The 144,179-nt window shown below is 38.7% G+C and overlaps 2 protein-coding genes across 4 annotated transcripts in view; both read right to left on the bottom strand.

Moving 5' to 3' along the window:
* Positions 1 to 23,301: 23,301 nt before the first annotated feature.
* Positions 23,302 to 106,319, bottom strand: CDC42SE2 (CDC42 small effector 2). Of its 3 annotated transcripts, none has more exons than XM_066569555.1 (7): positions 106,061 to 106,319; positions 105,100 to 105,165; positions 91,249 to 91,331; positions 56,429 to 56,741; positions 30,211 to 30,312; positions 25,643 to 25,760; positions 23,302 to 25,218 (listed from the first exon to the last, which is right to left on the bottom strand). In XM_066569555.1, the coding sequence occupies exons 4-6, from the start codon at positions 56,480 to 56,482 to the stop codon at positions 25,662 to 25,664; spliced, it is 255 nt and encodes an 84-aa protein (XP_066425652.1). In that variant the 5' UTR covers positions 56,483 to 56,741; positions 91,249 to 91,331; positions 105,100 to 105,165; positions 106,061 to 106,319; the 3' UTR covers positions 23,302 to 25,218; positions 25,643 to 25,661. The 3 variants fall into 3 exon arrangements, with proteins under 3 accessions (XP_066425652.1, XP_066425653.1, XP_066425655.1); XM_066569556.1 differs by lacking the exon at positions 106,061 to 106,319 and adding an exon at positions 105,699 to 105,788; XM_066569558.1 differs by lacking the exon at positions 106,061 to 106,319 and adding an exon at positions 105,294 to 105,322.
* A 32,190-nt stretch (positions 106,320 to 138,509) lies between these two features.
* Positions 138,510 to 144,179, bottom strand: part of LYRM7 (LYR motif containing 7) — a 7,819-nt gene continuing 2,149 nt past the window's right edge. The window contains exons 2-5 of the mRNA XM_066569182.1: positions 144,143 to 144,179; positions 143,458 to 143,528; positions 140,890 to 140,971; positions 138,510 to 139,035 (exon numbers count right to left, since the gene is read on the bottom strand). The exon at positions 144,143 to 144,179 is cut by the window's right edge and continues 36 nt beyond it. Of these exons, the coding sequence (XP_066425279.1) occupies positions 138,959 to 139,035; positions 140,890 to 140,971; positions 143,458 to 143,528; positions 144,143 to 144,179 (267 nt within the window). The 3' untranslated portion in view covers positions 138,510 to 138,958. The remainder of the gene's footprint in view (positions 139,036 to 140,889; positions 140,972 to 143,457; positions 143,529 to 144,142) is intronic.

Here is a 144,179-nt window from a genome sequence, read left to right as displayed (position 1 = left end):
CACAGATGCACCAGTTGCATTCCACAGCAGCAGATAACCATTGTTTACATTTTGTTCCTGAAGCCTCTCAGCTTCTCAGGAAGAAAAATCCTAAGAAAGGATTTTTAATGAAAAGATGTTTGTGACAAATTAGACTGCCATTTGGGATTTTTTCAAATAATGAAGGAGAAAAAGAAAATATTACAACACAATGCTGAATTTTCATAGCCCTGGCCAAATGTTTTTTCTTCAGATTCAGTTCTCAGAATCACACATGGTGATTTTGTGCTACAGGAGATCTCTTAGCATTACAGGGGAAAAAAATAGCTCTCTTTCCCTGTTCCTCAGTCTGATCAGGGGCAAAAGGATTCTTTACAAGGAGTGATTTGTTACTACAAGCTCTTGTAAGCCATACTTATATAAACTAGGCAGTCTTACATGAATGATGGCAGAGTAGAGGTAGTTCTTTGTACATACATTTTAAATGGGGAAAATTAGGTTTTCTATACATAAAAATCCTGTTCACCTTAGACCTGTAATGACATTTAAGCAACATAGGTGGGAATCAGACCAGGGATTTTGTTTCTCATGTTGTATATGGTATACAACGACAAAAATGTGGCACATTTCTATTCTTGGCAAAGCACATCCACTTAGTGTGATGGAGCACAGAGCTTCCGACTCTCTTGAATGCATTTAGGCTTTACAACCAGAAATTAACTGCCTATTGCAGTGGTATGGATTCTTTTCAATAAACACTTCAAAACAATTTGAAAGAAATTTTGTTGAACTATAATAGAGTCTTTGTCTGTAGAGAATGAGTTTTTGGGAAACAGGGAATATACTTCTCAGTCTGAGCACAGAACTGTGAACCAGTGTAAAAGATCCAGAGCAGACCATGTAGTGCCAGTTCTGAGGATTTTGTGGGTATGTCTGGCTGAGTTTATGGTGGGTAGGTGTTGATGTTGTGTAACCAGTGATATCGGGTAACCCTGCAACCAATATGAATTGAATAGGTTGAGCAAACTCAGTTCTCCTGAGCAAGACACCTGAGCTGTAAAACTTCCTGAATGACCCAAGAAGAATGATGAAAGAATAAGTAAGTCAGGAAAATTAATATAACCCAGGAAGCTGCCCAGGAAGCTGCTCTATCACTTCCCCTCCTCAGCAGGATGATGGGACAGAAAAACAGATGAAAAAAGCCTTGTGGATCAAGACAAAGGCAGTTTAATAAAGATGGAGCAAAGGCTATTCATGGTAACAAAGGAGAACAAAATATATATTCTCTCCATCTCATCAGCAGGCTATGTTCTGTCAAGTAGGGCTTCAGAACACACAGCACTTGGTCCAGATGACAAACATCTAAAGAACTAATGCTTCCCATCCATTTCTCTTATCTCTTATTGCTGAACAGATGTATTAGTTTATGGATTATTCCTGGGTCAGTTTGTCTCAGCTGTCCTTGTTGAAGGACATCCTTGAGCAAAGGGCAGCCTTGAGTTAAGGGCATCCTTGATTGATATGGGAGCCCTGCAGTCAAAACACTGATATGTCATCAACACGCTTCTAGCTCCAAACACAAAGTACAGCATTATCAGGACTGCTGTAGAGAAAATTAGGTCTACCCCCTACAGATCCAATACACAAGCTGGACATGATACCACAGTGAGTCTGTGGTGGAAGTTTTGCTTGAACTAGTTTTGGTTCAGTTTCCACTCTCCTAGCCTTGTGAAAGAATAAATCTCCCTGGCAGTCCTAGAAAATCCAAAAATTTATCAAAGCCTATAAAACAAATACACCCTTAAAGGAGAGAGAAATTAGCTGTAAATAGTGTTTTCTACATATGTTATTTGGAGTAGCATAGCTCTGTAACAGGCTGCAAGTGTAGAGGGAAGAGTGAGTAGATCCATATCCTGGAGTCAAATGTACCACACTGTAACCAAGTGAGCTCTGTTATTTGTATGAGAGTAGCTCCAAGAACATGGGAAAATTATTGTGGTAAGCAACTAAAGAAATGTTGTGTAATGTGGTGCTATGTGGACCAAATTGCTATCTAGCTGTACAAACTTAATACTGTCCATATGCATGAACACTGAAATAGTCCCCAAGAAATGCAAATGCAGTCTGCATTCAGCAGAGCAGGACCACAGTATGCACTGGGGACCTAGAGCTGTAGAGGAACTTTCCAGCTGGTGCATGAGTGAGGTCAAACTAAAAAATGCTGATTTCTTTGGAATTGTCAGTGATCTACATGTTTTTCTGTAGAAAATGCTGGAGTATGTGTAAAAAAATGTGTTTGAAATAGCCTGCAAATTATTGTGAAACAAAATATTTTGTAACCTGAAGAATATATGTAGACGTCCCAATTTAATATTTAATTTTAATAGCAGCTTCTTATCTTGTGTCTAAAGCATACTCATTTTGATCTCTCATGACAGCACAAAGAATTTTAAGTGAGAATTTTTCTCACTGGGAGCTGTCAAACAAGCCTTAATAAACTCTGTTAGCTACTCCTTATCCCACACAGTTATATTCTCAAACATGAGACCCTCAACAATCATGCTGAGCCAAAAAAGTTTGAAAGTCTCACTTGTCTGAATTCATCAACTACCCTGTGTGCCAACACAGAAAACAAGTGCATGTTTCAAAGATGTACACTATGTCTTTTTACCCTACTCTCTTTAACCCCAGTAAGCAGAACAGGGCCTAGCCTGTTAAGGTTTTTTTCAGATCAATCAATCTTTTGATGCATAATGTTACCTTCTTGTACCAGTAGTGAATTGCTTTAATGGGGAGGAAAGACAGAGCTGCTGATGCCAGTTCTGCTGGCATAGATATGAATAAGGGGCCTTCAGATTAAGTGTTTACCCATGGGAGGTCAGGAAATTGGGAATGCTGGAGGCTAAGGTCATGACAGCAAGGACTTAATGTTTTACTGGGTAATAGCCAATGCTACACCTGCATGAATATATAAAGCTAAAATTCTCAAAAAAGTAGCAGCATTGAGATGTCTCTCCCAGCACCTCATCTGTTACATCTGCTCTCAATTCCTAAACAGCCAGGTACATGCAGGAAGACTAAAGTGATTGATTCCAAGCTGTTAGCAGAGACAGGACTGTGATACCTGATCAGTCTGATTATTTGCAGTTCTCTGCACATACATAAGGAAAGCTCTACTGTCTTTCTACATTTATAAGCTTTCCAAGGGTGTTCCCTACAAAAGTATCACAAACAGATCACAGTGGTTTATTTCTGTGGTTTATTAGTTGCAAGCAATGATCTCATTATCCCAGCAGAGGGAAATCTGGAGACATTGTCAAAGCAGATTGAGTTTTACAGAAGTGAAAGTGGCTCAATGTCAGAAATATACCAGAATTAGTGAATGTCTTCCTTTGCAATTATATGACTGCAGAAAATGATTAGCCGATGTTATTGCTTAGTATGCATTAGGAAATGTTTGTTTTTATGCTGCACTCCAAATGGTAGTATCTGGAACCTTAAATTCATTAGTGGTATCACTTGACTTCCTATAAAAATTACATCTGTTTTTGTAAGTTACTCAAACTACTAAGTTATTGATAGAAGTGTGATATAGTATTTGGGATTTTTTTTCCTTCTTCTTTATGTATTTTACATGTGCCAAAAGTAGATAACAGTTCTTCACAAAAAATAAAGTTATGCTTTAATATATTAAAAGCATCAGGTTTTATAGAAAGGGATGTATATGAAAAAAGGGATGAAAAATCTTCTGGTGCTTAATAGAAAGTTATGTTGTGGACAAAAAGATGGGGTTTTTTTGTTTCTTTTCTCTCTCAAGTTTTCATCTCCTGCAGAAACAAGAGAAAATGTAATAGTATCTCCAAAAGAGAATTCTGCTGACCTACCTATGGTAGACAGTAACAGGAACTTCTGATGCCTGAAAAATGTATAAGTGACCAAAGTCTCTAATGTAAAGGTAATCATGAGAAAAAAAAGATTCCTGATTAGTCATGAGAGTGAGAAAGAATAATTACTTGATTATTATTGAATGTATTGAAACTAGAATAGAATACAACTGAGTGGCTTAGGATAAATTTGATCTCATTGTTTTTGCAAAGTTAGAATAATTCTGAAGTGATAGGAAATAAAATATTTGCTGAAACAACCAACTACCAACTCCTACTCAATTTACTGAGCAACTCTCCTTGGCCTTCTAGGCAAGCCCTTACCACAAAACTGCACTCCAGAATTTGAAATTTCATTTTAATACTGCTAGTTCTGAAAAGGAAAAATAAACATATAAGAAATGGAACCAGAGGCACACTGCTACTTGAAGCTCAAGAATGCTGATTCACCATCACAAGGAACTTCAGCACCAGTGGTTGATTTCTTTTCCTTCCTCAAGCCTTCCTCACAGACTGGTAACCCCAGCACTGCAGGAGCATGCAGTGCAAACATCTTCTCCCTATTCTCCTCAGTTCATAATATAAACTAAGGTCATCGGCAGTTTATACATGTCAGGCTGGAAGCAGTGGTAGGACTGTAAAGAGTATGCCATCCTCACTGTAGAAGTGATGGGTCCATGGATAGCTGACTCCAGAGCAAAGCTACTTTTTTTTATTTCCTTATTTAAGAGTTAATTTTAACCTTAGTCAGTTCCTTGGTTTTGTCAATTGTGGCTTTAGAAGCAGTCAGACCAACTTCATAACCACCAAAACTGAGGGGGGACATGACAGGAGGAAGATGCCAGGGCACAGGGAGGCAGGAACTGTTGGCTTTAGTTTTGCCAGGAAGCAAAACTTTGCAAAACTTTGACGGAGAAAAACTTAGCTCTGTCACCATAGCCAGCAGCAGGGCAAGGAACAATGCTGATTGTGGGAACAGGAGGTCTTCTGTGCCTGCAGCTGAGCCTACTGCAAATACAGTTTAATAATGTCTGTCTAGACAGCATGTAAACTCCATAATTTGTTTCAAGGATAAACTGTCCCAGCAGTGTATAGCAATTTGTGTCACTAGTCAGCTGTTCTGCAGAATACCTTGGTAATCTTCCTAGCCCCATGCACAAGTGCCTTCTAGATGTTAAACTAGAATATTGAATTCAGAAACTGTGTGTTTGAGCACCATCATTAGGATTTCAATGTTAATCTCCTCATCATCAGTACGTAAATCTGCACTGACCTAAAGATATAGATGAAAAAAACCCAACCACACTGAAAAATCATATCACTGTATTCTAATTTAAAAAAAAGAGAGAAGAAAGAGCAGGTTGATTTTTAGAAGTTGGTTGTAATGGTGGAATGACTTTTAATTTTTTAAGCAAGTTGACTTTATTCCTGAGAGCTTGAGCCCTGGTCGATAAAGAACTACAGGGTCCTCTGCCAGATTCCTATAACCTGTGTTTCTGTGAAGTTTGTCTGTTATGTCAAAGCTGAGGTGCTTTTACAGAGAGATGCCCTTTTCCTGGGACTTGTTATCTGGCCCGCATAGCAGGGCATAATACATTGTGCTTGTATATAATTGAGGATAAACACAGATGATTCCTGACTTTACATGTATGTTAACTAGACACATTGGCTTTTTAAATTGCTGCTTCACATTGTATAGGTGATGAAGGTACCACGTTCTATGCAAATACTCATGAGAAAAAATCCCATTTCTGCATCACCTAAAAACAGCTAACCATTAAATTATCAAAAAATGGGTTACAGGTGAGTCAGGGGAAGAGGAGGATTTTACACCTGCTAAGCAAACCATTGCCAGGCTAAGTCAGTATATTGTCAATTTATTTTGCTGGCGGCTAAGTATTTAGTATAGAATAATGCTTACTCCACATTTGTTGGCAGGAAACAATCTTGTCATGTGGAAGTACCACAAAAATTAACCAGAATGTGCAGTTCAAGTTACAATAGCTAGATAACAGGCCTTCCTAATTCACAGTGCTGCCCAGAGTTTTGATTTATCTCTACAAGGAATGAGTGTTATATGTGTTAGCACTATAAGAGTCCCACAAGAGAAGTCTTTACTCTCTGGGACAAAGCCTCTATCTGATCAGCATTTCAAACCTATCTGCAAGTGCTAGGTCAGTAGGTTAATTGGAAATTTGTGACTGGTTTGACAATCGAGGAAAACTAGAGGAACATCTCACAGGTTTGTATTTGTAAGACACAAGTATGTTGAGGTCAGTAAGTCAAAGGCCTTACAGAAGCATCCCCAAATTTTTTCAATTCCTGTGTCAGCAGAGCACTCTTACTATTTAGTATTTTGAGATTTACTGCCAGCAGGAAACCTCTAATACAAAAACCCCTGGGGCTTGTGACTGTATAATTCTAAACAGTGTAACAATAAATTTTGTAGCTTTTATCACTCTGATGCCTGAGGCTGACAAACTGCAGTTCTGTGAGGTTTACTTCCTCAGAATGATTTAGGAGAGGGTATTTGAGTAGAGATGTTCAGAAGCCAAATGAGAGTGAGTGGTCTGTGTCAAAAAAGGGAACGGAAAATAAAGGGGTTTGCTTGGGCAGACATCTCATTCTGTTTCTTTCTCCTGCTGCTACTCTTTTCCCATGCAAAGCAATGTGCTCCTTCTGCACAGTGATTTGCTGCTCCTGTAGCTCTCCCATTGTTTCTGGCATATCTTTTCCAGCTGTTGCTTGGCAAGAGCCTTCCTGTCACCCTGTCAGTGTCTCAGTCTCTAGTGGAATGTTTGAAATGTGTATGCTTTTGGAAAGGCATATATAATGATGGTCCAGGCAGCCCCTTGATGGTAGCTTCAGGCAAAAAAAGGACAGTGTGACTAATACCCAGTCCACATTTTGTGCTTTTACTATACCTCACAGAACACAGTAATGCTTTCAAAATTTCTTATCTCTTTCATTAAAGAATTATATTTTGATTTCTTTTATAAGATTCCGGGATGTTGTTTTTCAAAACTGAAAATATAGTTTAAGCCTTTTTCTTCAAATTTAGCATCCTTGTTTGGTTAATAATCCATATTGAGTTAATCCTAACTTTGGTTAATAATCCATATTGAGGCAGATAATAATAATCCATACTGAGGCAGATACCATAAATTTTTAGGGGACTATATGTATTCATGTTGAGATGCAAAGTTCCCCTCTTTGTTTCCGCACTTCCTGCCTCACACCAGGCCAGATTCTTTAATCAAGAAATGCAAAGGAGTAAAAAAACTCCTTGTGGTCCATCCAAAGACAAACTGATGCTTTAAGTCAGATGCTTTTAAAATCTGCATTTACCCTTCCTTCAAAGACTTACCCAATTTTCTGTCTGTAGAATTTCTCTGCTTTGGAGCAATAGCAATATGAGAATTGTTTCCAGTACATGTTCCATGCTGTGACGTGCCTTATTTTCCAATAATTCTACATAGAAGAGGTAGTTCTTGCTACCTGCTGAACTTGCTCTGCAGCTTTAGGCTGTTTGGAGTAAACCCATTTCCTGTCCCCTCCTCAATGCTCCGTTAAGTCATCAGCTTCTACTAGTTTTTAGATGTGTAATGTTTGATTAGCAAAACTGAAAACAGATTTAATTCTGTTGTATAAGATTTCCTTGGATATGGTGGGTGTATGGAGAAAAACAAAAGATCTGCTGCCTTCACTATCAGAAATTTCTGCTCAGTGCAACTAATAAATTTATTAACAAAAATCATATCTCATTTCTTGGAAGACAATAAATGTGGGTAACAAGAGTGAATGGCTGTTGGATGAAACATTTAATTTCCCCATTTTAATCTTCCATGCTAAAATTTAGTGCTCAGTTTTTAACAGTTCTGCTGGGAATTCACAGTAAGAATTTGGTGGGACAATGTCATTATTCCATCACTGGTGAGCGTGATCTTAGCCAAGAATATTGATATCTTTGTCCATCAATATAAACAACTCCTTTATTGCTTGGATTCTCTGATCTGTATCCTTTTTAATATTTTACTGCAACATAGGAACCAAAGAGCTGGTTCCTCACATTTTCTTTCTTGATCAAATGCCACAGGGTCAATTGCTGCTAAGAATGCAATGAATCTCATGATCTAATTTATTTCCAGATTTATAACTGTTTTCTTGATGTTCATAAAATGCACATTTTTCAATAGATTCTGAATTTTGTCTAATAAAATTAGAGAACAAATTGTTTGGCTTGGGGTGTTTTGTTTTGGTTTCATTTAAGGTCTTTTATTTGTTTGTTTTTGCTTTTTCCTTTCTAATCTAACAGATTTGAAAGAAAACTGCTATACTGAATATGCAACACTTGTGAATTACCTAATATACTGTTTTGGAACAAATTATTTTGACATTCATGACCTTTTCTCCCTTGCGAAGTTGCTGAAGATTTTCCTGACAAATCTGAAATGAGTGCATTTCTGCATGCATTTGTGTATTCTCAGACACATATTTGAAAATATGGAGAAGCTTGTGTTTCAGCAACCTATCCAGTGTGCCCTTTCATCTATCATTTTTTACAGGCATGGAAAATATCTCTTTGCATGCATGAGAGTAATTAAATCTCTTGTTTGCAGTAGCATTTTTTTTTTTGCTGACTGAGAGGTCCAGCATCAGGCAGGCTTGCTTCAGCCTGTGAAAAACTTGCCAGTCAACAGAACAGCTGACTTAAGGTACTAAACAAATAATACCTTTACTAAATGAATGTTTTTCTGCCTTTCTGTACATATACTCCATTATTTGAGTAAAAGCAACATATGACGGTTTATTGAGCCTTTTTTCAGCCTTAGGACTGGGGCTCATGAAATATCAGTTTCCCTCATTTAGTCTTCTTCTAGAAGAAACTCCTTACTGATACCATTTGTGCATGGATGGCTCTGCCTGAGCTAGACAAAAATCACTTTTTTCTTTAGCAAAGGGATTGGAAGGGCAGAAATGCTTTGATGCCTCTGAACAAGAGAAACGTGACACACTGGATCTCTTGATGTAAGGGGAGAAGGAACAAGAAAAAATAGATTTGGCTTGTTTGCTATGAGGTTATTCTAACACCATTTTGTTGTAAAATAAGGAAATAAACCATAAGGAAATTATGAGTGGAATGTACGTCAGATCTACCAGATACGAGCAGATAACACACTTTTGAAGAAGGCAGATTATTTTCAGATGAGAAAGTGCATTGGAATGAACATTCCCTCATATAACTCCTACTTTTTTAGTAGCTTTCTCCTAAGGAATGTTTTTTCATTGGGAAGGATTCCCAAGAGCTATTTCTAGGAGAAATGATAGAGAAACCATTGTGGTTTTCCTTTAAACTAGCATTTAATTACATCAGATGCCACCTACAATGTACTAAGCCATCTGGCTTGTATTTCTTTCATTACTGTAAGTGGGCTTATGGAAAAAAGAGAACTAAGTTCAAAGCTTGGACTGGCACACCTATCACCTAGAGAAAAAGCTATGGTGATGTTGAAGTTATTAATCCAGCAATTATTGTTCTCTGTGGGCATCAGTTATATTTTTTAATAGAATGGAAAGGGAGCACAAAGGCTTTATATTTCACAAGTTTTTAGGACTGGTGAGAGAAAATCACAAACTATTTCTGCATAAATACTTCCCAATTTGGCCTTTTATCTCCTTCATGAAATTATGCCACAACCTAAAGGCACTAAATTTTTTGGGGTTGAAAAAGGGAAATTCCTTGTATTTTTGATCTCACTCCCAAAAACGATGTTTTATCTCTTGTTTTGTTGGTTCAGATTTCCTTGGAGAGCTTACACTGACTAAACTGACTATCCAGAGGCTATTGAAAATGGTGTTTCAGGCAGAGCTGGAGCCTCTAGGCATGATTCTAATTAAAAAAAAAATTTAAAAAAATCCAAATTCACTACATAAATGAATTTGTAGATATCCTAAGGCCCTTGTTTTCCCTTGAGAGTTATCTTAAGTATATTAATTATTTGGCAAGCGTGACATTGCAGATGTAGTCTGAAGACTGCTGCTAATACACTTCTCTGTCCCATTGGTTGCTACCTGTCCTTGAGGGAATGCATGCACTATTCATGCTTGTAAGTCAGGATATCAGCCTATTCTTCTGAGATTGTTTGAATGTTTAGTTGGCTTGAGCAGTTAATAAAGATTTATAGTTGAGCAGAGACTTCAGAAATGTACCAACCCCATTATTAGTTGGGGACACTATGCTCTTGTATTTTGGGTTTGCTTCTAAGTAGAAAGGAAGAGTGGAAAAACACAGAAGAGGTCAGAATGACCTGACTTGACTCAGTTCCTCTCAATCTTTGTCCTACACTTCTTCCTCCACAGTCCCCAAAAATGTCAACAAGAAACAGTCTCCAAGTTTCACTTCAAAATAACTGCCCCTTCTCAATCTGCTGTTAATTTAAAACAAATATTACAGTATTCATGCTTGCACATAGTAGTGATTTACTTAATTTAGCAAGACTGATAACTATCTTTATAGATATTTGTTAAAACAGATATGTAGCCTGGTACTGAAAATATAAAAAAACAACCCTAACAGCTACTAAGGAAAGGAAAAAGCAAACCAAAATTACACTTTTCACATTCTTGGGAGGCACTTATTTTTCTGACCCTCTGGCTCCTATTTTGACATAGCTCAACTTTTCTGTCAGCATATTCTTGCAAAAACATCACAAAAGGTGTGCAAGATTTTCAGAAGTGCCTGTAATTAGGATTCACTGTTTATGGGAGCACCAACAGCTGAGAGGGTATGTGTGTGTGTGGATCACACGCATTTCTTTCTTACTGCATTTACTCCTATGAGTCATGGAAAAGAAATGAATGAGTGATCCAGCATGTTTTCCAAAACTGCAGCAGCCAAGTTCCTTTTGGTAGCAATTGCTTGCCTACATATGCATATTGTACACAGGCAGATTAATTTTGATCTACTTAAATGCAAAGGGAGAATATTTGTTAAAGACAGAGAGCCCAAATGTAGGAATACCAAATATAGGTGCCTTGTGTGTCTGATCAGCTACTGGCCAATGAGTATATACTTTTCACCAAGCTGTTCAATCCTGGCTTACCATGACAAAACTATTTTAAAACAGTTCACCCATATATGAATGACAGAAAAGAAATGAGAGAAGCCTGACTATCCCTGATGGCATTTGCCCATTGTTACTTCCTTTTGTTTGAGTCCTTATATATAGGTTTTCATTGTGAAGGCTGGAAATTTTTGTTGTTAGTAGCTACAGGCTGCATTTAGTCCCTATTTTCTCTTAGCTCCACACAACCCTCAGCCTCACAGCTGAGTTCACAGCTGTCCTGTGATCTTGCTACATTGTGCCTCATTTATTCCTTCTTATGAGATGTACTGCTGGAGTGCTGTTTCCTCATCCCTAGTAAAACTCTTACCTAAGGAATCAAACCACAAAAAGAAAATACAGGAAAGAATTGATTGTATACTTAGGAGGTTGTTTTCTAACAGGCCCATTCCCTTCACTACTGCCTGCAGAAGAGGTCAGCAGGAGTTGAGGAAACCACCATACTTTGCAGAGCATACTTGAAGTACAATTGCAAATGCACTATCTACAGTGCTATTGCTTTGTCAGGCCCTGTGCTCTGTCATGGACTTGGAAACTCTTAATATTAAAACTTCCTTGCATCTTTCCTCAAGTGTATAACCACTTCTGAACTACTCAAGAAAAGCCCAAAGATTGAGTATGGGTAATCAAGGCACCCTTAAGTTTCCACCCCAATATACACCACTTCCTGAGACCTGCCAGCCTGAGGATGCTCCCTTACAGTAGATGGGACCCAAGTGAAGCTTAACCACTGGAGATAATGATTTGTGGAAATAACTCTAGCATCAGAGGTGAAGACACATTTCACCAAAGATCAAAGTGTTCTAGTTGCTGAAATATTTCTCTGCAGAGCAGCTTTTGCCAAATGCTTCATTGCTATAATGAAGAACCTTAATTATATGTGTGCAAGAGTTGCTAGAGTATGTAGTTGCCGGTAGCTTATCACACTTATGGGACAGTGTACTATTATTGTAGTTCCAGATGTGTTGCTCATATGCTCATTTACTAATCTTCTCCTCGCCCCTGGTATTTTTTTTCCTCTTTTTTTTCTATGTCAAAGGTTGAGAAAATAGAGTTGTGCTTTGCACTGTCCTTTTGTGGTCATGCATAGAGGAACTAGAAAAAGGGGCGCATACCACAAGGTTCTGCAACAACACCAGAATAAAACTGGGCAAAAAGAGAACAAACAGAGAATCGCCATGAAAAGCGTGAGGGTGAAAAAGTAAGGGAACATTAGAGCATGGAGACAAGGAAAAAAGAGCATAAGGTAACAGCAGTAGCAGACTAGCCAGATCTTTGGCCACAGGGTCAGATCTGTGAGGAGAGGAGACTTGAGAAAATGGCTCCTTCTGATGCTGCTGACCCAAGCTCAGAGCTCCCATTCAGACTACAGCAGAGCTTTGGTCCGGTTCTGGTGCTTATGTCCAAGCCTCCTCAGTCACATTTTGTTCAATGCAGCTTGAGGAGAAGATTGGACTTTTTTTCTCAGTGTTTGAGGAGTTTGGGAACAAGTAGAAGGCTGAGGGAGAAACCGATTGCTGCACAAATATCTTGAAGATTTTCATGCTACAGACGGGCACAAGACAATGGGTTTTATAGGCAAATGAAATGCATGTGTGACAATTTTCATGCCCTATACTTGCAGCGTACCTTGCTCTGGTTATTATATTACAAAATGCTAACTTTCTCTTTACTTCGGGGAGGACAGGCCCTAGCTGTGTGATACATGCATCTGACACCTTCTAACAATCCAAGGTGTGCAGACACATGGAGTGAAGGGAGGGGAAAACTGGGCTATGTGTAAATTCTTGGAGCAATGTACCCAGCAGTCATGCTGCCACCATTTTCAGTGCACAGGAAACAGCCAAGATAGCAGAGCTGCATGAAGCACAGAGCAGCTATTCCCTTTGTAGCTGAACAGAATAATACCTTCAATGTAAATGGCTTCATCAAGAATTGCAACAATACCCCGTAGATCGCCTGGGAAGCTTTAATATCTGTTCTCAAAATACTTCATGTGTCTGCACAGCTGGTTTCTTATCCTAAGTGACAATTTGGAGAAGCATGCATATGAGCTTTGCTGTTGCACAAAGCGTATATTCCCAGGGCTGAGGGATGGGGAACTTTCTTTTTCTGGTGTTGGTAGGGAACTTCTACCTGTGGTGCTAGAAACCAGCCTGTCCTTATGGAGCAGCCTTTCAAGGCACAGCAAATCTAGAGGCCCAGAGTGGGAAACACTCAGTCACTCTGCCATTCCCTAGTGGATAGAAACTGGAGCCTTCCCAAGGGAAATGGCAGGATCAGAGTAGCATGAGGCCCCTTGGGATTACTGCAGATATGATGTGCTATCTGTGTGGCTCATTCCTTATGCTTTGTGCTGTTCATGCATGTTAGTCCTGCATATCCTACACTGCTAGGATCAGCTTTAGAACAGGAAAGATGGAGTGGGATGTGAGAACAAAGCACTGCAGGAAGACCTGAGTTGAGGCAGGAAGGCTAGTTGTGCTCTTTTACTACTTAGTAACAACTCATGTAACCACTCTCACAAGCAGTTTAGAGCCAATGAAGCTTCGAAAACCAATACCAGGCTGTAGCATGACCTGAGAACCAGGCATGCTTTATGCCTGTACTGCTTTGTCCTGTGTACACTCTTCTTGTACAGCATGCTTCAAAAACAGTATATTTCCTATCTAGTTCAGAATTGCCTTTAATTCCACCTAGACAGAATAAAGGTGGTTGCACAAACAGCTCTTTGAATTTATCTATAGGGAAGTAATGGAGATGAAAGATGTCAAAACCAACAATTATTTCAATAGTGCTTGCCAGGTCAGCTGCTTGCCAGGTTTAAGATGAGACAAGAAATCAAGAATTCAGCCAGTCTTGTTGGAAAATGATAGTATCATAGTTTGAATAATGCATTTTCTTCTGCCTCATCCATATTTTTGTACTAACTAGGGCTTATTTCTGAGAGCCAAATGCAGCAGAATATGTGTAACACTTTTCTTGGTCGTGCACGTATTTATTAGAACTTATTCATCTCTTGCTGTGGGGGAGGGAGGAAAAAGCATTGTCACTAGTTATTTCTTTGGTTTGATCCTCAGAGGTTTGGGACAGTCTTAAGGGACATGCAGAGAAGCTTTTGTATTTCTGAGGTGGTAAATAAATTAGGGCAGTAAAATGTTTCTTTTCAGTGTGTCTGGTGTGAAATGGGTAGTCTCTGGGTGGAACTGGTACTAAAATGCCTCAGAGCAAGGCTCATAGCTAGAGTAAGGAGAGACAGTGCAACAGGAGGGAGGTAGGACTGCCAGCAGAAAGCCACTGGCAGTGCCAGGTAGGATTTTCAGCTTTAGGTGAAGCGAAAGATTAGAGCCAATAGTAATATGGCACATAGGGCACTGTGTCAAACAAGCAACTCTGGTTTACCTTTTAGAAGAGAAATTTGCTGCCTTTTTTGCCTCTCCTTTGAGCTGAGGGCTCCATGAATGTCATCAAAGAGCTAATCATAGAGGGTGCTGAACTCTGCTGCGCTGCCGAAAGGCACAGCTCAGAGGAAGAGGGGCTCACATTGCAGATGGGCACACGGCAGGAGTCCCAGTCTCACACAGCTCAGCTGAACCACCCACCGTAAGCTGATTTGTAGCAAAAGTTTATCAAGTGTTTGGGATCTACTGGATAATGTCACACTGGGTTTTTTTCTTAATTTACATGATTTTTCAGGGGTTTAGACCGTTTTAAGACAGACAACCAAATGCTCAGTGATAAATGGGGTTGCCCTGCGTGAGACAAGTCTCTGTGAAGCTGCAGAGTGTTCTGCAATAGCAAGAAAGTGAAGTAAAGGGGCAGAAAAAAAGCATATAGGGTTTTATTATCCTGGTCTTGATCCATGTGTTTCGACTATTTTCTTGGAATGAGAAACCTATATACCAACCAAGTCAGTGTGCTTCTCACCTGTTCATGGTGCCTTCTTCCAGGGAGACATGCAGAGGACCAAGGCTAGCAGCACACCACAGAGACTTACATGGTGCCTCCCACCACCACCTCACCACCTGCAGTATGCCAGAGGGCCTCTGAACCCTTGAGGTTCTGCACCAGTTAAAATCACCATTACACTCTCAGAGGTAGGTCACCTGTTAATATGAATTTTGGTAGCAGACTTCTTACACCACCTGTTCCATGCAATGTTGTGAAGAAAACGAAGCTTAGCACCAGTTCACCAGTTCACCTTGTCCAAAAGAGGATAATGTCAGCCCACCATATTTTTCAAAGAAACTCTCAGGTATAAAGGAGAGCTTAATAACAGGGGTGTATTGGGGTTGTTTGGTTTATGCAGCAAGGTTTTGATAGAAGGGAGGACTGCAGGGATGGCTTCTGTGAGGTGATGCCAGAAGCTCCTCCCAACAGACAGTGCCAGTTCCAGCTGGCTCTCAGATGCACCCACTGCTGGCTAAAGCTGAGTCCATCAGGAACACTGGTAGCAACTACGTGACGGCATAATTAGGAAAGAGTAAAAAAAAAACCCACTATGCAACAGCAGCTGGGAGAGATGAATGAAAATATGTGAGTGAAAGAACTCTGCAGACAGCAAGGTCAGTGAAGAAGGGTGGGGAATGAGATGCCGCAGGCAGCAGAGCAGAGATACTGCTGCCCTACTGCTGCTGGTGAAGACTATGATGAAGCAGGCTGTCCCCTCAAGGATGTCCAGAGTGGAGCAAGTATTGACTGCAGCTTGTGAAAGATCCCATGCCAGAGCAGCCCAAAGGATGCTGTAAGTCTGTGGAAAGCCCATGCAGAAGAAGGGTCTCGTCAGGACCTGTGGCACCATGGGGGACCACACTGAAGCAATCTACTCCTGAAGCACTGCACCCTCTGGAAGGGATAAAGCAGGAGCAGCCCTCACAGAGCTGCAGCCAGTGAGAAGGATCTATGTTGGACAAGTTCATGGAGGACTGTCTCTCATGGGCGGGACCACTAACTGGAGCAGGAGAAGACTCTTAAGAATTCATCTTGCTGGGGTGGAGGGAGCAGCAGAGACATATGATTTAATAACCCCATTCCCTGTCCCCCTGTGCCACTGCAGGGGAGGAGATGGAGAATTTGGAGTGAAGCTAAGCTTGGGAAAATGACTTAGCTAAATTAAACTGATTTACCCAAACTGAGTCTGTTTTGCCGGTGATGGTAATTGCTGATGATCCTTTCTTGACCCTCTCTTGATCCATGAGCTTTTTGTTATGTTTTCTTTCCACTGCCCAGCTGAGGAGGGGAGGGATAGAGCACCTTTGGTGGGCACCTGGTATCCGGCCAGGACGAACCCACCACAGCTGGCAAACTGACACAAGGGTCAAAAGTAGAGGGAATGGAGCTGGACAATATAACTGTTCTGCAGCGTTACGATTCCTCAGACTACATGGCGCGGTGAGAAAACCTGATGGGCAAATCAGGTTGAAAAGAGTCCTGCAACAGTCAAAGTATTTCAGTTCATCAGCAGCTATCACTATGTCTTTCACCTTAGTCACTTCTGCATCAAACCCATCACTGCTCCTCCTGAAGGCAGCTGCTGCTGTTCAAGGTCAGTTTCCAGTTTTCTGTGAGATTAAAGAAATTAATGTCACTTAGCCTGCCATCTTCCTTGAGTCCTGATGCTGACAGTTGTGTCATCTGAGACTTTCCAGATTGCCATTTGTTAGTCCAGAAGGAAAGGGTGTCTGTACCAAAAGGCTTCTTTCGTTCAGGGACCAGGTGTGGCACCACTCCAAAGACGTTTCCCATTTTCCTCTATCTAGGCAGTTTTACCTGACCAAAGAAAGTGGAACCTGGAAGTGCAGTAGCTGCTGTATTTTCCTTTTTTCACTCTCAAAAAGTGCTGCCAAGGTTGGCTTGTATTTGGGGGCTTTTATTTTGAGACCTGTGCTCAGCCTCAAAGCAGCTGGACAGCTTCACTGTGGGTCTGGCTTTTTGGAGAACTGCTGATTCTGCAACACACACCTTTGAGTGTACTTTCACTTCCAGGCAGGCTGGGATTTTTCTGTTGCTTCCCATAACACATGAATGCAAACATCAAACCCACTTGCTGATTAATGAATCTCAAACAATCAAAATCAATATTGAAGCATTTGGCTCTGTTGAGTACATGGTGCCATGTTCACAAAAGCATTTCTCAATTAATCATTCTGTAAGGAGAACAGGTGGTATGTTTTTCACACCTCTGTTCTCAGAGATAAGAGGTGAAGATGGTATTACATCAGTGACAATGTTGTGTCATTGGGGTTGACTAAGAGGATGTCTTACTGTTGTAAACAACTTCTCTGATGATCATATGCAGGCATAGAGCCAGAAATATTTGTCAAAACCATGTAAAGTTGCACAGCCAGAGAGCTCTGAGTCTTGCAAAGAGTTGCTGATATACTGTGACACTATGAGCAAAATGCCAGATGAGCAGCCCTTGTGGACAGAGCTCTCAGTTGCAGCAGTCATGACTGTTACAGCCACCCTCCTGCTCTTCCCTCTCTTCCTGGATGTATTGCTTATAGGAACCAGAAGTTTCTAGTATAGAAAAAAGAAGTATCCCATCTACCTGCGTAAGTTCCTGAGACTTAACCCCTATGTTTTGGTGTTTCTTTCATTGTGTCAAGATGTCAGTAACAGGACTGTCTCTGCAGAAGCTTGGCAGAGGACAGATCTTGTTCCTGTGTCCCAACAAACAAATAAATGAGATAGATGTCACTAAAAGCTTTATCTGAAGCTGTATTAGAAGTGGAAGTTTCTTTCTTTTTTCACCAGATAATTCTAAGTGTTCTTACTGACATAAATTAACAAAGTAAGTTGCAGTGACCTCTGGTAAGAAAAGTTGTCCTATTCTGGCTTAGTTCCTGCAGTCCTTGTTCAAATAAATCTTTTTATTACAACAAATGAGGCTTTTTGACAAGAATACTGTGACCCTTTTTACTTTTCTCAGAGGATCTATTTTTTCTTATGTCATGGTAATTGCTTGAAGCAGCAGAGAACTCTCTTGTTGCCCCGCTGCTTCTGCAGGAGTCTTATCTTTCTGACTACAGAACACAGTCAAGGGACAAGGCAATTAGTTTATGGAAAAAATGTCTGCTTTTACATAATTATTACTAAAAAAATAGATGAGTTTTTCTTTTTCAAAGTGTCTATTATGCCCTGTGTGCTTGCGCACCTCACTAGGAAGCTCTGAAGTAATCTTACAATAAGTATTACTGATGAAGTGAGGGTAAGGCATAGGATGCCAGTCATTTGATGCTATGTTACAAAAGCAGTAATGGTACCCTTTAGAAGGTTTTAACCCTCAAATTTCAAACCACTGCTGATGCTACTGGTTGAGGAGCATTGTAGATATTTAGGGGCAGTGCTCCTATGTTTGCTGTTTCAAGTCTCTCTTAAATTCATTAGATCTGGCTGCATATTCCTGACAATCCATTGAGATACCAATGGCTATGATGCCATTTGTGGTGGGAGAATTAAGACATTTCTCAGGTGCAAAACAAGAAGCAGCAACAGCACACAGAGTCTTCGGAAATAGTTCTCAGGAGCCCCAAAACCTTAAGCAGTACACAGTGAAGGAATAAAAACGCAGATGATGTGGTGTACCTGAAATTTGGGCAAAAGGTTCTAAGAGGAAAAAGCAAAGCATTGAAATCCTGAACCACAGAAAAGTATTCTTGGTTCTGTAAAAATCCTCTAAACTCTTTGCAGCCCTCTGAATCTGGATTCTCTTGGTCTGATTAGAAAAGGCCATTCTCATTTGCAGGTTCATTCATGGTCAGAGGACTGGACTGTAGATTTCTCAACTGGGAAATAGTCCAGTGTGCTGTGAAATTGGCTTTACCCTGAGACAATGCGAATCTAAAGCAGCTGCCCATCCAGAAAGGCCAGTGGCCACTTTCTAATTATTGAAATATTTATTAAAACTTTTAAACACATTGTAATGTGAACATCAATAATGCGAATAAAGGGGCAGGGCAGGGAAAGGTTATGGGCCCTGTGGCATGGTTTGTTGGACAGGGCTGTGGAAATTTCTTACTTAAAGAGCTTAAATTTAGAAGGCATGTCTGTTCCCTGGAGAACTTTTCATCATGGGTTGGATAGCTTTCCTCAGTGAGAAAGCTATTCAAATGAGCAGCTGCACATACTTGATTAGAGTTTTCCAAGCAGTGACAGCTCTGATTATTGTATTGATAACAGACAGCTCCAGCGGCCCTTCCATGAGCTGACTCTGCTGGCATAACCCTGCTACATGGGGCAGTGAGCAGGAGGATCTGACTTTCTTCACAGTGTTAACCAAGTGCCCTTTCTTAGAAAATGTGATTTGAAAAGGATTTTCTTAGTGCAGTACTGTGCAAATTTGCACATGGAAAGACAGCAGTGCAGTCCAGGAATGTGATGTAAATGCCTCACTTAGTATGTGGGGAGGCTGGAGGAGTCTGGGCTGCCTCAGCTGCCCTTTGAGCAGGGCTTTACCTGTTGCAAGCACTCACAAAAATAGCTGCAAGTTCCTTGCACCAAATGGCTTCGGCACTTCAGCTTGGGATACCATGTCTGTCCTATCAGTGCTGTGCTGGCCTCCACATTGCTGTGGATGCTTGAAGTGCTCCAAAAAGGAGGACTCTCAGACAGCAACTGAGAAGTGCCTTGTGTTCTCAGAAATTGCTAGGCACTCTTAGAGACAGAATTATTATGTCCCATTACGGCACATACATTGCAGACAGTATGGGCCATTGCACCAACATAGATCAGAAAGTTTTAATTTTGCTCTATGAGGATATGCAAGTGTGTTGTAAGAGGCTGAAAATCCTACTTAAAATTGTTTTAGAAAGCAGTCATCTTTATATAACTTCACAGTTCAAGGTTTTATAAAGCTGTTGTTTCAGCCACAGTATTTCTTTCTGTCTTGTATTTCCAGTGCTCTGGTTGTAATTCAGAGAATAAGCAAAGAAGCTCTTAAATCAAATCATGGCATGGCAATTTAGTTCCCTTCCATGGACTGGGCTGGGTGCATTTTGGCAGTCTCTGAGGAAAACAGCATCTGTGCAATTGCAGTTAGATGTAAGCAGATATAGAAACGGGTGGTTCTAGTGGGACTTGAATCTATAGCAGTAAGTCCAAGTATCATCTTGATTTTGTCCAGCTCCAGTAAATGAGTCTGGAAACAGACTTCTGAGTAAGTTTTTAAAGAGATGTGAAGCTACCTGGCCATCTATTCACCATCCTATGCATGTTCACAGTAAGAAAAATAGTTTACATTTAATACAGACTTTGAAAATTGTCAAAACGAGTCTCATTTCCCAGCTCTGTTCATCATGCAGCCCTGTTGCCCTCGGCTGTTCTACTGCCCATTCTGACAGATCCTGATTATGCCAGCTGGAAACCAAACAAGCACTGCAACTTAAGAGTAATTGTCTTGGAACCTACTAGCTAAAACAGTGAAAAATGAATAAACCTTGCTGCACTGGCCTCTGGTTTTTGCAGCTGTTGCCAATAGCTCCTTCTCAAAAAGGATGCCATGGAGAATACATACAGTGCTTGGTCATCTATCAAAGTTTAGCCTACCCCCCCATTTAATCTTCTTTCTTTTCACTCACTCATCATTTATATCTGCTTTCCCTGCTGTCCTCCATCCCTCCAAAACCAATACTGCTTACTGAAATGTGATTTTTTTTATTCCTTATTTCCATCCTTGGAAATGTTTCTCTTCATTATAAATGTGAAACGAAATGCTGTGCAATACTCCCATATCAATGCATTACTCTACTGTTTAATGCATATACCATACATGAGATTTTTTTTAATGTTGCAGAAGGTGGAATTTTGACAAGTAAAAAAATCTGTGGAGTGCCAGAATGTCCATTAGCATCAACCACTTTGAAATAGTACTCTTTTCCAAGATGTATGGCTCTTGAAAGTTTTATTGAGAGTGTAAAGATGATTTCTTAAGGAAAACTGATTCAGATTAGCCATTTCCCTAGAGATACCACATTTCAAGAAAACTGAGGACTTCAAAATCAGTTTCAAGCAGAACTCATTTTCCTCCTTGAGGCAATGTTTTAAGAACTGGCCTTGCACAACAACAGCCAACCAGCCACACACAGTGGATGAGGGACCATGGGTGAGTGACAGCAGGTGCAAAAGATAAACCTAGGCTCCTCGGTGGTGCATTAGAGTTCCTCACACCACTGTGCCATCAACTGGAGTCATTCACCTGGAGCTTCCCAGCAGGAAGGGCACAAATTTGATATACATTTATTTTGCCTGGCAGATTATTTCAAATCAATTAAGACCTACAAAGACTGATGAGAGATTTAAAAAACTGAAAGCCAACAACCCCTTCCTGGAACTGAAGGCATAGTATACAAAGCATATTCCTGGGAAACAGGGATATGCTGAGGACTCAGACATGCAGGGCACTGGTAGAAGACTAGTACTCCTAGAATGCTGACATCAATGTAAAGCTTTCTTACTGCTTAGTGACATTCAGTTCACTTTAAACAACTGATAAACCAAACATAACACCCTACTGTTGGGTTTCTGCTGATAGGCTCTGGTACTATCTTCTATGTAAAAACACACTACCAAATTTCTTGAACACCCCTGACAAACCATGAACTTGTTTATAGACAATGAATGCTATAAGCTCACACAAATGCTGAAATAGCTACAAATGAATGGAGCTTTTGCATGACAACTTAATTATTTCATATATGGACCATCTGCATCATATTGAAGGAAGCAAGTTCAATTTATTGCCAACTCAACCAGCACTTTGAGTTTTTCCAGGCTTAATAGAAAACTTGCTTCAAATCTGAACTTATAACTTCTCTTGTCTTGTGTGAAAGCAGAAAGTGATTTCTTGCACAGTGCTGATAGATGGAATTACCACTGATAGCAGAAATGAATCATACTGCATGAGGATGGCTGACTCTTGGTGATGATGTGGTTGTTCTTTTAGCAACATGTTCAACGTGCTCTGTGCCCCCAGACCAAGAAGAGTACTCTGGACAAAGCTGGTGAGCACAGTGCATGGAAAAAGAGCTTTGAAAATGTGGAATTAGTCTTTCCAATAGATGTATTCTTTGCAGCCTGAATGTTCTGTTTTGGGTGGGTTTTCCTTTTGGTTTTGTTTGTTTTTCTTTCTTTGTGGTTTTGTTTGGGTTGTTCGTGTTGGTTTTATCTTCTGTTTTGTTTCTTCTTGGATTGCTGTTGTTTTTTTGCATTTGTTGTTTTGGGTAGTTTAACACAGAAAAAGCTCGATGTTTTTCCATGGCCAAATAATCAATATTCCCTGTAACAGATTAGCTCTGATCCCATGACACTCACTCCCATGCTCCCACGCTAACTCTGAAGAAGCATTAGGAAAGTGATCCAGGTTGAAACTAACCAATGTGGTCATACAACCTTTCCTAGAGGTCAGCATCCACGAGTTAGCTGCCAAATCAGTGTCAGCGCTAGCATGGACTGTAAGGGTAAGCAGATAAGACCAGTCCAAATCAGTTTCATGGGTGTGCCTTTGAAGTAATCCTACTAATTACTGGCAGAACCTTTAATGTCAGACACTGAAAATGTATATACAGTGCAACATTTGGTCTTCAAAATATACCTTTGTAGACAGTTTTAAGCGTCTATAACCTCAGCATTGAAAAAAAAAAAAAGAACTCATTAGTTGACTGGTATAGCATGGATTTATCTCCATCTTTATTTTACTTTAAAACCTTATTTCCTTCTAGCTGCCTTTTTTCCCCCTCAACTGGCAATTTAATGGACTTGGCATGAGCTAAAGAATTCATTATCAGTCTTCATAAGAATGTAGTATGAAATTTAAAGTAGTAAGTTAGTGCTTAAGAAATAAACTTTGAGAGTTTATTTTATATTTATTTTTATATTTGACAGTGTCAAATATAAAAATTAATTGCCCCAAATAGTAGGCAATACTGTGCCTTGCAGGTACTTTTAACGTAGATGAGCATTTTATGGTGACACATCTTTTATTGACCACCACAGTAACCTGCAGCACAATCAGGAAAGTAACACACATATGAGCTGCAGTCAAAAGGAAAGATTTCCAAAGTATTTTTAGGACACTCTCCCTTCCTTGCAGAAGCCCCTGGCATACATGTTAAATCAATGTGGCAGTAATACTGATAAAATTACGGGTTAATCCATATGGCAACAGAAGGGTCAAGTGCGACGAAAAAAACTCAAGCCTGCAATTTATTTATTGACACTAATAGGTTACTCTTTTCACCACAAATCTGTCTGTAAGATGCAAGTGTTTTTCTAATGCAAATATAATTTATGGAAAGGAAAAAGGGTAGGCCACCAACTGAAAGAAAACATTTATTGAATCAAAGTCAATACTTTCCTTTTAATATCTACAAGCCAACACTGAACTGACTTTATTCAAGAATGAACACAATGTACAAAAAAAGTATGTCTGTTATAAAAATATGTCAATTTTTTTCCTGGCTATTGAGCTGAAAACATTTTGGCAAGTGCAAGATAGTTTTGGCAATCAAATTTAAGCTGCTATTACCAATAACAAAGATGAAATAATTTTGTAATAATTTTGTAGTATATTTAAGAGTCATTGTTAAAGTGGCATTGGAAATGCTAACCCCTAAAAAAAATATATGTATCACTGCACCGCCATGTACTTATGCATCCAGACAACTGAACATCTCATCAGGAATCAGAATCTTTATCAGCGAACACTATCCAACCTACTTTGAACTATTCAACCAGATAAGTGACATCTACCACTGAAATACAACCTAGGGAAGGCAAACTACCTCCATAGCTGTGTATTTTATGTGTTGTTTACAAACAGAGAGAGAAGCTTAGGTAGATTCATAGATATTTAAATCACCAGCTGTTGCAATGTGAAATCACGGAAAGAATAGAAAGATAATAAAGAATCATTTATGACAGTAGTCTACATGCATATTTGCACATAGAAATGGATTTGATTAGGATCAGTTATGCCTTATTTGTTTAGATGGTTTGGGTCTTTTTCCCTCATAAAAATCTAATGTAACCAGGCCTCAAATAATTGACTTCTCTAAAACCACGAGCAAGAAGCAAAAAAGGGACCACTTATAGAGATAATCTGAAAACAGTGCAATATTAAAATGCAGTTTCACAACATGTGAAAGAGACATGCTTTGGAACCTGAGCAAAAGGCATTTTACTGACTTAGTAAAAAGTCACCCTGTATGTTGTTTTCATTGGCACCGGTTCTGCCAGATTAGTATGTCGCTCTTAGCAACTTCCATGGCCCTAAATATTTAGTAGTACACAGATACTGCCAACTACTTAGAAAGGTCTACTAAACTTTTCAGCCAATATTGCAGGCAGTTTGACATGCTGCTACTGGAAATGACTGTACAGGTTGAAGTTAATTGTAGAAAGAAAAAGAAGCAGCCAAACATGTTGCTCTTCTGTGTAAATAGACTAAAGCGATTCCACAACACTTAGATACGGTACTACACTGGTTTACAGTCTCAAGGTCAGCTCTTTCAAAATAAATATACTGAACATTTACAACAAATGCCTCATGAATGCAAGCTCTCTCTTTATTATTTCAAGACCAATTGGATAAAAACTAAAATAAAGACATGACTGAAGCAGCTAAGTTACAAGTCCTTTTTCAGAAACAGGCATGACTTGGTGCTACAGCAAAATTTTTCACATCTGCAGTAAGCATTTTTTTTTCTTTTAGCACCAAGCAGGCCACCATAAAAAGCAACCTCACAAAGCATGCGGTCATCTACTCTGTTGATTTTGTATGAAATAATTATTTGTGCTTGCAGGTCTCAAGACCTTTAAAAAATTCAGTGAACTTTAAGTAATTGAAGACACTAGGGAAACTCATTCTAAACTATTTGAGTGGAGAAAAGATTAAAAGACTAAAAAGTAACAGAATGTTGTGCATTAGTATTTCTGAGGAATGAGGAAAGCTAAGATTGGTGCTTTAATGTGCCTTAGAACAACTAAAAAGTGACAACCAATCCTGAACAGCTCTACGTCCATGATACTGGTTGAGGCCAATGCGTGCATGCCCCTGAAAGGCACAGTCGGACCAATCTGATAAGTGGCATCATCAGAGCAGAACAGCAACTTTTCACTGGACTAATCACGAAGGGTGAACAATGAGCCATCACTTCTCTTGTCATGAGCACAGAAAGCAGTCACCAAGGCAAAAGAGAGGACACAGGAAAGAAGATACAGGAACTCACATAAACCTAAAAGACAGAAAACATGTATTAAACCAAGTTTTGAGCATTCGACCATTTTCCAACTGCAATACTGCTATACATTCACTTAACACCATACGTCTTATGGAAGCATTGCAGAAATGGTACCATAATCATATCACAAACTTCTTTTGAGATTTGTTTTACAACTAACTTAACCTGCAAAGATCAGCCTACAAGATCACCTTTAGTTAAAACACGCTTAAGGTCAGACTGACACAGTCAGAACAATCTGCACTCCATTCTGTGAAAAAGTAACATTCTTACAAGATAGCTAATTTTTTACTCAGAAATAGATTTAAAAATTGGTCATCATAAGGACACAGATTTTTATAAGGAGATAATTATGAAACAGTATGATTGTTTTTCATACTGCTCTAACAGCGCCTAAGAAGTAGAATGAAATACTTACAGGAAAGTTATCCCCAAGGTTATCCTGCCTTTGTATCTACAAGTTGCATTTGAACATTTGCAGATATGCCACCTCCATAGCCTCCCTTGGATTGCATCTGATTCTGAATTGAGCTGACCTGGAGATAGAAGGGAAAAGAGGAGTAGAGGAAAGAAGAAGAACAATGAGTTGTAGCATCTTCTTGCTTTTATTTTTTCTCTAGGTTTAGTTTCCAAGTTCTCCTTTGTTACCAGTAAAGCTATATTACTTTTGCACAAGAACACATGCATCCAAGCCTTGCTGAAATTTTAACTTCAGTGGGTAGCTCAGCAGAAAAGATCAAAGAAGTGGTGCGGAGGCAAAAGTTTTTCCTCTCTCCTAAAGAAAACCGGCCGATTCATGGTTTCACTGACCCACTTGATTAATTAAAAAAAATTTAAAAAAATCAAATCTTTTACTGGCCTTGACTCCACCTGACAAACTAAAATTTATCTTGTTATATGGAAAATGTTCTCAGGCAGGTATAATGAACCATCCATTTATCACTAGGTAAACATCATTATATTAAAGATATAATATCCAACTTGCAAATATCTGTATGGCTAATTCAGATCATTAAAACAGGGTTAAACTAGGATTTCCTAAATCAAAAAATGGACCTTTTGGTTTGTGGAACATTTTTGATTTATCTATTTACATGACAATATACAATGCTTGCCTTAATTGAAACTGATCCTTTAAATGGAGAACATTTACTTTTTAAACCTTAGTAAATCTGAACTTTCCTGAACATAGCTTATTTGAAAGTATTTTTAGTCTGATGCATATAAATCTTCGTGCCCCCCTTTTCATGCCTCATGTTTCAACACATGCACATCCTGCTATGACTTTCACTGCCTCTATCACCAAACAGAAAAGGAAACCCATAGTTCTTTCCTGCTTGTGTTGCATGAGTCAAAATAATCATGGCCAAGTGCCTGCAGGAAGACAACTTGAATCTTAAAGGTTTGGCCCTTTTTTCTCTGCATCCCAGAGCATACATAACAACTACACAAAGAGTGGAAAATAACATTCTTTCAAAGCTATGCCTGCAGGGCACCACTTGCAATTATTTCATCTATGCTCCTCCTTCACAGAGGCCTGAAAACACCACTGGAATATCACTGTGCTCTTTAAAACAGCACAGGAGAAATATTTCCAAGCAGCTTGCACGATATTCCCTGTCTATGAAGATTTAAGAAATATATTTTATTTCCACAGCAAGCAAAACACAGGCACAGAATACATCAGCAAACTCATTCTTCCACACAGTTTTTCAAACCTATGTGACAAAAGGGCCTGTTTTATTGATCTGTATCTTCAATGGCATATTGCTATGCAAAGGATTGTGGTTTTTTTATGTATTTAAGCAGCACAATGTAAAACCATTTTATACTTCGGCCTTTTGCTGAAATAAGTGATACAGCTACAGCAAAGCAATACTGCCATCTTATTTTTCTTCAAGGAAAAGTGTTCAGGGCCAATTTTCTAGTGCATCTGACGTCAAAGACTACAAACTCAGTAAAAGAGTGTGCTGAAGTGCATGGGGACGTATTTAAGAACTTGCACATTTTACCAAACCGCTCATCTTCTTCACTAAGCATCTTTTGCTGCCTATGGAAAAAAACAAAGTCTGAATTCAAGTTTTTTCCTTGGAAAATAATGAATCTACACATAAATGTATTCACAAGAGTGAATATAGGATGTTGGTAATTTTATCTGAATGAACTCTGAATCCAGCATAAAAAAACCTACAAAAGTCTCCAGGCCACATCACCTTTCCACCTTAAAACTTGCTTACAAGACTTGAAAATTTTGGAGAGCAGCAAATCAACACAAATTGCAAGACTGAAGTATAGGTTTTCAAGGGTATTTCTAAAAGTTAGACTAATTTCATGAGTCACACATGAGTACGTGGATAAGGAAGTATCAGTCTTAAATTCAGAGACTACTACCCTTAAAACAGAGAATGCAACAAATGAACTAGTCTGCATTAACATTTCAGCAGCTATTTTGTATATGAAAACCTTTGTAGGAGATATACAATTTTAAAATTACTATGCAAAAAAGGTCTAACATTTGTAGGCTTTTAACGTGGCATTCTTTCTGAAGCACCCTTCTTTTGAGGCTGAGCAACAAGAACAAGCACTGTGAGATGCAATTTTTGGTTTTTTTTCTTTCCCAAAGATGCCATGGCCTTTCTCTGATGATATGCAAGAGCAAGGTTCTTCTCTCTTATGTCTAATTTACATGGGACTTAAGGATTTGAAAGATTTTGGAAAGGAAAGAGGATTGTAACCATTAAGGGTCATGCAAACTCTTGTGTTGCTTATGCACCTCATTAAATTTCCCTATTTCCTTTTTTTTTACCCTCCCTTTCTGAATTAGGAAACAGCACAGACAGATCTTGAGAAAGAAAACAATGGAAAACTACATGAAATACATGAAATCAAAAACTGAACTGAAGAATATGAAGCATCAGAAGAAAGAAATTTCACCATGTACTGTGAAAGCAAAATAGGGAAAAAAGGGATGGAAATGAACAAGAAACAGTGCGCAGAGGGCTCCTGCTGTTTAAGTACACCTCTGACAAAGAATCAAGGCACTCTACAGAGAAGGAAAACAAAAACCAAAATATTTCCGAAATATTCTGAATAGTCAAAACATTATTCAGTCAGAATTGTGAGGATGTATATTAAAGAATAATGCTGACGAAAAAAGGCACAGGACAGACAGAAAGTGAATAAAGAACCAAATATAAATGGAAAAACAGTAAATAAATTGCAGGTATTCACCGAAGGTACCCAAAAAAAGAAAGCACAAAGAGTATTCCTGAGGGATTATAATGACCATACTATAAAGGAAATTATGCAGCAGAAGAACATGTGAAGGTTAACACTGTAATCTTGGAATTTACACTGCGAAGAATGAATGTGGAGACCACCACAGAAGAGGCAGAAAATATGCAGTGTGATAAAACAGAGATTTGAGCCTCTGAAGCAGGGGGAGTGGGAATGATTATTTTTCAATACAGATACTTTCCATCTAGGATCAGAAAAATCTTGCTGGTCATTGATGCAGCAAATTCTCCAAATAAAAAAAAGAAAAAAGAGAAAAAGAGCTACTTAGAAGCATTCAAAACTAAAAAGTTTATGTAGAGAGACAATAATGATTACCTACTATATGGGGATAAATTGGGTATTATGCAAGAAAAGGATGAGAGCAAACAGGCAAAAAGTGAAAAAATAAAGCTTCAGGCCACCTACACAAATCTCAAATGAGGCAGCTCAGCTGTGAGACTGAGGAAGGTTCCCTCAGGAGAAACAACAATTACTAAAAAAGCAAAAGCCACACTTTAAAAAAGTAATCAAACAAGCTGGTCACGTTAGTCTATTATTTCAATTTATAATGGCTTTAAATATTAATGTAATATATCACATTAAATAAAGAATCAGCTTTAACTAAATTTTATCAAGTGGAATTTGTGTTTGGCCATTTAACTTGCTTACAGAGGTTTTACTAAAAATCATTTCCAGCCCACTATGTTGTTTTTGAAAAACACTTTATGATGTTGAATTTTCTAGCTATATCCTTCCTCATTACATGCCAAGTTAGAAAAAAATTTTGTGTGATCTCAATAATGGCAACTTAAACTAGTTGAAGCTACAAGTGAACTCCCTTGCTTACATTTAAGCTTTTTTAGCTCTGCTTTCCATTCTGATATTTCCGACAGACACAGAGATTTTTCCTCTTTGTCAACAAGTCTTTGTCATCTCCAAATATGTTTTCCTTTAAAGACTATTAATAAAGTCAACAAGTACTTTTCATCTACATACAACCATTTTCTATATTTTATATTATTGACCTTAGAAACAGATTGATATTTCACAGAAATTTGAAGCTCTAAAACACACACCTCTTTCCATAAGCTCATTTTCATTATTTATCTTAGCTTCTGTTTTTTTACTTTCAGACAGCTACAAATATTTATTGAGGCCATCTTTCACAGGAAGCTACAAAATCTTATTGTGACACTGCTTGCTCTTGAAATAATTCACACTGCAAACAGGGCTACAGAATATAGAAAAAGCTCAGCAAGAACACCTAAACATAAATTTGTTTGCACCATAAACTGAGGTAAGTTAGAGTTCTACATGAACTATATTTAAAACAGCTTGAGGCATTTAAGGTAAGAAATCTAGCTAACTATAAGACACTTGTTTTTTTCTATATAATACCTGAGTATATTTTCAAGTATACATCTGTTTTGGTTCATACATATAATCAGAGTGGATTTTTAGTTTAAAAAGTATTGTATGCAATTTATACAGCATCTGAAATGTGTTATCAATAAATATAGGAATTAAAAAACAATCCGTATTCTTGAATGCTAGTGTTTAGGACTTGGAATTAAAATGCTATAAGGTCATTCTTCAGTTTCATATCGATGCTTTCTTATAGCTGAAAACTCATTGCTTCACTACAACATACAAATACAGTGTTCCTGTATTCTGTCTAATATGAAATTATGTTCATCCACTCATGCTTACTGAATTCATTCCACTGAACAGGTCTCCAGATCCTACATGAGCTGTGTGAACAAAGTTTGTTGGCTCCCCAATCATGCTTCGATCAATCCGCCGTCGTCTTTTCTGAAAGGAAGGTAAAGAAAATATCTGAGATTCACTGAAAAGGCAAAAACTACTATACATTTCATAAAAGCAGAAGTTAACCATCTACAGGAAGGATACTGCATATACTGTAAGGCATTTTAACAGAGTCAAAAAACAGAGACCAAATTCTGAGTTTAACCAAGCCACTAGTATTACTGTCCTTTTTACCTGGAGGATGTGTACCAACAAGCATGGATACCACTCCCAGCATTTAGGCCAACAAAACATTTGTTAATAACCTTAATAAATTCCATATTTATTAACCAGTATTTGCAATGTTTCATACAGTAACTTCTGCCTATATTTGTATTTAAATCATGGTGGGACAGATCAAATTTGAGTAATTCAAAACAAGAATTAATGATTAAAGTGTGTTCGAATAGTCTATGAAGCCACTAACTTACAGAATTTCTTATCTGCATGCCCTGATATTACTGTTTGCAATATACTTCATGGCAATGTCCAGAACAGCACCTTGAGTTTGACCAGGGTTAGTCACAAATACTTTACTGAACTCTGAACCCATACACTCAAGATCACTTCCAGTCTGCATGATTCTCGACTGTGAGCTGAAGGGGTCCAGTGCAGTACTAAGGCAAAATGGCAGCTCAGGGACTCTTCTGATTCCTATACCATGTGACAGAAGGCAAGAATTGCTTAAATTCTGCTTCCCAATTTTCAGAGTCACAGCTTCATTTTTTAGTAATCTAATAACATGCAAGTAAAAAAATTAGAGGCAGTAAAGAATTTCTCTAATTAAAGCTGCTTTGGTTGCCTGCCTCCAGCTAAGCATAGCATTTAAATGATAAAAACAAGAAAACCCTATCCTCATTTCTTAGGCCAGAGCCAGGAGCTTACATGGAGCAATTCATGCAGTGTGTAGTCACCATATGCCCATACTCTGAAAAATGCCTGCATTTGGGGAAAAAAAAAAGCCACGAAACACAGTTCCAATATCTCAATTTAAGGTATGTTGTACAAATTCGAGTTTAAGAGCTAAAAACTTACTTGAGCTCAAGTGAAACCTTCCTATTACCTTAAAGTTCATTCGGTCTTGTTTTTAACGATCTCTATTTCTAATTGGCTATGAGGTTGTAAGACCACACAGACTCAAGGCACGAAGATACATGCCTCAAGTGGGCTAACTACTATTTCAATAGCTACAGATGAAATCTTTATGAATCAGAGCCCATACCTATGAGAATACATCATAAGATTTAGCCAGCAAGTACAGAACACATTTAGTCCTGTTCTGCCCCTTTTCCCTATTACAAAAGGAGATTTCAGTAGGTTTCAGTACCTTCTTGCATGCTATGAATAGCTGGGATGAGGAGAAACACATAAAATTCTGTGGGAACAGCTAAATACAATGATCTGATCTAAGCTAAAACTACTAGTTTTCTCTAATTCCAAAGAATTTTGCAAAATCAATTGATCAAATAAAATATTCCAGCTGTAAAAAAGTTGTATTTACACCATCCTCTACTGTAATATGCTGTAATGTTGACACAGAAAGATGATCTAGATAGCTGTATAAAAATACACTGCTTTAATTAAAACACTTAAAATTATTTAATACCTGCAGCAGCTGCCTCTCTCCCTCTTTTAAAAAAAACAGCAACCAAATGTATGTATCAACACCCATAATTCATTTTAATAGATTTTTGATGCAGAGAAGATATAGACAAACTCAAAGACTTTGAATTTTTCTTATCTTGTTTATGAGTTTTTAGGACAATTTAATTTTTTTTTCTGTTCAAAGTAACTTATTTTACTCTTTAACTTGTTAAGATCACTGGCATGCCATTAACAAGTGCTGGATCGTGTGAATGACTGTAAATGATTCTCCACTAATCATCAGGTAGTCAACCAGTAACCACTACTTAAACTGCACTGCCACCAAACCATGCCTCTTATCTTAACTGAGTTCCTTATCAGAGGCCATCAGCCTGCTACATCTGCCTGACCTGTGCCCACTGATGTGAGCTCCATGAAGCTATGGATCAGTATTTAAATGCAGTGCCACAAAATAGCTCACTGTGAAAGTGAATAAAAAATTGATTTACTTTTTTTTTTCCTGCAGGAGTACCCAGCTTGCATTTACATTACTGTTTTAGCTTGGATCCCGAGAATGCTTTTGAAGTAGCTTTACGAATTCTCACTTACCATGATTCAATGTTAAAAAATGAAGCTGAACTAGAAGACTTAACTGATGTTCTCCCATTGCTATCAGACATTGAGGCCAATGAACAAGGTGAGCCAGGCTGGAGTAGATCACAAGACACCTAATACACATCATGAGTCCCCAACAGCAACTGTTCTGCTGTCCTACACAGCTGATCCTACTAGAATGTGCTGTTCCTGTAGACACGGTCTCAGCCACAACCAAACTGACCAATTAGAATGTGTAAAGACATGGGGAGCACTGCAGAAAACAATCTCTTTACGAGGAGTGTAACACAGGAGAAAGCAGTCGGGGAACATGCTTGAAAAGGTTACAAAGCTTTTACAGAGGACACTAGAAATATAAGCTTTGCCAGGATTTTGTTCTGAGGTTGTATTTTTTGAGGCCTTGTATCTGTAATAATACGTGCATAACAATGTACGTATGCTAATGTAAGAATTAACACGAGATTGATTTTTTCAGTAAACTGAATTTGAAAGAAGCAGCACATTTATCTCCTACTTAGGAAGAAATTAAACATAGTTATGCTCATTTCCCTCTACCATCTGTGGCTTTCCATGCTCTCTCCTTGTGCAGCTCACAAGCCTTCTTACATGACTGATTTGTTGTGGTGAAGGACTGATTTTGTGTTCTGGGAGTTAAAAGTGCACTGCTTGGGCCATAGAAGCTGTGGCTGATCAGCTGAGATAATCACCAAGACTTTCAGGAGGGAAAGACACATCAAATACTTCATGTTAAAAAGAAATAAAAAATGCTGACAGGGCTCAGCAAAATTTAATGCCACTAGGCTTCACCCATACCTCAAACTGCCTGACATCACACCATAAGTAATTACCCCTAGAATACACTTACACACCACTGATTTAGTAATAAGTAGTAATGAAATGTGACTAAAGGTGATCTATAAAACAAATGAATGTTTATGACACTAGTGCAAAGAACTTCAACATACACACCCCTGTGTGTATGTTGAAGTTCTAAGTTCTTTAGAACTAAGTTCTTAGAACTTTTCTTTGAAGTTCTTTAGTTGTACCAACTAAAGCTTTGTTTTCAAGATGTTTCTGACTAAAAAAATAAATGCCCCAACCTAACTAAATGTCAGCCTAACTACAATGAGTCCTGTGTCCTCTATTTGCATTCCCTGTGGATTTTTTTCCTAGCAGGAGGGAAACAAAAGAAGGTTCCTATTATAATTAGCTAACTTGACTGTTATCTTTCCTGACAGTTTAGGTCAAGTTGCTAAAACACTCAGTATCAGCGGACAAAAAACATTTAAAATCTGTATTACAGTATTTTTTCCGCTTTGCCTTGTGCCAAAGCACTTCCCCTTTTACTAGGAGGGCAAGGAGTGACATGGTTGCCTGCCTCCAGGCAGATGAGATGAGAGGAAAAGACCTGTAAAAGGATCCTGGAAGTGTACCATGAAGTGCCATCATTAATGGCTTTACTCAGTTTGTTCCCCTGACAGAAAGCTGAAGAATTTGGACTGCGAAGTACATACCACGCAATTTTTACATCATGAAAAGAAAAACTGATCTTGAAACTGAAGCAGAAAAGATGCAGGCTTATGTGTAAATGTCTTGAGAGGAATGGAAATAGTGCGAAGACCCACCTAAGGAGTCCTGTTCTGAATGCGTACTAGATGCAATGAAACAGGATCACATTTCAGTTACCACAGAAATGAAGTAAAAATTGATCTTTTCTATTCTTAACCTGCAAGTGACGCTTTGCACCCACACAGTAGCATTTCCTTCGAAATACAAGATTAGAAATCAGAAAGCCTCCATTAGTTGCATCATAAAAAATATTTTAAGCCTGCAAGTTTCTTGAAACTTTAAACAATTTTAAACTTTTGCCTAAAAAGTTAAACTAATTATACCATTTATTTTACCTGCCCTTCAGCAAAGCCACAAACATTTCACTGAAATGCTGTTTTTCACAGTTCCAAAGACTACTTATGGCAAGAAATTCAAAACTGTAATTTGTTTCTTTAAACATACTGATGGATCCAGAAGTATGTAAAATTTCCTTTCTATTCCCCTGTATTTTTGGCTTTCAAGGAAGAAGTTATCTTTTTTCACTATCTCCACATTTTGTCCAGAGTTCAGGCTGCGCTTCTTTAGCTCACGCCCTTTCATAAGTGATGGCAACACTTCTGAATTAGGCAAGCTCTCTGCCTGTATGATAAAAACAAGTTTGGGAATTTTTTCTCCTTCGCGCAGTAATGCACCCCTCTCTGCTCTTCATGAGAGGTCCTCTCAAAAAAAAAAAAAAAAGGTTAAGACACAGAGTAACACCAAGACCTCGAACATATTAAAAAAAAAAAATTAAGTGATGTCATGATGTCACTTAGATCTTGGAAGGCTGACAATTACTTTCCTGCTAGAAGCTGAAGATGCAAGTGAAGTCAACTTTAGTATGAAGTTTCATACAAAGATATTCCAAAGTCAAGTGCCAGCCTACATTTGGTGGATATCAAAAGCAAAGCAATCTGTTAAGCTCCAGAAGAGCACATTCTGCTAATTCTACACCAGATATTTTGAGATGGCTGTGACAGACATATCAGAAATCCAAGTCTAAGTGAAATATAAGTGACAACAGCATTCCAAAGGATCCTACAACACAAAAGTCTGTGTGGATTCTACCTGCAGCAGGAAGTTCTCAAATTAAAGGGGTACTGCAGGTGCAGATGAGCAATGTGCACTAAAGTACATGATGGAAACTGAAGAAATTCAGGGGGGATGATGTACTATGGCCTTATTGTGAATACAAAATCGCTGAAAACAATACTTCTTTATTAAAATTCACACATATGGCATCTTTCTCCTATTGCTTACCCATTTAATTTATCCCACTTTAGAAAACAAGAAAAAATGCCAACTCATTTTTCCACAGAGAAATGTTCTTTATCCAGCTGTATGATGTCCTGGCTATTTATACCTCAGGATCTCAGTAAACTAAACTGTAAGAAACCAGACAACAGAATACCCACTGTCCTCAATGTCTACATGAGCAAAAAAGCAGTGGCAAGGACAGGCTGGATCTTTGCACCTCACTTTGAGAATAACAAAATTTGGTATGTAAGTCACAAGTAGTAAATCCTTGTTTTAATCACTCTGCCCTAAAACTAACACAGACATAGTTATGTTTGGATTGAGGAGAACTTTTTTAAAATTAATACTTGTTAATATCATCAAGCTATCACAAGGGAAGGATAACTTTCCTACTGCCAACTTTTTAGCATTTACTCAAATGTTATAAGTAATTTTTAGTAACTGTTTTATACATATAGTTTTTACTTATTTCATATGCAGTAAAAATACACTGCACATAGCATATTTATGAGTTGCTTAAGTTGCATCTAAAGACATTTTAATGTCATTCCATATTTATCTGTGTCCCAAAAATACAGGGCACACACAGTACAATACATTAGAAAGGAAATAACATGCTGATCTGATCTATCTAGTCTGATTTTGTGCAATGTGTTTCCAACCAGATCCAAATCAATATGAAGTGTTCCATACATAAAATGCCAAGTGATGTACCTTCCTTTTTTTAATCAAGATTATCTAGTCTTTCATTTTAACTATCTGTAGAAGAGGAAGTTTTGTTCAAATTTGTCACAATTTCTCCTTATTCTTCAAGACACTATTATTTTTCATGACATACTATTTTGACTTGATACATAATGAGGAAAAACCAAAACTTTGTACCATGCTTTGGCATCTCAACTGATAGAGAGTAAAAACATCAGCTTCCAAGATTAATTTTCCAGTCTTGTATCAATTTCCTCTCTAATTTCAGACTATTAAAAAATAAAATTAAAAGGAGTGGAGATTGTGTAGATCAAAGTATTAGTAACACTCCACATTTCAGTGGGTTATGGCAGGAACATCTGTGGCTTCAGTGGGCCCCGTTCACCTGCAAGGCTTGCCTTCGTGGAGTCAGCAATGCTTACTGTTGGCTGGCAGGCTCAGCAACCTTGCCAAGCCAAAAAACAGTTTTCCCCTTTCCTTAAATGAATACAGTCACAAAACAGGCTTATCTTTCTTGGCAAATGCTAACTAAAGAAGATTTAATTCCTCTCCACAGCCTTATTTGAGATTTAATAAATTTACTTGCTAACTCCCTACATGGAAACTCTCCGTGGTGAGCAGAGAACTAAATGATCCATCTGCACATTATAAAGAGTTGCTTTGCAGAACGGGTTTCTGTGGTCAGAAAATAATCACTTAACATTGCCTCCAAAAGGTTTTCTTTTTTAAAAGCAAAAAAAAAGACTGTGCATCCATAAACACTAGAAAGCTACACAGCTTTTAATACTTGTCACCACAACATGAAGATGAATTTTGACTGCTAGCTCAGTCACTACATAGGCATCAAATACAATAAGAAACAATACACTCTCTGATACTTCCTTTCAAGCCTGCCTTTTAAGTAACAGTATGGTAGTTAGAACATAATGAAATACAATAACTTTTAACATCATCTAACCCTTTGTAACACTAGGAGATCTAGTGCTAATACATCTTTCCATTCTAAACCAATCCAAACCCCAAACACTCCTAAAGCAAAATAAATCCCAGTAAAGCCACCCAACTGCTACTCTTATGATAGACAGGGCAAATGCAAAGAAGGAATATGCTCCTGGTTTTCCTCAGTATCTACCTGCTATATTTGTTTTCACTATATTTTGCTTTCGCATTATATGGGTGCACTATCAAGACACTGATAATACAGATACGATATGGATTTTTTTTAATTAAATAAGAACTATCAGACTATAGGTTTTTTTTAATTAAATAAGAACTATCAGACTCACATCTCAGTTCTCACATCTATTGTGTATGATGTTTCAGAACTAACCCTCAATCAGCAAGCTTTTTTTTTGAGAACTTCTGTTATTCTATAAGAATATATATATATATATATTCTTATTCTATAAGAAGTAGTAACAGAAGTTCTCCAAAAAAGTTGTGGTAGATGTGATAATTTCATGATTACCCAATGAAAAAAGCAAACTCTTAATCTGAACATTCCCTTTGGGTTCTTTTTACCAATCAAGATAAGCATCCCTGAGGACATTTCAATTATAGAACTGTATGAAACAGGGCCATTGCTGGCTTTGTATTCAAAAACTCAGCTGAAACTTCAAAAGCAGTTGCAGGCCAAAGATTAAAAAAAAATCCCTAGGCAGAAAGCTAAGGGAAGGATTTAATCAAAGAGAGTCAAGATAGTCAATGATTTCAAGATGGAGAATTTGGATGGTCAGAGCAGAAACTGAAACCCTTCGCTTTATTTTCCTTCTTTGACCTTTCATACTTTTTGTATCTGCTCTTAAAAAATACCAGCAGCAAGACTCCCTCTGCTTTGGCACCCATCTGATCCTCCAGACACTATCACACAGGAAGGGCTAGGTACTTGCTCAAAATAGGAAGTATCAGTTCACCCCGTAGATATAGTTTTCTGTCCTCCCACACACATGCTGTTCTACTTCCAAAATAGCCTCATAGACAGAACATCTGAATGTGTCTCAAGACAAGCTGTGGTCTGAGTGATGCGTCTCAGTTCCCAATAGTGACCCATCAAAATTGCCTAAAAAGGTTGCAGCATCTTGCATCAAACTCTACATAAGGGGGCTGTAAGGGCAAGAGTATCCCTTGCATTTGTTTTTGTGCATTGAATGTTTAAGATGCATTTCTCCACACTTTCCACCCTAATTAAGAATCTATAGATTCATGTCAAAACCAACAAAAAGTATGTATGCATGTGAAGCTGAAAGGCTAACATCCATCTCTACCAACTAGATCGTAAGGTAGCAAACTAACACTGTGAAAACAATGGCTGGATGTATAGGATCATCAAAAAGTCAGTGTGATATTTTTGAAGAAGAAAGATTGCACGTTCCCTAAACATTTCCCTGAATATGGTGGTGTTCTCATTTTTTTCAGCTGTTTTAAACATGTGAGGTTACACTGCAGTACATCATTTATACAATCTCCAAGTACTATATAAGAGTTGATGAAAGAGATACCATACAGAGTAATATTAAAATTCCAGTCAGCAATAACATATGTTTAACATTTCAGTGTTTTATTCAATTTTTGAACCATAAAGTGACAATGAGCATTTGAAGTGTAGGAGCCCACGTACTCTCCCAATGAGCCAGAGCAGACCTATGAGTTTCAAATGCCCCATGTCAAAACATGTCCCACACAGAAGAAAGACAGAGACACACAACTAAGGTAATGTGCAAGATAAATTGAAATGCTAGACACTGCCTCCAAACCACTGAATTTCAGTGACAGATTTATTCTAAAGCAGTAACATCTGATATCTAAGCCCAGCATAACGATGTTCTAACCAATGCTGTGATCTCCATCAACAAGATACCAAAGCCGCTGCCCTCACTAAACCACATTTTTCTCCGTCTCCTACTTGGGCAGTTTTTAGCAGATTGTTTAAAGATTCCTGACTGATTAAGGATCTTACAAACTGTGGGTTCATCACAACAGAAGCAGGAGGAAACCGGCACAGGCTTTCATGCCAGCTCTTAAGCAAAAGAGGTAAGTAGCAGGTCTCCAGCACACCCAGCTTTCATTAAGTTTCCAAAAGTCCATGATGCCTCATGATTTCTCTAGCTAAAGGAGTTAGGAAATTGAGACTAAGGAATGAAAAGAGGTAAGTTTTTTAATAATGTGAGCTGTTACAACTAGCATCTAATAAGCCGATTATCATGTGTACACTGGATTTAGCTTTTACAGCAAAATCACTTGGCACTGACTGACTGACTCAAGTGGAAAAAAAAAGATGAAATATGATTGTCTGAGCTCCTCAGGAAAACAACTAGCAGTTCCATTCATGTATATAAAAAAGCAAAATTAAAGGAAAAATAAAATAATCTGAAATGTCAGCAAAGATGGCATCATTAAATCGTTGCAAAATCAGATTGATTTTAAGTTTCAATTTCTCATCAAATTAATCTATTTCATAACTTTATATATCAAACTGGATTGCACATAATCTCAAACAGTTCCTTTTTTTTAGCAAATTCACCACCTTCTAGCATCTTTTGAAGTATAAGCTTTTTGGTTTGTTTACACAATATTCCATTATATTATGATGATGTTAGTCATCATATGACAAAACGGGCAATTGTAGCCTATGTTTTCTAAATAAACAGGAAAAAATTGCCAGATGAGGTCAAATGACTCTGAAAGACAATAGGTCTTTTAAGAAATGTGTTTAGCTCACACATCAAAGGGAACTTGTTTCATTCTAGATGCTTGAACCACCTTTAAGTTACACAGTAAATCCGAATCTATTCCTTGGCATTAGCTAGAAAACACTGTCCTTTTCAAAAAACCATTAGTAAAATTTTAAGTTGACATTTGCAATTTTCAACTTGGCTGTCATTTTGTCCACAAATTTATTTATCCTTCTAATAATTTTATTTTTATTACTTTGGGTGGTTTAATATCTCTTTAACATATTTTTTAAAAAAGGTATTTAAAAAACCCCAGTAATCTAAAAGAATCACACCGGTTTTTTACTACAGTAACTATACTGCTTTAATGTCTTTAAACTGTGTAGTCTGACTGTAGATTAATAGGTAATCAATCAGAGGACAGTAGAGCATGATGAAAGCAACAAATCCTAGACTCAGAACAGTCTAGATTGGAAGGGACCTTAAAAGATCATCCTCTGACCCCTGTGTTTCAACTGCCCTCCCAACACTTTCCACCAGAACACACTGCTCCAAGTTCCTGACAGGAATGTGGCAACAGTAACTTCCCTGTGCAACTTGTTCTAGTACCTCACGATCCTCACAGTAAGTAATTTCTTCCTGATATCTGATCTAATCTAATTCTACCTTCTTTCATTTAAAAGCCATTCCCCCTTGTCCTACCACTAGCTGCACTTGCAAAAAGTCCCTTCCCAGCCTTTGTAGGCATCCGTGTCTGTCACACCATCTTTAGTTTCTCAGCAAAAATCAGACTATTACCATATTAACTCTACCCTTACAGCTGAATAACGTCCAATAGTTTAGCTGTTGCGTGGATTGAGTGCTCATTATCAGCCTGTACAGATGAAAATAAAGTTAATTACTGAAACTACAGAGTCAATTCAGATCTATGACATAGGTAAGAACAAAAACTCTGCTGTACAGGACATAGGAAGAGAGACTGAGATACTGGGTTTGCTCATCTGTAAGAATTGAGACATCTCCTTGTGGTCTTAATGGTCTTCCATTACCTATATAGGAGGGAACAGAAGGCAGACAGCCATGAAAGTGCACAGTGGCAGTTTGAGAAGTTACAGCCCAAAGTTACAACACAGAAAACACCAATTAAACATATGAATACAATAAACATTTATGTAGGTGGTCAAACGCTGGACCAAAAATCCAGTGAATCTGCATGTCTATCCTTTGAAATCCCCAGAATACAACTGGTCCTGCAAAGTCTAGCTGGTTCTGCTTTGAGCAGCTGCATTGCACCAGATGGCATCCAGAGGTGTCTTGCAGTTTAGACTACAAGCCTCTAGCTTCAGATGGTGATGAAGAGCAGGCTGCAACTGACCTTCCTGCATATTCTCCCCCTGTTGTATTTTTCTTACACCCCCCCATAACCAAAAATGATAATAACATAAACCAGAGGTTAAACGAATGATATAATGACTCACCACAGCACAAACTTTCTGGGAACTTCTAATAGCTTCTTATAAAAATCAAATCACAAAGTCTTGATAAAAGCATGCCATGAACTGTATCATGTTGAGCTTTCTTTCCATTCACTTACTGACCTTTCCCAACAAGAACACAGGAAATACTTGCAAGATGATCTGGCATGATGAGACCTGTAGTTCTCTGAGGATGTAGCCAGGATTACAACATGTAGCCCCTCCTGCTCAGTCAAATGAATGTCTCCGTACTTCCAAGATACAACACGAACAAAAGCTTTGGGTGTGCTTAAGAATACTGAACATTGAAACAGTTTTGTTAAGAAATTATCTTCCATGCTGTAGTAAGACTTCCTAGAGCTAGCTGACTAAAGAGGTTTGTTATGTTTTGTGTGTGCAGGTGTCTGAAAACATTTGCATCTTGATGGAAGCAGACACGTTGCATAAGGTACATTACATGCAAGCCTTCTCTACTCCTTTGTACACTCTGCATCTTCTTCAACACAATGACACGCACATACAAAATTTCACTGCAGAAAAGTAAAAGAACAAAAAATAAGCTGAAATATTACCTTAAACAGGTAATAGCCACTGTCAGACACAGGATCCTCACACTCACCATATAAAACCAATCCCTTAGTAAGCTTAACACTTTCTCTGGACCAACTAAAGTATCTACTGCTCTCAAGGTAATACCCCTAAAGGCACTGCCATATGTTCTCACAAGCCTGCACATTCTGATTCACCTTTAACTATGACAATAAATCAGGGCCCACGTGGTAATTTCAAAAAATCTCTTTATGAAACTCATTGTAATTCCCTTACTGGGAATGGATTTTCATGAGTTATGGCACTGTTTATTTTTTAGCAGTAGGATTAATGAGTGGAAGATCTAGTACTTTTGCTAGAGGCAAAGACAAAGCCACAATATTTAATAGCAATATCTCAGGAATCAACAAAAAGACACATAGTGAATTCATGAGTTTTCAAACACCTCTGTGAGTATCATCTTAGAAACTTGGCATTTGTTTGCCCAGATAGCAGCAGCTTCTGGTTGGTATATGTGTGTATACATATATATGCATATATATGCAACAAAATACCTGAATATTTTCCTATTTTTCTAATAATATACTGTACTACTTACTTCTCAGTGAAGTTTTACCAAAATGAACTTGCTCTAAATGTAGATATTTTCTTTTTTTTTTTTTTTTAATTTTTTTTGGTACAAATCCCTTTTTAAGGGAAGTGATCCTATTACAGCTGTCTGTATCTCAGTCTGAGACACACTCCTAATCTGGAGATACTCCCATTGGCATTTCCTTGCTAAGTTGTCACCTGAGTGACCTCAGCATTGTCTCGGGGTTGTCCCTCCTGATCACTTACAGCCTCAGCAGGAGTGCTGTCACGTAGCCTTGGATACCCCATCTGCAGCAGGGAGAAGAACTTGTAAGCATGGCATCACAAATTTCCTTCAGTGGCAATCCCATTTCTTGCTCTTGTGAGGACTTCTGCAAAGCTCCCAAATTTGACTGTCAGTCTGTTCATCCAGCTCAATTTTAGGTAAATCATTTTGTAAAAAATACATCCCAAAATACATTATTATGTGACAGTCTGTCTTTGCTTGTGCTTGAGGCATCAAAGCAAAAAGGAGTAAGAACCTACACGAGGGAAGGAGGAACAGCCTCCCATGTTCTTCCCATACTAAGAAAAATAGTCACACATTTGAAACGTGATCTCACTAGTGGACATTGAAATGGTGACACTATACACAAAATTAAATTTTAAATTAAATTAAATTAAAATACAATACAATAAGCAGCCAAGACAATTTAGCAAGGAGTGGCCCAGTAGGTATTTCAGAGATCCTTACACATCAAGCCTACCCACAGCATGGTTAGAAGCATCTCTGGAAGAGTAGTCTACCAGAAAGTCTTAAGGAATGCTCAAATCAGCAGCTGTGCTTAGACTTAAGATTAGCTTTCTGCTCAGCTTTTGACATATTCAGAATAGTAACTAACACAAAAGCCTATGCCTGATGTGAGGCTAATATCCCCTAATGACAGAAGGGAAGTTGTTCAGGAACCAAGTTCCAACAGAAGCATGGCAGCAAAGGAGGAGCAACACGGTGTGCCATTGAAAATCTGTGGGTTCAAACGACAGACAATAAAGACAAAAGGACATTGTGTAGGAAAACTAGTAATGCACTGTAAGCCTACACATTTTATTACAAGGAACATAAAAAGGAAGTCCTTTCAAAAAGTGTCCTGCTTTCCTTGGCAAAACAAAGGAATCTCTACTGCCTTGTCCAGAGTCCCATCAAAAGGAAAGCACCCATTCCAGACATGTACAGACTCTTTTGTGTAGTCTTGCTGAGGCATGCCACAATTCCACAGGTCTTGAGTGTAAACAATCACTACTATTTCAATTTCATCAAGTAAGGAAGAACCCCATATTCCTAACTTACTTGTCCCATTCTACTCCTCTAAATTCAGTATTGTTGAAAAGATGTATTCAGGAGCAGTAGCAGAAAGAGCTTCTTACTGTTCCACTAGCTGCACTACAGAAATTTTGTTAAGTCAGGTACATTCACTAGTCACAATTTACTGCTACACTCACAAGTAGTATCAACAACAGCACACCATCATTTCTAGAGATAGTGTTGGCTGTTCATACTATTAAGGAGAACCTTCCTACTTACTAATGCATTTCTGTGGCAGCCTATCCTTCCTTATCTTGCAGGTTTTCTGCACCAAGTTATCCATGATAAATTTATTCCTGCAAAAGCAGATTTTCTTTTGTCTATGTCTTCTACTTGTGTATTTTTTGATACCATTACATACAATTTCCTCAGCCTAATATATGCAATTCTGAGGCTGAATTCACTGCAGAAATCCAGAAAATATATAGTGTGGTTTTCTCAGTGTGTCAAATGAAATATTGGAGCTTCTTATGACAGGAAGAATAGGAAAGCATGGTTTCCTATTGACAGCTGCACAGGAAGCTTTGGCATTGCAACACTGAGCACCATGGATAAACCTAAGATTTTGCCAGGTTCATGCATTATTGGCAACTTCAGGGCAACTGCATCCCAGTTTCGCAAGTATGGTCAGCTTCTCTCAAAACCAAGATACACCCAACATTTGGCTATAGATTTGCAGTGACTGGCAGTTAAAGTCAGAATGAAGAATAAAAAAGAACAATAAACATACAGAGCAAAATCAGGTCTTCTGAAGAGCTGCTGGCTGGGAATTTTTAAACTGGCTGCATAATAATAACTGTACATTATTTATAGTGAGTATTTTTCATTTTACTCTTCAGCAAATGGAACCACGGGATATCTAAAAGGACAGAACGTAACTCCATATTCCTAACAACTAGAATTATGAATACAGAATTGAATAGTAATTTTTGGTAGGAAGATAGATATTGTTCCTAAATTAAAGAAAAACGACAACAACCAAGATAATATTTTATCACCACCACTCTGTGTTTCATAATCTGAGAGAGGACAGGTACCCTTTACTAACACCCAGGTTTTCAGTGGACTATGGTACCTACACCAACTAAAGAAAAAAGCTTTGAACTACTGGCTTGGCAGCATGACAACTGCCAAATCTTGACCATGTTTGATTATTTTAGGAGTTCCCTAAGCCACAATGTCATCAGGCTATACACCACCCAGAAACACACTTCCATGATGAAGGCACAGAATTTGCAAGAATTGAATTCTCTTCCCAGATTTCTTGCATGGTTTCTATGCCTAAACCTTGCTTCACCATCTCACCAGGTTTCCCTGAGCATCTGTCAATGTCCTTGAACAGAGGCTTTAGAGTAGCCAACTACAACTGCTGTCGTGTAGACATTGACAATGCTTCTCAACTGTGGTAAAGTTTTAGACTATGGAGAGATGTATATTACATCAAAATAATTTAGAACAATAATTGATGCTGGTTTTCTCTATAACATCATTACAGACAATTTTAAATGTAATTTCTTAAGCCCTGAAGGTCATTTTAATGCATACTGAAAATGCAAATATATTGAGTACAATTTTTGAATACAGTATTTGTCAAAACCCAAGGGAAAAAATATTCTCCACTACGAACACAACAAAGGTGTTTGCTTTCCAGCTGCAAAGCTAAAAAAAAATCAAGATTCAGCATTTTCATGAGACTCAACATATCCTCTTAGGGATTACTACATAAAAATATTGAGAAATTCAAACCTTTCTGCCCTTCCCAATTGTATCCCAGGAAGGTTTCCTTTCAGACCACTCTTCTGGGTTCAGGATTGTATAGTTACAGTTCATTTTCTTTTCAAGAAACTAAACCACATAAATTTGCATGCAGTTGTTTATCTGTGATAACAGTAAAAGCACAAACCATACCACAGTCTGAGTATCCTACAGAATTTCTTGTCTTCAGCATCATAAAATAAGTGTCTGGTATGTTTGGGCATAAAAAATACTTTGTCAGTAATACTCACCCCTGCAATGCGTGCAGAGCCAACATTGCTAAGAACCTAAGCTGAATTCTATTCCTTCTTGGGCATGACCAAATTATTTACTAAATTCCAGTGAGCTGAAGCTGGGGGATTGTTCACAGAAAGCTTTCTTGTACCAGTGTGGGAAAAAGATTCAGCTTGACTCTCTGAACACAGTGGGAGCTTGTAGAGCTGGCAACTGGAAGTTCAAAAGTGATTCCTTGTCAGAGTCAACCACTTGATGTACATTTTAGTGATCAACAAAGAACTTTAGGGTAAAATAGGTTTTTGAGCTGTCTCAGAGCATCCTTCAAATGGAAAGGTTTGCTGGTCATTTAGACAAAAGTTACAAACACACCAATACCAAATAAAATCTCACTCCCTTTATAATTTTTCTCTCTTTTTCACTGGGGAATAATGTGAGCTGACTAATTCTAGAACACTAAATTACGTAAATTTTTATGTAATGTAAGGTATTGTAGGGCACCTGGTCACTATTCCTATAATAAAGATAGATCAGACTAATGCAAGCTCTTCTGTTTTCTTTTACTAAACAAAGTGAACTTTATTTACACAGGTGTCTAGTCTAGAGGCACTGAGAAACAGACAAAGATATTGCAAAACATTATTTTGGTGATATGAAACATGCTACTAGTATACAAGGAGAATAATTTCACTGACTCGGGGGATGATCAAGACACCCTCACATTTGTAAGGTGTTGCAGCTTTTGTTTTGCAGCACTTATGTCAGGTGAATACTGGTCCTGTCAGAAACTCTTCTTGTTTTATAATCTGATTAGATACAAAAAAGCTGTTTACAATGAACATCTAGTAAGTAAAACAAAAACCAAAAAAACAACAAAAACCAGAACCAAACCGTGTAATCCAGAATTAGCACCATCCATTTTAAAATCTATCTATAATAAATTTTTGCCTTAGCACCCAAGATGAGCTGCCTTCAAAGAAAACCATGACGCTTATACACATGCCCCATAAAAACTACTAATAAGCTTCCAAGAGTATCTTTGCAGTCAGCAGGATCCCAGGGAAGCACCAAGGAAAATACTCGGGCAGTTGGGTTTGCTGTAATTCAGCAGATTATCCCAAAACAGAAAAAAGAACCCAAAGCAAACAAAACAACTGCACCAACTAAGCAGCAACAAGAAGAAAACCCCAGCAACAGAAAAAACAAAAAAACGACCACTACCACCAACAAAACCCCAGCCAAAACCCCCCCCCCAAAGCCCCAACCAACCAAAACAGACCAAACAAAAATCAACTAAACAGCAAAATCCAACCCATAATACAACAAATATTTTCACAAATCAGAAAAAATGTCTTTGCTATGTAGAAGAACCTGAGGTTCACAGCCTGCAGAAATCCCCACAGTATTCAGCTCTTTAAACACTAAACCAGCCAACACACAACTATCTTCATGCCTCAGTCACTTTTTTCTCTGTTTTTAATCTAGGTGTGTATGTATGAAAAGGTGTGAACTTCCTCTTCATTGTCTTCTCTGTGGAGGAACATTAATCTCCTTTAATAATGGAAATATTGGCATTTTATTCCTGAGATCAAAAGAGCAGCTGAATCTCAGTGATGTGAGATGCATGGCACATGTTTTGTTTCTTTAGGGGTAGGACCATGCAAAGAGGCCTCAACTGCATCATTTCTGGTTTTCCAACAGTCAGTTTAATCCATGCTTTCATTACAACCACATCTTTTAAAGGTTTTAAAATAGTTTTTAAAAGCAATTAATTAAGGAGCTCACACACAAATCTTTTTTCTATATTCCCCAAACTACACAGATTGAAGCTTTTTTCCTTCCTCCCCTAAATTTTCCTTTCTTTGCATTATTAACCCAGAAGTAATTTAATTTTTAAAATTTAATTCCAATGTTAAAAAGAGAAAACATGCATTTGATATTCTTCCATGGAGAGCAAAAGGCCCATGAGCTCTTTTGCCTGCTACTCTGTGGATCAGCATGCCTATTCTTGTACTGGCATTTTTCCACGCCTCACAAGTTCAGCAATGCCAAGCTGCTGCCACAAATAAAAGCAATCCAGTAGGCTGCATATGTGCATGTATGTGTCTGTGTGTTTACATATCCTAGCATAATTCTCTGGAATTGTGCCTGGCAGGATTTATTCTCCCATTTTAACAGTAATCCATTATTTGACCACCATCCGAGAGCCTAGGGATTAAATGGGGTTTTAGTAACTGCAATACAACAAGCTGTATTTAAAGTAATACTTGTACCAAACAGAGTAAAATAGGACATGTCCTGTATAGATTTTACTGAAGAGAGAAAACAAGAAGGATGGGACTTCCTAACCTGAAGCTCTAACTGGACAATTCACTCCAATTTTCAAATGGATCGAAACTTATAAAAGTGTGAGACCTTGCAACCAGTTGTCTATTTTGTCACCATTTTGGGTCCATCTTGGGTGTAGCCCTGGCTGGGCTCTTGTACTGCCCAAGGTGTATCCATTAAGGCCTTTTAATAAATACCTGCTTAATTCCTTTAGCTCTTTCCAGTCTCTGTTCTAGGTCAGCCTCCCAAGACATCATTTCCACCTCTAAAATTCTATCATTCTGCTGTAATCTCCAATTAACATCTATTCATAAATCCTGTTGGAAGTACTTTCTTCCATTTTATTCAAATTAGATTCATTTTTCACTATGTCATCCTGTACATCCCAATTTTTCTGTTCTTTCCTAATTTAAGGTCTGACAGGTTCTGAAGCCACTGATGGACCATGCTGCAGCACTGCAAGTAACCTGTCTAACATTTTCCAGCTGTAAAACAAGAATTGCAATGTTGAACCTTCAAATGAGTGAAGCCCGAACTGGGAGAAAATAGAACTTGGCACCAGAGACAGAACTGAAGGGTTTCAGCGAAGGTGAGATTTGAACCTACTTGGAGCTGTCTAATGCCAGAATAAAAGAATGCTAAATTCCCAGAGCGTTTACCTACACTCAGCAGTCATAACACACTGCTCATGGGAAATGTTTTGCTTTTTAAGTAAGTACAACACTTTTCAAGGTCACAATTTATTTTAACAAACTTGAAGTACAAAGCTTTGTGTTACACCATATCCCACTCAGAGCGCTGGATGTCAACCAGAGGGCATACAAACACTGATAAGCAACAAGTAATAACTATTTCCTCCTGTGCGCTGTGATGAGACGTTATGTCTGCTCAAGAGATGGAAAACTCCAGGTGGCTGAACAGTAGCGCATGAAATGCCACCCTATGTCAGCAAAGAAAGGCTGGTCTCGGCAAACTTAAAAAGATAAATCACTATTTGGACTCAATTAAATTTCCCATTCTCTGGAGATAAGGCAGCCCCATACCAACTTGAAACCATCTTGAGCAGATGAGAAACACGTAAACTGCAATGTGCCGAAAATAAGGCAAAATTAAAACAGTCTGATTTGAGAGCATCCCAGTACCAAAACTTATGAACTGTGAAGTAAGTAGTCCTTTATGATACACTATCAAGCATCAAGGGTGGTTATGTTCACCCCAAAGAAGTTATACCACAAACCAGAGAAAAGAAATTAAACCCTGTCCATACAAGGACAACATATTATAAACCCAACTATTTTCTAAGCCTGAGTGAGCTGAATTTACAATTGTAATAAGAGAGATAATGTAGTTTAAACTATTTTAAAAAATTCCAGGTAAGCCTCATCCCTTTTAATGTGAAGTCACTTTCAGAGCATGACTTATTAACAAATCACTCCGTGTTACACATTCATTTGAGGGACTAAACAAAAAGAGAAATGGTATCTTTCCCTGGCAACAGTTAACTACTGCTCTCTTCAGGATACATCCAAGTAACTAAAAAAACTCGCTAAAATTATTTGACAAACAAAAAATACCCAATGGGTTCAGAGAGTCATTACTTCCTTGAATCCACATCCCAGTGCAGTTGACAGCTTCAGTTTTTCTGCCCTGCCTCCACTCTTCTGTTCTCCTCACTCTGGAGAATACCCTCCTGCGGCAGGATATTCACCCAGAATTACAGCAGTCATCACTTTAGAGTGATCAGCTAAGCCACTTTGAAGACAAAGGCAAGAAAATAATTATAAGTGATTACCTATTAAAGTCTGACTTAATGGATACCTTATAAATTCAGGATCTTTGAGAAAAGTGAAGAATAGCATTATTGTAAGTAAATGGGAACTTTGGTATCATGCATATCTCATGTGTAAGTAAGTGTCATGACAGGAACTGCAGAACCAGAGGTTTGAGGAACAGTCTGAAAAAGGAAAAATTTCAGCATTGTGAAATGCTAATGCTGGGAATTGAAAATGCAAGTGCAGGCAAAGATCTTTAAAACCGCAATTTAAAAATACATACTTTCTAAGTTGCACATTGGTCTTAAGAATTATCACCAACAGAATATCTGAGATCCATTCCAGAAAAGTTACAATAAAAATACAGTAAGATATCAGCAGAGGAAGCCTCTAATCTCAATACTCCCTTTCATATCAAAAAGAGTCAAAGCCAAAAGGCTGAACACGTAGCTTCAGGGCAACAACTCACTTCTCTATTCACTAACACAAAGCATACTTCCAAATAGTGTCAGTGAAAGTGCACATCTCTCCGGCTATGTCCAGATTACTCCTGCCTCTAGCTGTTAGCAAGTAGAAATGCCCCTAAATCTTCATGCTTCCCTATCTCCACTGCTCTGACGAGAAAGGCAGAATGGGATAAAGCCACTGAACTGACAAACAATAGAACTAAGGCACACAAAAAACACCAGGGCTTTATAGCTTTAAGTTCCATTAGAAAAAATACAGAAAAATTACAAAAAATTGCATTGGAAATGCTTCAGCACAGTCTCCAAGGGTGTTTGCAAAACTATCAACTTTTGCTAGGCAGCGTCAACTAGTTCTTGTGGAAGCTCCTTTTGTCAGTGACTCATACCAGGGTTTTGCTCTTGAAAATGTCTTCTCACTGAAAAATTTGGAGATTTAAGAGAAATAAGAAACAAGCAATTCAAGGGCTCTAGCACTGGTGTCCAGATCAACAAACAGCACAATCGACTTCCTGCCCATGTTTAAGTGGAAAGCCTGAGCTCCATGGAGCCTGCAGATATTAAAAGCATATTACATCCTTCTTCAAGTATGTTGATAATGGCAAGACACATTATCAACAACAGAAAGCTGGCATAATTCTTGTTTCCAACATCCTTCAAAGAGCTACTTTCCATGTCATCAACTAGTATCATATTAAGTAAATAGCAACAATGCAGCTAATGAAGGGCTAAAAATTTCACAGCCATCATAAAATAACATAAAATATTCAGTTAATTTTATTCAGGTATTTATACATAAACACAAAACACTTCCTTTGTTTTCTTTGTAAACAGTTTAGTACTTGAACATCTCCAAAGATATTTTAAGATGTGTGGTGGCTAATTTAAAGATAAAAGAAAAATCTAGAGCAGCTCTATCAGGCTTAAAGCCATACAAGCAGATCAGGTTTTAAAAATAAAAGCCAAGCATTTTGCTGCTTTTTTTGATTCTGCCTCCTTTGATAAGGTGTTCCCTCAGGCTACTTCTAAAAACAGCCCTGAATAGGAAAAAGAAAGAATTTCAAGCCTCTAAACTGGCAGCTCAAAACGTAACTCGGTAGAGTAACTCTGAAATCTGAGGGCTCTCTAAGGTTGTCATCTTTTACTGAGTCTTTCCTAGGATTACTGAATGCAGTAGAATGACTGAATTTAATGAAAGAGAAAGCCTGAGTTTTAGGTATTTTAAGCCAGAAGCTGCACTTGCACAGAGCACTTGTACTGAGCACAGAGCCTGTACTGAACCAGTACTTCAAGCAGCAAGGTGGTATGTGTGCCTGCTGGGGGGTGATCTATTCTGCAGCTATAAGGCACACAAATGCGCCTTGTGAATGTTTAATGAATGAATGTTTAATTCTCCTTTATAAGAGTTGCATAAATTGCAGTGTTAGATGTATCCTTAGCTGTACCTATGACTCCTTTTCCAGAAAGGAAGCTAAGGCTGACAACACCCATCCATGGATAATTTCCTCAGGTAACCAGGGTTAGGATAATTTATGTCTCCTGAAGCATCCAGCAGTCAGTTACATAACAGTATGTGCAGGCATCCTGCCTCTCTTTTAAGACTGGCCTCCCCACTCTAAATACCTACCTGTTGATCCTCTTTCATACATCAAAAGAGACACTGAACAACCTTCACTTTCCAAACCACTTTAAACATTTATGGCATAGCATGCAACAAAACTGTAAAAGCCCCTTGACAAAATGGAAATAATCTAAACAAGAGACAAACAACAAAATATCAACAAATTAACTAGGGAAGGAAGCCTGGAGCCAGAAGTAAGAGAGCATAGCTTATTCTTTTGTGGCAGAGCAATAATTTTACTGCAAGGTCAAAGCAAACTGCAAAGCTCACCTGTACTGAGCTTTGGCCGAAATCAGGTGGGAGTGCACCAGATCACGACCAAAGGCTTCTCAGACCAAAAATGAACTTTGCAAGTTAAAAATGGACAGACCAGGAAGAAAGCAGTATAGGAAAGTAACAGATTCCTGATGTAGGTGACAAGCTTAGCCCAAGAAAGAAACCATGGACACTTCCTCTAAAAACCTGCGAGATTTCTAAGCTTCTGTTATCAAGCAATGCATCTGGTAGTGGGAATTTGGCAGAGTTTAGTGAAACATAGCAGTGGATGAGATGATAGCACAGAGGAAGCATGTGAAAAATGACTGATCTTGCATTAGGAAACAAAATCAGCTTACAGAATCTATAAAGGATATCAGTGGGAGGTGTAAGAAAACATGCAATCACAGAAAGTGCTACTTTTCCCAAAACAAAGGTCAGATCATAAGAAACAGAATTCAGGCTACTTAAACCACCAAGAAAATCTGGGCATAGTTATAAATAGATTAGTATCTCCTCCTTGGTATAATGAAAACAGATATGAAAGCAACTTGTTATCTGCAGTCTTCATTGTGGTAAAATACATTATGAATAAAAAAACCCCAAAAACTTAAGAGGGTGATACAAGAACACTCTCCCTTGGCTTTTGTTTGGATTCTACTGAGGTAAGAACCTCAGGCTATTAAGAAGCCACCACAAGGAACATGCTTCTTTCAGCTGCATCCCTAATTAGTTTTGTTACTTTGAATACCTACTATCTTCATTTTATCACTCTGCTTCAGAGCAGCTTAGAGCTTCTAACGTGTGCACCTTCCACGATAGTGAGTACTGCTGTTTTGGATACAGCAAGTGACATATTTAGCAACCAAAGTTACACTTAGGAGAGAGAGTAGAACACTGCTTTCCAAGACAGGTATTTTATTTCACAGCAGCATACAGTTAGCACTGACAAAAGACTAAAAGCTGTGCCAAGATACATTTCACTAAAAGATGATGGTAATACTTGAACACTGTCTTTGATTTAAGGAACCACAAAGAACACTAGTATATAACTGCAACATTGTTACTGCTCTGCTCTGGGGTATGCTATTCACAAAGTAATGTGTTCTTATTGGACTCATACGTGCGCAGTTCTCATGTTAAGTGCACTATAGCTGAAAAGAATATAGATACTGTATTTGACCATTTCAAATGTAGTATGTTAGAATTTTGCCAGCAAAATTCTGAAAGCAGGGACAATTCTGGCATCCTGGATTTCAAGAGAGAATGAAATTCCTTAGCTCAACAGATGCTAAAAATACCACAGAAACATGCAACTATTAAGACTTTCTTTTTACTTCCCCCTCTAGCAAGGAGGGTTAACATTTATGCCACTATCCATGACATTAAAGGTGCCTCAGATACCAGCATCTGCCAAAGACACTGAGAAAAAATAATCACTTCAGAACATGTTCCCTGGCAGAAGGAGGGGCTCAGGAGACCCAGGGCAGAATGGAAGCAGGTTACTACTGCTTGCAGTGACAGGTAAGTTCCCTCCCCACCTGCCTCACCACCTGAAGTGCCCTTACACAACAGGTATGAGGCCCTGGAACAGGATGGAGAGACAGCTGATGATGTGGGCAAGGTTTTCCTGCTATGCTGATCCTCCTTTCTCTGCTGAACAGTGACAGGACCCGAGGGAACACATGAAGATGCATCAGGGAAAGTGTGGGCTGGACATAAGAAAAGATTCTTCACCAGAGGGTGTTTGGGCACTGGAACAGGTTCCCTAGGGAAGTGGTCACAGCACCAAGCCTGACAAAGTTCAAGAAGCATTTGGACAACACTCCTGAGCACACAGAGTGTATTTTGGAGCTGTCCTGCATAGGGCCAGGAGTTGGACTCCATGATTGTTTTGGGTCACTTCTGACTCAGGATATTCCATAATAAACAGAAGTTTAAAAATAGAAGGAACATTTAAAACATTGATCAGAACATTTAGCAAATTAACTTCCTGCTTCCAAGGTCTATTTTGAGAGGCTGGTGGTTGTTGGTGTTGCTACAAGACCACATTAGTCCTTCCCCAGAAGGAGGCCACTCAACATGCAATGGCTGAACATGAAGTGGCTGGAACACTTAGGCAGGCCATGTAAGTGGTTGAGATGCAGGAGTTAAAATGAAAGAAGGCACATGAAAGGAATAAGTCTGGGCAGATTAGGCATTTCTCCTTAGAAACTGAACTCAACTGACAAGTTGAATGCACAGCAGGGGACAGACTCATAACTTTTATCCAAGTTTGCATGTTTCACTTAGTTTATGATACAATGGGAAAATATGTAACAGTATTTTGGGGCTGAAAATTACCATGTTTTTCAACAAGTCTCTCGAACATGCATGCACACAACATCTGCAGAGACAGGGAAAACTGCTTGCTTATCACTTGTCTCATTTATCAGACTCATTTACCTCAGAGTTACAGTACATGCTTTGCTATTTGTCAGAAATGGAAAATATTCCTGTACTTACTCAGAGGTATAAGTGTCTGATTAAACACTCCACTTAGTGCAACCGAGCATGGCAGAACAAGTGCTGTACAACACAACACAGCAAAATGAGATGAGTAACTGCAGGGAAAGGACAACTAAGTGCCTTTCATCAAGCATGCCAAGAAGGGCACGCATCTCTTTTTTTGAGACATATCCTGAAGAATTTTGGCACATTGTAACAAGCAAGTCTCCTAAAGCACTTGAAAGACACACTTCAGAAATTAGGTTAGTGCTCAGCAACATGCTATTAGGATCTTTAACACAAGGATTGTTTTAACCATCAGGCCAATGCACACCACTGTATCAGCAGAAACAGTGCGCTGCTTCCCTTTCCTTCACTTCCCACGTACAATCTCCTCCTGCTTTGTGAGTTATTACTCACAGACCACTGTATTAACATATGTAGATTTCTTGGGCAGTAGCTTAAACAGATCACAGAACTCAAGATTTTGTAAGGACTGAGCCTCGGGATTCTCAAAAACAAACAGAATATGCCATTTTGCTATCTGAAATACTTTGAACTGTCACATCGTATTCAAATATATGTAAAAAAAAGGAGACAAATAACTTTGACTCCATATGAGTACAGCTACTGTTTTAAAAGACTGCATGGTATTCAAGCAAGAGAGGAGGATCACAGCTTCCCATGCCGGTATCTCAGAGTTCATCTCCCACAACTCTTGTTTGATCAAGACTGAGATAAAATTGCACTCATTAGTTCAAAATGTTAATGGTCACACTTTAATATTTGCGTGCCATCAGTCTGGCATTCAGGCTTTGTGCAAGGACAATGCCTAATGTGAGGTTCTTTTTTTCAACCTTTAGTTTCCCTACAGCCAAATATTAGCAGCTGAGAATATTAATGTGAGGTTTCTTTATTCACTCTGGGTTTCTCTTTGTTACTGTAATGCTACCAGTAGTAACTGGGGCTTTTTTTAACGTGTTTGTAAAACTACTGTATGACCACTGTAATTTCTAGATGTTCACTTAGCTTGATCTAGATGCCACATCATAAAATGATGTTTCTCACAGTCCTAACCATATTCCTGGTTAATTCCACCTTCATACAGGCAGAATTTCTGCCAACAGCACTGGATTCAGAAACATACTCTAAAGGTACTTAAAAATATATGAAAACAAAGAATATTTCTGTATTTTCTGTTTTCCTAACATATGCTTTGAAATTTTCTTTTATGTAACAGTTTGTTATATACTTTTTCACACAACAGCCATTTTAAATTCTATTTTTTTTAAGTATTTATAATATGAATGCATCCTTTCATTCTTCAAAGATTTAATCTAAAAACTAACCAAATAGTTAAAGATTAAATCCTTTTTTAAATTAAGGTGGTAGAGGACTGGATTTCACTTTGGATTTTTTTAATGTAATCATTTTCTTCTACCATCATTGTCTAGCCACACCCAAAGGCAGGCCTCAACTCATACAGAAGTGAGGACATCTCTACACCTCCACTAAAAGTTATTTACTCTAGAAAGACAGTTTACATCCTCATTACCCTTTTCCCTTCCCCTTCTTTTCAATTCCAACAAATATAGGCTTTTTCCAAAGACTTTGGACAGATTCAGCCTCAAGGACAGGAAAGTAAGAGCAGTTTAGAACAGACTTTTTTGATCCCCATCAAGGCAGGTTATCAGTTAATTGCTTAATTCTCACCAAGGCTGGCCAAACAGCCCTTATTAAAAAAAAAAGAAAAAAAAGAGAAAATTAAAAACTTTAATAATTTAGTTAATTATATAAAAACAAAGCAGTGCCAATATTGATACTTACAGGCTGAGGCTGTTCTGCAATACAGCAGTTGAAACACAACCAAAACTCACTCATGGTTTACAGTCTGAAGTGGGAACACAGATGAAAAGCAGGACTCAACCTTTTTAAGTCTGCCTGTTCTTTGAACAGGTTTATTTTTAATGGCTCAAATGTGAAAATTTTCTTTTTTGATGAGCTCTTCTCCAAAGACAAATCAGTCCCAGGACAAAGAACTTGAAGGCAAAAAGTTATTTTAGAGTCTTCTTCCAGAAGGTTGATCCCAGCACCAGAGAAATATTACGAATGCTTCTTTGGTCACTAGCGTTACGTGAACCTGAAAACAGAAGTACATGAATCAAAAAGAGAGAATACAAAGTATCTCAAGCTCCAAGCCAGCCACCCACACCATTGATTTCTTGGTAATAACCTGAATCACAGATTGAAAGACATTAGCAAACAACTCAGGTGCTTTTTTCTACAGTGACTACCAAAAATGGCATATAACATAAATCCATCTGAGACTTACATTCCAGCTTTGGTTAGACTAAGTGATACCAAGAATTGGTATCCAATCTTTTGGCAGTTATCTCAGTTTGTTTCTAACTTTCAGAAAGTGATAATTGCCCATACACCCCTTTATCTTACTAGAGAATAGTGCCTGTTAACACGTCATACTTCTCAATGCATACATACTTCTCATTATACACTCACAGTGTGAGATTTAAATGGTATTTAACCTCAATCCTGTTACACAACTGTCAATTAAAGGTATGCTCTCCTAAATGTCAAGGAAACAAATACATTTCTGTATACAGAATATTTGCAAAATGGCTGGACCTGGTCAACACAATGTATTTTCTTTCCTTCCACCCTCTTCTACCCTATGCCTCATTTACAGTTTACTTCAAAATAGGTTATTAGTTGTAGACCTTGAAATTGTTTCCTTAAACCTCTAAAACTCCTCAAGTGGAACAAATGAGGCTCCAGATTCCAACCATTCCTTTGCTCAAATAATGTTTGTTGGTAAACCTCCGTTCTGGTTTCTTTCAGTAGCAGTGCAATAAAAATTCCTGTGAGACTTCACTTATCTTGCAACATATCATAAACTTTACTTGCAGAGAAAGCGAGATAATGAATATTCAGAAGTTTTTTACTGGCATACTCCTTAACAATTCTTTATACACCTGCATCTTCACTTACACAGACGTGTGCACAACTATGCAATTTCCATTTCTATGCAATTCCTCACAGTATGAAGTGGTTTGGAGACTCCATGCAATGCATGAAACTAGGCATATATCAGTACACATGTTCTGTGGCAGAGCAGCTCCGCTTTGCTACCACCTTCATTAGTTTGCTACGTGCCAAGCACATGAGCAAAGCTGTCCCTCATTTATTACACACACACCAAATCACTGCACTGTGTGGCCGTGACTAGCCATGTACTTTCCACAACTACTCTCTACAACACGCACAAAAAGAATACAGCAGAACCTTTTCCATACGATCTCCAAAGCTTTTGGGAAGCTCTCACATTTCTTGGTTTTTAAGACACTATCTGAAGCTCTTTCAGAAAAAAATGTGTGCTGCAGTAACAACATCTAAATAGCAAAACCCCATCTAAAGTACTCTCATCTCCTAGCTTTGAAAAATCAACCGATACTGTCAAAATTAGGTTTATCTGCTTGTTTCTTACATTCCTTGCTTAAAGATCAGAACAGGAAGCAGCGGGGGGGATATGCTTTGCTAGGTTATCCTGTTGGTAACACCAAATAAAACAAAGCAACTTTATTAAACAGGATACCTTGAGGGCAAGAAGAAAACATAAACCAGCAAACAATCCCCGCCCGCTCTGACAAAAATACTTCTGTACAACCTTTTGCTTGTCAGACACTTGAAAGGAAGGTCTTAGAACAGTGCTAACATGATATATTTTCACTACTGAAATGATGTTTTTCCTTTCCTTTTCCTGGTTTAAAGATCACCATCTAAATCCCATGAATGGATCACGAAATTGCAATAAAACTCAGGTTTCAACAACCAGTAGTGTGAAACCCAAGAATGAAAACAGAAATCTCTACAGAAGTTCTCACTCCATACTTCAGTGGCTTCAGACCCATTTTCTCAATTATTCTGGCGACTGAAAACTTCATTAACTTTAAATAGCAAGAGTGACAAAGAAAAGCTTGACAGAAAAATACTCAGCTGATCTCTACAGGCTCAGAATTTGCACACCGCACAATTATTTTCTAAATTCGATTCAGTATGTTACAAAATCAGAAGTAAAATACAGTTAACTCCTGTTAAGCATGCAATATTTGATACTTCTAGTCCCATGGCTGTACAGCTTATGTCTCCCTAAGAGTTGGTTAACTTACTTCTAAGACAGGTGTGAAGTTTTTCTGAAACACAGCAATGCCTTCCCCAATGCTAGTGGTTCAGATTATGAGGAACTGAGAAATCAAACACTCAAAGTTAGCATTTTCAAGTTTGATATATTGTAAGCTCTAGAGCAAGGAATGGGTGTTGCACAGTGAGCTTTTCTTGCTGTGCAAGTACCCTAATATTCTGATTTGTGACTCTTGAAATTATGATACTTGTTGCTTCCTTACAATCTCTTTCTGACTAAGTCCAGAACTGACATATCAAATTCTTACTGTCACGGAGGGTTAACTTTGATCTGCGTGTTACACCCAAGTACAGAAAACACACTCTGAAGGACAGGGAGTTTTTTTTTTGTTGATCTGCCTCTGTGTTTGCTCACTCACAGCTGGCACACTCCTCCAGCTCACTGCAGCCTCGGGCACTTTGCTGAGCTGAAGCCCTGGGAGCAAACCTGAAGGGGCACCTGTGAGCCTGGAAAGCTCTTCCAGCACACCCAAGGGTGCACAAGTCTTGCTCTACACAGCCACTCTCTGCATGCAGGACTTGTGACCTCCAGGACAGTCAAAACTGACTCCCCGCATTAGATCTAAAGCTTTTGAATGACAAAGCCAATCTAAAGATTGTAAATAATAATCTCTGATTACATGTTTATTCTTGAAAAGGCATTTTCAATTCTACAGACTGTAAAGTGCTACATTTGCCTTTAGTTTGGTGGTTCAGCAATCACCAACACTTTTTCAATCTGCTGACCTTTAATTAAAACACACAGTTGACGTATCAGTATGTCTGGAGAAAACTGACATTAACTGCACCTCTTAAAAGGAAATGAATGCTTAGCAGTACTTTTCAGAGCTCTGGAATTTCATACATTTTCCCAGTCTGCTAAACAAATTATTTTTACAGGTATCAAGTCAAAATAAATATCAGGTATAAATCTGTTGCACCAATATGGAAAGAAAAAGCAATTAAGCTGAAAGCAAAAAGGTGTATTGGTGCTAATGGTGATGTTAATGACAACACACTAAAAAACTTCTCTTACACTGTCAGTTGCTTGTTTAAAGATCAAGTTGAAACAAGAAAATTCTGCAGTTCTTTTTCAAATTATTGGTTATAAAGAAAGAAAAGAGAAAAAAATATCATAGTGGCCTACAGCTTCCAGTCAGGTAATTATCTAACATTAGCACACTAGCAATCTCGTGGGAAATTGTTCCTGCAAAGCTTGAACTGCACCCCAAGCCTAGCTGCAATTATGAGGCCTCAAAATACATGCAGTATTTCACAACTAGTTCCCTCCTTTTTCATAGGATTAAGATTTGAATCACAGAACCAAAAATGGTCTGGGTTAAAATGGACTTCAGCGATCATCTTGTTCCAGCCTCCCTTCCACCAGCCCAGGTTTCTCAGGGCCCCATCCAACCTGGCCCTGAACACTGTCAGGGATGAAGCATTCACAACTTCTCTTGGCAACCTGTGCCAGTGTCTCACCACCCTAACTTGGCATGGTTTGCAGTATTGCTGCATTTGTCAGAGCAGACTTGCCAGATGAAGAGCACAACGGAGGCTGAAGAACACACTTCACAGTAACAGCTCTGCCACTCTTTGGTTTTGCTCTTTGATCAGTCTGTGGTGCTCAGAGTGGCAGAACACCGTAGAGCTCACACTGAAAAGACAAGACAATTACTCTGTCTGAACCAGAAATTTATCAGTGATGAGTGGTGAAACACCAATTTGTTTTTCCCATTTAAAGTTTCTGAACTCTGAGTGCAACTTATTTTAGAGTGGATGATTCACACTACAAAAACACACAGTATTATCAGGCTGAACGACTCTGCTGCATCTTAAGGCTTTTATACCTTAGTTATGGTATCAATTTAATAACATTTCTAGAAATTCTAAGTATAAAGAAATCAAGATTTTAAAAATAATACATTGTTTAAAATTTAAAGTGAAACACCAATAAGGTAATTTTCTTCACTCTAAGGTTTATTTCACAGTGGCTGGTCTAATGCAAAAACCAAAACTACTGCTTATTGTTAAATACCAGTCACAAAGGCAGGAAGTGCAAGCACTGCATTAATGATAGGTGGGCAAAGCACACTTTATTACAGTATCACCGATTTTTCTTACTAAAGCAGCATTAGCTTTTTGGTGAGAAATATACAGAGCAGGAAAGGTAAACTAAGACACCAATTTTCCCTCTGAGCTTTTCACATTTATTGATATAGAACAGGTTAGACAGCATTTACCTTAACTAATCCAAACAGGAACATGCACTATGCTGTGGAGAGTCAGTCAGAATAAAACTACTTAATAAACATACAGCTTGAGAACAGCCTGGTCTTTTCAAATAGGCATCCTTTTAAGGATGAATTTTCGATATCGTTTGACTGTATGCCATTCACTGTGGCTTCACACAGGAAATGTGGCAACAACGCTCTTTGACAATCACTTGAACTAAATAAAACCACAGGAAGAGAAAAAAAAAAAATTACAGGTGTTAGCATCTGAATTTAACTAGGCTTGCTCCAAAGCTCAGAGTATTATTTAAGAAGAATGGGGGTGGGGAAAGGGTAAAAAAAAAAAAAATTTTTTGTTCAAATCATCAGTGAAAATCATACCATGCCATGGTATGCCCCGACACAACATGATGTGCCATAATAAGCACATGTAGGCACAAAGTCACAACTAAGACCACTAATAGTATTTTAGCCTCAAGTACTTCATAAGAAAAAAACCTTCCAGCTGTTCTTACTATAGGAGATTCATCCCATGAAATACATGGGTATTTTGATTTGGTTTTTTATGCCTTAAAGGCTTTGAAAAACTATAATTTCTTTCAATCCTGCAAGCTGTAAGTAGAAAATTATCATTTCTGAATGTATCTCTAAGACTTCTTTCACATTTTGCACTTTAAGTTTCTATTGTAGCCACACTATTTCATCTTTATGATGACTAAATTAAGTCATGCGGCAACCAGAAACGAGGGAGGAAGAGGATTAAGGTGTGTCCAACACAAGAGAGAGGCTGAGCTCGTGCACACTTATACACACCTACAGCTGTAGCAACCAGAGGACACTCTCCAACTCTCAAAGGAAGAGAGAGATGTTTTCCTTTGCCAGCCTGATTTTTTGAAACAACCCATCTGCAAGAAGCAAGAGGTTTTAAACAAATACAACCTACAAAGAAAGTTGTTTCCATTCATGAATTTTGTATCAAAACCTTTATCTCATCAGGGCACTGAACTTACAGAAGCATTCTTCCTCCATTCCCCCCACAAGAACAGACACTTCTGGGCACTTTGACACTGATTTTAATGCAGCAATTGTCTTCTGCACTTTCAAATCCTGAGAAACTTGAGCTGCAAATAACTCTTGCCACACAAAAGACAACATTCACCATCAACATAGCCTGAATAAGGATGAAATTCCTTTTTTCATTTCCTCAATCTTCCCATATTGATTCTGCCTTAGTGCCTCCCAAGTCCCTTAAGGTTTAGTTTCAATACATTTAACAGTCTTCTTCAAAGTCTGAGTTAGGCTTTCTTGTGCATTTTTAAACCCTGGATGCGTATGCCCTGACTCTGTAAAAAGGCTATTTTTATTCATGTCTTTGTGATACAATTTTTCGCATGATTACTAAAGTGGTAAGGCAATAGGGCTTGACTTTGGGATTATTGGTCATGTGGAGTAAGTTCTTATTTTTTGCCCCTATTAATACCAAAATGGTTTTCACTAGTATATTTCCTTAAGCAACTTAGAAATAGTTTGTACTTCAAACCAAGCTCAACACAAACTAATAGCCATGAACAATTACTAGTATTAGAGCAATTTTCTTCTGAGTTTGAGGTCTGAAAGACTGTTGAAAACAGGGCAATAGTATGAAGGTACTATTTACAGCTTACTTCGAGGGTGATTTTTTAAAATTGCAGTTGTTGCTAATAGTACAGAATCCAGCTTTGGGAACAATCACGTCTTTCACTGAACACCTCCAGTTTTTGTGCTTTCAGTTTGTAGGAAGCCATCACAAGCTCCCCTGCAATAAATGTATCCACCTGGCATAATACATGGGAGAGCAGCAAAAGATACAGGAAAGAAACCACAGCAAGTTTCTAAGGAGAAAGAAAGGTTTTCCTTATCAGGTTGCCGATAGCATGAGAGGGAGCTGTAAAGAAGGGGACAGCAGGAAAGCACACAATTCTGTCAAGGAAAGTACAGCCCACCAAGTGTGACAGTAAACACATTTGCAAGTGCCAGCTGTGACCTTAAAGCAGAAAGGCTTTAAACATTTTTTTATTATTTTATTTTTTTACACTCCTATCTGCAACTGCCTGAGTTTTATTCTGTAGCCCTTCACTTACATTTATTTATTTCATGGGAGGGATCCAGCTCTTGAAAGGTCCTTACTATTTTGGGCACAGAACCAACAAATGAGACAGTACCACTTAGTCACATTAAAATTCTTCATGTCCAGTTCTTTTCAAAGCTTCCTTTATTGTCTTTAATTAATAACTACATTTGATACATATGGGTTCAATGCACTTTTCTGAAACAGTCAATTCATAGCTCATACTATTCCCCACACTGACATGCCCATAGCACCTATTTCTCTTGAAACCTCAGCACTAATAGTTCTCCACTATGAAAATTTAGAAAGACTAACAGAAAATTAATAATCCAAATTTTTTTACTAAATAACAGGAAGGCAAACCACAGACTTAATAAATATGTTCTGTCCTACCTAAGACATAGTCCAGGCATATTTTGCCCTACCTCCAAAAACAGCCAGCTAAGAACAAGCGAGAAGCCTTTGAGAATTCACTCAAAGGTTTAGAAAATCTGATTTCATACTGACTTCCTACTTGCATTAAAAAAAAAAATGCTGTTAGACAAAGTTTTAATTGGTCAATAACATTTTCTTCTTAAGTGGCAAGTCCTATAGAAGGAAAACAATGCTTTTCTCAGCTAGCCTCCTAGTTACTTTTAACAGGTAATACCAGTCAGGGAGGAAAAAAATGAACAGGGCAAAGTAATGGTTCAAGGCAAACCATCTACAGCGTACCACTTCGGTAAAGAATGGAAAGAAAGGAACCCCCAAAAAAACTAACATTCCTGAAGAGTGCCCAGTTATTATTATTGCCCTGTTCTACAGTAATGATGGGGAATCCTCAACATTGGCATCCAGTGAGACCATAATTTCAAAAACAGTGTAGCATTAGAGAGAATGGAACAGTCTATGCTACAACATATGACATGGCAGACCACACAAGATACTGAAGGGACCCTCACCTGTTCTTAGTATGACAACAGACAAAGAGCATTACTCACAGCATTGAAAATGTTTTTTTTCCGGGGAAAACAGGAAACTAACACATCAAGGCAATATGCAAGGGAAGTTTGGGACAGAGGAAAGGAGTAAGTGTGAACAAGAGAAGAAAGGCCATTTAAAGTGCAAGAGTTCACGGAGGCAAACTCTTTTAACAGTACAGGAAATGTTCCATATAAAAAAATATATCATTATGGCATACCACTATTTCAGATTTTAACCAGCCACTGTAAAACCTGTAAAAACTGTGGTGCAACATAAGTCTGACATTGTACCAAAAGACCTTTTAATGCACTTCAGTAAATTATTGCTGCTACCTCCATTGTCCCAAACGCCTGGTGCACAGTGCCAATTTACACATGGACACAAGGTATTCCTATTTTTTTAGTCTAGTTTTGTGGAAAGCATTTTGTGGGAGCCAGGTGACAACCCACAAAAGGCTGGCTCTCCAGTCACCAAAACTTTACACCATTTATACACTTCAGCAAAGAAAGAAATCACAGTTCATTGGCTATAAGTTACACAGGGATCTTTCACTAGTATTGCACCTTTTACTGGTTAAGTGATTCTCATGCTAAGTAGTTCACATGCTCAGGCTTTCTCCTGAGTCTGTAGGTTTCTTTAGTTCATTGGATGTTGGTCGGTGGTCCCCATCTCCCTCTGCCAGAATTACTTTTTACTAGTTGGAGCTCGTCTCAGCACAGTTGCTGTGTTTGCTTTATAAGTTTCTTCCTTACCTTAAGAGTCATGCCAAAAGTCCTTGTGGCACATAAATTCTGCTTTGTTTTTGTCCGCTATCAGCAGTACATCCTTCTCCTCCAGCTTTGTCAACCTCCTCCTGGGTCTGAGATCACAGAAGAATGTCGAAGCCTAAATCTTAACGAGGCAATTCTACATAAAAGTAATTTATCTAATACCTGGACATCACTTCACCTCCCTCTTGATTGCAAAACAATTATGAGACCAAGTGCAGTAAGCAAAAGCAGTCTCATATTTTGTGGGACTGGGTAAGTCAATGTTACCCCATAAAACTACCCAGGATTCACATGGGGCCATGTGAAAAGCCAGATGAATTTTCTCTGTTCAAGTCCTCCTCAGCATGGATTATGCATGCTTCAAATGGCTAGAATGTATCAGCAGGATGTCTCTGCTTTAACTTTCACTTCCACAGCTTGCAAAAAACAAAACAGAAATAGGTTTTTGTAAAAAATGCAAAAGAACTGGGTATTTTTAATCTGCTATAATTTAAGCTTGTTTAGATGATTTGAGCTCTGTATATGCATCCACATGTAGGCACATGGGATATGGCTTAAATAAACTTAAAAGCTAAGACAAATCACATTTTCAAAGATACTTTAGGTCACTCTACAGTAGAAGTGCAATTTAGGACTTCTGGAGTGGGTACTCAGAGAAGTTGTAGGCAGAGGCCTGTGAGTTCGTGCAGTCATTTTTTCAAGTGTACCGATTCACAAGAAGCAGTAGATTTTCTTGTCACTGCCCAGTGTACTTTCAGAACTCACTTAAATGACCATTCTGCAGCTTAATACAGGTGACATCTCTTGGCTTCAATGTCTACCTGCATTACTATTTGCTCATGTGAAAAGCACTCACACAAGAACCTCACACACACAAGTCTAAATCAGGCTTTGACTGGTCTGAAGTGGTATCAGATTTTCCTGACCAGACACTTGAGAAAAGTATACCAAACACTTGGTTCATTTTACATGCAGTCCATCTTCACACAGAAATTGGTACAGAAATATCACCCAAGTTTGGCAGAAAAAGCAGGATGTAACTGAGGCATATGGCAGAGCCAGAAAACAAAGAAATTTTAGAACTTGTGAGAGGTGGCAAGTGCTAACTGGGCCTGTTTAGATTTCACTTTAAAGACAAGCATGGGGAGTGGCACGAGTAGACTCACAAAGCAAGTCTCATAAGGAATGCTCTAGTCAGAAACCTGTATTCATGTAAAAATCATGTAAAAAATTATGTGTGGTTTCAGACCACACCATGTGGAGAAGAAGAAAATTGGTAAAATGTTTGTCTTTTTCCTATTCTCCATCAATAGCCAGAGATTAGGTAGCACATTAATGTGTAACATACAGCACAAAGTGATGCCTAGACGGGAGGGTCAGGTTTCACCTTTTCCTAGCAGTATATAGCAGTAAATGGTTTTCTCCCCTGCCTTCAGACTATAGTTGCTATAGGTATGTCTGGATTTTCCTTTGCCTTAAGTGACTTTAAGAAATGTCACTTAAGGCAAACAAAAATCCAGACGTACCTATAGCAACAAAGAAATCTGGTCCAAGTACCATAATTTAAGTATGCCATAATGCAGGTAAGAGTGTCCTAATTCTGTAACACTTAAACAAGTGCAAAGAAAACAATGAACTGAAATAGAGCCCCTGAGAAGCACACACAGAGAGCTCCTACGCTTCCACAGCACAGAAAACTCCTTTCAGCCACTTCTACACACAAGAAACCTGCTAAATATTGTGTTAGCATGTGCGCGCACATGTCCGTACAAAGCCACACACACAACCTACAATTAGTAACTGCACCAATCATAAAGTATTTCATTCCTATGGCTAAGGCTCTCATGCTATATCCAGCAAGTATGAAAACCACCAACTAGAATGCTAATAAGCTTTTGCCTCTACAAACTTCAAATAGCCAGCTGGTATTAAGGAGAACAACTACCAATAGAAAAAAAAAAAAAAACTTTCTAGTGATACCTAATTAAAAAAAACCAAACATATATTAGAATTGTAGTCAACATGAAATAACATTTTTCAGGTCAACAGCACATTTTGATCTTTTTGGTGGAAGGAACGCTTGTTTTTCAAAAGAGAACGGAATTCAGAAAAGGGAGAAAAATCAGAAACTCTTCAGATTTTTTTATACACACAGTTGCTCTCAGTCAGGCATTACACATGCACAAAGTTATACCTCCTTACTAGCAATAACAGCAGTACTTATACAGGATTGTTTATCACAGAAGAAATACTGTAATTTCCAAAAATATCTTCTTTGGTAACTAATCTTCAAATTTCAGCTTGATTCAGATAAAGCACATTAATAAAATGCACATTAATTAAAAGGAATTACTGTTCTTTGCTTCCCCCTTTCCTAAACTGAAATTCACTGCAAATGATCCTTAATATTGAGTTGAATTTGAGTATTTACTTTACTCTTTAAAGTACTTGATCATAGAGAACTCTTGCTGCTTACACTGATAAAAATGTTTACCTCCACAGAGTATGAAAAAAATGCAACTACAAACAAAATCTTGAAAATCCTCACTGACTTCCATTTTGTGATGGATGCTTACTAATTTTTTGCTTAGAGATCTTGTTTTTTGGCAAGTCCATGATGGATGAACCCATTCTGAGTGAAGAGTGCTTTGATCCAGACAGACATCATCAACAAGAAGGTCGGACTGAAGTCAGTCCTGCTGTGCAGAACTCTGCCAGGCCATATCTTCACAGGAACTAAGGAATCTAGGCCATGTCCTACCACAAGCTAACAGAACCAGCCTGAGATGACTGTGATGGGGTCATTCCCTCAGCCTTATCTTCTCCAAGCTGAACAAACCAAGTCACCTTAATCACACTTCAGAATTCTTGCCCTCAAGACCTACCACCATCTTGGTCACGTTGCCCTCTCTAATAGCTTTAGATATAAGGATATTTAGATATTTAAATTGTGTAACCCAAAACCTAGCACTCAATATGAGGCTGCCCCAGTGCAGAGCACAGTGGCACAATCCCCTCTCTTGCCTGGCTGCTGATGCTGCGCCTGATGCACCCCAGGACACGGCTGACCCTCCTGGCTGCCAGGCACTGCTCACTCATGTTCATATTCAGCTTGCCAGAAAAACCAAGCCCCAGATCTCTTTCCAACTCTCTTTCTGGATGGCTGCTTTTCAGACTCTTGCTCCCCAGTTTGTATATTCAAGCAGCATTACTTTGGATCAGACACAGAATGTGGCATTTGCTCATTTTACATTCCATATGGCTGGTGATTGCCCAGCTCTCTGGTCTATCCCGATCTCTCTGCAGGGCCTCTCTACCCTCCACGGAGTCCACAGCTCCTCTTAATTTAGTATAATTGGTAAAGTTACTTCATGTGGGACAATTTACTTAATATCTGCATTCAGAGACCATTTCTTAAAACACTAAAGAGCACTGTCCCTAACATGTATACCCATGGAACCCCACTAGTGACAGGTCACACCAGTCTGATGTCACCCCATTCACTGCAGCCCTTTGTGCCTGACCCATGAGCCAGCTGCTCACCTACATCATAATGTGTTTATCCAGCTGTGGGCTGGACATTTTCTCCAGAAGGGTCCTGAGAGAGACAGTATCGAAAGCTTTACAGAAATCCAAAAAAGATTACATCAACTGGCTTTGCTTGGTCAATTGAGTAGGTTACCTTGTAAAGGAAAATTAAGTTTGGTATACAGATCTTTCCCCTCATGAGTTTATGATGGTTGTGACTAATGACTGCATTGTCCTTATGATGTTTTCAATAACACCCATATCAGGTACTGAAGTGAGACTGACAGGCCTGTAGTTACCACTCCTTCTCACCTTTCTTGAAAATTTGGTTAAATCACTGCTTAGTTTGCATTCAATTACTGCTTAATTGATTACCATTTAATTTCCATTTGATCACTGATTAACAGTAATTTGATCACCATGTAATTACTAATAAAAGCCTTTTAGTTAACATTATAACCATGACTTCTCTAAGTTCACCTGCCACTAGACATTTTATACATCGGACAATATGAACAGCTTTACCAAATTAAGTTCAAAAATAACTTATTAAAATTTAGAAAAGTAAAATAGAAAACCAGGTAGTGACATCTAACTTTAAGTCCAAAAGACACTATGACATCTTTCCTACATATGCAGAAAAATAACTAAGAACATATAGTCAGCTTAAAATAAAAACATGTGGTGCACAAATTTTCAACACTTCAATGCAATTTCATTGAAGATACCAGAATTATTGACCTAGTTAAGAAGCAAAGTGCTATACAAAAAAGGAGATTTCAAAATGTTCCAGAAACATTTTAACAAAGTACATATTCTCAGCAGAACAGTTACTGCTGTTCTGCAATCTGAACCCAAAGGAAACTAGATGGTCTCCTCAGCAATGAGCTGCCTATCTTGCCAAGGAACATTGACTTAGCTTCCCTGTGTACCCACAAAAAGGTCATTGCTGTTAAAAATGTCCATTTGGGAAATGTCCTGTGAGTAATATCTCAGTGGCAGAGTAAAACTCACCAGGAGTTCTACAGCCAGTAAAAAACCACTGCAAACCTCAAACAGTTTGACTTTCACAGGAAACACCCACAAACAGTGGTCTATGGCTTACCTACACTGACAGGTATCCAGGGAAAGGAAAACCTAGAATAAACCCGTCAAGGCTACAAGCCACTTTTCCTAATAGCTTTAAATTAGCTTGTTCCTACCAGTAAATCTTAAACAGATTCATTTCAGCTCCCAAAACCGAAAGCTGCTGACAAAGCCATAAACAGCTTGCAGTACTTCACTAAATATGGAAGCAATCTCACGTCTCTCAATTCTTAGCTTCTCACTATAAGGAAGTAAATAGGTAATGTGAAAAGCATACTCTGACACCAAATAACCACAGGATGACACTATTTGAACTCCGCAGTGAACTCTAGTTATAGTAACAACTCCAAATGTACTGTCATATAGTAGACAGAAAATACAGGCAACATCCCCTTAAAAAACAGGCATATTCACAGATAGAATATAATTTGATAGATGTAAATTCAGCCTGCCAACAATACACTAATAAATTGCAGATTATCCCATGTCACAAACTCTCCTATCTTATCCAAGAGCCTACTAACTGAATGTGTTTAAACATTAAAACATGCTTCATAGCATAAAAGATTGCTCTTTTATATTCTGAGTTTTGGGGGTGTTTTTCATAAAAACAAAAGAAATCAACCAAACCTCAATTTCTTAAAACTGCCAAAACGACATTCCTATGAAATAAATTGTGAAAAACGTGATTTATCAACTGAAGAACCCTCTGTTCTCTGTGATGCAAAGTATTTTCTATAAGTTACATTAATAAGCATGAGAGGACTGAGACACTATACCTGGACACTTCTTGTTCTGTTCCTCAGAACACAACTAGAGAAATTTTCCAGGATACATCTGGATTCAGCACATGATCTCTTGCCTGCCCTCAAGATAACAACTTTCTTGTTGTGTCTATTTCACCATTAGCTTGGAACTTTTCTGTGAAACAGAAGCATTTGGTTTGCTTAAGATCTGGGCTGTGTGACAGCAGGGGACAACAAGCAGATCAGCAGGTACCCTGGCAAGATCTGGAGCAGATTGTTCACCAAAGGTGCAGCCACTGGGCATCCAGCTGGCTCCAGACTTCACCCCAGGAGGCAAGCCCTGCATCAGGGACCTCACACAGCCTTCCAACCCCCAGGTACAGCCTTGTGGATGTTATCTACCTCTGCAAGCACCCTCAGAGCAGGTAGCTGATGTTTTTAAAAGCTGAAGGAGAAAACAGATGGATATGTAGGTTACTAAGGTTTTATTTTTCTCCCCACAAACAAAATCTGATTCACCTGAATTACATGTACACATTTATTCTGACCGCAGAAGTACTTCAGCCAGCTGGGTCTGATACGGTCATGCATCTGCTGTTAATTCTCTTCCTTAAAAATGAATTTTGTTTGCTCTTAAGCATATTTTGCACCAGAAACACCCTGTTATTTTTTCCCAATACATTCCAGATTAAGCTCACATCACACAATATGAATTATATTCACTGCAGGCAAACATGACATTGTTAAAGCTGAGTCATGACAGCTACTAAATACAACCTCTTTTAAAGAGGATTTAAAGAACACATTTTTTTAAAAAATCAATTAATCCAGGACTGTAAAGGTAAACTGTTAACCTTATTGTTGGTAGAAGATGTTTTCTGTTTGCTAAAACCTAACTCACAACAAAGTTACCTGCTTCTCAATTAAATTCAATTAGAAAATCTCTATATCCTGCTACCCTGTGCTCAGAAATGGATCTTCTGAATGCAGAGCCAAAGACAGTGCTGGAGTCCTAATTAGACCCCGATTTGATTTAATAAAAATTAACAAGGTGCCCAGCTCTTCTTATCAGGTTCATGTTCTTGGACTGATCAGAGAGTTCTATTCTGAATTAGTAATGAGCTATCACAACAATATAAGATGTTCCCAAAAAATCTTAACCACACAAAAGAGCCCACAAAGAAACACATCACGATCCTCCCTGCCCCCAAATAAGGGTATTTAATTATTTAGCTCAAGGCCGGACAGCCATTGCCACTTAATTTCTTTTAGCTATCAGTTACTCATGTTCCCACACAAAAACTTCTGCCTTTGAATGTCTGTTCTTAACATAACTCACAGGTTAGAGACCAATTTATTAACTAAGAAATCAGAAAACATATTCTGGAAAGGCGGAAAAAAGAAGGCAATGAGGAACACACTGGATATGAGGCTAGATCTGCCCATGGATAGACACACCATGCCTACAGAAGAGGCAGGTGTTTAGCTGCCTGAGATGTGATCTTATGCATAATCACTGCGCTACACTTCATCCACATCCCATGATGGCACCTCTGGAGATGCCAGGTGTGGCTGTGAGGGAGCTGACTTGCACCAGCAGAGCAGTGCTAGCTACCAGACAGAATTGTGGAGCAGATTACAGAAAGTGAGTCTGGACCAGCTGCTGCAGCTCCCACAGACAGATACAACCCGGACTAGCCAAGCCTCAGAGCAGAGCCTCTCCCAAAATGCCTCCCTGCCCCTCACACATTCTTGTACATCCAACCCTTCATGGCCATCCCTGTAGGGTTGACAGCTGGGCATCCAGAGCTAAATCTAACTTCGTTTTTTTAAGATGTGATAATTGCAAAGCAGAGTCATGTCATATGGCCTAGCTAAAAATTAGTTCAGACAAGTGTTTTTTCTCCTGAAAAATGCAGTGTACTGCTATCCGGCACAAAGAAATCAGAGCTGCATCACGTCGAAACTAAACTATTTCGATATAATCGTAACAACAACAAAAAGAGGTACTTAAGAGACCTTGAGTTTAGCCTAAGTAAATGCTCTGCAGTAGCACTGTGCTCATAAATTGCTTCTATGGTAAAATATTGAGTTACTTGTCAATAGCTACTACATGGCACGAACAAGCTCAGAGCATGTTGCCAAGTCAGGCACATTGTAGGACACTTGTCTGTCAATTTCACAGAAAGACACTGTTGCTCTGAAGGGAAACAGAGGTGCCTAAGCTGAGCATAGATGTGGGTTTCTCATTTAGTTGAACCTAGCTAGAAAGTCCTTTGTTAACAGAGTATTTTTAATGACTGTGAACAATGAAGAGACCAGTACAGTGTTTTCAACAATAAATTAAAAAAAAAATCAAAGTTAAATTACAAAGGACAAACATGAGATCAAATTATCTAGCTTATTTATCAAACATAGGAGGTTTTTATTTGCATGGTCATGGTTTCAGATGAAAGATGGAAGCATAAAACAGAACTTTAATTACAAAAATAATTATTATGTCCAAAACACAAAGGACATTGTTGATATAACTGGGTTATTACTTTCTAAGGCAGGTTTGCTAAACAGCACTTTTGTACTCTGACACGCAGACTCCAGGCCCCCGTTACTACTCTAACACAGACTTAATCAATTTATCCATTAAATCAAGTTAAATGGTATAGGGGAAAAAATGGAAAGCTATTACCAAAATACATTTCCTGGAGTTTTTTTTCTAAATTGCACAACAGTCTCAGTAGGCAAGTAGTAGAAGTTTCAGCCCATTACTCAGTAGGGGAAGAAACAAAAAGGTTCTTGATGTATGTTAAAAAGCTACATTACCAAAAAAAAAAACCAACACCCCAAAAAAACCCAAAAAACCCCCCCCAAAAAAACTTAATTCATTAACAATTGAAAGACTTTGCCAAAATAGTACCAAGCAAGTAACCAGCTTTTGCTTTTTCCCTGAACGGGCATGATTCATCATCTTAAATCCAGTGGCTTCTTTGATATAATTTGTGGTGTCAATTTTGAGATAGAATTGTCACAGCAAGGGCTGGTAGTTACTGTAAAAAAAAAAAAAATCATGCATTTATATAAGGACTTTTGAGCATAATCAATTATCATGAATTCTATTTCTAGTATTTAACAGCAATTAGTTTAATTGCTAAAACATAACAAACAAAAAAACAGGAGGCTCATGGCAGGTATAGGCTTTAAGGAAGTCTGACCCCTCCCTCTTTATCTGTGTGGGAAACCAAGGCATGCAACAATTGTATTTTAAGGCAGACAAGAACATTCATAGTCAACTTTGTTCTAAGCACACACATTTCTTTTTTTAAGGATTTTTAAGGATTTCCATGCGTATCTTCTCACAGAGATAAGACATCGGAACTGCTCACAGATGCTAAAGACAGAGATCCTTTCAACAGACCAACAACTATCTACTAGTTTTTGAAATTCTGTGTATTAATCTTTTACAATTTTATGAACAGACATACTAACAGTAAAATATGTTACCTTTTCCTAGAAAGCAACACATATATGCATCAGCAGAAGTTGTTCTATACTCTGCTCACAGAACTCTGCAGTTCATTGAATAGGATGCCTTGAAATAACCCCCACTGAATATGCACTGCTGATTACTTTAATCTGTGATGTATTTAAAAAGAACTCTACACATCTGCCTTGGTATCTGTTTTCATTGCATTCTAGCAGTACAACTATAAAGACATATTCAGACAATTTAATGACAAAATCACATTATTTTTAAAGGGAATCTTTTCAGTTATACAGTTTTACTGCTCAGAACAAACATAACAAGTGGTCCTCTGCATGTCTGTTAGTAACACACAATGCTTCTCAACTAACATAATATTCAGAGAAGACCAGGTTTAATCCTTCTTTAATTGGAAAGATTGACTGAAGTAAGGATATATAATATGAATATGCTGCAGTGGCTGCAGTGTCCATGGAAACTACTTTTTTACTAGAGGGGCAAAATTACAGTATCCACCAGGCGAGTTAAGAGTACATACTTATCAAGTTTTATATACTCTTAGCAGCGTCATTCCCTTATGTCAATCTTGTGTATTTATAAAAGCTCTGCAGTATCCTCAGCAGCTCTTTGACAGAACAGTCTAACAAACCCCTAATGGATACAGGGAGTCTGTATATAGCTGTGAATAGCTGTTCTTCTCCACTGAACACAAGTGGCAAGGAAAAATTATCCATTAAATATTCATTTCTGTACCAGTAAAGTACTAGTGTTCTTTAGGTAACACTAGTAAAACACATACAGTTGTTAGAGCCATCAACGCTTACTTGCCAGATACACACCAAGCAAAACATAAAAGAAGATTTGTTTTCTTCCTGCAACAATACAGGATTGTAACTGTGCCAGTTAACACTTCATTTCTCACTGTTTATTAATACAAGGGTTTGTGCAAGTCACTAGAATTTTCTATTCTATTTTTAAAGGGTTCTCATATGGCATAACAGGATTTTAAAATGCCTCATTTTGTTCTCAAGATACAGACGTTATATTTGTAGCTTGAGATTACATATAGGAGTCAAAAGCCTTGTAAGTGAGACAACCCACAGAAGAAAAACAGGTTTAAAAAAAAAAAAAACCAGTTTGGAAAGAAACCTTGGTTACTAATGCTGACCTTCAGAAGTTACAAAAAACCTAATAACATCCTGTTTTCTGATGGATGTATTTGCTACAACTGCATTTCTTTGCATAACTGCTCTTTGCAAAGCATTATTAAGTTGGAAGTATATTTTTAAAAAAACAAATATATAGTAAAGTCATTGGTTAATTTGTGGCCACTAACATGCTTGTACTGCTTCATATTTATCTGAATGTTCATTTCTTCTTTCATGTTTGAGAGTTTTGTCTTATTTTGTAAACTAAGAAGCAGAAAAAACCTCCCTGAAGCTTGTACCTTCATTGTGTAGATAAATGCCAGATTAATTAAAGGTAACCTGCCTTGTCTAATTGCAAACAGAAACAGCGATAAATGGACAGGTGTGCTTCCCATCTGAAAAGGCCTCCACAACACCATTAACCACTACTCTACACAAAGAGACATTAAAGTAATAATTGAAGATCTTGAACCTCTAGTCCATTTGTATAATTTTTTAAAATTATAGTGCCCTTAGAAATTTATTCTGATGATTGAGCCATCTAAGTCTGAAAAATACACCCCTTCATTTCCTTACAGCTCACAAGCACTTTCTCATCCTGCCCTCTTTCCTTAACTTTTTGCCCCTTTTTCTCAAAGAATATTTTCTCTACCTCCTCACTTTTAAAAAGGCAATATACAGGAAGAAGGACAAATAAGCATCTGAATAGTGTGCACATTAGGGAACTAGTGCATCACTAGCCTTTTACTATTATTTTCATTATGAATGACATCCCAAGTAAAGACATACAACATACACTGTTTTCTTTTGGAATAAATTAACCAAGGCTTTATAGTAATTTTCCCTATTTCACAATTTACCTTGACATTTTTGCCATGAATGCATTCCATATGTTTTGGGTTTTTAAAAAAATTAATAAATATTCTATTGCTCTTGTCTATGTATCTAGCTTCTGTAGGATGATCAAACTGGTACAGCTCAAATCTCAAAGAAATAAAGATACCAGAGTGACAGACAATGCAGAACTTGGGAAAAGTAAGCCCCAAACTACTAGGCATATTCCTCAAGAGACTTCCACTAGTATGCTGCTGTTAAGGCTGAAACAATTGTTAGAATTGTGTGCAACTTTTATCTTTCTGCTGGTGCTTCAAACAAACAAAACAATAACCCTCAAGGTGTATCAAGCTACACAATTCCCAGTCTCCTAGTGCTTTTCCTTTTGTACTGTTTTCCCTTTCTGCACTGTGAAGCAGGCATGTTAGATCCTGAGGACAGTAAGGGTAGGAGCCAAAAGTCAGAAAACAAAATAAAAAGAACAAGCCAAGCAGCCATGCTGTGTTCAGCTCCTTATGCAGTGATGATGATAAACAGCCATTGAAAGAGAACTAGGTTCTTTTTGATACTTATGAGTCCTTTTATACTTATGTTCCTACAACTTCTGTTAGTAGAGGAGCTTGTGTTTTCTGCTTCTGCTCCATGTTGTCCAGGTCTCCACACTAGCCCAGCACAGTCTTCAGACATTTCTCTCACCTACTTCTTGATTTCTCGTCTTTCCCAGGAATAGCTGTTCTTCTCCATTGAACACATGTGGCAAGGAAAAATTATCCATTAAATATTCATTTCTATACCAGTAAAAATAGTATCTACTTAGAGCAGGTGTTATCAGCATGAAATAAAATCTTATTGCTGTAAGATGGCACAGTAATGAAGTTACATTCTTCTCCCCGTTGTGGGCACTTCACTTTGGTGATCACATTACCTGGCAATATTTGCTTATCCACACTGAATGAACACTTACAAGTACAAAGACCTCACTCTGGAGACTTTGTTTGGTAGGGAGGAAAGGGGAGTAATTAGATTATTTGTAAGAAAACATATTTGAAAACAGTATCAACAACTGTGATACACATCAGAGGCATACTGTCTCCAAGCAATCTCTCTTGCATTATTTCAATTAGTTACCTGCTTGCCAAGAGGTAAGGAAGGCAAATGAAATACACAACATACTTCCCTCTAGTCCCCAACCTTCTGACCTAAGCAGAAACCCTAAGTGAAGCCTAAAAAATAAACTATGCTTTGACCATAGTATTTCTCATGCCCAAACAATGAGAAGTCATGGAGTACTTCTGCTGATAACTTTAAAGTCCTGAATAACAAATGTGAAGTATAATACTTGTGCTGCCTCACTATGAAAAGAATGCTGCTTCCACACCGAGTAAGAATCTCAATAAATATAGGCATGAAGACTCAAGCGTTTCTCACATCATTCAAAACCATTTACCCACTTGAAACAGGGAAATACAAGTTCCTTTACTCAAGATCAGCTACAGATTTTTCAGACAGCCAACACAACAGGCAGTTTTTTCTAACATACATGACAAAGTCATAAGGAAAATGGTAGTGACAACTACTGTGGCTCTTTGTATTGGGAAGGATTACACAGGTTCCTTCAAGACCCAAACTAGCCACAGACAGCACAGGTAATTACAAGGCTTAGCTCCTGATGGACTTCATATCTGATGCTTTCAAGTTTAAGCCCAGAAAACAAACTCTTTTCCAGAACCTTCTACACTACTCTCACCATCTGGTGTCTTATTCTACTCTTCTGACAGGTAAACTTATTAACTAAGTTATTTCTCTTGGTGACTATTTAGTTCCTTGGACCACAAGGTAAACGTATATTCAGAAGCATCTTCCTGGCTCCAACTGTTATTATGGTGAAACAAGGCAAACCATAAGAATTTCCTAATGTACAAATCCACTACTTTTACTGGTATCCATGGTGCTGCCATGGTCAGCACATGCTTCCCTTTCAAAACAGAGACAAAGTCTCATTTAACACAGCAGAACTTATCCCATGCCCTCACTGCAGCAACGAAGAGATAGAAACCACTGACTAGTACAACAGCTTCATTTTCTCTCAAGAACTACTGTGGCAAATGACCACAAAACAGGCATTACACAAGTTTTGAAAAGACAAAAATAGCCCAAACTAGCACACTGCCGTTTACAAAAGAGGTACAATGAGAGATTTTTTGACTTTGAGAGAAGAGGCACTATTTTCTTCAGCTCTATGGAGACGCTTTCCCCAATCTCCAGTTACCTTGAACTCCTAAGAAGCTTTGCAGACACTTTGAAAAAGACATCGTAGTATCTCTGAAATATACAACTGGTATTTACAACTGGTAAATATCTTCATACTGAAGGTTTGCTTTAGCACTCTGTCTGCACACTACAGAACTACTGCAAAACTCCATTATCAGGCAAGTTAAGTTGTAAAATTCAGTAGAAGCCTCTCTATCACAGAAAAAAAGAAAGGTGTTTCCTGCCTTCACACTTGTCTTAATTGTGTCTGGTTTTGTTTGTTTGTTTTGAGTTATTTACTAGCATAACAGTATTTCATTTATATAATCCTTTCCAGTGAAAGATCTGTTGCTGAGTCATAAGAGTTTTGCTGGAGGGTACAATCGAATCTGCATGTGTAATTGACTTAAGTAAATAAACTCAAATGAAAGAAGCAATTTACTTTGACTAAATTGTCAAACAGTTACACGGTGACAATTCCATTTACCATAAAAAGTCTCTGTTTTGAACAAGGTCCCATCTCTCCCAATGTCACACAACTGTTCATTTTTCCTTCTCTGTGTGTGGGTGGGGTGGGAGATATTTTCCTTGTATCTGCTGACAAAGATTCACTCTGTATAATTGGAAACAAAAACCCAAGAAACCACACATCAATTCCTTTGCCTGGGATAACAGTTTTTGTCTGAAAGTTTAGATTAAGTTGTAAGAAGTATGCGCTTGGATAAAAGTTGCAGTTGTTCTTGAATGTGTTTTTCCTTCTGAAATAAAGGAAAAGGACTGTTAAACATGGTGTCAAATTTTAAATATGTAGCTTTAATTTCACTAGAAACTTCTGAAAAGAGCGCAAGATATAATTACTCAATTAAGTATTTAAGTACAGTCTCAAGTCCTCTCCCAAACCAAAACATTTCCCTTATTTTTCCTGCCCCTCACAAAAAGATACAGAGAATTCTACAACTTGAGTACTGAGGTGTCTCCGAATATTTTAACACTTGACCTTTCCCTCTGCATTTTACAAGTCAACAAATATACCTAGTAAAAGGAACATGTTCTCCTTAGCTTTCACCTTCAGTGCTCAGGTCAAGAGGCAACAAAAAAGGGAAGCCAAGAAATCAGAAACTCATTCATTCTACCATTAAGCTTCATTAAATCTTGCTTGAACAGTTTAGTGGGATGATAGCTCTTCACCCAGCTCCAGTGCAGGACAATAGTGCCTGTGTAGCACAGTCAGTGGAAGTAAACCTGGTCCTGGACTTGCAATTGCCTCAGGTCAGCATTTTGGCCTGATCAAAAAACATCCAGGAATCACCACATCTGCTGCTCCATTTGCTCTGGGCTGTGACTTACAATCAGCTTGTAGGACAAATATTACAGACTGCATCTAGGAGGTATGAAAAAGTAAGGGAGAACAAAGAAAGACCTGTACATAACATCTTAAAAAAATGTCTACTGCATTTGACAAAAGACTGGAAAACAGAACTAAAATAACCAAAATTTCCTCATTACAGTAGCTAGATGAGCATCACACAGTCAGTAACAGCACCTTTACCAGCAAGGTGCACTTGCTTCCTAAGCGGATTTGATTTCCCTTTTTTCTCTTATTTCTGGAGAAATAAGGAGTGACGGCTCACATGCAAGATTCAGCATGCAGGCCAGATATGGTTGTAGTCCTTTCACACGGAATAATCAGTCACTGCCCAAAGCCCTCTTTGTCTGCCACTCAGACACAGATCATTTGGTTTAAGGTATTCATTATTCAGTCTCTCCCTCAAATAAACGCCCCCTCTCTCCCAGACATGCAGCCCAAACTGTGGCTTGTGAATCCCTATCCACAGCAAGGTAATTAATGAAGCCTATTGCATTCTCATCGGTAGAGTTATCCTCAACTCATTCATGGAACTTCCCATGGAAATAGATCAGATTGCTCCATCTGAAAAATGAAGTATTTAACATCAGTTTCTCTAGAAATCATCTGTCACAATAAGCATAATCACTTCAGAAGCAACAATGCAAATAACCCTTTGAACTAGTTCACTTTTAAAAAGAAATTTCTTTCTTAAACCATTGCATCTTTGAGGATTTTGTGCACCTACACTACAAAAATCAAAACTGACTTCTTTCATGCTCTTTAAATGGTGACAATGTACTGTCTGCACTGTACCAAACAACAATGTGGATTCTCCAGAAAATGCACTATCAAGACTCTTAAAAGCAACAAAGACACTGGCAAGTCCTTAGTCATTGGTTTACTGATGTACTAAAAGACACTTGGATATATTTCAGTCTAAGCATCAAAATTGAAACAAAAAATATATATTCCTAGTAAGAATAACAGGCACACAGGTTCATCTAAATACTGTGTTACCCATTCAATTCACTCATCCTTAACCCCCTGGCCATCCTGGGCTGGGAAGCTGCCCTCATTCTTTTCTCCTGGCCCTTGTTGCTAGGGTTGCAGCTGCACAGCTCATTGCTGTTGAAGCTCATGTCTCTGGAGGAGGGCACAAAGGGTTTCATTATCTGCTCCTCCCAGCCGCCAGATAAGAGCATTCTGCCCTCTCCTCCCCCAGGAGCAGGCAGGCAAGCCTCTGCCAGACGTGACCACTGACATGAGGAGCTGCAGAGGGCACAGTGCCCTGCTCAGCTGCCTGTCACCACCAGCTTGCTCCCTCCCTCCCAGCACTGCAGAAGCTGCTCATTTATGATCCAGTCTTGACTCATGACTTGATGGGGAGCTCACACTGCAATTCAACTTAAAAACTACTGAGACAAGACCTGTATTTTTAAAACTAGCGAGAACAGTCTCCTAATAAACCCAGTCTTCCAGAAAGAGCTCTGTTGAAGAGAAGCGGCCTTCTCTGGGGAATACAGACTGAAGACAGAAAACAGGAAAGGATTCAGTGACCAAATGAGCATACTGTGCTGTGGTCTCAAGCAGTGTTCATTCGCACTGAACAACCCTGCCATGGTTTAATTTAAATATTTACTGGCACTAAGAGCTAGATTCATTCTGCACACTTGTGAAGGAGAGGGCTATAGGCAGTGTTTCCATTTAAGAAATGTAGTTAAATAAATAAAATTAGAAATATTTAAAAATTCTTTATTTCTTGGACAGGTTTTGGTATCTTGTTAATTGTAAATGCCAGAATATTGTCAGCAATTTCCTAAAAGGAAGTTGTTTAGCATTTCTGGTGTCAGAAGAAAGAAAACAAAATTAATTATTTTCATTTTAGATTTCCCTTTTTAAGGGCAAAAATTCACCACTAAAGAGCAGAAAATTATTAGAGAAGAGAAAGATATTAACTCTCCATGAGAATCCTGAGTAGCAACACACAATATCTCATTAAATATGGGGTTTTTTGCTATGTACAAGTAGTTTACAATGGAAACAGAATATTTATTTCATGTACATCTTACATATACACTTTAAAGATTATCAGTTCTACATTAGTAGCAGATACATAGATTGAATAGTGTACCAAAGCATTCCCACACAGGGTGCCAGACAATCACACAGCAAAAGGTGGAAAGGAAATCACAGTCTATCTAGGCTTTTACTAAAGGCCAGACCAGTTTTTCACTTAATGTCATCAAATCAGCAGTCCTGTTCCTGAAGGCCTGTTTCTTTACAACAGTGGACAGCGAAGGAAACATCTAGGATCTGTGCCAGCTCTGAGGAAACCTGGTCTCCATAGAAGGCAATATGAATTCCATTGTTTCCTGCCTGTAAGATTACCAGAGCACGATGGCAAGGCTGTGCACTTACTGTACTCCTGAACAGTCAGGAGGTGATGACTTCCAGACAGTCTGAAACCAAAAGGCTGGTACCTGTCCCCATGATCTGACAATTGTGACCTGGGCCATAGGCAGAAGCATGCTGTTTTAACTCTTAAAAAAGGACAGCCCAGTCTTGTTCATGGTAACTTTTTGAGAAACAGGTGAGATCTTCCCTCATGGGTTTCCCCTTAGTAGTTCTACTGAGGTCTTCTAGCCTCATTGTTATTTCTGAAGGGCACGAGGAAAGCAGAGCTGAGCAAACCACACTTCTTTCAATGAAATAAAAGTCCACATTTCGAAAAAAGCAGCATATTTACAATTATTTGTCTCAGTTCTGTGTAAAGCATCTAATCCTGAAGAATACAACTGGTATTATTCAAGGACCCTGAGTGAAATACTTCTAGTACAACAAAAGGTTTATTTTTTTCTTACCCTACAATTGTGGGCTTTCTTCCATCATGAGAATATATCATAAATATTTAAAGCAGGAATAAAATAAGATCAAGAAATGGTACAGGTACCATTGTTTACTTGTAATACTATGTATTTCAGTATTCGATTCCACCTGCTCTTTCATCTAGCCTTATCTCAAATATCTGTCTCCCCCTCCTGTTGCACAGCTCTGTAACTGGGATGATAGAACAACTAGGAGAGAGAACTTCAATTTCCATGTTAAAGACATACATCAGCTAGAGTCCAAGGGAAAAAAAAAAGCAAAAAAACACCACAAACAACACATGTATTTCACATTAGCCAACAAGGCAGAAGTAACTAGAAAAATAAAGAAGGATAAGAGAGGAGCAGTAGAATAACACACAGTGATGCTGAAATAACTGCAGTCCTTCAACATGCAATGTAGTGAATAATGCTGACACCTGTCAAAAGAGAGTGAATATTCTTTTTATGTCACTAGTGCATCCATTATTGAACATCTGGAAATAACCAGCAGGTGCGTAGATTTTTACATAGCTAGATAGATACCTCAAGCATTTCAGCTGCTCTAGTGAGATGTGCACAAACCTATCACTCCCAAAAAAACCCACTGATTTAACTTGCTTTGTACTATACTGATACCCCAGACAGCTGCAAAATTTAGACAGTACTGGTAACACCAACAATAACAGTCCATGCATATTGGTCGTCAACTTTGACAAATACAGACTGGTATTTTGATGGAAAAAGGCACGGTGCTTAGGATTTTTGCAAAAATTCTCAAAACAATAATCTAAAAAATTGAAATGAAAATGCAGTTTATCAAAAATTAAATGCTCTTTAAGTGTACCAATACTAACAGCACAATAATGAGATAGTAAGAAGTCTTTTAGAAGCTCTTCTGAAAAGCTATTGCTCTTAAATTGTCAAGTAATGGAGTTTTGTTCCTTTTGTAGCTACATGTTACTAGCAACTGTGTTATTAAACACACCCTCAGAATATCAAAAGCTTCTGCAAAACTAGCTATTATTTCTGGATATATGTGAATCTTGCTTCTAGAGGATTCTCAGCTATATGAAAAGGAAAAAAAAATAAAAAAAAAAAAGGCAGTGAAACAAACAAAAAACCACTTCCACACTTGAGCTCAACTTGAGCTACCAAATTAGCAATAGCTGCAGTGCTACTCTATTGTAAAGCTTCCGGTGAGTAAATGCTACGTGACTTCTTTAAACACATATGGGAATGAAAGTATATCAACCTCTAGAGACTGGAACAAGCATGTGCTTTTTAACAGCTTGTTTTGGGACACAGATTTTTCTGCTACAAAACTTCACACTGGGAAATTAAGACATCTATTTACAAGGGGTTACCAGTCACAGCAAAACAATATGTAGGACCAATACATAGGTTAACAAAGAGTATCCATCAGTCTCCAATACTACCTTAAAGATCCATTTTAGCCCAAACCATTCTGTAATTTATAACACATATCAAGTCCCTTCCCCATAAATGGCATGACAGTCAGTATTTACAATGCTATCAACTTTTTTCCTGGGCTTTAAAAGCATAAATAGTTACATACAGTCTTTCTCCTGTACCACCCACCACAAAGGACTTCATGATGTAATGCTATCCATCAGCCTTCAAATTCTGGATCAAACTAACAGAATCACCACAGTGGTACCAACCTCTGTAGCTATTCTGAGACAGAAGGAGCTAAAAGGAAGAGGAAGAAAGCTAACAGGAAGGGTTAGTGCTGTATTGGAGGTAACAGGAAAGGCTGGTGTTCTAACTGGGGAAAGAGATGAAGAGGAGAAGCAAGGCAGAACAGAGCAGAGAGAGAGAAACTACACTTAGGAAACAGGTCTGAAGTTTACATATGATATAAAATAACCGGGTTGATTTATTTCATTTTAAACAAAAAAAAAATCTGAAGAATGGAAAGTAAAAGCACAAGAGATACCCTACCATATCAAAAAGCTTTGCTGAAATATATCTTAATATTCACAGGCAAAGATAGTTGCAGGAGATATGAAGGAGCTAGATGGAGAGCAAAACAATGAGGGTACAGAAACAAAGGAACCATTGTACTTATGAGAGAGCACTTGTTGGCAAAATCATTCTATGGACTGGGTTATCTAAAGGTAAATAAAAATTTTGACACTAAGTTGTGTTTTTATTCCATAGAAATTCTGTTAACAATGAGAAATTTCAGCAAACCTCCATGAATTTGTTTTCACTACAACAAAGAAATCAAGTAGTAACACCTATATACAAATGCTCTGGGGACCTGCACTTTATAATCAGTGGGGACCAGAGATTCATGTCACTGTGTGGCTTTTCATTTACTTGTTAAGTCACAGTCCATTAAAAGACAGTCAATACAGCAGTCTCTTGTGGCTTCTCAAGTTAGGGCCTTTATGTTAGAAGCATCTCAAAACTCAGATGGAAAGTTAGACTGCGAGATTGTCAGAAGTGTCATGTACCCCCGCAGTTTCCACTCAACGCCTGAGAGATTTTTTGAGATGCAGGTGCTACTCAACTACCGATTCAGCTTGCTACTTTGTAAATCAAACAATTCCTCCTGCCTCCCAGCAATTAATTACAATGCTTTTCTGTGCCTCCCATCCCTCTTCTGCCTAGGGTAATTTATGTATACATAAATATAGATATAATACATATATCTATATTTATATAGATATATGTGCTGTAACAAGTAACTATCACCCATGTAGTCTTCTTTAAGAGCAGGTAATTCACTCTTCCTCCTTACCACAGTAAAAGCATCTTTCCCACAATACTAGCACTAACTTGAACAGACCACTCTTTAAAGGGGTTTAGGGTAGCCTTACTATCCTCATTTTTTAATTCACTCATATTAATTAAAAAACAAACAAAAACCCACTGAAGCTACTGAAACTCCCCACTGGTTTTGTGCCTGAGAGAATTCAAAAGCAGCAATCCTCATTTGCCTGTCAGTGGGATTTAAAGAAGTTCCAGGTTGAGGCCATCCACTCTTACAGGTCTTCCAACTGTTCACCAAGGAGTGAGTATTTGTGCCCAGGATGCACAAATGCAGCCCAGCCTCTGAATGTGATCCATAATTAAGGCCCAACATGACTGACAAAGTAACTGTTGACAAATACTTGAAATGAAGTTTAATAAACCAGCCCCAAACGGAAGGTCAGCCATGCATAATACAGTCACAGAGAGGCAGATCAATTATGCAACAGGAATAATGGAAATACTGGCCTACTTACCCCTCCTCCCCAATTTATTCAGTAACAGAAAACATTCCTGGTAGGATTAATAACTGGGAATGAAGAAAGACTAGAAGGATTAAAGACTGATTTCAATGCAATTGAAATTACATTTCAATGCAGAGAAAGATTTAAAGACAAGACGTGTTTCTTTTGAATTGCCTTGGTGAAAAGAAGAAATCAGATTCTTGAAAAATCTACAGCCACTACTTCATACTAAAGGGGGCGGAGCTGCAAGATAATTGCTTCACTCTTTGTATTTTACAAAGAAAATTACATAACTAATTGATGTCTATGCAAAGCATAATATAATATGAATGAAGCATATTCCAAGAAACTGATCAGTCTCTTCTGGACCCTAAGGTAGCACACAAACAGTCTAGTCAAATAATTCTGAACCTTAGTAGACATGTCACAAACAGTCGGTCTCCATGAAATGACAGAAAGGAAGAAAGAAGCCTGTAAAATCTGCACCTCCAAACAAAAATGTTACTAAAATTTTCAAGACTGTATTCTGAATCTATGTGCACAGATAAATTCTGAACAAGTGCATATTGGAACACACCACTCCTTCAAGGGACACAGGTTAAAGTGCTTTTCCTAACAAGGATGTAAGCTGCACATAATGTTAAGTACAAAGCTAGAACAAAATCCATTCTGTGCCCTGCAGTGTGCTGTTGGTCCGAAAGACAGCCTGCAAGACTGTTTTGTGTGGCAAAGACAAACTTGAGAATTAATTTCTGCTATTAGCACAAGTCTGTTCATTACTCATGCTTTCCGTCTTTATATTAGATCATTCATACGGGACAGAACAGGATCCTTTTCTCTCCTTTCAAGAAAATGGACAGCTGCATGATTAGAAGCTCCACCCAGAATTCAAGAACATTCAGACATGTTAATGGAACAAACAGATCTCTCCTGCTTGTGCTCACTTTCAGCCAGTTCTTAGATTTCACAGGAGCTTTTCTCTGCCTCTGAGCTACCTACCTTACTAGGTTTTAAGTATTTCAAGTAACTTCATGCTGCAGAATAGGAGTCTAATGATTTCACAACTACAGCAATCTAATCTGACTGTGTAACACCAAGGCATTGCCTGGCAGCTTTAGTGAATGCATGGTATTGCACACACAAACCTGAAGTACATAAGACAAACAGTAAGCACTGAACATAGCAAGGACTATTAACACTCAGCCCAGGCTCTCCCAGGAAACAGGATGTCAGTGTTCAAGTACACCCAAGACATTTGTCCTTGGCATTCTCTCTGCAGAGAGCACTTTGTCCCAAACATTAAGTATTGAATGGACTTTAGGGCATTTTCCATGGAGATGTGATTATTCAAGGTGGAAAAAGCCAGAATTATACTCTTAAGCTTCTCAGGCTTTGTGTCATAAGTACAAAGTGGCAGATTTTTTTTTCCAGTATAAAATCACAATTTTTTTTTTTTAAATATTCGTTGCAAAGTACAGTGTAAGAGGACAGGACACAGGTTTTTCAGGAAGTCTTATTTCCCACTGCACATAAGATTAGCCAATTTAAGAAAAAGATTATAGCGTACAACTTCCAGAAAGGAAAAAAGTCCTATAGCAGAGAACTACTGGATTTGTAAAATAAAGTGGATTCTAGAGCGAATTAGAAGTCTAATTAAAAAACTCCATAAATGAAAGCTCTCTCATGTGTATATTCAATATTTTAAATTACAGAAACTGGACATCAGGCACGTATATTTCCCAGCATAATTCCTCTGGGGTGCTTTCCTTCTCTTCCCCATTACAGCACAGAGGATGACAAACCAGTTTAAGGATCTAATTTAGACATCAACCAATATTCCCTACACACTTTTCTATTCTTTTTGTTTACTATTCTCTGCATACAGACAGGTATAATGAAATTTGGTTACCATGACTGCAATTGTCCTATTGACAAACTTTGTTTCCTAGTTTTATGGTATCCAATGACACAAAGCTTCAGAGAATTTGTATTTCATGTTCCACATACTGTGAAAAGTGAGAGCAAAAGGACCATGGACTTTCACATTAATATAGTTCAGCTGGATCAGCTATGTTCTACTTCGAAATGCAAATAAAATGTTTCAGGGAAAAAAAAAAAACTAAACCATTTCTGAACACTTGAGAAGCTGGATCAGTCACATAATTCAGCTGCACCCCAGTGATTTGACCCAAGTTTAACAATGGAGGAAGCAGAGGACAGTCAGATACAAATACAGATGGTACAAGAGTCAGCAATAATGGAGTGGTTGCACAAAAGGGCATCTGAAATGGAGTAACAGAAGGACAGTTTTCTACCTGTGTTACTTTAATTATTCTACAGGATTAATACGATTATATGAATTTAGAAGTTAAAGGTAGTTAATCAACACTGAAAAACAGAAGTTCTTAATGAAATAAAATGTTGAGATCCAAGATCTTATGTGAGTTTCTTTCCTTTCTTTCTTTCCTTTCCCTTAGAGTAAAAAGCACTGAATTAAATTTCAATTATGTAAATGAACTAAAATTTCTCTTTTTGGCATTGCTTCAAATAAATGAATCAACTATTAAATTGAAAATTAGAATCATAGAGAATTAATGAAAGTGCAGGGGATGAAGTCTAAACATTTCCTTACTCAGGAAACTAAAACCTTGCACAGAAAAGTCAGCCCATGGAGACCCAATTCGAACATCATATACTAAAAAAGCACGAGAACATAAAAGACATATCTGAGATTTTGAAGATGTGTGTTTTTTCTATGGTGGCATCAAGATGTGCGCACAATATATGAACAGTCCACCAGCATTTTAGGGTAAAGACTTCTGGATGCAAAGAGTAATGCAGAAACATTGCACCAGCTTTTAGTTCTAGACATGAATGGAACAAAGGCTTCCTTGCCAAACTTTAATAATTTACAGTTTTGACAATGCCTTCACAAGAGAAAGGTTTTTATCCATCTTTTCCCTCACCCCAGTATTCTAGAACTTTAGTGATTTAGCAATAAGAGAATGGAAAAATTGAGAAAAACACATTTTCAATGTGGGTTTTTTTTTTCAGATTTTTTGGAGTTTCCTCTTAACAATTGGAAAGTGTATGTTTAAGAGTATCATGAGGCCAGATGAGGAATATACTAACTATGAAGAAGAGCCACAAGCCTAAATACTTATACTTCACATGACTGGAAGTACATCCACAAAGCACATGGTCAGAGTCATGTGACAAAAGCCCTGGCATGTGAACAAAGTCCACCACACAACTGCAGTGAAGCAGGAAAAGAAAAAGTTGCAGGGTTCTAGGCAAACAGGCAGCAGGAAATGGCACTGGAGCACTGTCCATCACTATCTTACATACTTTCAATTTCTGAACCTCAAAACCTTAAGAAAAATGAAGAAAAATATTAGGATCTGAGGCTTTTTTTATTTTTTTTTTATCTGGAATAGGCCAGATTATAAGGTTTTTATGGAGATTTTACCATCACCAACATCATAGCTGCCAGCAAGGCAAGTCAGGAAGGCTGCGCTTCCTGGTCTATGATTGAAGCTTCCTGGAGACACTACTGGAGCTTGTACAGAAAGGCGAGCCAACAGGTTGGGAACACCCATTGCACTTCACTTGTTTCTGGCACAAGAATGAAACACACGTACTTTTGCACTGCGAGTTCTCTTTGCTTCCTGTCTGCTCCTGCTCCAGTGGCGATCACCACTCACTGAACCTCTTCTCCAGAAGCTCTGCTTCTTCCCCACTTGCCTTCCTGCACCAGTTGTCATCCATCCCTGTACCCTCCTGCTGCTGCTTACAGTACAGCCCTTACTCCCGTCTGGTTTTAAATACTGCTCTTCTTTTCCTCGGAGTTGTCTTCTTCAAATAGATACTATCACCATCATCTTTTACCTATCCTTATCACCCCCACACATGCTACCCAACTGCCTGCCTTCCTTCTTCCATCCACCCTCACGGGACAGTATTTTTCTGGTTGTGAATTTTTTTGAGTTTGGCAGTTTATAAAACTATTTAAAAATTACCTTAGATTTGGGCTAGTTACTACAATTGGGCTACTATTTCTTTCTCTCTCCCCTTTCCTGACAGAGTCAAAAGGACAGAGATTCCTACCTGCACAGCCCATTTCCATTCTGCAATGAAACATTTTTCATAGGGTGGGCACATAAAACATCTGGGAATGTCCTTGAGTCCCAGCAGCAAGCAGCAGGTCAGAGCTGCAGGGTCAGCAACAGAGACTGCAGCTCCTGCTCCCAGTGTGGGATGCCATTTACACTTCAGTTTCTCTTGCTAATAATACAATCACCTTTCTGTCACATGCTTCTCCAGGGTAAATCCCTGGGCAGACTTTCTTCCCCAGACTCCCTGGCAGAAACGCTTTACAAGTAATAGTGAAATGAGAGCTAAAAAGATCAGGTGATAATGGAAAGGAAGTGCACAACACTAAGGATAAGCCCAAACATGTCTGGAATCGTCAGTCATACTGAAAACACATCAAGAGTGTTCAAAGGAACTTGAGGGAAGGGAGACAGAAAGAATGAAACAGAAAATGTAACACTGACTAGCATCTTAAAATGTAAAATGTAATCTTACCTATATTTAAACAAAATTCAACATACTTTGAGTATTTTTAGGGTAAAGCATCGATTTTTACTGGTACTTGAATTACATACTACATGAATGGTGATTAGAAGCAGAGAGTAAGGTAAAATAGAAAGACACTTATCTCCTGAAAAAGAAATCAATAACAAAGCCTGTAAAACACTATATGGAGAGTTTTTGCAATATGTTTCACAAGTTGCATCTCTTTCTGGGGAAACAACATGCACAAGAGATTTTTATATACATTTCCAAAGGTACTGATATCCTACAGGATTCTTTTCCACAGAGTTCATTTGGATTTTTAAAAAGTAAAATATGAAAACAGTAAAGAAAAATATTAAAGGAGAACTACAAGCTTCTAAAATTAAAATTGCTATGTAGAATTGAGGTCACAAGAAATCAGCAATAGTTTCAGGGCTTAACTGCTTCATTGGTTGTTAGTGTAATCCACAGCAATTAACCCCATATAAATGTGCTACAATCATTATCAATGAGCAAAGTCAAATAGGAATAGATCTATCTGAGTATTTTGGTGGAGGAAAATTCAGGTAATTAAAACTACTGTCCATTCCTACACATTATTTAACACCACACCAAAGCACATTTACTTGAAATAAAAACTAGAAAGTAGTGAATTAAAGTTGGATGAATCCTTAAAATCAGAGCAAACCAGGATAAACAACTCTGTAATATACAGAGCTGCAAACTAAATTATTAAAGCCATGAAAGTTATTACACAAAGAACACCAAAAGAATTTTGTCATCTTATATTGGAATTAAGTATTTGAGATCTCTTTAGAAGCCTTAGTTGAAACAAAGGAAGTGAAATATGAAATACATGTAATTAGCAAATCCATCAAGAATTTTCCCTGATAAGAAAATTGGGAAAAGAAATGGAAGTGTATGTGGCTGCATAAATACCAGAGTCTTGGGGCAACAAGACAATAGTTTGTCAAAAATAGTTTATTAAATTTATTGAGCATTACAAAGTACCTGGACTTCCTATCACATTAGATCTGAACATTAATGTATTTTTATTATGAGCACAAAGAACACTTGAATATCATAAGTCTGCTCGACTTCTTATCAGGGCCTGCTTAGAGTTCACAAGAAGTGCCATGAAACCACATTCAGTCTTAGTAAGGTTAAAATCTATATCACGCTTTGATGGTTTTGGTACGATGAGTATTTATAGATCTGTCATACATATCTGCATCAACATTTAAAGTGAATAGTAAACCAAAAGTATTGCCTACCTGAATTTCCCAACTTCTGTAACTTTCTTTAAGCAGCAAGTTATTCAGTGAAGATATCCCCAATTTTAGAGAGCGATGAAAAACTGAAAAAAAACAGAATTAAGTTACTATCTGTTACAGCACCTAATCCAAACTATTCACAGTGAAGAGCAATGTAACTTCATGGTTCCAGGAAAAAAACAGCTACCAAGAGGGAGAGTCAGGAGTTCCTCCAAGGCTTCTCCTTTGCAAAGCACCGCAGGTGTCAGAATAACTGAGCTACTTCCACTTGTGAATGATTCCAAGGATTAGGACTACCTTGTTTACAGCACTGCTGAAAGAAACTTCCACTGACTTGTGCACTCTTAGGTCCTCTTAACCCTTATATCCTAATATGTTTATACACTGTTTAAAATACATAAATAATTTATATATATATATATACACACACACACATTTGACATAGTTAAATGAAGTAAATAAGGAGCATGGGTACAAAAGCAGCACCTACTTAGTTTTGGCTGTTTCCTTTGCTAGGTCAGACTTTATATTAGCAGGGGTGTGTGGAAATTGTATGTATATTCCAACATTATTTCTTCAAGAGTATAGCTAGTGATCAGATTTCAATTTACTGGCAATACCAGGTCATTCAGGAATAACTGTTTTGTACTAGTTCCCAATAATAATATGTAACATGGCAGTTAAATGCCATGAAGTGTGTGAGGTTTAGCAAACAAGTTTTTTACTGAATCACATCCATGACATCTGCTAACGAGTTCAGCAGTTCTCAATTAAAGGAAGGATGCATTACAAGTACTGCAAGCAATAAAAGAAACACACTCATAAGAGCCGGCTTTGAGTGAAAAGAAGAATCACTGCTACTTGAAGTAGTAGGAGAATATTTAGTGCTGTTAAACCTCTATTCAAAAAGCTCAAACCAAACAAATCAGAAGACTCTGGTATTCATAGAGCATCCACCTGCAATGATAGTCATGAAAGCACTGATATATCAGAAATGGGTTTCAAAACAGAGAGAAGATGTCAGGAAAGCTGAAAATACCAAACAATCTAGTTCACACTTCAAATGTGCATATAAAAATAACATAAATGTGGTAGTAAATGAAATTTTGTACATCTCCAGTGTTAGATAGGGCAATGTTTTGCAGATTTCACTAAAATAAGCAAAAAAAAACCAAAACCCAAACAGAGCAAAATAACGCCCCAGACAAAAAGTTCCACCTCCCTTCTACACTTGTGATCCCCAATGTTTTAACCTTCACACTATATGGCAAGGCATTTGCTTGCAGACTTCTACTGGGGGCTTTTTTATCATATCTGAGCCCTTCCTTGCCCACACACTAGGGAACAAAGTCTTCTCTTTCTTCTCAGACGGACATAAGATAGATTTTAAATGTAAAATCAGGGGGTTTTTATCTTTACCCATGTAGTTTTCAGAAAAGATTATCAGAGAAATTATGAACTAGGAACAAAGAGCTAAGGCAAATGAGAGCAGGTATAGCAGACTATAAATGCAGAAAAATGGTTGCTGAAAAGAAAAATACTGTGAAGGAAAAGGGGAAAGGGATAAACTTGTCTGCATGGCATTGCATGGCAAGAGCTGTGAAAGTCCAATATGAAGCAAATAAAATCCTCAAAGACAGAAAGGCAATCATGTTTTTTTAGAGTAGATGTCAACTTTATAACAAAAGTGTCATTGAAATTTAGCTACCCTCTAGTTTAAGACACTGTGGACAACAGCTGATACATAGATAGGAGAAACAGCTCATTTAGCTGCAGTTAAACACAGACCTCCTCACTCAAATGCAATGCAACTGAAAGCAAAGTGGAGATTTACATTAGTAAATTTCACTGAGAGAAAACTGCTTTATGAGAAATTAGCAAAGAGAACACATTAAAAGCACACATAACATCCTTAGCATGTCGAGACCAATTCTGTATAAACAATTTAAATATGTAATAATATTTATACAAATGAGGTAACAGTAGATATAAGAATATCTATATTTACAATCTCTAAGCCAAATGTTTTCCTCCACCCCTCTCCTTAAATAAAAAAAGACTTTCCTAAACTTCATCATTAGAAATCTAGGGACATGCTGTAAGAGCAGCAGGACAGAACAATGAAAGCCATCCTTGTACAACATCATCTTAAAAAGTCAGTCAGAAATGAGATGATCTGTACCACTGGTTGTAAGTCGTCATGTCACAGCTATTTCGAATTCCAGATGTATGAATCCTGGAGACTAAACATACATCCTAATGGACAACTTAATTAATAAAATCATTGCTGTAAATGGTAGATTTTGGCTTGAAAGGCTATTAAATTACAGCAGAGTGGAAAAAGTAGTTGTTTGCAGGTACTGCCAAGGCACACTACTTATCCAGCAGTGCCAACTCTCTAGTAACTCTGGAGGGCTTACTGCAGACTTGCCCACATCACATTAAAAATCCAGTTACAACAAGCATTTGTCTGAGTGGTATCATTTGTGTGCGAATTTGAAGCTGTATGCTTCTCTGAAGCCTTGTTTTCAAGCCTGTATTTCTAAATAATAATTCCATTACTGATTTAACCAGTTACAAAAAATCACTAATGTTGCATTAGTGGTTAACAGGTCACATTAACAGGTGATTTCATTGTCATCCTGATATTATCTCTCAAATGATTTCTTATTTTACTTAGTCCATCCCAGCTTACACGTCACATTTGCCTTCTATGAAGAGTTCACTATAAAACCTGTGTATGAAAACAAAGAAGACAAAAACCAAATCAACAGGGTTGAAAAAATGGGATATGGGTGCCCTTAGAGAAGTGAAATGTATCTATTAGTACAGTGCTTCTACTGAAGAGAAACATTATTTTAGAGAACCTCAATGCCAAAGTAGTATATTTTAGTGGAACAGCTATAAAAGCATCATAATCATCAAAAGAATTGAGAAAATTAATACTGCTATTCCTAAGTATCAAATTCAGAGAGTAAAATCATTACTATAGCTCCATAACACGTTCTAAGTTGTTTTCTAATTATACAAAACAGGTTGGAATTTGATACAGAACTTGAAAACACAACACATGTACACTGTAAACTTTAAAGATGTATTCATACAATAAAGAAAAAGATTTTCTAAGCTAAAGAGCCTGTGAATTTACAATACATGAACAGTTAGTCTGCAGACATTCAGTCCTGTCCACTAGAAGAAAAAAAACAGTGAACTTCAGCAGTTTAACTGTTTTATCCATTAGAAAATAAAAATCTAAAGTTTGCATTGGGTTTCACTGTCTTCATTTGGAACTTTTTCATCATTTTGAAAGTTATTAAAAACAAAAAGGAAAAAATACCAATTATTTATTTTGCATCTAAGTAATTTTTTATCTCTGTAGACATACACCATATATATACACACAGGTTTAAAATCTTCTTTCTATTCCAGTAAAAGGCAAAGTCACATAGATACAGGAAATTACAGACAGCCCACAGAGCATACTTTATTATTTCACTATGAAGCCTGTAATTGGTACAGCAATTAATTACACAGAACCATAATGAATGGAGTCAGTGAAACATCAGTGAATTCAGACCTGTGCATATTTGGCACCAAAATAAACATACAGGATGTAACATTAAAGATAAGTTGAAAAAAACAGAGAAGGCTCATTTTAGTTTCTCCCATTCCTATCAGACGGATATAAATCTCAAAATCAGAGCTCCTTAGAGGACAAACTGGAGATGGAGTTTACACTTAACGTATGTCTTTAGGAGAAAGACACCCTGTTTCTTTAGGAGAAAGATACTTCTGTTCACCAACTTAGCCGTACAAGAGGACTTGGGACAGTAGCCTACTTAAACTTACCTCAGAATGCCTTTTCCTCACCTCAAACATTGTTCTCAAGAGATCCTTAGAACACAGCAACACCAAGACATTTCAATACAAGGTATGCATTTATCTTGGGTGGCCTCCAGAAAACCTCCCAAGTCAGAAAAAAAAGGCAAATAATTCTCCCAGAAACTAGTAGGGGTCAGACACCCAGAAGACTGGTGTCCAGGTCCTCTTTATCTGTACTGGCATCAGGCTTTCCTATTTCTCCTCTTTCTAATGAAATTCCTTGGCTCAGAGACACACATGCTTGCTTTAGAAGATGAACACATAACACTGTATGAACACACTAGGGAGAAGACCGAAAGATACTCTGGGATAAGAAGCAGAAAGTGCAGAAATTCAGCTACGTGAAGGGTGAAACCTTGTATTTCACTTTAATTAGGCACACTGAATTTTGAGTAGGGAGAAACTCAGTATGTATTAAAAAGTTTGAGAGGCTAAACCTTTCTAAAGTTAAAGTATCCATGTACTAATATTTCTTTCTCAAGATTATTTCACTACCATAAAAGCTTTTATTTTTTTTTTCTAATCAGTGGGAGGAAGGTGCATTTAGTAGCATGCTTTTCAGAGCAGGTACTCTGTTTTCACACCTGCCAATATAGACTTTGAAAACCTGACATAAGTAACTTCACTGATTCATCAGATAAAGCATGTAGGCTACTTGAATTTTTTCTTCAAAATCTAATATGCAAAATCTGTCTGCTTTAAATCACCCAGATGACAATCAGTCTGTGTGGGACTACAGATCCTGTACGTAACAGAAACAGGTCAAGGGAATGATGGAATGAAAAAAAATCCCACCCAAAATTGTAACAGTTCACTGTCTGAAGTCCTACTGACCCACAAGTTTTGTCTTTTAAAGACATTTAAAGAGAGATAGTCTAGCAGATGGTAAGTATCTTTCTCCTCAAAATGCAAAAAAGGACCTAGCAAGTCACTAGATATACAAATGACTACACTGCGTACACAGTGATGTTCAGCCCCCGCAGAAACAGCCTTGAAAAAGCAGCTTGTTTTCCTAAGGCAAAGACTGTCAAAGCCATCACTTCCCACACTTGCACTCTCAAAAGGAGGCCTGGCATTTTGAAGGAAAAATATCACAGTAATAAGAGTTATTACTATGACAGATTGTGTACAACAAGTGAATAGCATTGTAAAAACAAAACGCACCAAGTAATGTGAATGCACACACAGATGGCTGAGATCTCCAGATGACCTCCCAAGTTAAGAACAGTCTGAATGTTCACGTCACGCCAGGCTAACAACTCTGCTCTACTGGTGGCAAAGGCAGCTCTGGTGAACCTCCTGACTCATCCGAACTCTGATGCAGCAAGAGCATCTCAACTCCCCTTGGACCCTTCCTGGTTGTTTTGCTCTAAGGTTTACCTATGCAACGATATAGTTAAGAAGCCCACTCTCTCAGGCCATATGACAAAAGCCATCATGACTTGGTCTGCATTTTGAACACATATCAATGCCTACAATTCTCAATAGCAGTGGGTCAGTATTTTTAAACTAGTAAATTATTGCAAGTATTTAAATTTCATAGACTCATATAATGTGCTGAACTGAAAGGGAACACAAGGATCATCATCCCACTCCTGGCCCTGCACAGGACAGCCTCAAGAGTCATACCAATGTGCCCAAGAGCATTGTCCAAACACTTCTGGACTCTGTCAGGCTTGGTGCTGTGACCACTTCCTAAGGGAGCCTTTTCCAGGAACCAAGCACACAACCTTTTCCTAATATCCAACTTAAACCTCTCCTAGCACAGCACATTCCCTCAGGTCCTGCCACTGGTCATCACAGAGATCAATGCTGCTCCTCTACCCCTCACAAGGAAGTTGTAGACTGCAACGAGGTCTCTGCCTCTCCTCAGTCTCCTCCAGGCTCAGCAAACTGAGTGACCTCAGCCACCTTTTGAATGGCTTCCCCTCTACATCCTTCACAGTCATCATTGTTCTCCTACTTTGAGCTTGAGATAATCAATATAGTAATGGGGAATATAAATCATTCTTCATCCAAGTCTCCAATTTTTCCAAGCTTTTTTAGACTACAGTAACAAAGAGACAAAAAAAGTCAGCTTTAACTTTTCTCTTGTCAACTTTTCCAACAAATTCATAGGTATTTATAAGTTTATCTGTAATCAGCAATAAGGGCAATTAAGAATCAGTTTCAGAACAGAACACAGTTCTTCTTTATTAAAGAAAACAAATAAACTAGCACTGAATTAGTTCTGATGCTTCAGAACTAATTCTGTATCTGAGAAAACAATAGCAAGTACAGAAGAATCCAAATATGCTTACCCAAAATCAAGCAATTTAAACATTCACAATGCTTTGGCAGAAATCACCAGGACATGCACTATCAGCAGCAAGTGTTCTTGGTAGATATCTCTAGCTGTAACACAATGACTTTTAAGTCTATCCATAAGTTCTCAGAGAGGGAACAAAGAAATTGTGGAGCTTCTTTGCTACTTTACAAGATCATAATTGCCATTTCCTGAACAGAAAGAAGATTCCACAATTACCCATATTTTATTTCAGTAGAGTTCTTTCAGAAACACACATACAAACAGAAAAAAAAAAGATTAAAAATCAGACAATAGGGACTTTTAATTCCATCATATTACTTTGTTTTTAATTAAGCAAAGAACATGCAGTCAAAGAACATGCATGTCAAAGAACAAGCAGTGCTAGTGCCACTGAGCATATGTAATATTAACAGATTCTGTTAATGCAGGTTCCAACTTTAGCCTTCCTCCCACATGCACACATGCACATTACCATGGTGATCTGCAAAATTTGCTGCCTGGGACTTCAGAACAGTACAGCATTTGACCTCAGCATCTTTGAATAGATGCAAACACAAATTAAGTTACATTTTAAAGACATTAAGTCACAAATAGTTTGATAAAATAGTCTGTACAGAAGAACACTGACAAAAATATTTGAATATGATCTCAACCAGTAGAAACAAAGCAACAAAGCTTTCAGATCACACTTTCTGTCCTTGAAAGAAAAAGAACAAATTTTAAGAATTTGAAAAAAGAGGTAGCATATAAACAGTATAAAAAGCATAATCTAGAATCATCACCTCTGTGAATATTTGAGTACTATCTGAACTGTGGAAGCATCACTTTCAGAACAACACATTTTCTTTAATGGAATTCTTAATTTGCATACTATTTCACTAAAATGCACACTTGTTTGGACTATCACAGGTCTGTGCCTGCTGTGATTTTCTTCCATGTGGGATCACTCTTAATGCAGTCTCCTTTTATCTATTACAATTTTCAACTGATCTAAATAATAAAAAAATAATCTTAAGAATTAAGGATCATCTTTCAATGAATACATATATATCCTGACAACACAGAGGACAAAGGACTGGGAGCCAAGGTGACAATTGTGCCCCAACCAAATAATAAATACGTTAAAAAACAAATCCAGCACAACCTCCAGTACCTGTATTTTTCTGTATATAAACTGATAATGCTCACACTTTGGTATCTAAGCACCTCTGGATACAACTATCTGCAATTCCACTGAAGAAATATGACTCCACTGTAACTGCTGCTGGATGGCCAGGATCACTCTCGCAAATGCATTCTTGCAGAGATGCAGTTAACTTGCTCTGCAGACCTTAAATTGTAGAGAATTTAGGATCTCACTGAAAGCTTCACCACTAATTCAGTCATAGCCAGGGTTTGACCTGCAATACTTAGAGCTGAAAGGAGTCGTCACTCCTGCTGACTTCCCGGGAAAAGCCGGTGCTAAGTGGAAGCGCCACTTTGCAATCATTCATGGAAAATAAAGGCACCAGTGCAGGGATTTTAGAGATTCTTCTACAGAAAAAGCTTACAGGAAGCTTGGATACAGTAGACCCTAGAGGATGGTCCACATGTGAAAATGTCTGTACTGAAATATTGCCCCTTCAAATTCACCTCCGTGAATTCGCAGTCTCAAGATGAACTAAGATTTTTGAAGAGTACCACAAGGCTTTGTCATTTACAAGGCAGCTTAGAAGAAAACCAGGTACAATTATAAGAAATAGCAGAGCTGAACACACCTAGATTTATCCTTTTTTAAAAGTCCCTATTTCAACACTGAAATAAAGACTTGATTACATAGCAAACTATGGCTGTACCAGTGACATGCTCCTACTGTGAGCACATCACCTAAACATTTGTGCAAGATGAATTTTTGATAGGACAAAACCAACCAACCAAAAAGAAATAAAATAACAGAACACATCAAAGCTTAGTTTTCTATTACCTCTGCAAATTATTCCTCACATATGCTTGAGGACAAAACCAAAAAAAATCAGATCAGCAAGGAGTGCATGAAACACCAAAAATAACACTTTGGTGTAATTTGGTGAAGACTGCTCCCAGCTCCCTTTTTCCTCCCCTTAGACGTTACTTAAAATACACATTTTAAGCCTTTTTCCAATCCACTGACTTTTTGAACATGCCTATACCAAATAAAATGGGTAAACTCCTATTTCTGAAATGCTTATACCTAATTTTGGCTGGAGGAAACAGCTCCTACTGTATCTCAAGATCTGTTTATACAGTTCAAGTGAACAGGACTACTTAACTTGAAACTACATTCTCACATCAATTTTAGGCTTTTTTAAACTATATCAAGGCAGAACAAACCTTATAAAACTCAGCTTACTCGAAAAGAACTTCAGTGCAAATATACCAGGGCAAGATACCATTCACTTGAAGGGTTAAGAGAAGAAATAGGTAGTTGAGCTCAAGTGAAAAATTGTTCTCAGGAAGCTTTAAAGGAGTAGGTGGAATTCCTCTATCAAATGGTGTTTGATGCTAATAGCTGCATCACATGGGGCCAATTAAAAGAGGTGTTATCAGACAGCACGAGACTTACTGAATATGAGCCTTAAGATAAAAACAACCAATAAATGCAACAAGACACTTTCTGCATATAATATTTCAGTACTAAGCAGCATGACTGTTTTGACAAGGAAGCCAGCTGCAAATTGAAAAAGTCCTATTTTTGCAAGAGATTTAAACAGTTGGTCTCCAAATTTGATGAGCGAGTAAAAAAAAGATGATTAAAAGGCCCCATTCCAAAAATGAAGCATGGGAAAAGTATATAAAGCCCATACAATGATAAGCCAGAACCTTAAGACAGAAAAGGTACTAAATTTAAGAGAGAATTCACAAACCTCTGTGAAGGCACATATTTATTTCTTCTATGAGAATAATTGGGATTTTAACTAGGGAGGCTTTGGTGACAACACACTTTCTATTCTGTGAAAAGAAATTTTTCTTAAGGAAACATTTTCGAACTCTTTGTAATAACTGATAAAGTTCAAGGCACATACAGTTAGAAAAAAACAGATTGAGTTGTACAGCAATTTGTAAAAAAGTACAAGATTCCAAAATACCCAGCAAACCATGATGCAGTCTGTAATCAGTTACTGGGTTCATGCCCAGTTTTGCCCTTGTACTGTTCATATACTGATAAAACAAACAGCTCTCTCTTTTAGCCTAAATTGATAGAGATACTTACAATATTTTATTACTGCTTGCCTAAAGTGCAACTCAAGGCATTCTAACTTTTTAGCTGTGGAAAGTTATTAGATGAGAGTGGTCATCTCCATGTGCAATACCCTCCCAGCATTACAAGCCCCTTACTGCTGAGAACGAACTTTTCTACAGAGATTAACTGCAATTTTTCTTCCAGCACCTCTTCCCCAACACAGAGGCGCTAGCTTATACAATGCAAAAAACCCCTCATCACAGGCCAGCACACGTCTGTTACAATCTGTATATGGGGGGGAAAGGATTCAAACTCTGTCCAGTGAAGAACTGAGATACTGTTTCCCAATAAGTATGGTGTCAGATCAAGGGCTCAGGTAACTGCAATTCAATAGACTTTTGACATGACTAGATGTCAGCCTATATAACATGATCCCTGATTTCAACATCACCAGAATAAGTAAACCTTCGAACACAACAGAGACCCATTTCAGTTGTTTGTTGAATATTGTTTAGCCATAACACAGAAGCAAGCTGTATAGCAGCTCCTAGCTCTTCAGGCAGCGCAGTTAGCAGCAGCTTGCCTCCTCCCATACACCATGCGTGCACTAATGCATGTACAGACAGACGGTATCACAGAATCACAGAATATGCTGAGTTGGAAGGGATGCCCAAGGATAATCAAGTCCAACTCCTAGCCCTGCACAAGACATCCCCAAGAGTCACACCAGCAGCTCTCCCTCTGATGTCTCACAACAACTACTGCAAATTTGACTGGACAGAAAACTAAATAAATTAGAAGAGGAAATTAATATAGTTCAGTTATGTTTCAGGAAGAAGCCTGCGAAACCTGCCAACACTTTCATTTACACCTTATGTCTTCCTCCTTACACCCCCGTCCTAAGACATTCTGTGAAACTGACAAAGAATATGTAAGACTGCTTTGAAGGAGGTCCGCACTCCCTTAACTTTGCCTTCTATATGGACAAGGCAGCTCTTTTTCCCCTTGTTGTTGAGGTGAAGCAGTCAACAGAAACTACTGTTCCTCTTACGACTACCCTTGGTCTAGTAATTCCATCTTGCACATCCACTTCTAACCACACACAAAACATTCAATTTGAGAAAGACCAAAGGAGTCCTCAGGCAGAGTTACCCACCTATGTAATGGGCATTGAGCCAAAACCCTCTCGTAGGACGCTCACCAGCCTAATTTTCCTACATTCACTTTGCTACTAATAGGCAGCCTTCTCGCTGCTAAACTTCCTGTTCAATCTGCCCTTTATGTGAAGCCCCCACTTAAACATGTTCACTGCAGCTGTTTGATTGCTCTTTTACCCACGTTCAATTGCCTCAGGTTGCCTCTTCCTTGAATTCATCATCAATTCTTATTATTGCTAGTCATATAATGAAATGAGATGCTCATCATGCAAGACAGACTTGCTTCATCAAAATAACATGAAACCTTTAAGTGACTGAATGCTCAAAAGCCTCTCTTCAGAACAACTGATTTCCTTTAAAGAAAAATTAATCCAATCCACCCATCTCAAGATCAGCATCCTTCAGAGCAGTATTCCTCCTCCCCCTCTCTCCTTCATTTTCCTCCAAGGCTTGTCTACAGAAAAGAACAGCATGTGCCTGCTTTTCTAGTGCATCTATGTTTAGTCTAGTCAAAAAAGAAAATAATTTATTTGTGCAGTGATAAACACTTTGCTTCAGTACTTTTTAACACAAAAGTAATACAGCAGCTGTAATATAAAAAATAACTCCTTCATGTCAACCCTGATAAGTATACTCTGAGCATTGATAAAATTGGACTGGGAGACAGGCATTCACGTTTCAGCAGTCAATTGTCTACAGTCCTTCAGAACACATTAGAAAGCAATTCTCCCACTTTTAAAGTATGAAAACAGTGACAAACACTTTCGCAACACCCTAAGTTCCTCTAAAACTCTTTTAGGCACTACACAATACAAGGCCAGTATTAAAACTAGGAGACACAAGATGGCTAATATTAAACAGTTATGGCAGCAACAAACACATTTTAATGAACATGGCACAGGGAACAAGGGCCACACTAGCCTTCATCCACCTTCTCTATCTACATGCACACAGAGGCGTAGGACGAGAAACACACACCCAGGGGTAAGGCGGTGACCAAAGATAAGTGCTTACATCTGTTTACGTAAGGCAACAGTCTGTAATGCTTGCTAGAATCATAGCTAGGAAATACACTTATTGCACTAATGAATTACATGATAAACTGCTATTCACTACCTGGACTCAGGCTGTCAAGTGTAATCAAGAGCTGCAACTGAGTTGCTGAAAACTGATTTGAATAGGCAAAATATACCACTCAAAAGTAAAAATTAGTCTAATTCGAATTCTATCCAAGCACTCACTGACACTGACCAGAACCCAGTGGGTTTCTAAAATGAAACATGATGGCGTATTCAAAACAGACTGGCACAAGATTTTCCTGAGCACTATGGTATGCTAATTTAATTTGTCAAGCTAAGTTCACTGAAAATAAAGTAACAACAAAAAAAAAACCTCAAAAGGGGCAGTATCTCAAGGGAGTACTTCAACACCAGGGTTCTTTTTTTCCATTATTGTCATTTAATTCCACATTATGCTTCATGCCTAAAAGGTAGGTCTATAAATCACATGAAGCAGAGCAAGTATCTCAGTGCTAGTCCTAATAGTTTGAAAATATAATCCTGAACTTCAGGAAAACTGTCACCTCAAAGATATATCACAGAATGAAATATGTTCTCCTTGTCAGTGGTGTAAAGGAAAAAGTATTTTTCTAAAAGTGCACTGTAATTCCAGTGAAGAGAAACTCAAGAGGCAAAAAAAGAAGCCCCTCCACCTCCACCTCAGGGTCAAAAGGTCTGGCACAAGTATCTTCACAGTTTGTGCAAGCTTGCTCAAGCTAATACGTGGACTCCTCTGCAGTGGACAATCAATTACAGCAACAACTGCTGATTAGCATTATTTCACCACCAAGAACTACTACTCCTAGAAAAGTAACTTCTTGTTGGGCAGAGAGATTAAATGAAACATCTAATTCTTTTCTTTTTTGCTGTAACAACTCTATGGCACATGATCTGATTTTTTGAAACCATTTTAGGGCTAATATTTTATCACTGCAAAGAAACCTCTGATATACAGGTTAAAAAAGGCACAGTAAAATATACAGAAAGAAAGTTGGAATACATACTCAATTTCTCATTTCCTTTTTCTGTTTCTAAATCAACTCAACTTTTTTTTCACTTGACGAGATATTTAAAACATTTCTGTTTTAAACAGAACAGCCACCATGTTCTCAAGACTTTCCACAGACCACCACACTGCACATCAAGCCACCACAGAACTTCCAAAACACTCACAGCGTCAGAATTACTAGCAAGATTCAAAATAAATTTATTTTGTATGGTTATACAACAGCACAAGTAAATTGACAATTATTTTTTTTCAAAACAAAACAAAAGATAATTTAGCTGTAATATTGATGTACAAGCTACACAAAACAACAGTTTCAGAGTGCTTTGTTCCTCTGGTGCACAAATGCCATATAACATTATATGGATTGTGTGATGTAATTTTTAAGCTATAAAACTCTGGCCTAGATATGCAGAAAATTCACCAGTGTCTTGAACACTGAATAACTCATACTTGTTAGCAAAATCACTTTAGATGCCCAGACAGTTATATCCAGGTTCCAGCTTCTCACTCAAGCTAATGGGAGAACCCAAATTTAAAAGAGCAGTGATATAGCTATTGACATATAATGAATTTATGTATATACTAAATTATCTCATTGCTTGTTGATCTGCTACTTATTTTATTAGTGGTTGTAGTCATTTGCTTGATCACTTCCTGCAATTCCATCTACAACAGTCCTTTTCACCTTTCAAAAAGCCCCATTACAGTATTACAGTAGAAATTTAATATTTGATTACATCTTTCAAAAATGCATGTATATTTTAACACTGTAAAAAACAGCTCAGAAATATATCTATACCTTCAACGAGCTGCTATTAATCGATATTAGTCAAGTAAAATACTTGACTAAATATGCCTTATGAGTGAGGAAAAAGCAGCATCTAATCTCAGTTATTTCAGTGAAATGTAGGGAAACACATTAGTATTACACTTACCGGTATTTCCTATACACTGATTTAAGTCTAAAAGGTGACTGTCAGCCCTGGAGGATTAAGTAAGATCCATCACCACAACCATACCTAAAGCAAGCATTTAAGGCATCGCTTTTTCCCAGATTTTCTTTACTTTTTTATTCTTAACCAGTTATTGCAGTCTAGAAGAGACATATATACGCAACAGGCATGGGAAAAGTCTGCCTAGGCTCTCACTTAAATTACTTCTCAAGTTTTTATCTCACAGACATGAAATAATCACTCCTTTCATCAATCCAAGTTCAGAAACAAAACCGGAAAACTTACAGTTTAATGCATATCCAGCTTCAGAGTTAAATGTCACAGGGCTTCACGTTCTCCTGGAACGTTCTCCTGTAGAAGGGTTACAATTCTGGTAAGCGCACGGGGTGACAAACACGGAGTATCTACCTGAAAACCACACGCTCACCCCAGGAGACAAGCGCCACATTTCAAATAACAGCTGTTAAACGCTAATTTACCGCTCTAGACGTGCACGAAAATCACCGCTGTCGCACCCCAGCTCCCTCCTTCCCCAGTCGGAGGGCCTTACACTCCTCCCGCGGCCCCGCGGGGCTCGGCACGCCGCCCGGGGCACGGAAGGGAGGCACGGAGGCGTCGCGGCATCCCCGCCGCGGCACCACGCCCTGCGCCGGGCGCAGCCCGACCCCAGGCCCCGGGGCCCGCCGCGGCACCTGCCCTCCCGCCGCACGCCCGGGAGACGGGGCGGGGGCGCACGGCATTAAAAAAGAACCAAAAAAAACCTCCCAGCCCAGCCGCCAAAAGCCTCACAACAAACCAAAAAATCCAAAAAACAAAACCCACAAATCCAGGAAACCCAAACCCCTCTGGCTTGTTTTTTTGTTTGTTTGTTTTAAATCGCCCACCACAAAACTGGTGGCTCGCTCCTCTTTGTCCGAGCGTCGAGCGCGATCGCGGCTGAGCATCACCCGCCGCGCCCGCGGCACTGCCCGCTCCCGAGGCGGCGCGGCCGGAGCCTCCCCCGCACCGCCCCGCCCAGCACCGGCCCCACCGCCCCCGGGCACTTCGCTCGGCCCTCGCTCGCCGCTGCCCGGCCGTGGCGCCGGCGGTGCGGAAAACACCGGCGGTCCCCGGCGGCGGCGCAACACAACCCCCGCCATCGCTCCCAGCGGGCCCCCGCGAAAGGGAGTGGCCGCAGCCCAGCCCACCGGCAGGTACGGGGCAGGGCGGCGAGCGCGGGACCCCGCAGCCCTGCCCCGCCACTCACCGCTGCCCACGGCGGCGCCCGCTCCTTTGTGTGCCCGCCGCGCCCCGGCACCTCCGTCTCCCGCTGCCGGGCGCCCCGCGCCCCCTCCCCGCCGCGCCGGGAGCGGAGGAGGACGCAGCCGAGATCCGCGGAGGAGGCCGCTACCGCCCGCCGGTCACATGCAGCGGGAAGGCGCGGCGCAGGCTCCCGGCGGCTCCCCGGGAGCCCGGCCGGCAGCGTCCGAGGCGAGCTCGGGGGTGAAGATGGCGACCTCGGCGGCGGGGGAGGGAATCCCCGGGCCGGCCCGCTCCGCTCCGCGCTGCCGGCTGGGCTGGGCGCGCCGGGGAGGGGAGGGGACAAAGAGCGGCTGCCGCTGCCCGTCAGCGCTATCGCTGTGCCGCCCGCTCCTCCTCCGCCGCCTCCGCGCCGTCCAACCTCCGCCCGCGCCGCAGCGCACCCGGCCCGACCCGCTCCGCTCCCAGCGCCCGGGGCTCGCTGTCTGCTCCGCTCCGCTCCCACCGCCCGGGGCTCGCTGCCCACCGCAGCGCAGGGACCCCGGCGCTGACCCTTCCCGAGCTAAAATGTGCTGGCATCGCCACGGCCTTAAGGAGTGGCGGAAAGCAGGTCACGACAGCTGGTGTGCTTGTGGTCGGAGAAGGAAATGAGAAGGGGATCTTCTGACCCCCAGCTGTTGACAGCAACAAGCCTACTCTGCGTGTCGGTAAAATTCCAGCGTCCTACATCCCCCGTTCCCCCGGCAGTCATTTCAGTTGCTCACAGAGAGGTGGTGAGTCATCATGGGTGATCCGCACCTGTAGCTGGTTTACTGATTCAAAATAGGTATGGTGCCACTGCGGCTCACAGAGAGTTATCTCCGCTCCGTTCCAACAAATCATACGTTGTCTTTTAAAAAGTGAAAAATAAGGGGAAAATGCTGAAGGTGGCAAGCATGACTCAAATATGAAACACGATGAACTTGCAATATCAGATATTCCTTGCTAGGTGCAGAATTATGGCTGGAAGCTACACCTGGTGACACCATGTTGCTGCCAAGCCATAGTTCTTTACAGAGTTAGGCTGCCATCTCTCCTGTGCATGACTTTTCCTGATTTTGCACATCATGCCACTCATTCGGTGTCATGAGTTAAAGCAAAAAACATGCCAGATACTTTTTAAAATTGTCAACATATTTATGGTTTATTATTTCTCCAGGCTGTGTTTTTACAACTTTGGATATTTTTCTGAGAGGTCTTTGTGCCCACCAATATACTTGTGTCTAATTTGCCTGCAGAAGGACATGGTGTGAGAAGTGCCTCCATCAGGTATGCCCTGACACTGATCTTCCGTTCAAGAGTCAGTCACCGAAAACCAGTTTCAGCTCAGTGCCCTGCAGATGGTGTTTTTGCTGTGTGTGTTTAGAAGATGAACACCCTTATTTTAGAGCCCTAGAATCATCAAGGTTGAAAGAGACCTCTGAGATTGTCAAATCCAACCATCAACCCAGCACTACCATTGTAACCCCTGAACTACTAACCCACATCACCCAGCACTGAATCCAGATGCCTCTTAAACACCTCCAGAGGTGGTGACTCCACCACCTCCCAGCGCACCTATTCCAATGCCTGGCATGTCCTAATAGTGAAAAAAAAATTCTAATATCTAATCTGATTCTTCTGTCTCAGCTGAAGGCCATTTCCTCTGATCCTCTCACTGCAGGGACAGTAGAAGTGACCAACTCCCATCTCACTACAGCTTCCTTTCAGGGAGTTGTAGAGAGCAATGAGGTCTCCCCTGGGCCTTCTCATGACTAAACAAACCCAGCTACCTCAGCAGCTCCTCATAAGACATGTTTGCTAGACCTTCATGAGCCTTGTTGCCCTTTCCTCCACCAGCTCAACATCCTTATTAAAGTGAGTGGCTCAGAACCAGACTTGAGGTGCAGCCTCAGCAATGCCAAGTACAGGAGGATGATCATGTCCCTTGTCCTGCTGGCCACACTGCTCTTGGTTCAGGCCAAGATGCCACTGGCCTTCTTGGCCACCTGGGCACACAGTGGCTCACACTGAGCCAGCTCACAATGAGCATCCCCAAATCCCTTTTTGCCAAACATCTGTCCCCCCCAGCCTGTAGTGCTGCAGGGGTTTGCTGAGACCCAAGTGCAGGACATGGCACTTGGTCTTATTTTATGTCTGCAAAGAACAGCTGCAGTAGTTATCATTACTGTTCATGGATTTTACTTCATAAGAATCCTGTTACGTAGAGAAACTATTATCCCTGCTTTCAAGATGAGAAATAAAGAGACAGCAGTATACCTTGCCTCAGGTCATATATATATAGTATGTGGTAAAACCAGAAACTTATTCCAGAATTTTGGTGCAGATCCAGTTAGTTTAAAACCACAAGTTCATTTTTTTCTCAAGCTCTGTTTCTCAGGACTCCACTCATGAGAAACTATTGTGAGAAGGAGCAAAGCAATGTTGAAAAAGACATGCTAAAATTGAATTATTTTGTTGAATTTGTGCAGAAAATAATGTGTGCTTACATGGAAATGTTGAGAGTAAGCAAATTTACACATAAAACATCAGCAGAAATATCTGGCTTTATAAGCATATGAACCAATAAGGGGAACACCATGCAATGTGTTGTTTCTATATTGTACATTTAAGGTATGAGATGTAAGAACTTCCAGTTTTTATTGGTTACATTTCATGCAGGAGCAGGTGAATTGCAAAAACATCATAAAATCTTTGGCCAAAACTGCTAGCACAGTAATGATATCCTGAAGGACTGCCTACATTAGTAGTATCATTATATTCTAAAGAGTTGTGACATTTTCATCAAGTACTGTGATAACACACAGTTTCAGCTGTTCCCCACAGCAATTCTTCTCAAATAACAGAGATATGTCAGGTGCATCCACAGTCATCTGTGTTAGATGCTTCTGGTACCACTTCAGAGTTTCAGGCCTCTCCACTGTCATGTGTCTCCACAGACACTGGCGTGCCCAAAGTGACATTGTGTAGCCAGCAGCACAAACCTGTAAGATGCCAGCCGCTTCAAACCAGGCCTAGCAGCAGAGTCAGAAGATTCATCTGCATTGTGAGAGCATATGCCAAATGCTTGTCAGAGGACAGTCGTGTGCTAGGCTTCTTCTGGCAGTACTGGTACCTATTCAGCTGCCATCATTGCTAACAAAGTACTAATCATGGTGTGTGTGAGAATGAACTGAGCCAGCCGTGCTTGCAAGTGAACTCAAGCCTTCAGAAGATTGAACTGTGTTGGACTAATGTGCTCTCACCAACAGTTTTTATTCTGTTTTATTATGGTTAGTTCCTCGAAAGGGCAGTCAGGGTGCCTTTACCACTTTCCAAGTATCTCATGTCCTTCTGACTGAATACTGACAATTCTCCTTCAGTGATTTCTTTCTTCAGTGACAGTCTTACCTGTATTACTGACTACTTTTACTAATTACTTCTCCCATATCCAAAGATATCCAAAGATAGACAAGATTTATCTTTCAGAATCCTCTTCCTCTCCTGCTTTCCTCAGGGCCTCATGCCAAAGCCTGAAAGAAATCATAAGGCAGAAATAATTCAACATTTATATGAACCTTTCATGGTAAATTACATTCTTCCCACTCTGTGGTCCAGAATGTTTGCTAGTTAACACACCAAAAAAACAGATAGAAACATCTTTCATTACTTAGATTGATGGTATGTGTGAAAAAATAAAAGATTGATTTTAAAAGGGAAAAATAATCTTATAATTCCAAATTTAAAAATGTGTTGTCCGCTTTTTTGAATGAACAATAAAATGTACACACTAATTATGACTAAATAGTAGTGTGTGGGTATAGCACTCATGAACACAACAGGATTCCTCCATTTCTGATGTAGCCATGTACATGTCAGTGAAGGTATGTATCAGCAATTAAAAGTCGTCAAGATAGCTACTCACTGAATTCCATTAGCTGACCATAGCTGCATTTCTCATCTGTGGCAACTGTCTACCCTCATACCTTCATAAGGAATTTTTTAATGGAAAGGGTTGTTAAACATTGGAATGTACTGCTTGGGGAGGTAGTGGCGTCACCATCCCTGGAGATGTTCGGGAAACCCCTGGGAATGGCACTCACTACCGTGGTCTAGTTGGCAAGGTGGTGATCAGTCAAAGGCTGGACTCCGTGATGTTGGAGGTCTTTGCCAAACTAAATGATTGCTGATTCTGTGATTCATGATGGCAGCCTAGGCAAACGTGTTGTCCTGCAGCTGCTAGAGGCAAGGAACCAGAAGTGCAGTCTGTTAATGTAGCTCAAGAGGCAATGTGTTATGCTCTGACTGCTCAGTCTATTGCAAGGGACTGTTTGTGGCCAGTGCAGAGGGAGTCTGCAGTCACAGCTCCCAGTCTTAAGGGGAGCTCAGCCCAGTGAATGGGGTTGGTGGGGCTGGAGCAGAAAAGCTAACTCCTTTTAGGGTAAAAGAGGAAGCTGCTGAGGATATTCACTTTCCACTGTTTCCTTTAATTGGTTCTTCTCTATGAACAAGCCAGGGTAAGGAAAAAACTTGGGCTTTTTTTTCCAGAAGAGGCAGAAGTTTCCTTTAGAAGTCCCAACAAACTCTCTTAATCTGTATGTGCTTTGCATCCAAGTCCCTGTATGTGGCTTGATAACTACCCATGTGGAAGCTCATGCACCATGTGTGCTCCCTTAAGGCTTTATAACTAGTATATGTATTTTTCTGAATTAGATCCAGACAACTGAAACACAAGCTGAGGTGCTCTTTCACCAAGTAGTGTGAGGCAGATTTACTACTGACAAAAAAATTGTGGGGAGAATGGAAAAGAATGTGTGTCCTCTTGACTCAGTAACTTCTCACTCAACATGTAAAGACCTGAACTTGGCAAAGTGGCTCAGAGCTTTTCTGCATAATAAAATGAAGATCCTTAAACAAAAGAAACTCACCACATGGAAATCCAATAGGATTTTCTCAGATAATAGTACTGTTTCTATCAGAAAGGAACTTTGCTAAGTAGCTGCAGTGATATAGTTGCTTCATTGTGAGCCTGCAATGAAATATCTGCATACCTTCATTCATTGTCCTTTTTTTCTGACAGAAATGAAACCCCACAAACAATAGCATTTTTTACACTTGCAAGAACCCTGATGGTAATTAGGTTTCTAATATATTTTCTTTGGTAACTTCCTTTGGTTTTTATTCTGGCTTTGGAAATTTGCAATTATTTAGCATGTATCTTTGTTTCCTCTCTTACCCTCTGGCTGTCTGGTCTGTTTAGGTTGCATATTTCTGTGATGTTTGTGCTATGTTTGCACATTGCCCAGTATTAAACAACTCACAATTTGTTTGGCTTCTCTACTTGCTATTGTGATACAAATTATAAATATTTCCACACTTTTAAAAATCATTATTATTTCTGAAGCTCTAGGGATTAACTTTGGTTTCCTGTTTATGAAAATACAGTTTTGCTGGGTTAACCATAGATTGGGCATTCCATTAGGCATAGTAAAGAGCAGTCTTTGCATTTTACAGGCTATGCAACATGCTACTATAAAAACAGGTAGGATAGTCTGGTAATAGGAGGAAACACTCTGGAGTCCTTTGTGACATCTACTTTTTCTTGCTGTTAATATTCCTAGTGCCTCGCTAATGGCGCAGAGGGTTTTACAGACGTATCTCATTAGTGCTGCTTGCTAGGTTCAAGTGTTTTCCAAGGAAACGTATTTGTCTGGGAAAAACTCCTCTGACTTTTTTAGCATCCACCCAGCACTTTTTTTTCTTGAAAGCTGACATGGATTTAGTTCTTTGAGTTAATTTTCCTGCTACATTTTTTCTCTTTTTTAATTGCCATTTTCACGAATGCTGAATTTTCACTACTTTGTGATTTTTTTTTCAATGCAACTGCATCAACCCTGTTCTGAACTGCAAACCAGGTGTACTCACATTCTAACCAGTATTAAATCTACCTGTCCCTGCAATAAACCAACTTAGTGTAACTAAGCATTAACGACAAGTTGTTAAGCCTTCATCCAATAACAATATAAACCTCCATTGCTTTTTCATACTTAAAGCTGTTTGAACCCATTCTGCCCCATCACCAAAATGAAGGGAACATCAAAAGGAAACCAGCATTCCCTGTACATTCAGAATAATTCTATTTCTGACTTCTAAAAAGTAAAATAGGATGGTGTATCCAGTGTCAGGGGTATTTTATGCTTTTTTCATGATTTCTGTCATACCCATTAAATGTTCCCTGGTTCTTAAACACAGGGAATTACCTCAGTCTGATTGTGACCTTAAAACTTGAATGACTTAGAGGAAGACATACCACTCTCTTCAGTGAGAACAGTTTTTTCACCTTGTAAAAAATTTCAGGTCTTAATGGAGGACTGTATGTGTTTGGGTACTTTTTCTTCATACCAGGGGCTTTCATGTTCAATCCCACCTTACAAAATACAGTGTATCTTTAACTTTGATTTTATTTTTCTTCTCCTACACTGTTTATTGTAGCTAGTTAAGTTTAATTATTTAATGTTAGGCAGGTGAATAGAATCTTACTCAGCTGATGGAAAGGTAACCTAAATGATGGGTTAACTCTAAAAGCCTCTTGCAGTAGTATTTGCTGTGCCATCAATCACTCCATTAAGATGCCTTCCTGGTTTATGTTACTTGCAGTAAGTTGCATCAGCTCATACACTGATGGTATTTTTGATCTCTTGACAACCTGCTAGATTAATTTGGAATTGTTTTCAGTCCTAGTCCACCACAGATTGCCAACATTTATTTTGAACAGGACATTCATATTCATGAGAAGAAAACAACCGCCCTCAGCATCTGAACAGTGACTATAAGCCTGAAGCATATGCTTTGAACTTGCAACTGAGATGTCAGACAGTGATGAGCAGAGGTGTTTATTTCATGTCCACAGTACAGGTCAAAAGAGGTGGGGCTCACAACAGAAATTGTTGATGTCCTTGGAAAACCATGCTTAGATTTTCCTATAACAAGAATCCTACAAACTGCTAGCAGAATTGTGAGTTTTTCAAAAAATCTCAGGTCAAGCCAGAGAAGTCACCCCAAAAATTAAATTCAACTGCTGTTCATGCCCCAGAAAATGTGTGTGTGAAGTTACAGAGGTTTTTTTATCATTTGCCATCAGCCTACCTGATTCATTCTTGGGGAAGGTGCAGTTCTGCACGTCCAGCTGCACTGCCAGACAGACAGAATTTGCCACAACAGGGCATGGGTGTCTGCACAGGCCTGCACCCAAACACCTGCCTTTTCATTCCTAAACCAAATAAGCCCACTGATACCAAATAACATTGACAATGGTGTAAGAGAACATTTTTCTGAAGCTGAAATGGATGTTAGTATCCATTCTGAATGCTAGTCTCCAATTTGCAAAGGGGAGAGATATCTTGGTCTGCACCAAAAGTACAAAAGAAGACAAAAGTATGCATATAGGTTGAAATACGAATAAGATGGACTATCAATAGGAGAACAGTAGTTCCATTAATTCTGTAACCCATGTATTCTAGTTTCTTAGACTTTCTATCATGCGATTGATTCCCCAGTGTGTGGTAAAATGTCAAATGGCTGAAGTATTTCTTGCAGAGGAGACATTCAGTAAGTCCCTACTATGTAATTTCTCCACAGTATAATAAAGGGAAACAAGATTGTGTTGGTTTCCATCTCCTGGACAGTATTTGTCTTATATTTTGGGCTACCTCTTTTGCTCAACTTATAGTCTACAAATCTGGGAATTTACCTGTTTATGATAAATGCACAGATAGGTACAGCATGTACAATTTGAACTGAGGTAATAAGAGCCTTACTGATCCAGACACACAAAAAAGAAAAAAAAAAAAACAAAAAAGGAGAAGAACAACTCTAGCACAAAAATGAGAAAGAGAGCAAATAAAATAATAGGAAAATAGCTGTAGAGAAATCTCTATTTTCACATTTATGCATTTGGGAGAATTGGCCTAGAAAATGGGTCTATCCAATTACTCAATTGATAGGATGAAAATCACACCTGCCATAGGCAGCCGGAGTACATTTTTTCCAACTTTATACCTGTAGCAATATATAGTGGCAATAAGATCTGCCATCTAATCATACTGTAATCCAAACATTCTGTTAAACTCTATTTCCTCTGTGTTTTGAGCAACTGCCTTTTCTCCCCTGTGGCACAAAGTTAAGAAGGCATCATTTAATCAACTAATTTCTTTCCCATTTCTATATAGTTGATTTATTTCCTTTTGTCAGAAAACCATGCAAAATGTGGGAAGCTTTCCTCAGATGTAACTGCTGATTTCTCAGTAGCAACATTTCTGTCTAACATATCAGAGCATCATGATATTTAACCTGAATTAAGTACCATTTTACTATTTTGAAAAACAAAAGAAAATACAAACATATTTCTAAACTAAGGGGATTTAATGCCTCGGAAATTGTGCTGGAAGAAAAACAGTTCAGCTGTTTGAGTTAAATGGTACATTGCAAACTAAAAGATAATCAATTATGCCTTCCTGAGAAGTGTCAAAGGAAGTGGGTTTCAGAAGTGTGAGCACTCAGTGGAAGCAGTTTGCTGCTGTGCCTTCAGGGCTCTCCCTGGCAGCCAGCAGCAGGTGCAGTGCAGTAGACTGCTACCGGTGTAATGAGAGTGAGATGAGCAAAGCTTCCTTCCTGCTGCCGTGGTATTTGTATCAGGTGTTCCTTCAGTGAGACAAGACTTTAAATAAATTTTATTATGCTAACAAACATTTCAAACGGCACAAAAGTTATTTTAACTGATATTTATTGCTCTCTGTTGTATTGCAAGTATTCCCGGAACCTCCTTTTTTTGTGGGACATCAACAGTAGCACAACAGGAAGTGATTGCAGTGCTGAGAAACATCTTCCCTTCCATTCACTCACAGAAATCTTGGAACATTTAGACTTCACAACTTGTCTTACAGAGGTCTTACCTCCATCTTGTTCTGGAACTGTTTAAAGAAAATATTTGAGGTGAAAGTAATGAAACAACCACACTAACTCATACAATTAAGTTTCTGTGGGGAAAAAAAAGTGAAGGAATGCACACTTGATTTTCTCCTTTAAATAGAAGCATTCAGCTCCTGCTAATTAGCAATTTGAGTAGAGCTTGGTGGACTCTGAGTAACGCAAAGGAAAAACAGGCACAGCATGATAAGATTGGGTGAACAAATTTAAAAACAATCTATGCTTTAAATGGATAGTAAATATAATTCAGGTTCTAAATTAGATCTGGATGTTCTCCAGATATTGAACTTCAGGAACATCTCTTAATAAAATGCAATAGAATTTTTATTGTGTCTGAGTAGATTTCAGCTACTCAATCCTGTATGGTTCATTTTGTAAACACAGCACACTAGTGTATGAACCAGTTAGGTATTCTATCAGACCAGGTTCAGCAGTTTGACAGGCTATCCTTTGCTAAATAGCACAAATGATACTTTTTTAAATCTCCCAAAACCAGTCCGAGCAAATTCTTGATGAATTGTGTTCCAGTTTAAAAATCCCTGACAGAGAGACTGATTACAGTGCACATAAGAAACCAAAACCAAACAAAAATAAATAAGAAGAGTTATAATGAAAATGTTCAGGACAGCAGCAGAGAACAACTATATAAAATATCCCACTTATTTATATATTTAGGAAAGCATTCCAAAGATTTCTGTGCTGAATACCTGACTGAAAGTGTAAAAGGTCTTTTCCTCAATCAGCCCACAGCTCAGCTGCCTGTGGCAATGATATCTAAATAGGACTGTGTCCTGGAGGATATAAGGATGTGTCATTTTGGCAAGTATGTACTCTGGTGCTTTGTCTCCGCCATGTGATTGCTTCCCTTTTGGTTTTTGTGTCTCTAACCCTGCTGGTCCAAATACACACTTGGAAACAAGTTAATCACTGCTTGCTTCACCAAGGTATTGCAGCCAACTTGTGGGACAAAACCAGAACTGGCTGTGGCATCCTTGTTGTTGACACACTGCATTGCCCTGTCCAGGAGCAAGGAATTCAAAACATCAAGGAGTATCAGGCAGGCTGTTATGGACTTTATTGGGTAGAAGAGAATGTGTAGGACACCAAAAGCAAGGGAGTTGTGGGAGTAAGACTGGGAATGATATTCTGCTTCATAACTAACACTCCCAGTGTTCACAGATTTGTCAGCAGCTGGTTATATATTGTAGTTTCATTTTGAGGCCCTGTTCCCATGGCACTTCAAGTGCGGATAGCCAGATCTCTGTTTAAATCACAATCTTGCTGGAAAATAGCCCAATTTACCCATGCCGAGTAGGATCATGTTTAAAAACTATTTTAATCCTCTCAGGCACTGAGCTTTTTTTTAAAAGTGTTTTTTAACCTGAATGCTGCCAGTGCTAGAGCAACTTCAGTAATGTGGAAAACGAGTGGGAGCAACAGCAAAGACATGTTGCTGGCAACCAGTGCTGCTCAAACCTGTTCCACATAGTTGCCAGAGCTTTCCATGTAATGTTACACCAGCAGATTCACACCACTCAGAAAAGGTTGGAATTTTTTGACAAAAAAAATATTTCTAACCTCTAGCAAAAGTTTACAGATTGGTATTGCAAGAAACTTTATAAGATATTTGCAAGGGCAAATCACATTTAATATCTAGGCATGTGTTAATGGGCGTTCAAACAAAAACAAGTACTAATTTGTAATTTGGGTTACAAGACAGATTTGGAGGGCTCCTCCAAGTTTTTTCCCCCAGCTCATTCTAGATTTGGAAAATAATGTGACCTTTCCTGGGAAATGAAATTCTTTATCTCCCATGCCACTTCCTCAAGAAGGCAGATGTACTTACAATGACATAATGTGATGAAATAAAAGGAAATAAGTAGCAATGGAAGGATATATCCTAAAGGCCTATTTCTGTCCCCAGTGAAATAAATTTAACAATTCCCCTTTACTTCAGTGGGATCTGGGTTAAGCTTAAGTAGTATTAAAGGAACTTTAATAGCAGAATAGTGATCTACCTTAGGCAAAAAGAGAGTGGGGGACTTTCAAAGTATCAAATTAAGAGACATGGCGTTATATTTATTTTATTGTCCATTTATTATGCCCAGACAATCTGGTGCAGGAACAGAATAACTAAATATATTCTGGTCTTCCTTTAAAAATTTCCTACTACCAATTCTCTCAAATGAGACTTAAAAAGAATACAAACACATACACACACACAACCCCAAACCCTTCTCTTGAAGCTATAAAATTCACTACCTCTGCATTAAACATGTAAATTTATAATCCAGGGACAAGACAGATTCAGTTTCAGAAAATGTTTGAAAAAGACAGCTAGTGCTAGATCCTCATTTGTCGGTACAAAAATAAACCTCTTTTAATATACTTGTTTAAGTTTCAGATAAACCTGTTATGATACAGAGATCTCAAAATATAGTAGAGTGCCCTAAAAACTGACTTAGGCCACTTGAATTCACTGATGTACAATAAAAGATGTAAATTGAACAGCTATGCATGGAATATTTCACTTCAATATTGCTCAGAAATTTTAGACTGCTGTCACTCTGGCCATACAAGGACTGTTAGATTGTTGTATTTATATTCTCTATGGAGAATTAATAAATATTTAGATCAAATCCACGTGCATGCATGCATGGTTGACAGAGAGAAAGAACCATTTCCATGAGGCTTCAACAACCCCATACTGCTGTGAGAATATAAAAAAATAGAGATGTGCCTTCCAAACTGAGTATGTACTAGCAGGAGCACATTTGCAAATAACAGTGTAGAAATACAAAGTAATCATAAAAATAACTTTTAAAACTGCCTGTAAAAGAGCAAGTGGTTGATTAAAAGTGTCCCCATTGTTCTTGGTTATTCCCTTTTGGATCAGTGGTTCTGCTGCAATTCATATTGTATTTTTGAGTCACTGCCAATGCTGCTATCTGGAGAGAAAAAACTGAAGCAACTTCAGTGATTGCTGTCTTTATATAGTCACAATATGCCAATACTGCAAGGCTGCTAGTTCTATAAGCTGACTTTTTATCATTTTGTGCTTCTATTATCCCAGATAAAATAACTACTGCAGAAAATGTTGTGAATAGCTAAGTAATGTCTCCTCAGGCTGGCAGCAGGGTGCTATAGAAAGCTGTGTTCTTAGCTGCTGCTTCTCCTACACCTTTCCCAGGTGTCACTTCTCTCTGCTGTCTTTGGTGAAGTGGGTTTGCAATTGCCAACAGTCATAAACCTCTTGCAGCAATGCAGAAATGAAAGAAAGAGAGCTACTGGCAGGAAGGAATCAAAGTGCCCGTGGAAGAAGGGCCCTTTCTTCAGGATCCTCTTCAGCAAGGGAATAATCTCCTTGGCTTGTGATTTTTACTGTGTTAGACTGCATGAACATCCATTCTTTGATGATGCAAAGGGTCCCCATAGCTGTTAACCAGAGAAAAAGAATAAAAACCAAATTCCCTAACTTGCTTGAAACACTGTAAACAGACAAAATGCAGTGCAAGCAAGTGTCTGTGATTCAGGCCTGCAAACAAACTCAGAAAGATGGTATAGTACATTGCTTATCTTTGAGTCTCAGGAGATATTTGTAGGATTTAGCTTTCTCTTTTAGATTTTCCCTGAAAATATAATTGCAATAGCTCTAATACATTGCTAAGGCCTTGGCCCTTCACACATTCATGTCAAACTTCATACAGACAAGTTGTCTCATTCATTTAACAAGTCTGAAAGTGCTAAGCCACTCGTGTCTGACACTTCCTGTCACTGTGCTCCTCTAGCTTTGTGCTGCTTGCACTCACCATGTGCCTCTTCTGAAGGGAGTGCAGGTAGCCCAGCAGTTAAATGCTGCTGACATGACCTGGTAGTCCACCTCCAGAAGCTGCAATTTTGCCTTACAGATTGCCTGTGGATAACTCCGGAATGGCAATCTGCCTCACAAACTAAAAATGCATATTTTTCTTCTTTATCCCCTAGTATGGGAATAGTATGGGAATAGCCTTCAGTAAGACTGTTCACAAATTTGAATGTAAATTGATGTCCTGCTGTTCGTGGAGAAGAAAATACAAAATGCTGATATTGCTCTATGCTTTTTCACTTCTCTGTCTGATAGAACAATTCAGATTAAGAGTTTAGTGTTTTATTTTTGTTTTAGACTTCAGTATGAGGAGAAAATGAATTGTGGAGAGAAGAAGCATTCACTCCATTCAGAGTTGAACTGGTGAACATGAGAGGAGGCTCAGGATGTTGCAAATGTTTTAAGTCTTAAAATGTCTTGTTACTAGCCAGAAGCTTTTATTATACAAAGAAATAGTTTTCCTGCCTCATGTAAGCTGATGTACTTTATTAAAAGTCTAAGTTTAACAAAGCTATTTTTATTTTCAGGAAGTCATAGTTTATATGATTTAAAACATGAATACATGGAGGACAGCCCTGGGGAAACTAAGTCCATATCTGGAAATGCAGCAAAAGATCACTTGTGCAAGTTTTTAATTCAACAAATTCTATTTGCAGAAGCCAGAACTAGTAGTGTTCATGCTCCCAGTTTATTCAGCATAGCAGTCTCTCAGCGCTGAATGTCCTCCTCTGTTTTATTAATGATTTTAGCCTTGTTCTCATAATTTACCATTTCTTATAGTTCTCCTTTCCTATAATTAATTATCTCTATTATGCAAAAAAACCATGTGTGAATAATGAGATGCCTTCCAAAGACAGTCATTTGGATCGAGGTCATGAGAATTAGTCTTCTTGAAATACTCTCAGCTCTGCCACCAACTTTATCTGAGACCTTCAATAAACCACCTAATCTCTCCACATCTGTTATTCCACCTGTCAAAGGAGAATGGCAACACTTCTCAAGCTTGCCAGCTACATTTTACTACCCAGGAATTTTTGCAACTCATGAGTACAGAACATCTCTCAAGAGCCAGGTGTTACTGCCCAGGCCTTGATGGACTTGGCACAGTAGGAAGGACAGACATAACCCTGGTCTGAGCTGGGGGTTTGTGCAGCTGGCTGACCATGGCTACTTTGCAGGTCAATACTATAGTTGAGGCCTACAATCACTTTATTGCAGAATTTACCTCATAGGTTTGTAGGTCTAGGGGTTATTTTACAGGTAAATTTATTAGCAGATGTCCTATTCCTATCCTAATCTGACAGAGAATTGTTTAGAAACCCCAAAGTAAAAATATTGGCAATTTTTCTCCCCCCAAGGGTTTTAATCTATTAAAATTATCTGGCTTTTTTTTTTTTTTGTGCATCTTGAAAATGAACATAATTTTTAGTATGTATACAATTTGACTCTCAATTTGAAGATTTTCTCAAGTCGATAAATACATGGAGCATTTGGGAAAAGTGGAAAATGATCTTGAAAAGGGGTAGTTGTTACTCTGCCAATCTGACTTGTTCTCCTGACTCACTTTTCTCTTTTCCTTTCTTCTCTTTCCCTTTCCCTCCCAAGGCTCTTTCTCAAGAGCTTTTTAACTGATGGTACAGTTCCCTTTTGCTAAAACACTGCCAGTCTTCCTGACACTAGCAATTAGTGTCAGCTGTTGTGAGCTATGTTATAACACTGTGCTGCAACACTAGGGGAGTAACAGCTGTTGAATAAAGGATGCATCTAAATTTCACCAGTTTTTTAAACCAAAAAAACGATGGTTCACAAGAGGGCTGTTTTATGGAAAGGAGTCAGGAGAGATAGCTAGTTCCTTGGAGGTCCAGTAAAAGAAAGAAAGTCACCTAGCTGAAAGGAATAGGCTAACCTTGGCACTAGATTTCTCCTTATGTAATTCTGTGCTGAGAGGTTACTAATGATGGCCTTTATGAGCCCCACTTCTGAGAACATAGTTTATCTGAAGCAGTGATGAGAAATCCCAGGGTACAAACTCAATTCCACCACTAAATTAGACATCAAAAACATAAGGGTACAAGATTCAGAGGTGCAAAGGCTTTGTCCTTCTGTCTAGATGCCTCTAGTTTTTTTCACAAGTGGCAATAGCTGGAATATCTCCATAGCACAATCTAGGCCTTATTTGGGTACCTTATGGTAGGGAAGGGAGAAAGGAGGAAAAAAAGAATAATGTATCAGTCATCAGAGTAATACATTTCATTTTTATAATTGATCTAAATTTCATATTATTGGTATATATTACCAGCAACTTCTATATATGGAGGCAGCTGTTATTTCCTTTAATGTGCTTATTTTACTCCTCTGCCCACATACTTCCTTTTCCTCGAGCATGCCTTCCTGGCAACATTGATTATGAATCAGTTTACTTTTAACAACTGTTCTGAGTACAGCTTTTACAAAGCCATGAAATGCTTCCTTTCCCAAGGTGTTTTAGGTTCTAAAAATGTGCTAATAATATAAAACTTAATGTTTTCAACAAGCTTGTCTACAGTGAAAAAAAGAAAAACTGGTTCATATTGTTACTAAGGCAGAGACAAGGTTATTTTTGTTCAATGCTGTTCACCACAAGGTAAATGAAGAAATTTTGTGTGATAGATATCCATAATAACTCTCTGGGACCAGACAGGCAGAGGTCATAAAACAAGACATCAGCTCCACAAAAATATATGCTCAGATAATTTTAAATGGGAGTGTGAGCTGTGACAGCTGCTGAGAGGGCCTAGATCTAATTTTCATTTATTTTTCCTCCTTTTTTTCCTTCAATAACAAGCATGCAGCAGTACCAGTGAGTGAAAATTTCCATAAAGACTACTAGTACCTTAGAGGACTTGAAGCCAGTCTGCAAATGTCCCCAGCTATAACTGAAAATAAAAACCAACCCAAACCAAAAAACATTTAATTAATGAGAGTCACATCCAATTGGAAATCCTCTAGGAAATGCAGAGGTAGAAAATGTCTGTGGCTTCTTTAAGACCTTTTTCAATCCAAACCAGAGATTCCTAATGAAACAGGCCAGTAGCTGTTTTTTTCCAGGTGCTCTTATTCCCCAAGAGTCAGGAGCGGCACTGAGCTGATCCTGAGTGAGGGTGTGGTTTCAGAGCCACCCTGAGCTATCTTATTCCCTGTTGCTGTTAAAAGAAGCAAATCTGCTTCCCCTGTGCTATCCAGCTGCTCAAGCTTGCTATATGTTTGCATGTTTGTAGGGGTCCCTCAGCTATGAGACATCAACTCTCTGATTTTACTGAAGGCCAGTATTTCTTTCTTGAAGGCACAGTTTTCAACCAGATCTACAAGCCTATCTCATTTACCAAAAATTTTCTAATTTTGATAGGAAAGAGAACATGTTCCTGAGACCAAGGCACAATCCCCCTTTTCAGTGCAATTCCATCAGAAGCTTAACCCAAGCTAAGAAAGTGTCTTGAACACATTTTGCATGACCAGAACCAATTGGTTTTATGTCTTCAGTGTTTCCTTATGCAAATTCCTTTAGCATTTTGGGTGTTGAAGTGTAATTTTGTCAAACACAGCCTGCCAGTGTCAGCATCTGGTTAAGCCAGCTTCAAACACAACCATTACAGTTGCATGAGAAACCTGCATGTGGCAGCAGGAGGTGTTTGGCTTTGTCCTTGTGCCCTTGCAAGAGCACTAACCCTACACTTAGGCAATGTCCAGTTTGTGCTGTCGAGCAGGAAACGCACAGACATGGTTCACACCTTCAACTGAGTTCAGCACTGACAAGGGCAGCTGCCCAGTGTCAGAGCCTCATGACCTAAGTCTCACCTAATGGCTCAAGACATTCAAGCATTACCTATATATAAACATGCAAGCACACAAGATCATGCACCATAATCCAGGCATTTTATTAATCCCGTAATCATACTTTTCAGAGCTTCTTCTAGGACAAGCTAAAGGCAATCAGGCTGTCTTTTTTCTTTATGTTGTAGAAGTGTATAATATCAAACAAAAGCACACACAACAATTATTACAGTGATTTATAAACTTCCAGCAATTTTCTATAATCTTTCCTATCTTGTTGTGGGCACCAGCAAATTTTCCCCAACTTTATTCTGGATAGTGCATGTCTGACAGATAATTATTGCTCAGAAAATACATTCCATGTAAAATATTTTGTAGCCAGTGATGCTGTATGTAATTCATCAGAGAATTGTAGCATTGCACCATATCTCCTGGGATTGACTTTAAGGAGTGACTTCTGATGAAAATTCCTGCTGTGAGAAGCAGAAAAATTGGAGCAGTATTGGTCCCTGCAGATGTATTCTTCAGATCCCAGATTTCCCATTCCAGATACAAAGCCTAAAAACTACTACTGTTTCACTGTAAAAACCAGTAGAAAGTAAGTTCTCAACCCTATCAAGCCTGACCTATGACAAGATGACAATAAGGGCTATCAAATCTTTTCATGTATGTGTTTGTGACTGCATACACAAACATGCAAATCACATGCATAGGTATCAGTCTCCTCATATAAGGGAAGAGGGTTCTAAAACTGGGCACTACAAGATGAATAAGACAAGGTACAATTACTTGGACAGTAAGTAGACTAAAATAACAGACATAACCTGTACAAGCAGGACCTTTCTCCCCCAACAGTATTGTTACATTCATCTGGGACACGCACTGTGAAAAAAAGGACTTGACCTCCACAACATTACCCAAAGTCACAGGCCTTTGCCTCTCCTCCAGGCCTTTTTATGCTAGTTTTAGGTCTGCTAACATGTCATGGAAAACCAGGTTAAAGAGGCAAAGGCAGGTGTTTTCTTCTTACCAAACTAGTGAAACCCCCCCCCCCCCCCCCCATGTTTTTTCACACACCTTCCTCTTTGGGGGCAAACGAATTTAAAGATGAGAAATGAGAACTGCCTCTGCTGATATGTCTTCACAAAGCTGTGCAGAGAAGGCCACCAAGGCACATGAGCAGGTCCTGGATTGCATAATGAAAACCATCACTTTTAAACAGACACCCTTATTCTGGTGCCCTGGAGGACCAAGCTCTTGATTCCATTAATATGGAGGAGACATTTCCCCCTAAGGAAACTCTGAAATGCCACTATAACATTTCTCTTTTTCCTAGCCCCCTTTCACAGGTCTGCTTGTGGCCAGCTGCAAGGTGGTGCTATTCATGCTGCATATTCTGTTCCAGTTGAAGGAGTGTCCTCTTTGTTGTGATTATGTGCATAGATGCTGATCACTCATACTCACTTTTCCTGGGACTATCTCTCACCCAATCCTGCCCGTGTGCCCTGACATTGTACAAGGTATTTGGGTGAAACCAGAGCAATCTCTGGTTATTCTGTACAGTCACTGTGGTGCACACTCATCACCCTGCTGCTTCTGTGCTGTGCATGCAAACACACGCCCAACGCTGCTGAATTTTGCAGTGGCCCTGTTCCTGCAGCTAAATGCAGAAGACAAAAGAGAGACACAGTCACTCTGAAAAGCAACTGTGGTGTCATGCAGACAGCAGAACCTGACTGTGGCTTTCTAGCTTTCTCTGCCTTTGGGAGCTATAACCTGCTCTAGTCCTTTCTGCTGACAGCATCTTTTTTTTTTTTCCCTCAGCTGCCTTTAATGCATGGGCCATTAATGCACTGTGGATACATAGCCAACATTCATCCGCTCACTCAGCCAGACATCTGGAGCTCAGCGGCATTTGACCTCTTCTTCACTCTGGACCAGGCAGCGTGGGCAGGTTTCATTACACTCCCTGCTGCCTTTATGTTGCCACACAGTTGGACACTCCAGACCCTGACGTGGATACCTCACTCCTGCCTTGGCTCCAGATGTTTTCTTCAGACAGGATATGTAAGTAAAGGAATCAACAGCTAATTTCATGAAGGGAGGAAAGGAGGGGAGTTATTACTATGAAAACAATATTGTGCTTGCAGGGAAAATACTTTGGACACGGGAACTTCAAAGTAGGACAAGAGTGATAAGAAACAGATCTCAATCAGAGCTTAATTTCCTGTTTTCTGTTCAGAACAGTCCTATGTTACAACCAGAGCAGTATTTCTATCCTTGCTAGGTCAGGGAGATTTTATACTAAACACTACTGATTGCTGTGGTCAGAATATAAAGAAAAAACAACACACAAAATATTTTTTTCTACAAAAGATTTTGACCTGCTCTCTTTCTGCTGTTTTGGTAACCCAGCTGTGAGTATTCCCACAACCTACTACCATGATTATTAAAACTTCTTTCTCTTTGGCTTCTCATTGCCATTTAATCTATAAAGCAGATCTTAGAACTGTTCAACTTGTATAAACCTGGCCTTGTCAAACTTCTTCATTACCTTTAGCTCAAGGCTGCTGTTCTGATCTCCCAGTAAAGTGAGAACCCTTGAGAATTCCCCTCTAGGAATTCAGCCTCTGATGCATCTCACCCTCTACACAACCAGGCTGCTACGCTCACATCATGGTTTTCTCTCTCTGGAGGTGCCCTCAGTCTCTTTCTGAACATCTCTGGGTTCTTTTCTTCATGAAAATCATGGAATCCCACAGAATCACAGAGTATATGAAGTTGGAAGGGACCCACAAGGATCATAATGTCCAACTGCTTGTCTTGCACAGGATGTTCCCAAGAATCACACCATGTGCTCAAGAGCATTATTCAAATGCTTCCTGAACTCTGTCAGGCTGGTGCTGTGACCACTTCCCTGGGCAGCCTGTTCCAGTGCCCAGCCACCCTGTGGGTGAACAACCTTTTTCTAATATCCAACCTAAACCTCCCCTGACACAACTTTAGACCATTCCCTTGGGTTCTGTCCCTGGGTACTGGAGAGAAGAGATGAGGAAAAAGGAAAAGGAAAAGGAAAAGGAAAAGGAAAAGGAAAAGGAAAAGGAAAGGAAAAGGAAAAGGAAAGAAAAGAAAAGAAAAGAAAAGAAAAGAAAAGAAAAGAAAAGAAAAGAAAAGAAAAGAAAAGAAAAGAAAAGAAAAGAAAAGAAAAGAAAAGAAAAGAAAAGAAAAGAAAAGAAAAGAAAAGAGATAAACCAAAGGAGTGTCTATCTTAGAGTACTGTTCCTATCAAGATGGAAGAATGAAGAAATTTTCAGTATTCTAGAACTGCAACTAGTCCTCAGCCTCTATTCTGGAATCAAAATGCAAATGTAATCTGCATTGTTATAAAGCATTTGCAACCTAAAACCAATACATGTCTACACCTAATGAAATAACAGGGACAAATCTGGGCTTCTGAGCTGATTGTGGCTTGCAAACAGTCCAGCTACAGGCAGTACCTGCTGCTGACAGATTGTTCAACAAGAGAGGGCTCTGTAGGCCCAGAAGCTGTTGGATCACATTGAATTCTTTGGCTAAAGGAAGAAAAATTTTAGCCAAAGGGAAGAGTTTCTGTGGCCAATATAAATTGCTTTTCCTAGCTCTTCCTCTGGTTGTTGCATCCACCTGGCCTAGCTGATAAGGAAATTTCAGGCAGGAAGCTGTTATGCTACTGAAAGGAACTAAAAAACCCCTGTGGATTACCAGGGATCTGGAGGCAGCCGGTGAGAAGCATCATGATCTTTTCAGAAATCCTCTGCAATGTTGTCATACCCAGCTCTTCATGTTGGGGCTATGTCCATCTCCCACAAAACACCAGTCACCTCCCATGCCTTCCCCAGTAGCTCCTCCCTCTGCTCACGCTCAGACACTGGGAATGGCCAGTGACCCTGGGGCTGGTCACTGCTAACCACTCCTGCCTAACAGAGCTAGGGGCCAGCTACTGACCAAGGTGCTAGGTGATGCTGGCAGGATCCAGTCCTGCCCACTGCACTGTGAGACAGGCTATCATGACAGCAGCACTGTTTGGGATACTGAAAGTCTGGGGATGACTCTGCAAGGAGGTTAGGACTCTGAAAAGTGCAGCACTCCCAAGTCCTGCACGACCCACTCCCAAGTGCCAGTAACAGCAGCTGTGGGCTGAGTGTGGGTACAACTATCCCTCCCTGCTCCCATACCATGCACTTCCCTGGGCAGTGCCATGGGGACTGCCTCAACTGTCCCTCACCTGGTTTCATTCACTGGGCTCCTTAGGGTCAGCTGGAAATAGGCCAGAGTACTGTCTGCCATTTGGAACTCTGAGAAGGCACTTCTTATGGAATCAGGCTTTTACCTAAAATGCCAGCAATCAGTTCTCCATTCACATCTCTAGCTTTCCTGTTTTTCCTGCAAGGACACATTTTTACATTCAATAAAGGAGCCAAGAGCACAGGTGAAAGCCATAAAACAACTGTGCTAGTGTTTGTGTCCATCTAAGGCTGTTCAGGGACACAGATGGGCAGAAAACTAGAATACTTTATTGTGTCAAATGTACAGTTCATAAAATCAAACACATTGTTCAAAATACCCTTTCAGTCAGGTGCTACCTGTTAAAGCATTAATATGCAATATGTAAAGGCATAAAGATGAGCATAACAAATGAGGGAAATTACAGTGTCTAACTTGCCTTTGAAGCAGCATGTCCACAGCTGTGGAAGCATTCTGTAGTGTGAAGCTTTGTCAAGTTTCTTGGACAATTTTGTTGCTTCATACTGAAATGCCATGGGCAAACACAGGTTAGAAGGTCTGAAAAAGGCTTTGTTGCTCTCTGCAGTTGGTTCTATGACTTATCTTTTCAGACTGATACATTACACACACATATGTATATATTTAACTGTACTAGATATACTTCTTAGATAACAGCCACATTGTCAGTAGAGATAAAACAGACAAGACATGAAGCACAGAGCTACTTTCTCTGAAAGTAAATCAATCCCCATGTTGAAGATCTATACAGATATTTTCCACGGTAAAATTTAAAATAGCTTCAGAAATAAAATGAGAGGTTATGCATTCTTTCTATTGATTTCTGTATTGCTTTTACACCACTGCATACCCAAAGGCATGCAGTGCACACAGGAGCTTGGTATGCTTTGAAGATTATGCCAAATTCTGAATGCTTTATGCAAGAAGATGAAATCAATGACATTGCTCCTGTACAAAAGACACAAAAAAGTTATTCCAAAGTTCCTCATTTCCTTGGCAAACTGTCCTTATAAAGCATGCTGCCAGTTCTGCAAGCTTTTAAGCAGTGGATTTAATTAGGCTGTTTATATAAGCAGAAGCATGTATTTGTTCAAATGCTGCCCAGTTCAAATTCTATGCCACAGCTGAAATTTTTGTATGAAGGCATGCTTTTAGGAAGTAACAGAATCCTTACTGAAAGCCCTCTCCCACTGCTATGGCAGTAATGGTGTGGGTGAGAGCCACACAACTGGGGGCTTTAAAATTGTATTTCCATACAGCACCTTTCTTCTTCCTTGTGAGATTGATGAGCAAAGATAAGGCAACAAGAAGGACCAGCCTTACTGGTTTTAATGGACTCAGAATATCCACAGTGCTTTACATGTTGCATATACAGCTATCTGACATGGAGTAGGCTGCTTTTAACTCTTCTTATAATTGAGGGGTAGCAGAAACATTAATCACTCAAAAAGAATCATCTGAGGTATTTGGTACAGGGTTAGCATCCCTATATATTGAAAAAAAGAATAATTTTAGTTCTCAGCCAGAAATGATAAAAATCATGATGGAAAAAAGACAAGACAGATAGTGGCCAACAGACAGAAAAGATAGAGAAAAAACACTCTTTTCTGTACATAGTCTAAGTCTGTTCTGACTCTTGTACCCAAATCAGAGTCTGTTGTGGCCAATATTACATAGGTAAGCAGAACTAGAACTTCATACTAACAAGAAATTCCTCTCACATTCCTAAATAGCTTTTGAATGAACCTGAAATGTGGAATGGGAGCAGTGGAATCCCACTGATTCATGTAGATTGAGTTTTCTCATGTTTAACTTTGTGGAAATACCAGGAAAGTCCCTGCAAATAATTTTTAGCCGTTATCATTTCAGGAGTAGTATGCTCGGAATCCATCTGCTGGGTAAGGATTAAATTACTCATGCTAATACAGTGTTAACAGCCAGTAACTCTACAATGTCTGTGAAACTGGCTCTGCATGGAGTTCATAAAGAGTGTGCTGCATTGGTTTAGCACAGTAAGATTTTGGTGGCTGGGGGACTTCTGTGAAAAGAAGATCCAATGCCAGTTGGCTCCAGGATGGTCCAACCTGTGGCCAGGGTCAAGCCCATCAGCAATGGTGGCAGTGCCTCCAGAACAATGTACTTACGAAGGGGGAAAAAACGTGTGCAGCAGCAGTCACAGCCAGAGAACAGAGGAGTGAGTGAGTACACATGACAGCAAGAGCCCTGCAGACACCAAAGTCAGTGAGAAAGAAGGGCAGGAGGTGCTCCGGGGCTGGAGCTGGGATTCCCCTGCAGCCCCTGGTGCAGACCAAGGTGAAGCAGCTGTGCCCCTGCAGCCCATGTGGTTCCACAGTAGAGCAGAGATCCACCTGCAGCACATGGAGGACCCCACTCTGGAGAAGATAAATGTGCTTGAAGGAGACTGTGACCCTGTGGGAAACCTGTGCTGGAGCAGGCTCTTGGCAGGACCTGTGAAGAGAGGAGCCCAGATGGGAGCAGGTTTGCTGGCAGGACTTGTGACCCCACAGGAGACCCGCTACAGAGCAGCCTGATCCTGAAGGAAGGGATCCATGCTGTGGAAGGGATTCATGCTGGAGTAATTTGGAAGTCTGTGAGAAAAACTCATGTTGGAGAAGTTTGTGGAGGGCTGTGTCCCATAGGAGGGATCCCACACTGGAGCTAGGGAAGAGTGTGAGCAGTAAAGCATGAAGAGAACCTATTCTCTACCCCTCTGCACCATTGGGAAGGGGCAGAGAAAACCAAGAGGCAAGTCTGGAAAGAAGGGAAGGGTGTGGGGAAGATATTTTAAGATTTGGTTTTGTTTTCTCATTATCTTAATCTGATCTTATTTATAATAAATACAACTACTTTCTGGACATGGATCCTGTTTTACCCAGGATGGTAACAGGTGAGTGGTGCCTCCCTGTCCTTATCCTACAAGCCTTTTGTTATATTTTCTCTCCCCTGTCCATCTGAGTATGGGATGGGTAGAGCAGTTTTTGTGGGTACCTGGCATCTAACCAGTGTCAACCCACCACACACAGGTAGAAGTCCAATGTGCAATGCTTATATAAAAACCATTAAGACAAAAAAAGAAGACCAGCATCTCACTGGATTTTCACCTTTTTCACCTGGCAGGAAAACTTCTTACTGTAGAGATCATGGACTAGAGGGGTATAGGTATACTCCCACCAAGTGCAGCACAACATCTCTTTTTGTTCTTTCTCCTTGTCTCCTCATTTTCTTGTAAGCAGTGGTGGAGATGTAGGAATCTCCTTCCCTTTCAGCTTCTGCTGCCCTCAGTGTGGTTGAGCACATTGCTTCTAAATTACATTAACAAATATATATCTGGTGTAACTCATTATTTTCCAAGCCTCCAGCTGAATCTTCATTCCTACTCATTCAAATGTTTTTATTGAACGTGCTCTGATACTGTGGGTGTTAAGATTTCAAACATCCTAACAAAAGGGTGTCTGCTTTACAGGAGACAATACTTCACTATGAGAAGTCACTGATCACAATCTTATTGACATCAGTGAGAGCTGCATTTCATGCTCTTCTCGATATTCTGTCTGTATTTTCCTCTTTTCTTCTGGTTATAGCTGTTAAATTGTCCCAGCCTCACCTTACCTTCTGAGGGCTTATATTTGCAGAGTAATCATGGCACATAAGTGTGCTATTTTACATCAGCCAGCACTACAGCTCATTCTTCTTAATTTCCTTATGTGTATGGATACTGTCTTGGAGATTTATTTAAACTGTTTTGTTTATCTTAGGTTATTCCTAAGTTCAGATTTGAATGAACACAAAACATTATTTCTTCACCTGTTTAATAACTTTTAAGATAGCTTTTCCACCTCTATTTAGCAGCCCTTAGCAATTTCTATATATGAAACAGTCCTCTAAATAAAACAAAAATAAATACATAAATAAAATAAACACAAAAGTTCTTAATTTTTTTTCTTGTTGCTAGAATTTGCAGAGCCCCATTACTTCCAAAAAGGTGGGTTTTTTTAGGATTCAATGTGATTTTAGTTTCAAATCTGTTCCAGATATTACATCTGGTCCAAGGCTATCCAGTTCAAGTGCTATTGCAGTTTTTTTTTTTTTGTTTGTGTCTTTAAACTTTTGTCTTTCTTTAATTATTTTCCTTCTTTGACATGGAGTAGAGAACATAGCAGAAGGAGAAATCCCTGAGAGACCATATGACTTAACTTTTTTGGGTTTCGTTACTGTATATTTGATAAATTACTTCACCTTTAGAAAAGTGAGTTTTAAATGAATGGAATTATACAAGAACAAAATTATGAAATCTGCAGCAAGCTTTACTGGATGTCTTTATCACAGACACAGCGTTGTTTACTCTTTCCCCAGGTTTTTGGGGGCTTTTTTTGCACTCCTTTTGTCCTGCATATTTGGTGTTCTGCCCTGAAATGGATAAAAACCATGTGCCGACGTTTGCATGTTTGTTCTCTATTTTAAGTGTTTGTAGTTTGAAATACTCATTGAAATGTGGTTTAGAAAATACTGAAAGAAATTGCAACTTGCATCTTAAAATAGAATTTCAAACAAATCTCTCTTAGGGCAATGGGAAGTACATCAAACAGCATGCTTTAAAGTATGATTCATCATTTGATGTAGCTGATGCATCATAACATGTTTCCCATCTGACAAAGGCGGGTAATGCACCCTTTACAGCTCTGTGTCACGTGTTTTGTCACTGGAGCCACAGGTTCCCTCAATTTTGCCTTTTGCACAGCAGCTAAAGCAAAGCAATACTGAGAAGCACACCTGTCACAGTTCTGCCCACCTGAGGCCTTGCTACATGGCTTTTCCTCTGAACACACATTAAAGGCATTGCAAAAGAAACTTCACAATTTCTAGAGTCCTCTTTTTTACTTTTTTTGTTTGTACTGTTAGTCTGACATAAATTAACATGTTTCATTTTCTCACACCTAAAAAGCTTACAATGATTTAATTCCATATTTAGATTAAATTGTGAGAAGTTGAGAGCTACCTACCTAATGTGTGGACATCTACAATATTATCAGAAAGTAATATGGGTAAAGATTTGATATGATCTTCCTCATTGTAACATATAAGAAGTTTATAGTCCTCTTTCTCTTAGAGGGCAAATTTTCTTCCTTCATTCTCCAGAAGGAATAAAATATACAGCCAGAAATCTCTACAAGTCTTTGCAACTAAGTAATTGTTTATCTAAGTCCCACTGAATGCACCTGAAATAAAGAAGAAATAGGCAATATTACGCAGAAAAATTGACTGCAAAACAGGTAATTGGCCCTAAACCTTTCTGCTCAAAGAAATTACTTTCTGAACATGCTGCAGTTCTAATTATGACTGCAATGAAGTCATAAGACCAAGCACAAATTAATATACTCTTTGCCTTTACTATTTCTATATTCAGTCCTGTGTTTCTCCTTAATCTGAACATAATCAGCCTTCTTTCCATCTCCAGCCTGCACTGCAGACTATAATTAAACAATGAAAATCCAACATTTATCTATAGACGGAAATTGTTTAAAGAACCCCTTAGTACATGGAATTTTTTTTTTCACTCATGCAGAATTAGTCTTTAGTATTCCTTTATTCCATTTACTCTTCCTTCTATGCATTTTAATGCTCTTGCTCTCATTCCTGTGATCAGTCATTTTGGACTTTATTTATTGGTTTGACAAAAGCCAGACTTACCTCAGCTGCTATTGGACAGTGCTGCAGGGTCCAGTGAGACCACTTGACTACTTGTATTTCCACAAAGCATGTTTGGAGGAAAAATTACTGAGGAAACCACATGCATAATCAAATAATAGGGATCAAAAAATTAAAAATCTGGCATATTCTTAATATTAAAGGGAAATTCCTTCAGGGGCTATTTTCAGGTAGGTAGGAATTCCTTCTTCATTCGTTCTCAGTACTATATCGGAGATGATCTCTTCCGCCAATACAGTGTAACATGTTACAGAATAACAAGGCAAACTGCTACAAAGGTTACTACATATATTATGTAGCCTTTGAAATATTATCCAGGGACATTACAGCCTGAAAGCCATGCTCTTCCTCTTGTGACACGGATAGACACAGCTAGGTGAGAAAAATGCAGGTTTGTTCCTCCCTTGTCCTTAAAAGCACTTTTTTTTCATGGGTAGTTTGTGCTTAGTTGCCAAAAACCCTCCAAGAAACTGACTTCAGACTATATCTCTGAGCATCAGGAGAAAATCTGAAGCAAAGGATAGTGGCCTTCCCAAGGACAAAACACACAAATGGACAGATAAAAAATCCACAAGGCAACAGCAGTGCTGGCTCATGTGCAGGTGGACAGCAACAGAACACTTAATAAATGCACACTTGGAACAGTTAGGAAGCATTGCAATGACCTTTTTGGTTTTTTTCCTTTACAAACTGACAGGAGAAAGTGTAGAGCATTGTACAGGTCTCTGCTTGTTTTGACTAGCACATTTCTGGTGTACAGTGAGCAGAGTGACAAAATCCCCATGCCCGGTTACGGAGATGACTTTCAGCTGGAAAGGGTGGTTCAGGGCAGCTGAGTCAACCTTCATCCACGGCCACTGGCCTCAGAGAACAGGGCAGCCACTGCTACAGTGGCAAGTGTGACAGCAGGAATCTTCCCACTTTTATGGCCCAACACAAAGCATGCCATCCTCTCCCCCAGGTTCAAGAGGCCATCATTTCACCAGATGTTTATTTAATCCTGACTAATCCTGCACTCAAGCCACAGCCTTTTGTGTAGATGAGATGAAAAACCTGAAGGACACACCACAAGCAAAAGGAAAGCATAACTTGAAAAGTAGGTGCTTTTACTCCACCATCTTGAGGCAAACCAGATTACTGAAGCTCTAACTAAATGGAAATATTTGTTTCTAAAAAGAGCAAATTATTTAAACTTATTGCTATTTTTCAAAGTATAAAGACATGACCTTCCTTTCTTTTCCTCTCTGCAGACTTATTCTTGCTGGCAGAAAAAAAAAAAAGCCAAGACACACAAGCTTCACTAGTGAAGTCTTTCAACAGAATTAGGTATTTAGATATCTATGCCACAGATTTGCCCTCAAAGAAGCTAAATATACTTTACCCTCAAAGATGACTGGATTTGGACTATCAAAATATCAAACATGTAAAACTGTAAAATCATGGAATCAAGGTTGTAAGAAACCTCTAGGATTGCCAAGTCCAACCATCAATGCAGCACTTCCATTGTAAGCCCTAAACCACTAACCCATATCACCCAGCACCAAATCCAGATGCCTCTTAAACACCTCCAGAGATGGTGACTCCACTTGGGATGGTAACTCCCAGGGCAATCTATTCCAATGCCTGACATGTCCTAACAGTGATTTTTTTTTCTAACATCTAATCTGATTCTTCTGTCTCAGCTGAAGGCCATTTCCTCTGGTCCTTTCACTGCAGGGACAGTAGAAGTGACCAACCTCCACAGCCTCCTTTCAGGGATTTGTGGCGAGCCATGTGGTCTCCCCTGGGCCCCTTCATGACTAAACAAACCCAGCTACCTCAGCAGCTCCTCATAAGGCAAGTTTCCTAGACCCTTCACAAGCCTTGCTGCTCTGCACTGGCCACACTCCAGCACCTCAATATCCTTAATACCAAATACCAACCTTAATACTCAATTTGTATTCCTATTTGTGCTTTGTTTTAAATAATTATCTTCCCATAAAACTAAAAATCAAATATTTGACAGCCTGCCAAACTTCAAATGTAAGGACTGAATTTTGCAAGTAGTTTGGAAAGAGTTATCTGAAGCTGGGAAGTATTAGGTCTCAGCTCTTCCTGTAAGCTGTCAGCCTTTATTTTTAGTTTTCAGTTGTCAATATTTCTTTTCCTTTTGTAAAGGAAGTTTAAAGTACTGCCAGTACTTGAAGCTGTATTTACAAGTCCAGTGTGATACAAACAGGGCTGATAATTTTATGCAGCATTCAGACTACTTCAGCTCCTTCAGCTGGCAGGACCTCTAAGAAAAAGACTAAATGCTTATGTCACTGAAGTCACCATAGGTTTGCTGATCTCATGTTAGCTGAAAAACTGAGAACTCAGCTCCTTAGGGAAGGTACAAGCCACCTTTCCATATTAAACTTTTAATGCTACTTCCAGATCAAGTCTTTGTAAAATCACATTGTGGTTTAAAAGCACTCCCTTGTAAAATTAGCAACTAAATGCTTCCTTTACCAAAGTGCACAGGAGCAGAGAAGGGGATTAATTTTCCCCTGCTATGTTAGAACAAACACCTTGTTTCACCTAAAACCGTTAAGAGTTCAACACAAATCCTACCCACACAAACCAAATCAATTAATAGATTAAATCTATCACCTGTGTTTTATGAACATCAGGCTATAGAAAACATACTAACACCATGATTGATCCCTATCCTAACCTTGCAGAAACACGAGACTGAAGAAACCTTTTATTTTAAAACTATTAAATAAAGAAGAGGGAAAGGTGGTTAGCACAAGAGCAGAACTTAAGTGTTTAAATTGGAAATACTCTTTGGATGTATTTCATCCCTTCAATAAAGCTACAGTGTATATGAAGTCAACACTTTGTAAAAGAGAATACCAAGGCAGAAGGCTCCAACAGCTACATCTCTGGTAGCTGAAGCCAAAAGCTGAAGCACAAAAGAATTGTGCTACATGGAATCACCAAGGTGGCATCTGTTCTGCCAAACTCTGCATACATGTGACTACCTTGAGGAGACGTGAAACTCGCCTGTACAAGCCCAGGTCTTGCTAAGCAGCACTGCTGGTGTCTCTGTGCAGGTGATGGGCACACCCCTCTGCACAGCAATGTGTGCTGGTCAGACCACACTGACCTCTTGGCTCTGGCAGCTTGGCTCTAGCAGATCTGAACAAGCACTAAGGCTTTTCCAAGAGCACCTCCTGTCTGCCTGCAGAAGAGCTCTATGTTGGTTTTTTTTTTTTTATTACAGACATAATAAAACTACAGTTTAAAGAACTGTTTACCTTTAAGGCATACCTTTTATGATTCATGATATATACTCTAGAAGGAAAGGCACATGCATTTGCTTTAAAAATTCTGCTGTTCCAGTAAACCTAAAAAACTTAAGTGTGATTGAATTGTGTTATTGTGAGCCTATTCAACTACAGTTTCTGTTGTAAACAGAAAACCCTTTTCCCCTCCTAAGCCATTAAGTGAAAACCCTGTAATGACTTGAAAAGTTTCAGCTAAGACTTCAACCTTTGCAAAGAGAGATTGCAACAATAGTTCCTTTTTATTTTTGATTATTTGTATTAATTTAAAAAAAAAAATATATATATGAACACAATCCTAGCAATATCAAGAACAGATTCATACCCAGAGTGAAATTAAAAAGGGAAATGAAAACTGGAGTGATGGCTGGATTCTGGAATGCAAACCAGCAGGTAAGCATGAAATAAGGGGAAGAGGAATAGTCACTACGACCAACTAGCATGAAGAAGCCTTTAAATACCCTAATAAGCAGCTGCTCATTATGCAGGTTTGTGAGATTTTTTCATGACTGAAAAGTTAAATTTGAAGAAAGCAAACACCTATGGGGCCAAGACAGCAACCAAATCTGAGATACTTTTAGGCTCAGTAACATATTTGGATTCCCATTTACCCTGGTCTAAATATCCCCTGGATTCCTATTTAAGATCACATCGAATAAGAGCAAAGAATAGGCCTGTCAGCCTCTTATGTCAATAGACTTTTTTGTATCATCTTGATTTTCCTCATCTCAACACTGCAGAATTTTGTTTGTCTTTGCTGCCAGGAATGCACAAGGACAGCAGGAACATGGAATGTTAATGCACACATCATAGAGATACTGCACAGGAGTGTAAAAACAATAATTCTGAAGACCAATAAACTGTACCACCTATTTTTACAAGGTAATTTATTTTCACCAGTTGTGTATGTTATTCAAGTGACTCATTCTATATTTTTGAGTATTCAAGATATATGTAAGATGAGGGACACAAATGCCTGTTGAATCGCAAGCCTGATCCTGTAAGTTGACACTTCCCTACTGTATTTCTACTGATGTATTCTTACTAAAAATAAAACCCTGGAACATAGCACAGCAGAATGATACCAAAACAATAGTCATATGACAAATCTCTCCACTTGTGGCTTCTTTGAAGAGCATATAGAAGACCACCATCTACCATTGATATCAGTGAAGTCTTTTACTACCTATTTTGCATGGTAATGGGCAATACGGTTTTACATTTGTAGTGAAAGAGTGAAGACTTACCAGGCATCAGTTCTATAAAATCAATCTGAAGGATAAAATCTCCAAGATTACACCCACAGCCAAAGGCAGTGGCTATAAGAGGTGAATTCCCCCCAATTCCAACATGCCATGGGATGTCAACCTTCATGGTTATATAATTTCCCAGTCTTGCCAGACCCCTGTTTAATTACTTCTGCTTAAAAGTTAGTCATTTCACCTGAGGCAATGCTCTCCTTTCTCTTTACAGTTGCCACTACCTTGTATTTTCTCTTTCTGGCATATGACTCTCTTATGCCCCTTATAGGAAAAAAAAAGTCATCATAGGCAGGCTGCAGAAGGATGGGAAACCAGACATAGAACATAGTCCTTAGGGAAGTAAACAATACCAGGGGCCTAGAACAGGATATCCCCTACAGACAGACATTTGTTTTGTAGTGGTAGCCACTAGAATACAACAAATGGCAAGAACTTCAGTCATTTAATTTTATCTCCCATCATGTGCCTGGTGCCTTTTAGCTACAGTGCCGGGAGTATCAGTGCAATTCAAAGAGGGTTACTGACATCTGTATTTCCTGCTGGCTGCCCTGGCCATCGCAGCCAGAGGCAACAGTTTTAAAGAAAGGAGTACTTGTCACATTGACATGCTTTGTGAGAAAAAGAGACTGGATGAAGGCACTAGTTTTCTGATTTATTCAGCCAGTCAAGCCTAATCAGTACACATACAGACAGGCAATTCTGACATCTTGGAGACTGAGATTAACAGGTACAGCAGGACTCATGAGGTGAGATGTATTGTCAGACTGCCTCACCCCTGTGTGAGGTACTTAGATCCAAGGGTCATGCCTGCTATCAATTTCATGAAGATTCTATGTATCACTGCAGTTGTACCTCCTTCCAACTAAAATGGAAGTGAACAGATCATTGCAGTGAATTCCACAAGAAACAAGGAAGTATCTTTTAAAAAATGCAAATTATTAGGGCTTACTAATCATACTTTTCATATATTCACTCTAGACGAGTTCACTTCCAACTAAACAGCAAGGCCGTTTTCTTTGGAAAATGCCTCAGTCACTCAATGATTACCAGTTAAAACACAAACCACAAATTCATAAACCAACATCCTTAGGTTATGCTGTATCTAGGTTCTCTTCTGCTGTCACCTGAGAACTCAAACCCTAACATTCTGGCTCATTCCAAAGTGTCTGGGAGAAAAAATACACTAAACATGCTCTCCCATCTGTAAAACACAAATAATTTATTCAGATAAACCTTTAAGAATGCTCTCAAGTATCACAGTATACTAGTGTACAATTAATGACAACTTCAGAAATCATGCTTTTGGTACAAAGCATAAATTTAACATTAAATACCACAAGATGATTTTTCATTACTTCAAGGAAGCTTATGATTGACAATAAACTTAAAAATAAATATTATCAGTATTCAGTACTCAATTTAACTTTTATATAGCTTTGAAAGACTCTGGATTGCTGGGAAACAATCTCTGTCTGAGAGCTGTCATAATCAGAAACATTCCTGGCTGAATTAACACAATTCATGAGTGTACTTTTAAATTCTGTGAAAGTATTACTATCTTCCACAGAACAAGTGCATGATAATATCCCAGCACTCAATAAAATCAGTAAGTTGATTTCAGTCTCTTTTTTCCTGGTAACAATATTTCCTCAGGATTCTTGCTTTTTTGTTGGTTTATCTAAGTAGGGAGTGTTGTCCTGTAGCAGATCTTTCCTGGGTATGAGTACTGAAATAGAAAAAAAAAACAACAAAAGAGTAAGACTACAATCTTATGGAAAATACTGGGAAAATACTATTTCAAATTCTAAAGGTGTTTTTACATTTACAAACAAAATATTTGGTTACTAAAATGAGGATCTGAACTTGTGGTAAGTAGCGTCTATCTAGCATCTAGATATCTAAGACAAAATCATACTAAGATTTTACTTTCAGCTGGCTAAAATAATGTTTTCCCATCTTCTTTTATATGCATTGAAAATTTTGATATTAAGAAGCCATAATTGTTAAGCACGTACTGTTAGTTTGGTTATGGGTTAAAAGGGTAGTTATAAGAAATACAGTACTCAACGGTACCATAATACACCTATGTAAAGAGCACCACCCCCCAGGGGAAACGAGCCAGCCTGGACAGAACTGTAATGGGCCAATCAGGCGCCTTAACTTTCATGCAAATGAAGGATCCAAAAAGAAACCAATCCAAAGGGACAAAAAACAGGACAACAGGGGGCATCTGACCCACTGAACTGGTGCCGCTCCATCTGGAAGATCGGGGACATCCCCATTGTTTTTAACAATTATGACCACTCTGATGAGTTTAATGAGTACAATTTTGTAAAAATAAGTACATAATATGTATGCTTGGCAGCCAAAAATTAAATTTAGAATTAGCAGTGACTACTAGCAGGAATCCAGTTGAAAATGAAAGAGAAAACATTATTGTGCCATCGTTGTGTGTATAAAATGCCTCCTTGCCCACAGTGTGCAGTGAATAGCAAGAATAATCACAGGCTTTCACCTGTTGTTTCTGAGAGCTGTTTCATGGGGGAAGTGAACAAAAAGGAGGCAATAAAGGACTTAAAAATTCATTAACAGCTTGATGAAAATGAGAAGTAATTGAAGAGAAGCCCATTGAAGATAATTAAACCAGAAAACATCTCAGACTCAGGAAGCGCTGGCAGGTGTGAACAGCTGAAAGAGGTGCAAATTCACTTTGTCTGTTCCTATTCTTCAACTATTATCTGCCTGGAATCATCGTGGAAGACTTGACACTGGTCCAGACTTATCTTTGGCCTTGATTATAATTGCTGTTTTAAAGTTAAATGTTTTACCAAACCTAAAACTGAAAATTGGTACAAAACTTTCCAGACAACACTAAACAGAAGTAAAAGGAAACAATGTACACAGCTGAAGATTTTTTGTATTCTCTTACCACACAGCTGTATGCTGAGCCTACCTACTACTTCTCTTTTTGACTGCAAGATAAAAGAACTTCTAAACCAGGAATCAGGATTTCAAAATTTCATAGACTTTGCATTGAGGTAATCGCTATGTCACAAATCTTACACAGTATAACCTGAAAATGAAATTGTTGGAAAAAAGTTTTGGAAATGAACACTCAATCCTCAAAGAAAAAGCTTTTCTATGGTCAGTGTATATACTGCACTTGTTAATGCTCGTCAGGCAGCTCCTCCCTGTTTGGTAGAGCAAACACCTCCAGACAGGTACAGTGGCTACTGCCTTTGGACATATGCTGACTGATCAGCCTGTACATGCATGCTGACTAGCTATCTAACTGCTGACTCTCCTAATACTTACAGCTAGTTAAGGGACATTAAAAGTAATCACTGCCTCTTTTGTACCAGCCTCCATACCTCAAAATATTTGTATGGAAACTTTGTACCTTGGAAACCTTCACCTGTCCTAGTTAGTGACATTAATGAATAGCTTATATTAAGAATTTTGCCAGAGAATAACAGACAGGCTATTTACCTCACTATCCCTTTCCTTAGTTTCACATTCTATATTTATTTTCTAAACTGTAACATATTTCATGATCTTTTTAGCATGCAGGCTTACTCACCTATTTTGTCAGAATCTGTGTGAACCGCCTGAATAACAGAAGTTCTGAGAATCACTTCAACATCTGAAGCAATTTTAAGAAGCTAGTAATAAGGAATAAGAAGAGAGGAACAAGAGAGCAATTTGAATTATATGTGACTGTTTCTGAAGGTATTTTCCATACCAGACAGCTATTCAAATAATAAAATCATTCGGTTTTACTACTCAGTTACTTATGTACAATGTATACATTGCTTTTGCCTTGGGGATCCTGGAATAACTTACAGGTTGACGTGTTTGACATGGAGCACATAGTGAGGGAAACTCTGGCTCAGTAACATACACCAGTACATACATCTATGTACCCAATTAAAACTGCAAACGAATAAGGTGAAATGCAACTACAAAACCAATTAACTAGTTTCCAATGATCAAAGGCACTCACTCATGCCTCAATAACATTCGACTTCCCATAGTGAAAGGGCAATCTCATTCTTTCAACACTACTGCTCCTGAAATAAGGAGACAAAACAAGGGCAAAACATGACAAGAATTAAGAATTCTGAGTTTTCACAGTAGAACTGTGCAGAAACAAGGCACTACCTAAAGACTACACAAGGTATTAGTATTTAGCAAAAGGCCTAGAATTCCTTCTCTCACTAAGAGGATAAGCTGCAGCACCCTTGCTAGCTTTGCTGCACCATTAAGAGAAGCCTAATACTTGTTTGCCTGATATCTGTGTCAGAAGTAATGAAATTGCTCAAGTGAGACATTTCAGGAGACATGCTCACGCTATGAAGCAGCGTGTACCAACAGAAGTGGATCTTTGCAAAGGCTAGGGCTCAATACTTGCCATCCACACTGCATTTCTCATGCTCTTCCCTTTTAAGGGCTTGGAGCAGGTACCCTTCAGTTCCCCCTGCTTAGAGCCCATTAGCAGCCGGGCTGCATGCTCCTGAAGCGGAGCTTCCTCTTCAGAGGAAGGGAAGAATTCCTCTTAAGGGAATTCTGCTAGTTGGTCTGACACTTTACATAACAAGAAAAGCCACAGGAAGTGGAACTAACCAAGGTAACTTCCTAAGTGCACTCCTGATCTGAACAAAAACTGGTGCATTAGATTTAGCTACCACATTTTTCATTCTGATACTGTAGACAGTTACCTCAATCTCCTTATGTCACTGCAAGCTTGACATGTACAAGTACATACAAGTACTTACTGTCATATTAGAATACACTGTAGTTTTCTATTCTGGCTGGTCAATACTCCATTTTTTAGTTGCTGTCCAAAGCAGAACATTAACTGCATCACATTCATGCAAGCAAGTGCTCAAACATTCTCAAGTCCTGTATAAAACTTAGTTCAGTTCCTCTGCAACTAATTCTTTTCAGTGTGTACATGTAATAAATATGACAGCTTCTGTGATGTTCTAGGAGTGTGTAGCTGGGATGAAGTCTAGTATTTCTTTCACTGACACAGTTAATCAAATATCAACTATCCCATATCAAAAAGTCACATATGTGTAATTTTTAGGTTGCCTAGAAAACAAATACAGATTTCAGAATTGCAGCAAATCTTTTTCCTGTACATCTATAAAAAAAAACAACCCTGAACACATAACATAGCTAATCAGACAGTGGTAACACAAACACTGAGTATTATTACAGGAGGCTGATAACAAGCTGAAATTCAGGAACTCCTAACTAAAAGGTCAGAACTATTTACATTACTGTTCTGTGGCTGGCATGAGGAAAAGGTTTACATTTTATTTCTTCAAGGGACAGATGTAGGCACTTTCTTCCAACCAGTGCCCAGTTACAATGTAAGGACAGTCTGATAAAAGGCTGAACAACAAGGACTAAGTTATTCAGTCTGTATGGATGTTAATAGCTAAAATTATCTAAACCACAGAAGTTCCCTTTCAGTTCAGAGTAATTGTCAGAAAAAACTGACTCAGCAAAAAGTGTTAAGGCAAAGGTAACTAACTTAGTGAATTAACAGAATGCTCCACTTTTAATGGATGGTAAGGAAAGAAGAAGCAAAAAAATCCCTGTAATATAATTAAGATATACTACATCTATACTATACTACAATAAATCATATTAATTTTGCTGGGTTTTGCCTTCCACAAAGACGCTGAGTCATTTGTGATAGTAACTCAGCAGGTTGTTTAATTTGTCTGTTTGTTTCTGTTTGCCCAAACAACACTGAGCAGGTACATTTAAGTGACCACAGTACAGATAGGTATTATGAGCAAAGTATAAAATATTTACATGAAAATTGCTACTTCAAACATTATCCCATAAAATTTTACTATAAACTTCAAAATAATCATATTGAACTATCAGAACACACTTTCTACGTATGTACTTTTGTATGTACAAGATTCTATAACACAGTATTAATACTATTGGCGGTATCTATACATTTATAAACAAAGATCCATGTAGAAGTCTTTCTAAACCAACCTGGCTTTCATGATGTCTCAATCTGTTTACAGTAGTTTAGAGATCCTTTAAGCAAAAAACTAATTTCTAAATATTCATATGTGAAGTGGGAAAAAACCCCAAACAACAGAAAGCAATAAAATACCTCATTAATCTTCTCTTCAGATGTCTCATCTCGGTTATTTCTGAATTCTTCATTTATCTTTTGTCTTGCAGCTAAATAAAGCAAACAAAAAACTAAAGAGTGGACAAAAATTGTATTTTGAATTTGTCACTGCCCCAAAGTTAAGAATCTTAAGTCCTTTATGGCACAGTCCTGGGGCACCCTGATCAAAGTATTTAAATGAAAGACCTCCATATAATTCACATGATGTCATATTTTAAGTTGACTGGTATACAAATAAAATAAGATTCCCAATTTAGCATTTTGTATTGCATACACAAGGTACTAAAAAAGCAGGATTAATCCCTTGAGGAAAAACCACACATAGAGAATTAATTAGTACAGCTAACTATGCTCTGGCTGGACTGAAGAGAAGTTAAAAAAAAAAAAAAGAAAGAAAAATATCTCCCAAGAAGATCAGGAACATTTTAAAAAGAAATGTTTCCCTTTCAAAATATGTGTGGAGTGCTTGAATATAAGGACTATTTTTTTTGTTTCAAAATAAAGGGTATCTCGTTATGGACACACAAATTCTCCCAATTATTACTTGAAAATTATGGGAGAAATTTGAAGAAAGATTATGTTAAGAATTATCTTTCTCTGTATTCCAAGAAGAAAGTTCCATGAAATACAGATAAGCACACACCACACAAAACAAGTATCTCACCTTCGAGGGCTTTGATATCATTTTTAAAAACTTCTTG

The sequence above is a fragment of the Molothrus aeneus genome, chromosome Z (genome assembly GCF_037042795.1).
Source record: "Molothrus aeneus isolate 106 chromosome Z, BPBGC_Maene_1.0, whole genome shotgun sequence".
NCBI classification, from domain to species: Eukaryota; Metazoa; Chordata; class Aves; order Passeriformes; family Icteridae; genus Molothrus; species Molothrus aeneus.
This window is presented reverse-complemented; position numbering and strand designations above follow the sequence as displayed.

Coding starts and splice junctions, on each gene's coding strand:
- CDC42SE2 (XM_066569555.1), bottom strand. CDS start 56,482: ATGAGTGAGTTTTGGTTGTGTTTCAACTGCTGTATTGCAGAACAGCCT. Junction 30,313..56,428: donor TTGCAGAACAGCCTCAGCCT/GTAAGTATCAAT, acceptor CCTTCCTTTCAG/AAAAGACGACGGCGGATTGA. Junction 25,761..30,210: donor TGTTCAGTGGAATGAATTCA/GTAAGCATGAGT, acceptor TTCTATCTCCAG/GTCAGCTCAATTCAGAATCA.